The sequence below is a fragment of the Glandiceps talaboti genome, chromosome 10, assembly GCF_964340395.1.
Source record: "Glandiceps talaboti chromosome 10, keGlaTala1.1, whole genome shotgun sequence".
NCBI classification, from domain to species: Eukaryota; Metazoa; Hemichordata; class Enteropneusta; family Spengelidae; genus Glandiceps; species Glandiceps talaboti.
Genome location: NC_135558.1, coordinates 8,544,908 through 8,689,086, shown reverse-complemented (window position 1 = coordinate 8,689,086; position 144,179 = coordinate 8,544,908). Strand labels below are relative to the sequence as shown.

The window sequence follows — 144,179 nt, the reverse complement described above, 5'->3', positions numbered from 1 at the left end:
TTTAGTTATCAATCAGGTACAACCTGCCATCGGATGTCTACAATATAACCTTGACCTTCAAATGCCGATGACAATCATAACACTCAATTCTCTGCATCCTTCATGTTTAAGTGTGAACAATTCGTTTTGAACATTGCGAATGGGTAATACATAATAATCAAGTTGACATATTTAGTTCTGGTAAAATAGGGTTGAGACTGAGCGGTGGCCATATTTGTCATTAAATTAAGCTATTTGTGCAACACAATGCGTAGAGATTTTCTCAGGTGACGGTCTATTCCTATGGTATCAGATAGGGTCTTTCTTCTGGCATTATTAGATTTGATTCTGATTTTGACCTTTGTTGTTCAATGTCAAAACCAATCACATTCAATATGATATTTGAACGTGGGCGATCTCTTGAATGACGTCATCAGAAGGAAATCATCTTGAAGCTCGTGTCACTTCGCCTGAATTACAGACATATTACATATTTGTCCGAAATATATACCTTAATACTGTTTATCATTCCGGATATGTCATCTACGAAAAGTTGACGATTGCAATATTTTTTTACTTCACAATATCTGATAAGACTGTATGTATTATTGTTTTTGTGTCTGTAGGTTCACATAACAGTTTGTATGAAAACAGAAATATTGAATGTCTGTTAAGTCTTACAGTGTTTTGCCATAGTGAATTATCTACGAGCCTCAAGACATGTGTCGAGGTCGGTCGTAAGTATAAGGGTAAGATAAATATTTTATCGAGTTGGATATATCCCGTGACAACAAAAACTTTAAATAGACATGATATAACATGTCTGCAACACCCATAAGTAGTTATAATTATATATTCAGTGGTTACTCATCGAAAGGAAACTGACCAATTATAGAATTGTATTAAATCGACAAAAATAGGAACAATGGGAGTTTGTCAAAGTCTTTCCGAAGAGCAACTAAAGATGGCGCCCTACCTACCACGTTGTGTAAACCACGAAACGTACATTTAAGTTATCATCTGAATGATGTATTGAGCTTCTTGTATTTATCTATACTATGACTGTTGTGTATTATATTTTGTTCATTATATACTACATTTAGTATTTCTTAACTTTTGGCTGTAACATGTATGGGATATTATACCACGAGACGAGATTATGATATAATTGGAGGGCCCAACATTGAGATCATAGTAGTATTGAATTTAAAAAATGAAAACTTATGTTACCAATTTTCTATGAGCAACTTCTGTATTTCGACGCCCTGCCTTCTTATCAAATGCCCCCGAGTCACAGTCACGAAGCCGAGGCGTTTTCATATGAACGTTTCACCGTACTACATTTGAGTGATTCTTGCCACATAGGTGGCCCTACAGGCAGCAACGAAAGCTTGTACTTGTTGCAAATTCCAACTCTGTTGGCGCTATTAACTGATCAAACCCAACGCATTCATCAGTCTAACGGTTCGATATGTCCGATGATGAAAAGCACACAAGCATGGAAAAATAAAATCGTATTAATTGATTCTTTTTCACTTTTATTTACGTCATCATATATTGTTTTAAAATTTAGTTTTTGCTTTTGTCTTTTTTGGTGATCTTGGACTTGGAGTGGTCATCAAGGCGATCATTCCAAGAAAGCCAAAATCAACAACAAATTTAAACGACACTGTAAGGAAATAATGATAAATAGTAAAGGGATCGAGCCGTATTACTACATCAGATTTCAATAAAATTGCACAGTCAGATGAGACGAAAAAAAACAAGCGCTGAAAAGGAATATCAGATGTACCAATTAACTTCTTCTTATCACATCTATGCTTGCATGTTGCAAGGCACTACCAGTGGTGTGTCGGTAACAAATTTGTTAGTACTTGAGCGAAAGATCACGAATACTTTTCAAATTCATGTCTGTTGTACTAACACCGACGTTAAATGTGGAAACGGCAACAGGGTACACTCCGCTGAACATTCCTTTTATCTTTCTTTCTCCAGAACTACTGGTTGTATGAAGAATTGGCGATTGCAACATGTTACCACGTTTTTCCCCTCGACACAATCATTTTCCGTATGTTCAAATGCCAGTTCAAATCCTATGGTACGTGTTTGACGATTACACTGAGAAGTCTATATATACAAAGAAATATATACATTGTATTCGTATTATATTTTCCCCTTGTTATTAGGCTACGGTTCTTAAATTACGATGACAATCATAAAGTAAACACATCATGTCATACTGTTAACCCATCGAAACCTTGAATGAAAAGTCGAAATGTTTAGAGATATTAGTCTTGATGCAAACGTGGTTTCTACCTAAACCCCGTGAGTGGATGTATAAATCGTAACGATACCGTATAGGAACGAGACTAAATGATATGAGCAAATATTAGGGAAAGAGCTAGAACGAGGACATTGTGTTGCTGAGCACATGTCAGTCCTAGCGTTACATGCTTGTCACCTGGTTACTATCAAAGACCTCTATACAAGCTATAGAAAACGGTTTGAGCAGTGTGCATTTGGTGGGTCATGTGATCTGCCGCGAGAGACTATAGTAAAATGGGTCAAGAGCATTAATTGACTATATATTTGTGAATCAGTGATGTCAGTTGATGTTAGCATCAACATGTAATTATGAAGGTGATGGAAGACTGGGACATGCATTCCGTATGTGTTTTTAACAGACTGAAAATAGCCTACTAGTTTCAATTCAATTGTTCGGTAATTTTCTGTCATCACGCATGTAACGTGAGCTAGACGAATAACCTCTGCACCTAGTTTTGTGGGTGCGTATACTGTCCCAGACAGAATTCCATTCAAGTCAAGACACGTGTCTGCTGTAAGCATACCTTTGTATCACAGCGCTAGTGTTACTCTAAAAGACGTTACAAATTTGAAATATCTTGTCCACCAGTCAGCGTTTTTCCACCACTTTGACTTGACCACTATTCTCGGGTATTAATAGTGGTATCATGAATTATCTTAATAATATACGCCAAGTTCCAATAATAATATCATTTTTGTGTGACAATTCGTTTTAATATTGCAATTTTAGTAATCATATCAATTCTGTGAAAAATATATTTTATTCCTAATACATTTTGATGTATTCCTCGTGTATTACAGACATTTTGATGCCCGTATTGCTGGGGGGGGGGGGGTGTAATCCGGGTGTAATCTCCGATTACCGTGCACTGACTGTGTGACCCTTTTGACCTTACCAAACTACTATAAGAACTCGCCACGCCGAGTAGTACACCTCACGGTTGTAAAGTAAGTAAGTAAGGACAGCATATTCCAATGTCAATATTAATTTCCTGTTGATTTTTGTGGATATAGTACATTTAACTACGTACTGTTGATATGGGCTTACATGTACAGTAGGGGACAGTTTCTTGTCATGACATTGCTCTGTAACAGTCACACTGTAAGGACAACACTACACAAGTAACACAACTTGTCACAAGTGTTAACATATGAAATTCCCAAGGTTAGTCACGTACGAGTATTCAACATATGAACTGTACACCCTCATTAGCATAACACTTGTGGCTTCTGATTGGACGACAGCGAATACCGCGCACGATTTGAAATGGAAATAAGCGACGGATGCAGCAGCTTCAAATTATTGGTTGGTACCTTTCTTTTAGCTATTCATTTGCTAGAATTAATTGTATAACTTTTTTTGTGATGAAATGGCAAAATCCAGGACGTCGAGTATGTATGTATGTATGTATGTATGTATGTATGTATGTATGTATGTATGTATGTATGTATGTTTGTATGTATGTATGTATGTATGTATGTATGTATGTATGTATGTATGTATGTATGTATATGTATGTATGTATGTATGTATGTATGTATATATGTGTGTGTGTGTGTGTGTGTGTGTGTGTGTGTGTGTGTGTGTATCCTAAATAGACCACATGTTGACAAGGACGCCACATAGAACAACTCGAAACATTGGCATCTTTGTTCGACGAATCAAATTTATTAGTTGAAAGCACACAAAATATATACAAGGGAACTGACGATAAAATGCAAGGTAGTTTCAAAACAGCAGTAAAGCCTAATAACAAAACTGTGTGGCTTCGGTTACGCTTAATTCTAGAATAGGTGGGGTAGATAAGTTTTTTTATTTTATTATATATTTTTTTCTGTGTGAGTATCTGGTTTAAGTTTTCCAAATTTTTCCAAATGTCCCCTGTGTTGTTTATTTCATCCTATCAGATGTAAACCATTACATATTAGAAGAACAGTTTTAGAGTATCTTTTTAAGTTGATGGTAGTTTCCACATCCACTATTTCTCGTGAGGCTTCACTATTTTTGCGATTTTATTATGTTTAGGGTCGGCAGTGAAAAGCTAGGTGGGGTCGGGTAACCGGAACCAAACAATTATTTTGTTTAGGCATATAAGCACTAATAGCGAATGAATCCTGATAATGACTGATTCAAGCCGTCTCGTGCAAACCTTTCGTGGAATAACATCTCCACAATCCTGAAAAATGTACAAAACTGGCATATACCCCGTCTACCATATACGAAAAAGTATATACATGAATCACGACTGTGTAAACAAATATGTAAGTGTCAGCGCAATTGCTCCTGACGGGATGATTAGCCTTGCGTAACAGGTATCGCAAGTTGTTAGACGATAAATTGGTGTTGGTAACAATTGGATATATATATATATATATATATATATATATATATATATATATATATATATATATATATATATATATATATATATATATATCAATGCATAACCATTGTACATTAAATACAAATTGCATATTGACCAACAAGTTGCGACAGTTCTGTATAACAGTCGGTCCTTACGAAAATCTCGGTCTCGAACTGATGGACCGACGTTAATATCGAATGCTGTTTGTCAATACGAGTCGATAGATCAATTTTTCTGGATGTCACTGAATGAATGACAATATTGGGGAATAATCTAATCATACTTCCTCGAGCTAATTTATGAAAGATCGGGGAAAAAATAATGGCGATTTGGAACGTTTTGACGTATATTTTGAACACCACAGAACCAATGACGTAGACATGGTTTGACATGACGTATAGAATGGTTAGGGTTATATAATCCATATTTTCTATTCAAAAACAATAACTTGGTTTGTATACATACTGTATATATGTCCACTATAATGTATATCATCATATTTACAACTTCATATGTGCTCGATCGGACGAAAGTGTTGTATGCAATTAATCCAAGAACTGCACACATTTAGGTATGAACTAGCTGCAATATTTGTAGCGGCTTGCTGCGGTTTTGAGGGTTTTTTCGTCTGTTTTGGTGACTTTTTAAGTTTTAGTGTTTAACCCGCACCTAGGTACGAACATGTAATTAACAAAATAATAAATATATGAGTTCTTACAGTATTGTGCTATTATCTAATCGCTTTCATTACAAATGTTATTTTGAAAATGCTGGTGATTCACTCATCATGCGTGCATATTTAAAAATCTGGGAAAACATGGAAAAGGAAGACAGGAAACTGAATAACTCACATTTCTATAGGTTCCAATGTCCTGGTGATAATCTCTCCTAAAGCGGCGTTGACCGCTCCGTTTGATGCACACACTTCCTTTACAATGCCGAGCTCTGTTATAATCCGTTCGATTATATACCAGAGTATGTGTCGTAGTCGGGTGAGGGCGTATTTGCTATGACCCACCTCAGGCTGTCAAGTCTCGATCAACCATAGTGAACGCTACCAAAAACACTGGAACAAGAGAGAATGAAACGCATCTGTTCATTTCTAAGCGAAAACAACTGAAAGATTGTGCCCAATTAATTCAATCTTAGAGTAAATCGATTTCTTAAACGTTTATGATATTATCCGAATAAAAGTCTTAGGCTAGGAAAATGTAATTCTCAGTAACATTATGTAAACATGAGCTCATTCCCATAGAATCAGACATTTGTAAGATTTATGAAGAAAAAGCGTGGATATTAATTATTATGTGTGTAATTTTTCTACGAGTACTCTAAATTCGAAGAAAGTTCGCGTTCGATCTGTAAGACCTCATATCATACATGTTGGTACAGAAAGTCTGACAACACATCAATCAATCGATCGATCGATCGATCGATCAATCAATCAATCGTTCGTTCAGAATGTTCAAATTTTTGAGCTACCATTCGTGATCTGTCCCATATTTGGTATATTTCATGCAAATATCTAAAGTTAGAATAATTATTGCAAGCCATATCAACAAGCTTTATATAGAACGTCATTGTGCCTTTTGTTATCATGGACACGGATGTATTTACAAAATTACACAACAATTAAATCGCGCTGTGTAAATAAGAACACTAGTGACATTCAATTTGTCTCTTCAGATCGCCAATAAAGTTCTAGAAGCACGTGTACAGTCAAGATCAGTCAATGTACACGACGAACGGAACTAATTAGAGAGGTACATTTATTTTATTTGACCAAGCTTTTTGTCTTCGCGTTAGTTTATCTTATCTTGTTCAGTCGATTTGGAATTAACTCTGAATTTTCCGTACTTCATAATTACTGTGGTAGACACTCACATGTATTATCTCGTGTACTGCATACGAACTGTGCAAGCAACGTGGTGATCGACCGGTCAACAACATGCTAATGTTGCTCAGCTCGAGACCTATGCTAAGTTGTGACCCCGGGGTTGTGACACAATCTTCCGTTTTCAAATCCCGGTTTCGGATCAAACTTTTACTATGACAACTCATTACGTACAAGTTAGGGATCTTGTAAAATACTCTGATTATAATGACGAAAGTAACATTGGCAGAAAAGATCAAAATGTGGTAAAGTAAAATATTAATTACAAAATTTGTATAAAATTAACATTGTTGAAATTCAGGCTAGGGCATGCAAGAGAGAGACAGACGTCGTAAATATGGCATCATGTCATTGGCAGCAAAACAACTTCAAAAGTGTCATAGAAGCTATAGATATAATAGCCTAACCTAATTTGTTCTTATTCTGACACGACATCTACCAGTGCTGGACGGTGAAGTATTTGCCTAAAGCACTGAACTATTTATGGAATTTGACAAACACATAAATAACGGCTTCCCCTATGGCTGTTAAGCATAGTGTTATTGACATGATGGCAAGCAAGGCAGGGTATGGTCATGACTTTTAACAATAAATCAAATGGTTCATAGTATCCTTACCATGTTAATTGTCATTGAATTTTCTCAGACACCCAGACTGTCAAATGTACGATTATGAATACACTATTTTCGGGTTATGGAAAAACAAAAATATTTTACAGTTTGGCCACTAGGAGTGCCATTCGGATGCAGGGAAGTGAGGGTCAAAATACATATCATAACACTAGGTCCCTATGTACATGATGTAGGTCTCATTGAAAAAATATGATTTGAGATTATCATCCAGTCTGAATAGTTCTGCTTATAAGATGGTGTATTTTTAAGGGACTGTCATAGTTTATTGCAGTATTGCCATTGAATGCTTTTGTATTGCCATGCGCTCATCCCCCTTCCCTGATGTATAATAATAATAACGTTTCAACCCGAATGGACCGTTTGACAGCGCCCTCAGTGGCCAATATACTTCAATGGCGCTGTGAGGTTGGGATACGCTGGTTTGTAAGTACATGTTCAAGGGAATGTGGGTGAATTTTCATTTTTGGGGTGTTTGTGTCAAGTGCAGTACTGTTCGAAAAACTAGACCAAAGTGCAACTCATAGCTAAATTATATGTGATGACAACGGACATTGCACTAGTGTACTGTGCTGTGGCGTTCACGTTCATTGCGTTGAGTACATGTACACAGGGGGTCTCGCTAATGCACTCCAGAATGTCACGTTGAAAATTTCATTTTACGGAACAGCACGCTTGCACTGTCGTGGATGATTACAATTCGACTTTATAAGCGCCAGGTAGACTGGTAGTAAGGTTTGTTCTGAATTCCCACGGTTACTTTTTCATTATGAAAACTTCTTTTAGTTTGTGATCTGGTTCAAATTCAAAATGCTTCGTTCACCTTTGACCTGCCACCACAGGCTAGTAATATTACTGTATGCATGAAGTACATACTACAATTTACAATGACACTATTGCGTAATGTTAGTGTAGTATAAGACATAAAGAAACTGATAAAAGCATTACGTCCATCTACTTACATTTATACAAAGATACTTTTGACAGACTGACATTCATTTACTAACCTTTATTTTTAGCTATGCAAATTAACCTGTATTTGATTAATTAATGTCTGTACGTGTACGTGTACGTGTGTGTGTCTGTACGTGTACGTGTACGTGTGTGTGTGTGTGTGTGTGTGTGTGTGTGTGTGTGTGTGTGATAAAGTCAAAAACCACTGGACCAATTGCCGTGATATTTGGTGGGTATATTTTACCTGGGGTGTCGAGTTGGGAAATTGTTCAAATCAAAATGATCTTACCACCGGTATGTGATTTGGGTCAAAAATGTGATTTTTGGTAAAAAAAACTTAAACTCCAAAACTACTCAGCAGATAGATCTGAAATTTGGTTGGAACGTTCTTACAGGTGTTTAGATTAAGAATTGTTCATGACATGATGATCCCATCAGTGATATGCAAATTAGGTATAAAAATGTGTCTTCTTTTGTCAAAAATATATAGTTGCAAAACTACAGAGCAGATTGGTATGAAATTTAATGGGGATGCATCTGGGAATGTGTATATGAAGCTGTATTCATAATGTGATGATCCTATCAGCAATATGCAAAATAGGTCTAAAAATCTCAATTTTGGTCAAAAACTTATATCTTGAAACTGCATGGTGAATGTGTTGAAACTTGGTGGGGATGTTTCTGGAGGTATTATTCTGCAGTTATTATTGAAAACATATCGACAGAATTGGCCCTAGCAACCATGACCACACCCTTAGCAACTGTGAAATGACGATGCATATTACAAATATAACGACAGGGATTGGTGACTAAAGATTCAAAAAAATATATGCAAATATGCATAGCAACAGGACCACGCCCATAGTAACAACTAAATGGTGGTTTATATTTCGAAAGATGAAAAGTGGGAAGGGTAGGCAAGTTAATAAAGATTCCAAAAATGTTTGAAATATCCCTAGCAACAAGACCATGTCTGTAGCAACAGCCAAATACAATTGTGCTACAATGCCATTGGTGCTATTTTTAATTACCCTATAGATAATTAGAACATGTAGAATTACAGTAGGTGTTTCATTTAATTTTGTCATAATTGTTATTAATAATATATTTTGCTTTTGTTAGTGCTTCAATCTTGAGGAGCTGCATGTACTAGGAGATGGAGTCAAAGCCATTGTTAGGAAGAATAGATGTTGTCTTTATTATCACTTTTTACCTAAGTTTCAACCATGCACTTAGAGACTATTGCACTATGTCACACAAGCTCAATAAACAAATTTTAACTTACTTCAATTAGGAGGGGAGGGTGTCTGGTGTCATTGTACAATGCAAACCAGAAGTGGAGAATATAGCGCCCCCTAGTGTTGAATAATGGAATGGGGGAATAACATACATTATATTATATTATATTATAGCATTACCAATTCCAGTGAATTTTGTGACATCATCGTTGTACATTATTACTGATAATGTACTCCATTATTGGGCATCGCGGCCCCCAGAACGAGCATAACAATACAAGCTCATGTCCGTAAGGCAATAAAGGTGTGGGTATTTAAGAACTGGGAAATTATGGGGTAAACACCATAAGAATTTTTTTAAAAAAAAGATTGAAATTAAAATGAAACAAATTTGTGTTCACAGCAGTTCATTGAAGTGTATATGTGTACGTACGTGTGTCGCTATGATTAGTATTCAGCTTCCGGGCCGAACATGGCAGACGATGTTCAGCGCTGTGTATATTATACGTTGTTTTGCGTTTCTCGGTCTACAAATTCACTGGAATTGGCAAAACTATAAAATAATAACAATAATGTACGCTCTCCCAGTCCATAATGGACTCGAGCAAACTTTGCACTCCATAATGGGCTCGGCGACATTATGTCGTTCAAAGTTTGCTTTCGTCCATTATGGGCTGGGAGGGCGTACATTATTTTTTAAGTATTGTATAGCCCTGGTTTGGGTTATAATATAGAAAAAAAAATTAAATTCCAGCATCCGATTGTATATTTATTTAAGGAGAGATATGGGGGATATGAGTATTTTAGTATTATATATGTCATCAGTTGCTTGATTCTTTGGCAAATAATTATATGTTTGCGATATTAGATTATTAAATGTTTTTTTTTGTGTCCAAATTCATTTTTGTTTTTGTTTGTAACCTATGGACAAGACATTATGACTTAGTTTTTTTTACATGTTTGGCATGATTATTTTCTTTAAAAGGTGTAAAATGAACACGAAAAAAATAAAATTCAAACTTTAAAAATATCTATCTGAAGACCAACTATGTACTTATATATCATGATCGGCATTTTTGAAAATGGAAGTGATTCTAGAATTGATTGCACAATAGACTTTTTGGCGTGATTGAAAGCCAAAAACATCTATCGCACAGACCTGCAGAAATGCCAAATGTAGCTGGTCCAGAAATGACTGCAGGATAGAATTAAATGAAATCATTTCAGATAAATAGTCTTTTAAAATTCATGCTGAAAACATGTCCTGGACAACCTATGTCAGTCCAATAACTTTCTTGTAATGTAAGTCTTTGCAAATGAGAGTAGAAAGCATTTTTCATACTTGTTCCACATGCACCATGTCAAATATTTTTCTGTGCATATGACTTTAATAATAGTGTAAATTATCCCAGTCAGGTTGCAAAAAAATTTGGATAGTTATCCCGAACTAGTTAAATGCATGTCAGCACACAGACACATACATACATATACAGACAGACAGACAGACACGCACGCACATAGACAGACACGCACGCACGCACACACACACACATATACATACATACATACATACATACATACATTCATACATACATACATTCATACATACATATATACATACATACATACATGCACACACACACACACACACACAGACATACATACATACATACATACATACATACATATACACATACATACATATACATACATACATACATACATACATACATACGTACATACATACATACATTCATACATACATACATTCATACATACATACATACATACATACATACATGCACACACACACACACACAGACATACATACATACATACATACATACATACATACATACATACATACATACATACATATACACATACATACATACATACATACATACATACATACATACATATACACATGCATACATACATACATACATACATACATACATACATACATACACACACACATACATACATACATACATACATACATACATACATATACAGACAGACACATGGACACAGACAAATATCAGGATAAATATCCTGGTCAATATTCCTGACAGGGTTGGGTGTGTCGCTGTAGGTGCGAATTTTTTTCAGCGTGTTTTTTTTTCTGTAGCTTGAGACTTTTGATATTACAATTTACAATTTTTCCCACTGATAAGTTGATTAAAATTAATGTTAATGTGGTATAAAATGAAAGGGTTTCCAGTAAACGTATTTTAATGTGTTTAATATGTTTTTTACATTGATTGTAGTGGTGTAAATTGACTGCTACAATTTTCCCCATGTTTTACACCATATAAAATGTGTTGACATCACACTTTGAACATTCATTCAGGGGAGAGGGGGGGGGGGGGGGGGGAGGGAGGGGTTTTTGGCCTAAATGAACAAAGTTCATTTATTGAGCTTGTGTGACATTATGTGATCATCCCTTTACTGAACATACACAATACATGTATAGACGTTAACCTTTATTATTACTTAGCAAGACAAAATGTGTTTACATTCCATATTCATGTACATTTATATGTACTAGACATATATGTATAATATGCATAAAGAATGGTAACATCAGATCAGCGATCTGCATAACAACAAATATACACCTGTACATGTAAATGTAACTACATATAGGATGTAGCAGAATTCATGCTAGCAGTAAACTTTTGGCTTCTGTTATTCTTATGATGTCAAATTGACTGAAACAGATGTTTTCCTAGCAAGATCAACACCCCCTGATTCCTCCTTTATGTGTAACATAACTACAAGTTAATCATAGGACCTTGACAAAACTCGTAAAAAGAATAAAGCCTGTGCTCAGCTTCTATGGCCAGTCTTTGGATGGGATTTACCTTGCAGAATAATTTTTGATTTTGTTGACATGACACGATTTCATATGCTCTACGAAAGTTTTGCAACATTTCGTAGGTTGTTTTATTTAGCTACATCTTCAGTGGCTATACACATTACTAGTAATATACTAGTATTCATACAAATTTGAAACTATCCTGTAAATGAAGTAACACTGGGACTATTAAACGTCCACGAGCTGCAACTGGGATATATTTCATCGAGTAACCAAAGACACTCTCACTAAAATTTGGTCAGATACTTATAAAAAGACATTGTACATGTTAATTAGTGATAAATATAATCATCCATAGGTGGTGTACACAAGCAGACAAGTTTAAATCTTGAGTGAATGTTCAGTTTTGAATCCGTCGCTATGTTAAAACTGTATTACTTTAACTGTAGTATCGTTTCTTGATCAGACAAACATAATTTATTCATGTTATAATATCAATAACTAGACATTGTGCATATTAATTAGTAGTCGATGTTATCTATAATTTAGTATATTAACAGATGGAAATCGTGATTGCCATCAAGTTGAGGGCGCTGATTTTGTGATTCCCAAACTCCAAAAAATTGATGCATGACGATCATGCAGTCTGTCATTGTCTTAAAACTGCACTAGCTGCAACCAGAACATTTTTTATAACTGTTTTCTTAGATACAATGACGTATTCAAAATATTGTACACCATGAACAGGATTGAATCACTTGATGGTAAACATATTTGTGTAGTAGTACATTTACACATTACATGTAGTATGGTGCACTAAATCTGATGAATTTGATTTTTGGGTCCACATCAAAAAATCAGCACCCCGATGCAATCACAATTTAAATGTCTTTTTTGTCAAAAATCTTTAATTCCAAATCTACTCAGCATATTGGACTGAAATTTGATGGGGATGCAACTGGGGGTGTATAGATGAAGAAATATCAAGCATATAATGATCTATTGAGTGATATGCAAATTAGGTGTAAAAATGTAAAGTTTGGTAAATAAAATTTAAGTCTCAGAAAGTACTTGAGATTAAAACTTTGTGAGATGTTAGTAGAAGTGTTATCCTGCAGATATTCTGTTAAACATTTTGCAAAAATGACAACGACCATAGTAACAACCAAAATTTATATATGGCAGTGTATTTTGGTCAAATAACAACATCAGATAGACAAGTGAGTAAACATTCTAAATATGTATGCAAATATACTTAGCAACCATGACCACACCCATAGCAACAGCCAAACGGTGGTGTATTTCACAATGATAACAACAGGGATTTGTATCCAAATATTCAATCAATTATACAGTTGTCCTACAATGCCATTGGTGCTACATTTCATTTAATCTAATAGATCACACTACCATGACTGGTAGCAATTTTCTGTAAACATCCATACCGGGAACTGAGTCATCTCCAATGACTGCTTGTTGTTAAGTAGTATTACTGCAGTTTATATATTTATTAGTTTGTTTTAGCACCAAATACACAAATACTGTGTGCATGCATATAAGACTTAGTATATTATGTACCTGTATATGGATATATGGATATGTATATATCTGCCTTGGAATTTGATTCATGGTAGGAATTCAAAGTTCATGATTTAGGTTTGAATATAAGGGTAGTTTTGATAAATGTACAGAAATTATGCACTCACCGCATGCGCGTTCCAGTCACAAACATGCTACAAATTCAACAGTCAATGTGTGACACATATTTTTTTTACATGGAGTACATCGTGATGGTAGTTTGCATGGTATATATACACCAAGTCATCCACCAGTACCTTCTGCATCTCTCCATATATATCAGTGATAACATGAGTCACCTGTTGCAACTTCCTCCAGAAAAATTTCAGACTCATTGTACCAGCGTGTGGACATTAATCCAAAATGGCGTACTCTGCATGCAAGTCATCATTCATGCGCAGTGCCCCATGACCTGCACTTTAACTGAATTGGGTTCAAATGTCATTTTATGTGTACATGTATTGTTTACAACATACTCTGAACTCAATGCTATTAAATGCACATTTTAGAGACAAATGCGAACAAACAATAATGTACCACAGTCAACAAATCACAAAATAATCAAATACAATGTAATTCAGATTAATAAAGGCAGAAATAGTAATAAGTATGACAAGATATTGCTGCGTTAGGGTCACCATATATATAATGTCATAGCAACTGCAGCTTGTACACGTGACGTGCCATCATCAGTCTGTGCTTGTACACGTGTTATAGTATGGACTGCATACAGTTTCGTGGAATATCCATATGTTCAATATTATAAGTTACGACAATAATACCCTACATGTAGTTGGACTTTAATATTGAGCGTGAACATTTATAGAAGAGTAAACTGATCATGTAAAGATGAGGTAACCATTATTTTGCATCATTGTAATTTTTTAAAGATACTTTCAGTAACAGTAAAAGAGGTAATTAGTAGAGGAGGTAATTCCTTTTTGAAGTAGAGGTAACATTTGTGCAGTTTTTTTTTCTTCAGATTTTAACATTTTTGGGGTTTTTTTTGTGAAGCTTAAACTCAAATTCATTTGTACCTCAAGCCATCATACTCCCTAACAAAACTTTTAATAGGATCTTTTTAATATGTTTTTATCTGTATTGTAAATGTATTTATATTTCTTTTAATTTCTGGATATATTGTTTTAGATTATGTTTTTTTTTTTTTTTTTACATTTTATATGTAAGTATGTGATATTGTACAAAAAAATATTGCTGGCTAATGCCACATCTTTTACACTGTACTAGTTACATTGGCATATGAATCTGAGTGTATGAGAAGTTTTACAAGGTAAATTTATAATTAATTTAAACAGGTATTCAGAATGAATGATTTACAATTACATGTGCTTCAGGTCATAGGGGAATGCCATGCCAGGGAATAAACTAGTTATTTTCATAAAGTCGGGGTTTTGGAGAGTCATTTCATGATGTCACATCACATTTCACCCAATTACCAAGAAATACCAAATTGAAACTATATTTCACTTTCATTATTCTCATAGTGGTCCACTGTTGCCTTGTGGGACATTAATAGCAGATATATACAGTTATAACTATTTCTCTGAAGGTAATAAGCACTTAGAGGTTGTGAATATTCAGTGTACATCTAATACGTATGTATTAAAGTCCCATGAAGAAACATTGGACAACTGTGAGCATGACTTCAATTTGGTGTTTCTTGGTAATCATGCATGTGAAATTTATGTGATGTGAAATCATGAAAATGACTCTCCAGAACTTTATGAAAATACATGCACCTTTATTTCCTGGAGTAGCATTGCCCTTTGGGTACAATGTACAATATGATATGATATGGTATGTGTTTTATTGTCATATATATAATTATAAATACTGGTACATATATAATGAAATGTACATTGATTTTGCGTGTATTAATGACAAATTTACAAAAACAATATTCTGTGACTCCTAATACGAGATTGGTGCACTATCAGAGAACTTAAATTCATTCATTAAGAGTGCGGACTGCAGTTGGGTAAAAGCTAAACAATGTGCGATTAGAACCTGATTTGATCGAATGGTACTGCTCGTCTGAGTGCATAAGTTGGAGTAAATTATGTGCTAGATGGAAATCATCTTTTACAATTGACTGAGCTCTTTCCTTTACTTGAGCGTTGTACAACTCATTAAGAGAAGGAAGTTGGCACCCAATGATACTACTGGCAGTGTTAACGATTCGATTGGGGCGTTTCCGGTCATCGACTGTGGCACTGCCACACCAAACGATGATTGACAGTGTCAGGACATTTTCAATCACCACTTGGAAGAACTTGACCAACAGTCCCTGGCTGACATGGAGTAGCTTCTCAATCATCATGAGAAAAACAATCTTTGCTGTGCTTTCTTCACAGTATAATCAGTATTGATTTCCCATTTCAGATCGGCTGAGATGTAAACACCGAGAAACTTGAAATACTGCACTATTTTAACCTTGTTGATGACTAATGCAAATTAAAATGATGGTGTCTTGTTATTTCTGTTCCCCATCTGATTTTCCAGTTGATTCAATTTATACATGAATCATCATCATATATGATTAATTTGTGATTCAAATGATATTTATATGTTTTAAAAGTATGACGAAGCTTGTACACAATAACATGTACACTCACTTTGAATCACATGATTATATGTACATGTACAACTTTCTTTCTGGTGACAAACAGAAATGCTACAGGCTAATGTGTCACAACATGAATTTTTCTGATGTGTATTAATTATATATGGTGGCTGAAAATTTCCATATACATTAGTAATTTATAGGTATTATCCAAATTTTCCTTTGATTTCAGCAGCATTTGTGTGTATCATATTGGTATCTGATTGCCATCAGAATTACTATGCCAGGCTATCGCAAGGAGCTATTTTTGACAGCCCCAGAGTTCAAGTTCCTGTGTACGTTGTGTCATCTGATCTTAAAAGACCCAGTACAGACATACTGTGGACACAGATATTGTAGATCATGTATTGATGAGATACTAAGGTAAATATATATGACCATGCATCCTATCTAGTCAAACAAAGGTACAATTGTACAGTGTACATAGTCTCCTAATGTCAGATGATACACTCAATCAACTGAAGTCTACAAAACTGTTTTTGGTAAAGTAGGTTACAGCGAACCATATAATATGTATCTTCATGTTTATAGCAGATTCATCATTTGATTCACTTTGGAAGTTAGATGTCTTTTTCCTACACATGCATGTGCTGCACATCATCATATGAATTTATTGTGACCAAACACTACGAACAGTGGAAACTAGTGAACCTGAAATTCAACAGAAATATTTCTAACATTGCTACAATTTATTTATGATTCGTTGGCAGATGTGTTAATATATCATGCAAGTGGAATATCTTACAATAACTGTTGCATGATAGAGGAATGTGATGATTTGTTGTGTGTTTAGTAGTACATGTACATGTAATGTTTTTTTCATGCCATTACAAAAAAAGTAGGAAACATGGTATTGAAAGATGTATGAGGTTTATCAGCTATGTGATTTCATCAGGTAGAGGATGAATATCATTTTCTGTTAGTTTGTTCCTTTTTTAATGTTGTGAGAACTAAATATTTACCAAGATTTTACTACTGATAAATTCATCAATTTACTTTCATCAGATAATGTAGATATTCTTCAATGTCTTGCTGTATTTACATTTCATACAATGAAATGATGTAGAGAAATTTATGTAATTTTATCGTACTTTCATTTGTAACATTTCCAGTTACTTACTATTCTATTTGTAGTTATATATCGGTATCCTGTCTTTAACATTTAAGCAACTACATTTGTGTTTTGGGCTGATGGACCTTGGATGTACAGAATAAAAGAGCATACTAGTATTATACAAAACAAAGTAGCAATGGTTAAGATTTATGTCAGCCTAGGCGATATTCTGTTTCAGATTAACTGATCCCTATGGTAATAGTATTATGTGAAGCATACTCACAGGATTTTATGACTGCTTATACCATGTTCTCTGGAGTCATAGTTTCACAAGAGAGGTTAAATATTATAGTTGAGCACAAAACAACAAAAGCACTAGTGCGAGCTAGTACCCACTCTAGCACTTGGGGGTCATAGGGGTTCTGTAATTATTAGCAATATTTATTCAAAACAGGAAATTTCATTATATATATAACTGCGTTCACATGACTTCATGTAGGTGATGTGCTTACTTGAGGACAGATACAAAAATGATTTTAACCTGTTAGTAGTGTGATGTACTACATGTACTTATAGATAAAATTTACATCTAACATGTAGAATGTCTTATATAAGTTACTGTTATTTTAACAATTTTCAGTGTATATGTTGTAGGTTGTTTGATCAAAAAAATAGTACTCTGGTTACAGCCAGTGCAGGTTAAAGGATTAGTATGACAACTGATTATTAAATGAGAGCATTGGTTCTTTATAGTCTTTCACAGTCGGGATTTCATAAATCTTTAAATTACCATTTTATTTTCCAAAGTTAAAATGTTTGCCACATCATCATGAAACTGAAAAATCTGTATATAGAAATGGAAGTGACTCATCTGAGACTCGGTATTAAAAATTAGAACTAGACTATGGTACAGCGCTGTATGTACATGAAATGTTGACTTTATCAAAAGTTATTTTTCACAAATTTACATTATTTCATCAGCCAACCAGGCCATCATGTATGTGTTGAGTGTGGCGAAGAATATGGAGATGAACCAGAAAGTCTTATTACAACTAGTCAGGTAATTATTATCACAATTTCAATCATGACAATGATAGACAGGAAGGGGATGTGTGTGTGTGTGTGTGTGTGTGTGTGTGTGTGTGTGTGTGTGTGTGTGTGTGTGTGTGTGTGTGTGTGTGTGTGTGTGTGTGTGTGTCTTATTTATACCATAAGAAGGTAGGATATTCAGAGAAATGTATCTTGGGAGGGGTATATATATGTTGGCTTACTTAATGTAATATATTAATGTTAGAGTAAGTTTTAAAATATATGTTTTTATGTAGATATGTCTACAATATTATCATTGCTTTACTTCATTTGTAACGCTTTCAAATTTGAAAGGATTGAACACACCACGGGTTAAATTGTCATGAATATGTATGTCCCCTTGGATTATTAATAAAATCATGTGATTGAAATATCTGTTTAAAACATGGAAGTGGCTCTTCAGAGAGAAGCATCACAATGTCAAGTAGGATATATTATAATGAATCAAACAAATAAGGATTTGTTTTTTTTGCTGAGAAGCAAGCATGTCTGTAGACAAAAGACAAAAGGCAAATGGGAAGGAGCCATAGAGGGCGCTGTATACATTTATTTTCAAGGACTTCACAAATTTAGTAAGCTGTTGGGTACTAACTGTTATAGTCACTGTGTTAAATTGATGTGGTGCATACATTTTTTGACATACTGCATTCAAAAAATGATAAAACTTTAATGCAACATTTAAGATTGTTATGGGATTTTTAAAATTGAATAGTTTTCGGAACAGGTATTCTTTATTCAAAAATGATGTGTCATTATATTTTGGTCACGTCTTTACCTCAGCTTAATTTATGTATACGTAGTTACAAATGGCTATAAATAACTTAAACAAAAGGTTATCACCATCCCTGTATAAAATAATAAATAACATATCATGACTTTTTTATCACCATACTAATTTTTCCTCCACTGCATTTCATACTTGCATAATGTGAACTACCACTCTTTTTAAGTAAATGTAGTTTTTTCTCAAAATTTAATAACTTCACATAGAAGTAATTTATCACATCATTTACCAGACTTTAAAGAATACTGCTAGTACTAACTATCAAATTAGATGAATATAAGCATGACTATATATTTAAACATAAAATTGGTGTCACGATCACTGTAAATTGGTTGTAGGTGACTCATTCACTAACCATGCAGTCAGAGTTTCACTGATTTGTTGTTAATTGAAAGCTTCAAGAGAGCGTTTTTAGGAAGAGAGGCACTACTTATATATACAAATGCATTCATCTGGTGTTTTCCTGCATTCATGCAGAATCAATTGTAAATTCTTTTCAGGAATATGACAGTGTACAGTGTACATAAGGGTGAATCTATTCATTTATATGTTTCTCATTGTAACACCTGAAGTAAAAAATATAATGGGTCAGTCAGTCTATTTTAAAAAAATGAAAAAGGGTGGAAAAAAGTAAAAGAATGTACTTGTTGGTGGTATTTTAAATTCATACTGATATTGAAAGTCCAAGATTTAAGTGAGAAAAGTTTCGTCAAGATTATGCGTGCTTGTGGTATCACCATCTATAGTGTTTGGTTATTTTCCTGATCTGCAGGCCATAAAGGGTGTCAAGTTTGTTATGTTTTTGGACCAAAGAAATGTAGGGTTAGTTGGGTTATGAGAAACATGAGAAATAATCATTTCCACCTTTAATACATGTATCACAAATTGAATCCCTTTTTGCAACTGTTTTGAAGTTTATGTGCTGCACACATGTATACATAACATGTACAGCAGAACTTGATTGTACATAATGTCATGTGTCACCCTAACCGTAAACTATCTAATTTCTCAGTATTTCTTTGTTGCAGTCACTATAAGGCAAAGAAAACGGGCATAATACAGGAGCTCCTAATTTATTCACATACGTTGTGCAATTAGTTGAGTTCTTGAAGCACAATTTAATTCCTGAGCTAACTCAGCATTTTATGCTTGGTAACTTGTGTTCAGTTGATATACTTGTTGCTTCATAAATTCTGATTGAATTCAATCAATAAGAAGTATGCCCTCACCAGTCCAAATTCTCTGCCAACAATTTGACTGCAAATAAGTGATGCAGGTAAACTGATCATTTAACAATGTTACAGGTATTTCCATTATATCAAAATTGTACTTTTTACAAATTCATTATTTATACATGGTTTTCTGCATGCACATTAATGTAGTGTAGCATAGTGTTAAGATAATGATCTTCTAAATACATGACATGAAATCACTGCTCAAACATTTTTTTAAAGTTTTTCCCACACCTTAAATCAAGTTAAAATCTTAGGAAAATATTTCAGATAAACAGAAAATTAAAAAAGGCAAACAAAGTACACTAGTCTGGTAGCTTACAATGTACTTTTATAAACTTCAGATTGTGTGAGTCATAGAAAACTTGGCAGTTAGGAGACTTTTCCCAGATATCAAAAAGATATATTGAAGACGAGATTTTAAATAGGGACAATCACTTGTTGGCATAATCATTACATTATAACTTTAAACGGCGATACTTTAAAAAAAAAAAAAACATGTGAAACAGCATTGACCAAATCTGTGATTGCAACTCAACAAATTACAAAAATCTAAAAAAGTAAAAAAGTTTGTTACTGTATGTACATTAACAAATATTTCATACATTTTTAAAAAAAACATTTTGCAATTTTTTGAGATACAAACAAGGATTTGGTATATATTGTTTCACATTGTTTTCTCTAGTATAAAAACATAATAGTGTTGTGTTAAGAATTAAAAATCCAAAATAAACATCCAGTTGTCATCCATATAGTCACTTTTGAATTAAAACATTTGCGCAATCATTTAAAATATAAGTGTTACAGTAATAAGTAGACATATATGCAAGAATCAACATTAAGCAGATATGCAATGTAAATATGGACATATTTATAGCATAATATGGTAAGAATGAAACTGATATTTCAAAAGGGTATATTGCAGTAATCTGAAAAACACTCAAATAATGTGAAACATTGTAAGCACACTATTTATTGAAGGTAGGGATAGATCCCGATAGTGAAAGTGATATTTGGTAGGATGCTTGTTCCTGGGGTGTGTTTTGAAGTATATATTAACAGTCATAACAGGACCAGGTGCATTAACAAACAAGCATAGAACCATAGCAGTCTTGACTGCAACCATAGCAACACCTTATTCAATTAGTGTGCTTTTTGGACCAAAATATTATGCATAAAATGCAAATTAGTAAATCCCTATAAACCATGATAACTGCAACAGTGCAAGCTGATGTCTCTCACAGTCTCAACATGAACAACTTAACAGTTGTGCTATAGGAAAGAAATGTATTAATCGCCATCTTAGTTTTCGTACGGCGACAATCCCAAGTACCCGGATGCAAGAGGGACTAACCCGGAAGCGAGTCATTGTCAGCCATATGTTACAGTGGTAACACTCGTTCATGTTCTATTACCTTTCACAAAGAAAACACAACAAAATGGTTGAAGTGATCTTTTTTTTATTTCTTTACATCACAACAACAAAATCTGCGGGATCAAAAGTGTTGTAAACTAAACCAGAAAGAATTATCGGACTGGCTAAACTTCCTGCTGAAGTGGAGTAAGGTCCAAGTCCAAGTAAGCCTTGATTGTATGTGAGAAAATCGTCTCAAACTAGTGATATAACTTTCAAAATATAACTTGACATGTCTTTAGTTGTTAGAGTTATACTAATTCAAGACGGGTTTTCACTCGAAAACAACAATTCTATGAATAATGACACTCTGAACGCAACGATTTCTCGGACGATGTTACCACTGTAACATATGGCTGACAATGACTCGCTTCTGGGTTAGTCCCTCTTGCATCCGGGTACTTGGGATTGTCGCCGTACGGAAACTAAGATGGTGATTAATACATTTCTTCCCTATATTAAATGCCATTTGAAAATTTTTAAACATTTAGCTACAGTTTCACTAAATTGTCAAGAGATGCATGAAATGCACATCTCCTAGGTTTGAAGGTTGTTTTTTGTTTGTTGTTGACTAAAGATATTATATAAGGGAGAAAAAGCAGTTGTAGAGAATGGGTAATATGTAATAATACTATGTGTACAAACTTATCCTTATAGGAAAAGTATAGTCCAGTATCTAAACTGAAGTATGCTTATTAGTTAAAGTCAGACAATTGAAAGAAAAATATTCATAATTTTGTAGGGATGGCATGTTATTCTTTTAATTCCTACTTGAGTTCTAAATACTAAAATTAAAAAGTAAAGCTTAAAATAGTGTATTTTCATTATTTTCTTTAGGGTGTTGGTCCTCCTACAAATATCACAGTCATTCCAAAACTTAAAGATTCCCTAACACTGAGATATTTGTTCAAGCCTACATAATTCCATAATTCTACAAAATCTGAGATATATTGTCAGGTTTATTACACTACTGATTATACTGTATATTACACTCTTATAGTCTTGTTTTTCAACAATATGTAGTTAACACATGACACAATTTCTCTTTCAGGTCTTTCCAGATAAAGCTATCCAACGTGAATTAAGATTGATCAAAGTGCGGTGTATTAATGATGGATGTGATTGGGAAGGTGCCTTCAAAGATTATGAGGTAATTGATTTGTCAAAGATATCAGATGTCTGAGTCTTGTTTCAAGTGTTCAATAAACAAAATTAATGTTTTATAGTTAGTTACATGTGTATCTGCTGGTAATAGCCTAGCATTAAATTCTCGGGACCTGAAATAGAACATTACTGCCTAGGCACCTCATATTAAAATAACGAACATTTGATTTCTTGGTCGATACCATAACTTCCGCTCCATGCACTTCACATGTGTTAGTATAGGCACGCGTGAGAGTCAACCTTCTTATTCTATTTTGACCCTCTAGTTTGAGGTAAAATGCTATCTATGGTATCGAGAATTGTTTGAGACATACAATTTGCAGTCAATATCAACAGTACTTTTAATGAATTAAAATTGTATGTTAAGGTGGAAAAAAGTTCACTTTGACAGAAGTAAATTAAACACATACTGAAATAATATTGTTTGTGGGATATTTTGTTGAGAAAGGAAACTAAGAAATATAGAATTGTTAATGTTAACTGATTTAATTGATTGAAGAATTAAAGTGAAAAGAAAATTGTCAGTGTTTTCCCAGGTTTGAACGTACTTCCTGTAATTTGATTGATATCAAATGACAAACTGTCACTTGTACTGTTCCTTGAACAATGATTTACATGTACATGTATGTTGTAATAAAAAACTACACTTTGTGGAAATGTGCTCAAAATATTTTATTGGCTGGCAGAAAAAACCTAGGCTGTTACAATTTGCCATGATTAATACAGAAAAAAATTCCACTCAAAATTATATTAGCTATCAGTGGGAACACATGGTCATTCTATTTCTGTTGTAGCTGGGCATACATTTTGTATATTTGCAGGCATTCTGTCATTGCTATGAGCCAGAAGCGATGATCAGAACACTTGTTTTGTCAGAGTAATGAACAAAGTGTCTCAATTTGTCCATATATATCAAAACGTTTTGCTATGACTGAAGTATAAATTGGCAAATTTGTATAAAATATATATTCAAAGCGAAATGGGATGCTTATGTGGTCAAAATGTCGGCTTTTATGTAATTATCATCTTGCAAACGGTGTTGGTGCTTGCTTGCTATTGTCACTTTTGACAACATGTAGTGCCTTACTGTAAAAGGTTATCATTTATGTCTTAAGCTATATTTTCAAATGAATTGTGTAATATCTTGTTTACCTATTAACTTCAAAAAATATCCAAAATTTGGAGGGGGGTATTTCTTAAAGTTGTCAAAAATTAACTTCTTTGAAAGTTAGGTGAAAAGTTGAACACAATGTCTTCTTCAGATTGATATATATGTATGAAATTTTACATTATTTTAGGCTATATTTGCCATTCATGAAGTCAGAACATTCTACAATATATATCGTGAGGGGTAAACAGACATTTTAAATATGTTCTACGTGTTTTTTCTTTCTTCTCAAACATCAAAGTTAGTTCTTGTTGGCAATTTTCTCCTTCACTGTGATGCATAATATATTTCATGTCCAAAGTGCACAGCTGGAACAGTTTTAGGCATTCAAATAGGCATATCCACAGTAACAAGCCAAAATTAACATCAAAATCACCGATTTCATATGCGTTTAAAGCCTCACAGCCCCAACTGAACACCACATGACCAACGAGATCAATGAATATGCCACCATTAGATGAACATTTGATGAGGAGTGCACTCTAGAAGTTAGTGTATTGAGGAAGTAAAAAATTGATGGTTTATCATTTGATCGTGGTATGTCATTTCTTGAGTTATGTGAGTGCGTTTTTTATCACGAAAAACTCGCACCCATGTGATGTTTTTTATGTGTCTGACAGCAACAATACCTCAGTTATGTGAGTCTGTCTTCAAATTTTTGCAACAAATGATAGGAGATTTGGAAATTAGTAAAATACCACCAACTCTTCTGAGTGCTCGGTTCTGACAGAAATTTGAATTTGCGCGTGCAGTCACCACCCACATTGTGTACGATGAGAACAATAAGATGCACAACCGCTGTATCAGTAACTTCCAACTAATCTCTTTCTCAATAACATTCTTTCACATGCATTGATTTTATTCTACAGTAAAATAAAGTATTTGGAAGAGTTTAAAACCTTTCTACCAGAATAGGCAATTTTAACACAATGTGTCACTATCAAATATGATGATGATTAAGATATAAACTTTTCTATACTAGAAACATATTTTATGTCACAATGTACAAATAATAAAGAGCTAATCAATTGAAAACTCTCAAATGTGTGATAGGAATTAATGATTTAATGCACTGCTCTCCCCTAGGACCATATAATAATTTGTGACTATGAAGTGATAATGTGTATCAAAAGAGGATGTGATCAGAGAATACTGAGAGGAAATCTGGTCAATCATCTTGACACTCAGTGTGTTATGAGAGTTGTACAGTGTGAATATTGTGATGAAGACATCACTTGGAAAGAGTTGAAGGTAAGGAAATATCGTAGTACTAGCTAAGGATTTTGGGTCATTAGTTCTGAGTTCAGAGCACAAACAAAGTTACCTTATGTCAGCTAGATCCCTTAGCCCTTTTCAGTTGTTATTGTATATGGTTCTAAAACCTAAGACTTGTCATACATGTATGACTGCAGGAGGGTGTTGTATACTACTGGTATTTCTACCTCATCATAGTAAATTAGGTATTGGTGTTTGATCTCAATGGCTTCATTCACTCGACATTTGATGAAGTGATCCTCACAACCTTGGCCTTTTTCAGGATTGATAGAGTGTCCAGACTTATTGTACATGTAATGTTCGTAAATTGCTGAAGTTTCTCGGTTCTGATGTTGTTTTACCCTGCTGCCAAGCTGTCTTGCTGTTTCCCCTATGTATTCATGATTGCAGCTTTCACATTTGATATGGTATATGGCCCCATTTACACTTCCTCAGATTTGTTCTTTTTGTCTCTGATGTGGGTTAGTAGTTGCCTTATGGAGTTGAAGGTCAGTGGTACATGTACAAGTGATTCAGCTGAAATATCCTAGGTAAATTATTTACTCTATGACTTAGGAACTATTATCAAATATGGTTCCAGAGAAAAGAAACAACATTTTTGTTTTATCCTTGAAAATATTCATCAGGTCAGTAAAGCATAGTATTGACAAAGCCTGTCGACCAGGTCAGTTGAAATGTTACTTGCAGGTAATGATTAGAATGTTTTGGTCATGCAATAAAAACTGATATAATACAATATTTTTGGTTGTATTAAAAGTAACTAGTTGTCTCAGAATGACACATAAGCTCTGTAAACTATTAAAATTTCTGAGGAAACTAAATGGTATATTTGCTAGATTTTACCCCCCACCACCCCCACTCCCATCCCCAACAAAGGTTGAAAAGTGATTGTGAAACTGCGCACTTTGTCGATTTTTTTTGTGACGTGCTAGATCTTAGACTAGCAATTTGTCAAAAATTGATGAACTTCTAGATTTAGCTATTAATTCTCTGTATTTTGGTGTGCTAGATCTTGCACTTTGCCCCACAAATGTTCATTTTTACCCCCTTACATGTACATATATACATCTTATCAATCATAAGTTATGCTACATTATTATGGTATCGATCGCAATAGTTGGTAATGTAGCATATAGCATGAATCTTATGATATTATACCATATGCTTATATTAATGGTGCAAACCTTGAGATGTAATTTCTTTGCAAATTTCAATGTACTGGTATAATACAATATCTCTTGGGATGGCATACCCCTTGGTTTTGACCAGTTAACTTGACATACATGTAATCATACTCATGTTGTTAACTGGTGTGAAGCTTAAGGTATGCCATACATGTTTTCTTGCTTATAATTAATTTATAATGGATAATAGTGCTATTTCAAAATGTTTTCCCACTAGCGGCACAGTCACTGTAGGTAGATCCCAGCCACTACCGTTTTGTGATTGTAATCGATTGCATTAATTTTGTGATAGCACTTGCAGCGGCATGTGATCTAGCTTCAGCAGACGATAGTTCTTGTCTTAAGAAATATATACCTTGTATTAAATATGTAGAGATATATTAGTTGTATTCAATGTTGCAAAATGAAATATTCTTGAGTAATATTGCAAATACTGTCATATGATCAACTCAGTTTTCTGAAAATACTTTTGCTGGATTGCATACCACAGCACGCACTGTCGTGGATGTGATCAATTCAATTACAATTGTAAAATGGAAGGGACTGCAACCTACCTAGAATGTCAGCTAGCCACCAGTGGCAAAATATTTCAAAATAGCACTATTGGTCATGCAACATACCAGTTTGTTGTAACTCAGAAGCATTATTAAATGTATAGTGTATCATAAAGTCACATTTTGTGGGATTCTAAATTGCGTAATGTAATTGGAGGACATTAAGGAAAAGAGGACAATGCTTTCTGTCATAGAGTTATAAGGATCAAAGCTCAATACACGTGTGCATATATATTATCAAGTGTATTGGTAAGTGTGAAATTCAATATAAAATGTATATATTACAACTTATAAGATGGTTAATATGTGGTTAATATTAGTTTGGTGCTAAGATTGATGCTCATACCAGTAGATCAGCTCAGTCACGAATAAGTGCTGTTTGATCCTACATGTTTCTGTGTATCATTTTTCAATGAATTTGATGAACAGAATTTACAGTGATGTCAGTAATAAATGTGTTTGCTAAAGTAAGTGATCGTTAGCTTTGCATGTAAGTTTTAACATTATTATAGTATATCAAACTATTTAGTTGGTTCTGAGGGGGAGATATATGACAGGTTAGTTGGAAATTATTCTTTATTTCATGTATTAAAGGTGAATTTAAGGAAGTCATACAACTGTGACAAGCCTTACAGGATTACTTTATACCATTTCAAATTTTATTTTCATTATTTACAGTAGAAAATATTAGTGATATGATGTGACTTAATTTAGACTATGAATTGTAGACAGATCTAAACAGGGTATATCTTTTACAGCCATACATGTACATGGTTCTTACTCCAAAAAGAAAAGTTGTTGAATGAGTTTGACTTCAATACATGTAGTTGACATTTTCTGGTGATATACATGTAGGATTGCATGAGACTACTGTTCTAATTTTTGCTTTTTTACAAAATTGAGTTAAGTGCATTATAATCTATGTTCAATTATGTATGAAAGTAAAATAATGCTGCCATATGACATACTTCAAATGCTTACTCACAGTAAAGGACGACCACACAATGTCGCACAAGCTCAGCGAATGAACTATCATTCGTTTAGGTCAAAAACCCCTCCCCTAAACGAATGCTCATAAGTAAAGTGCAACATAAAACATTTACATGTATATATGATGTAAACTATGACACCATGATCGATGTAATGTTAAAACATGATTGTAAACATATTGAAATACTACCATAAATCCAGCACCATATCTCACATTAGAAGTAAATTTTAATCAACTTATCAACATCTCAGTAGTAAATACAAAAGCTGTAATCATTGAAGGAGTGAAAATTTTCCGTCAATATTTTGTTAGAAGTACACTCATTGAGCTTGTGTGACATTGAGCAATTGTCTTTAAGTATTTTTTTTTTTATTCTCAGTCTGTTATTCAGCATCATTATATGTACATTATGCTTCAGATCTGCATACATCAAGATATATATTTCAGAAGCATGGATTTTCTCTCTTAAATAATATAACATTTATTTCCAAATTATTGAGAGGCATTCACATATTGACCATGTAATTTGATTAAAATAATTTGTAGATGGTACCAATTGATGAGGTAAAGATGATTCATAATAATAATCCAACAAAAAATAATTTTCATATTTACTTTTTTTACAGGAACACCATAAGAAATGCCCAAAGTTTTTGATTACTTGTCGCTTTTGTGGAAAAAACAACATCCCGAGATATGAGGTGAGCAATTAGAATATATGATAATTTACTTTTGGGGGAGTGCATGTTTATAGGTGTTCATCACTGGTGTGGACTACCTGACTTTGCCAAAGTTAATAAATAAATAAAAATAAATGAAATGACACAAAGCTGTGGTAGTTGTAATAGTTTACTGTTTGGCCCCCAGCATATGAGATTCGGAAACTTCAAATGATTCAGAATTCTGCAGCTCATTTAGTTATTAGAGAAAAGTGTAATCACCTTACCCCTTTTCTCAAAGTGTTACACTGGCTACCAGTACAACAGCATGCAAAATTTAAAATTCTCTACCTAACATTGAATTACTGTCACATTTATGTAAGTAAACCTTGCATATTTTTTTTTAGGACAAAATCATTGATTAATATATTGATATATACCAGGTCTTAGTAGATGTGTGTGTCGCAATTCATCCATGTCTATGAAGGACACTTACATCACCAGATGACCTTGTACTTTTATACATGTATTAATTGCAGTTTGTGAAATCTCATTGACATGGTGATTCTGGCTGCACACTTAGGGGCTGTGTCATTTTAAAACTGACGCACGACAAATGTAGGGGGAGGGAGTAAGAGTTCATTTCGTTTTGCATGCGTCAAAATCGCAATAAGGATTTTTAATTCTTACTAAATGGAATCAAAAGAGGCAATGCTATTTTTCTTGAAAAAATGACAGTCAGAAACTTTGCCAACATACACGGAGAGAGATACATGTTGTTCTAAAATAACCGTTTCATATGGCCAAGTAACCCACCAAGCCAGGGAGTGATGTACAATAAATGAATCACAAAAACAACATCTTGAATGCTGCGAAAACAGGGTTTTATTATTCACCAACACCTAAACAGAAGTTCCTGAATTCAAATGATGGTACGTGACGAACGCACATGTCATCCAATTTCTTGCGACTAGGATGATAAGCGTACAGCCCAAGCAAGACATTACATTTACTGTTTTTAGACATTACCTCATTTAATACTTGTACCTGCAACTCACGGTTTTTAAAATGTCCGGATCCGACATAGCTTTATGTTTTTAGGATTACCTAATTCCAAATTCTAGACGGGTTACCTGTTTAGACATGAGGAGATTCATCGTACCCACACTGCATGCCACTACATAGGTAACGACATGTGATCTTGTCAACGAAAGTTAATGAAGTGGGTGCATGATCAGAGCCGATCGTTTAATCGTAGTGGCAACTTTTAAAGGACCTTCATGATAATTGATTTGAATAGACTATGTGGAGAGGACATTGCCAAAGGCCATCTATGCGAAGGTTCTAAGTTAGGCCGGGTTGGGGTATAACGTGAAACTACTACGAATGTAAATCTGGGAAATTACCGATGTCATGAGTTGTCACGTGTTTGTCGTGACCTCTAAACTTGGACTAAATTATTATAATGTAGATAGCGTGGCATTGTGAATGTTTATTTAGGCACTAGTAACAGGTTGATCGTTCGACTAATGTTGATTAACGTGAAAATGAAAAGTTCGATCACCTGAAATAATTATTCAGCAATAGTTTAGTAATTCCGAGCAGATTTATAGATGTTTTCACGTGATAGTTGAAACATGCATGTGAAAGCCGCCGCCATGTCAACATGTTCATCAATGGCGTGGTGTGACAGTCAAAATCAACGTGTATAAATTATGGAAACGTGCGAATAAAAATGGCTCAATAGAAACAACTTTAACACTAAAAAGCATGAGAACTGGTATATACAATTTTCAGTTGAAACTATGTTTTGCAGAGACAGCAAAATGTTTTACAATTTGAATTGCAATTAGAGTTTGGTGTGTTTTTTGATGTCATGGTATATGATATAAACAATACATGTTGGACAGGTCGTTCATTTTCCCATTTCGCATTAAGACATTTCATTTTGAGGGGGGAGGGGGGGGGGAAGGGGGTTTAAACTAAAATGAAGAAATTACGTTTCTTGTGCGTCAGTTTTAAAATGGCCCCTTATAGTTTCACTATTTGCTGTTAAAGGAAAAGTCTAGCCAAGCTAATTTTTGCATTTAGTACGCTACGTCATGTATTGATTACTCCAGCTATAACATGATTTTGGGTGATTGAATAGCACTCTGTTAACTTACTGAACTTTGAAATCTGGTAAAAGAAGCTCAGCTGCATTTGAGATGTGTTCAGCTATTTTGGTGATTTCCAGCAAGGGTTTAATGGAAAGCCCCTGGTGCTGACATCACAGTCACCATAATCTCTCTGTCATTGTCTTTACATGTTCTGTAAAATAATAATTTGACTGGACTTTTCCTTCAATGCCCAGGGATAACACCCCACTGTGACATTAGCACATAGTTGTATAACAACTCAGAAATTTTAGATCATTCTTGCATTCAAATACATAATACCCCAGTATTAACCCTTATCCTGTTTCAATCTCTTCAGCACGTCCTCAAAGGCTCATACACACTAACTGTCCAACACCTTTCAACGATCTCCTTGACTATCCAACTTCATCTGCATGTAGTTGTCCATCGTAAACTAGTGCATTAACATTGCTGAAAAACAGATCTCCACAGCAGCCACCACTGGCAGTAAATATTAAATTGATCATAATTATCAAATAGGCGAGGATACAGGCAGTTTGTTGAGGAACTCTTTGATTGTCCACAAAACACATCTAGCTTGCGGATTAATAAGATTTCAACTGTTAGTCAACAAAGTAAGTTTTGAATATACCAGGAATTCTACTTCTATAGTCAACCAACCAACCAACCAAGTAGAATATTCCAAGATTTCAACTGTCAACTGTTATTCAATCAATCAGGTTGCCAATAATCCAGGATTTCAACCCTAGCTAACGAACCAGGTTGCCAACAATTATGATCAACTGCTGGTCAACCAACCAGGATGCCAATATGCCAGGTTGTCAACTGCTGGTCAACCAACTAGACTACCAGCATGCCAAGATTTCAACTGTTACTCAACCACCAAGGCTATCAGTGTGCCAGGATATTTAACTGCTAGCCAATCAACCAGGATAGCTATATTTCAGAATTGCAACAGTCTAATCTGCCAGGATTTCAACTGCTCATCAACCAACCAGGATGCCAATATGCCAGCATTTCAACTGCTAGACTAACAACCATGTTGCCAGTACTTGTACATGTATGCCAAGATTTCAACTGCTGGTTAGCCAGCCAATATGCTAAGATTTCAATTGCTAGTCAACCAACCAGGGCCAGTATGCCAGGATTTTGACTGCTAGTCAAGCAACCAGGACCAATATGCCAGGATTTTAACTGCTAGTCAACCAACCAGGATGCCGGTATACCAGGATTTTAACTGCTAGTCAACCAACCAGTATGCAAGGATTTTGACTGCTAGTCAACCAACCAGGATGAAAGGATTTTGACTGCTAGTCAACCAACCAGGATGCCAGTATGCCAGGATTTTGACTGCTAGTCAAGCAACCAGGGCCAATATGCTAGGATTTTAACTGCTAGTCAACCAACCAGGATGCTGGTATGCCAGGATTTTAACTGCTAGTCAAGCAACCAGTATGCCAGGATTTTGACTGCTAGTCAAGCAACCAGGGCCAATATGCTAGGATTTTAACTGCTAGTCAACCAACCAGGATGCTGGTATGCCAGGATTTTAACTGCTAGTCAACCAACCAGTATGCCGGTATGCCAGGATTTTAACTGCTAGTCAACCAACCAGTATGCAAGGATTTTGACTGCTAATCAACCAACCAGGATGCCAGGATTTTGACTGCTAGTCAACCAACCAGGATGCCAGTATGCCAGGATTTTGACTGCTAGTCAACCAACCAGTATGCAAGGATTTTGACTGCTAGTCAACCAACCAGGATGAAAGGATTTTGACTGCTAGTCAACCAACCAGGATGCCAGTATGCCAGGATTTTGACTGCTAGTCAACCAACCAGTATGCAAGGATTTTGACTGCTAATCAACCAACCAGGATGCTAGGATTTTAACTGCTAGTCAACCAACCAGGATGCCAGTATGCCAGGATTTTAACTGCTAGTCAACCAACCAGTATGCAAGGATTTTGACTGCTAATCAACCAACCAGGATGCTAGGATTTTAACTGCTAGTCAAGCAACCAGTATGCCAGGATTTCGACTGCTAGTCAAGCAACCAGGGTCGGTATGCCAGGATTTTAACTGCTAGTCAAGCAACCAGGATGCTGGTATGCCAGGATTTTAACTGCTAGTCAACCAACCAGGATGCTGGTAAGCCAGGATTTTAACTGCTAGTCAACCAACCAGTATGCCAGGATTTCGACTGCTAGTCAAGCAACCAGGACCAGTATGCCAGGATTTTAACTGCTAGTCAAGCAACCAGGATGCTGGTATGCCAGGATTTTAACTGCTAGTCAACCAACCAGTATGCCAGGATTTCAACTGTTAGTCAACCAACCAGGACCAATATGCCATGATTTCAACTGTTACCCAACTACCAAGGCTATCAGTATGCCAGGATATGTAACTGCTAGCCAATCAACCAGGATGGCAATATTTCAGAATTGCAACAGTCCAATCTGCCAGGATATCAACTGCTTGTCAACCAACCAGGATGCAAATATGGCAGGATTTTAAGTGCTAGACTAAGAACCAAGATGGCAGTACATATACATGTATGCCAAGATTTGAATTGCTGGTCAACCAAGCAGGATGCCAATATGCCAGGATTTTAACTGCTAAACTAGTAACAACCAGGATGCCAGTACATGTACATGTATGCCAAGATTGCAACTGCTTGTCTAACAACCAAGATGCCAATATGGCTGGATTGGTGTAACTTTTGCTGATAAACACACCTTTAGAAAGCACATTACCAGAACATGCAATTCAATCGATTACAATCTTCAGAAAATTGGTCTCATTTGTCACTGTCTGACAGGTGAAGCATGTGAAAACCTAGTCCATGCTCTTGTCTCATGCAAACTGGATTACTGTAATGGACTCTTATATGGTTTAGCATCTAAAGACATTACTCATCTACAACACGCTCAAAACACAGCAACCAGAACATAATTGTTTCACGCCACAAGAAATCAGACCATATCTCTCCAACTGTCAAGGAACTATAGTGACTACCAGTCTATTACAGAATACACTACAAAATACTTTTGATCACCTACAAAGATCTCAACAATGCTGCACCTAGTTACATTATCGGACCTGATCAGTTACAAGCATGCTCCATGTGTACTTCACTCCAACAATAAAGATCTATTACGCATCCCCCACTGCAAACTCAAATCCTATGGTGAATATGCCTTTTCACGTGCTGCCTCGCAATTATGGAACAGTCTTCCGGTTGATCTGTGTCAATCACCAATTCTGGACAAGTTCAGGAAAGACTCATCTTTTTGCAAGAGCATTTTATATGAACTTTTTTCGAGTGCCCTGTTAAGTGCCTTTGAACATTCTGAGTAATGGATTCCGGTGTTATATAAAATTGATTGATTGATTGATTGGTTGATTGATTGATTGATTGATTGATTGAGAGATTTTGACTGCTAGTCAACCAACCAGGATGCCAGTATTTTAACTGCTAGTCTAACAACCAGGATGCCATTGCCAATATGCCAGGATTCAACTGCTAGTCAACCAACCAGGTTGCCAATATGCCAGGATGTCTAGGCTACCAGCATGTCATTTAGATTTCAACTGTTAAGTAATCACCCAGGCTATCAGTATGCCAGGATATTTAACTGCTAGCCAATCAACCAGGATGGCAATATTTCAAAATTGCAACAGTCCAATCTGACAGGATATCAACTGCTTGTCAACCAACCAGGATGCAAATATGGCAGGATTTTAACAACCAGGATGGCAGTACATGTACATGTATGCCAAGATTTTAACTGCTGGTCAACCAAGCAGGATGCCAATATGCCAGGATTTTAACTGCTAGACTAGTAACAACCAGGATGCCAGTACATGTACATGATTTTAACTGTTACAGTATTAAGTGTTAATCAACCAACCAGGATGCAAATATGCCAAAAAGGTACAATACTACACAGCATCAGTAATGGCGCAGCCATGACTGTCACCACAGCCAAAGTTTAAGATTGGCTCATTAAAATAATGTACCAGTACCAGATCTATGTAAATACACCCTTCTATATCATACATGTATGACATATTTTGTCTCAGCACTGGGTGCAGCAAGCATATAATGTATGATTTTTTCTTCTTCTATTATTTGTTTATTTGTGTATTTATTTATTTATTTATTTATTTATTTATTTATTTTGTTTATTTATTTTGTTTATTCTGGCTGACTTCTTACTCTCTATTGACTGAATAAAGATATTTCATATCCTTTCTTCTATCTAAATGACAATATTTCTCACCATATAATTACCAATGTACCAGTTACACTTTTACCTAATCAGCTTATAATTTAATGTTTATTCAGTGTGACAATCTCCCAGAAGGGAGGTAATGTGACAGTAATATTAATAAAAATGTTATTAATAAATCTGGAAATTATAAGGAAACAAATTATTATTGTCTCAGTGTCATATTTAATAATTAATTTGGTAATTATAATAATGTTGGTTTTTAGCACAACTGAACTGATAAGGTTCAGTAGTGCTATAGGCATGGCAAAGTGTCTGTCTGTCTGTCTGTCTGTCTCCGTCTGTGTGTGTGTGTAAACAACTTCAAGTCAAAAACCGCCGGACCGATTGCCATGATATTTGATGGGTGTAATACCTTGGGTGTCTAGTTGGGAAATTGTTCAAATCAAAATGATCTTATCACTGGTGAGTGATTTGGGTAAAAAAAATGTGATATTTGGTCAAAAAACTTAAACTCAAAAACTACTGGGCAGATCAGTCTGAAATTTGGTGGGAACATTCTTTAGGGTGTTTAGATAAAGAATTGTTCACGACATGATGATCTCATCAGTGATATGCAAATTAGGGCTAAAGATGTGTCTTTTGGGTCAAAAATCTCAGTTCCAAAACTGCTAAGCAGATTGGGCTGACATTTAATGAGGATGCATCTAGAGGTGTATAGATGAAGAAATATTAGGCATATTATGATCTCATCAGTGATATGCAAATTAGGTGTAAAAATGTGAATTTTGGTCAAAAACTTGTATCTCAAAAAGTACTTGGTCAATGAGACTGAAACTTGGTGAGATGTTTCTGGAAGTGTTATTCTGCAGATTTTTAACAAAAGATTTTGACACAATTGGCCCTAGCAACCATGACCACACTCATAACAACAACCAAATGGCAGTATATTTTGATTAAATAACATCATCTGATAGGCAAGTGAGTAAACATTCAAAAAATGTATGCAAATATCCCTAGCAACCATGAGTACGTCCACAGCAACAGTCAAACGGTTGTTTATTTCACTAAGATACAATGGGGATTCGTAGACAAGTGAACCAACATTCAAAGTGTATGCAAATATGCCTAGCAACAAGACCACGCCCATAGCAACAGCCAAATGATCACATATATTGCAAAGATAAGAACAGGGATTAATAGACAAATGAACAAACATTCAATAAATATATGCAAATATACCTAGCAACAAGACCACGCCCATAGCAACAGCCAAATGATCACATGTATTGCAAAGATAAGAACAGAGATTAATAGACAAATGAATAAACATTCAAAAAATGTATGCAAATATACCTAGCAACAAGACCATGCCCATAGCAAGTCATATGATCACATATATTGCAAAGATAACATCAGGGATTCATAGACAAGTGAACGAACATTCAAAGAATGTTTGCAAATATGTCTAGCAACATGGCCACGCCCATACCAACTGCCAAATGATTGTGTAAATAGTAAAGATAGCAACAGGGTTGGATAGGCAACTGGATAATCATTCAGCAAATGAACACCTATACCTAGCATGGATCAGCATGTGGGTAAACATTTTTGTAAAAACTGCATGTACAGTCGTGCTACAATGCCATTGGCGGTATTTTTATACAGCGCTTTCCACTCTGTACTCAAAGTGCTTTATTATTACCCCTCGCATAGATCTATGGCAGCACAGCTTTTATACTTCTTCAACTCCCCAGGGATTATACAATCCATTGCAGCCTTTATAAGTGCAACCTCTCTCCCCAATTATACAGCTGGGTTGACTAAGGCACAATCGTGGTTCAAATCTTTCCCAAGGACTTTACTGAGCCATGCAGAACCAAACGGCAGTGATGGAACTCAAACCTGCAAGCTGCATATTTCAAGCTGGCCGACCATCATGACTCCACTTATCCATGAGGTTGCCAATATATTCAAGCTAATGAGATGACACCCTATATAATCACATGGTTAATCATATCTATGAATTTTTTCCAACCAATTATTAATAGATCATCTTGCAGTTTCAATATGTAATAACCCATATCCTGTTTACTCTCTTAGTCAATATCATGGACTCTCATCAAATACACTTGTTTCTTCTTAAATTCCCATCCACCCTTCCCTCATCAAACAGGAAAGCTTACATGTGAGATAAATCATCACCTCATATATCTTCTACATGCATGTACATGCAGTTTGACAATATCACATGCATTGATTGTTCCACCCAGGAATCACACCTTCCATAGCATACCGGGGTAGTATGACCCTTCACAAAGCTGTCTGCATTGCATGGCTGATCCATTGATTTGCTGTTATCACAGTAAAAATGACCTCTCACACTCACAGAAAGATATTGAACAGTATTTTACCAAATAACATGTACATAAGAATATCAATTGGGAAAGCAAATGTATTTTTTCTGTCTATTTCCAGTTTGCTGCCCATATTGATGTTAAGAAAGGAGACTGTAAAAAGAAGGTGGCACCATGTAACTACGAAAAACTTGGCTGTGAAGAAATGGTAAAATTAAAATTATTGTTCTTTGAAATTCGTGTGTGTATAAAATGCACATGTGAAATAAACAGCAAGTCCTTCGTTGTTTGGTAGGTGGTTGTGAACTGGTTTATTTTGATTCAGATTTGTTAATTGTTAATGTGTTTGTCAGTTAGTGTACATATTTACATATTTATGAGCTTTAACATATTTTGATAAGATGAGATGATTCATATTAAAACTATATTAAGGTAGAACACACCTTGGGGACCTGGGTTTCTCTGAAAATGAAAGTTCTTTAATTCTTCGAACTTCGCCATATAAAAGCTTGTTCCTGGTCGGTTTTGAAATAATAATAGAAATTTGAGGGTTAACCATCTTGCTTCATGGAAATCATAATTTTTTTATTTTCTGTTAGTGTTTTAATTACACAGTATTCTATTCGTATTTTAAAAAGACATTTAAGTAATTAATTTTTAGCATTCTTAAATTGTACTGTTTTCCTCACGTTTTTAGGGTTCTGATTTTAGTGATATTTACTGCATGTTTTATGATTGTGTTGTAGAGCACCTTGAGATGTCTTTTTACATGGTTGTCATTTTTTAAAGAAAGGAGTAGTTATTATTATCAATATTCATCAGCCACATTTGATTCTAAAATACCTAAATTTTGATCTCGCCATTTCAAAAATGTGTATGAAGACCCTTGATTTGTTTTCATGATTTCAATTGAGAATAGATTGGAGTTTTCTTGAACAAAGTATCAGAAAAAGTTTAAAAAGAGCATTTCCGAGTAATATTCTGCGTTTTATCTTCAGGTTAACACAAGATTACATGCAAAATGAAATATCAGCATAAAAAGGAGAAATTGATTTATATTTAAGTAATAACACATGCCAGCGAGGGCAATATCACCATTTAGTGCCTGCCCAAGGGTTGACACTCTTTACCAAAATTTTGGTAAAGAGTGTCAGCCCGAGGGCAGGCACTAAATGGTGATATTGCCCGAGCGCATGTGTTATTAATTTTATTACACCGTCCCACCATAGATTGTTGAACTCTGAAATAATGATGCTGAAGCTGATCTTGGTATCTCAATGTTGACGGTTGACGGTTGCTTTGTGGATCGTTTGCCGACACTAACTCATCGACAACAGCCATGTCCTGAGACAGAGATAGTAGTGGTGACTGAAGGGAGTTAGCATTGCTGTGGTTTTCTTTTCCGATGCCCGGCGATCGCTGTTGCAGCTCACCTGTGCTTGTCGACGTATTTACACTACCGGATGGATTGATACAAGTTAGCGTACATGTATTGCTACTCGTAGTAGCTGTTGCCATAGTAGCAGACCCTAACGTTTCAGCCATTTGTTTATTCTGTGCCAAAAACAGAGACGGAATGATTGGTAGCAATTTTTGTGTTCTTACTGTCCAATTCTAATAAAATGTCATCGAGTTCTGTACCGGAAAGGTTTGCGTGTCTTACTGCGGCAGTCGCCATGTCTGAGCGAAAGTAGTGAACGACAATTTGTTATGCGCAGAAGCAGTGCGCAGTGGTTCAAACAACTTCAGCGGGCAATAGTCCCGGGCATTAGTCTCTGCACGAGCGGGCAATATCACCTTGTGGGCAATAGCCCAGTTAAAATCGGTCACGTGATACGAGTCTGACCAATCACAGCCTTCGGAAGAACGCCGAGGTGTAATAATTATAATTAAATATGAGTGAAATACTAGAAATCATTTATCAGTATTCAATAAGATATATCGTATTGTGCATTAAAAGAATTGCAACTCATTTTACTGTACAAGTTCAGTCATAGCTATTTCAATATTAACATACATGTAATACGTACGAAAAGAAATTTTCACTAATCAGTTATATTTTATTTTTTTCAAGGTTGAGGTGGAAAAAATGTCCGTACATTTGCAAGGAGCAGTTGTATACCACATGGATTTGCTTCGTTATGAGATATCAAAAGTATCGGATTCCATGAATGAGCTCTGCAAATTAAATGTGCGTGGAATGTCCGGTGAAGTGGTTGAACAGAGTGCAAGGATAGATGGACTGGAAAAGCTTGTGAAAGAGTTGGAGAACAAAATTGCAAAGGCCATTGCACAGCAGCACAATCCTGAAAGTGGTAAACTTGGACCGAAGGCATTAGACCCTACCATAGAGAAACAAACCAGGAACTTGCAGGAACTGAAAAACAAGATCACTATTGTGGAAACCAAAGTGACAACATATGAAGGTATATATTACCAACCATTTTCTTTGGTTTATAAAGAGTTTCAGAGTTTGAGTAGACAGATGGCCTACAGCGTAATACATTTTAAAAACAATAAAGACCGCAATAAAGGATGAAGTTGTCAGTATCACATTTATAGTAATTGTACAATTTTTGTAATTTTATTTATCTATTAAGGTATCGTGGCAGTTTTAAACAGTCAGATTGAAAGAGATGCTAACGTGGTCCAAATACTAGAAAGACAGAGAAGGCAAGACAGAGAGTTACTGGAATCCTTGGAGAGAAAGATCAAAGCCCAGGATCGCATAATTGCACTCAAGGATGTCGCATTAGCAGAACAAGACCTCCGTATCCAGTCACTGGAAATGGCGTCCTACGACGGTGTCCTGGTTTGGAAGATAAGCAACTTTAATCAGAAGCGACAAGATGCGCTGTCAGGGAGAACAACCTCCATCTACTCTCCCTGCTTCTACACCAGTCGTCATGGTTACAAGATGTGTTCCCGAATCTACATCAATGGTGATGGGATGGGCAAAGGCAACCATGTATCTCTCTTCTTTGTTATCATGAAGGGACCTTTTGATGCTCTACTCAGATGGCCATTCAGACAGAAGGTAAACACTTAATTATAAATTTTCCCTGCTGACTCTTGATTTGCTCCAGGGTCTATGATTTTACATTGTGTTGCTGATATCATAAATACATCAGTCCTACATTCAGCTGCCTACATTAATATAGTGTTAGCAAAGAACTAGCGAATCAAAGCTATGAATAACAGACCAGTGTCTTTGCACATAATTGTTCTTTTCTGGCAATAAAACTATACAACCTGAATTCCTAGTAGTAGTACCTGCAATACCATTTCAGCTTATCCTAGATTGTCAAAATGGAACTGGAAGGTTTAATTCCCATGCCCACCTATAGTATAAAGGCATGTCAACCAAGAAATCAAATACACACTCTTCCTATAGGTGGCAGTATTCTATTGCAGCTACCGAGGATTGTAAAATATATATCATAGAGGGAAAGACTGTCTGATGCAAAATCATTTTTGATTACACATACTTTACATGTGTTTGTACATAATTGCATTTAATTTATAGAATAGATGTATATGGATAGTTGCATGTTCTGTGCTTTTCATAAGGCTTCATCTCTTGTCCAAAACAGCAACTTACAATTCTACCATTGATAGATATTTTCACAATTGCAAGTAATTTTCTATCAAAGTTCATTCCCATGGAGAGCTCTGGTAACCTTTCAATCACAGAACAAACCTTGACACAGAATGGCAATAATTTTGTTTCTATTTATTTCAGGTGACCTTCATGCTGTTGGACCAGAACAACCGAGAACATGTGATTGATGCATTTCGTCCTGATCCGACATCCAGTTCCTTCAAAAGACCAACCAATGATATGAACATCGCCTCTGGATGTCCACTGTTCATGCCAATCAGTCAGCTGGATAGTAGCAGACATGCCTATGTCAAAGATGATGTGATGTTTCTTAAGGTCATTGTTGACACCTCTGATATCTCCTAGCATGGAGGTTGGGTCATTGGTAATGCATGCTTACAGCATCCGTTTTGAAAAGGAGATTAGTTATCTTATAATTCATAAGGAATTCTGTCAGCTAGATTTTTCAGTGTTTTCTGTGAGGAAAATTACTTGCTGCAGCAGCCAAGTTGGCCGAGAAATAAGCTGTGCTAGAGGGCTGATGTTCCAACTTGTTACATATGTGAACATAGTGAATATTTTTTGTCACATATTAAATAAAATTCATAATAGGATATTTCAAGAATTACATAAAACTGATCAGTGGCATAATCTTTGCCCATCAAATGTTCTTATCAGATTGAACAAACACAATATTATAATTAACATGATAAAAGAATCTTTCATTGAACGAAATAATTTTGGACAATTCATGAATATTGTTGAAATTACGTGTGAAACAAATCATTTTTTTGATAGTATACATGTAGACTTTTATAGACAATGGCTAAAATTTGATAAACGGTATAAATACATTTGTTTGAACATAGATTTGCATGCATTTCAGATTGATTTTAAAATTAGATTAATCAAATTTGAAGATAAAAATTATTATGAACATATAATCTTAACTTTATGTGTACACACTACTTCCATAAGCTTCTACCCTGTCTTTTCTCCAACACCAGTAATTGTTCAAAGTTGTAACTGTACAAAATGTACAGTGCGTATCAGGCATACAGTACTTCATTGTAATGGGGACTTCTACATCTATACTCTCATCAGTGCCAATAAGGAAGTGAGAACATGGCCAACATAAAAATTGCTGTGGACACTATGAAATCAAACTTATGTATAATTATATGATATGATATGATGATATGATATATATTTTATTACCCGATCAAAAATAAGTACAATACAAACGTAAACACAGGAAAAGCAAACTAGATCGGATAACAGGAGTCAGAAAATAGCTATGCTAATCGTGTCTGACCCCTGGCCAAAGTAAATAATGGTACAAGTTTAGAGTGCAAATAAATATACAAAAAGTAGCTCTACCCTTAACCCCCTCCCCTCACCATCCCCCCTATATATACGAGTATAATATATGTATATCCAGCAGGTTATATTGCAACACCAATGAATCATGGTATGACAATTTTAGTCCAACTAAATGCAAGTTAACAAAAAAAAAAATTGAAAAAAAAAATAACTTTTTTTTAGTTGTACTCCAGGCACAGAGGGGCATCTGTGCGTGTGTGTGTCTGTGTCTGTGTGTGTGTCTGTGTTTTAGTCACACACTGCTACATCAATTGCTGTGAAACGTTATGGGGATGTCACCTTTTTTGTCTAGCTAGTGGTTTGCTTAAAGGCAAAGTGATCCAGAAATATTATTTCTGGTTGAAAACTTAAAGTTGTAAAATTGTTTAAAATTGCCATTTTTTCAATATTTCAAATACTGTAAAAGATCGTGTAGAACCAACCTTTACCATGTAATCAATTGCCTCGTCCACGGATGCAAGTCAAATTGACCCTTGTAACGATGTACGGCTTCAGAGAATAATTCGATCGGGTTGGAACTACAGATGATGAAACCTGTAGGCCCGTTTGTGTCTTCTTTCGCAGTGACTGAATCTGCGCGATCACAGAAACAAGTGTAATTTTACCCCTTTCATATAGTGTTGGCTAAATACGTCAATATTGACGATATTATCGACATTTTATTGTATTCTGATAGAAACATTCTGAGACATAACTCGGGAAACAAATGCCTGTGCGTAGACCCCTGCATGCTGCACCGTCTGCAAACAGGGCTATCTTGGCAGTAATGTTTGTTCTGATGAGCGTGAATGTCACATTGAGTGATCAGTTTTACCTATCTACATTACCTACTTCACTTCAATGTCGACAGATGATCCCACAAAAATTTACCTCTCAGCAGGTCTGCTCAATGTGCGACTGGCGATGGTATTTATTCAAGGGCATGCAATGAAACACGACGACGTGATACATTTTACAATGTCAACGATAATGCATGGCAGACGCAGACCTCACTGTGCTTCTCGTGACATGCGTTCATTTTGACAATGGTACCGATCATTATCAGGAGAAAGTGGCTCAACTCTAGAAAAATCACTGTATAAACAAGTTTCTTTCGACCATAACATTTGTGTACGTACACAAAAAAAATATTTTTTATATTTTTAAAAAATTACAATTTTACCAGCAATCAATATCAACCAAGTCAATGCAGAATCAATGTAACTTCGTGCATAGAATATACCAATGGCAAAATTTGATTTCAAAATATTGAAAAAATGGCAATTTTAAACAATTTTACAACTTTAAACTCAAAGACAACCGAGCAGTTTGGTTTTAAAATTTCATTGTCAGAAAAGGGTTTCTGGCAATGTCTGTATGTAGATGTCAAATTGTCCAAGACAAAGCACAGGGGCCAGCAAGCATGTAATTGATTGATCATTTCATTGATCGATCGATCAATTTATTGATTGATTTATTATTTGGTTGAATGATTAATCAATCAATTTTTGTGGTGCAATATTTTGTGTGTGATATGATCAATTTATTTATTTTTATTTTTGGTGATATAAAACTTTTTTCTTCTTTCCCAGGCTACATGTGAAGTTTGCTCTCTTTCAGTTGTATATAATTCCCTATGTATTGACTAAATAAAGACATCTTGTCCATTCTTCTCTTATCTAAATTAAAACACTCCTAATCTGATAATTAGCATGGATCAGTTACCACAAAAATTTGCTTTATGTCTAACCTTCCGGGAGATTATCACACCAGACAGTGAATCATGCACACACTGTTAGGAAAAATCTCTTTTATACCAGCTAATGCATAAATGAGTGTGATAATCTTCAAGAAGATAAGAGATAAAGCAAACTGTTAATGTAAGTAATAGCTTGGCAATTATGAGATTAGGGGTGTTTTAATTTAGATAAGAGGAGAAGAATGGACAAGGTGTCTTTATATAGTCAATAAGAGAGGATTACATACAGCTGAAAGAGAAAAGTAGCACGGGGAAAAAATAAAAAAAGTTTTATATCACCACAAAACTCAATGAGTTAATTGATCAATATCACACACTAAATAAGTTATATTGCACCACAAATATTGATCATTCAATCGGTCAATCATTCAACCAAATAATAAATCAATCAATCAATAAATCGATTTATCAATCAATCAATCAATCGATCAATCAATTAATTACATGCTCGCTAATTTCAGAAATATGGAATTCAAAGAAGTTATTGAAATTGCTCAATTAGAAGTAACATTCAACTCTAAGGACATCTATGTGTCAAGTTTAACATGTATCACTTCATAGTTGCATTATATAGGAATTACATGTACTGTGAAGTGTAATGTTTTGAAATGCAACTATGGTAGACCTGTAAATAGTCCAATGTGTTGATAACCCTAGTCTATTCTTGATGATCAGCAAATACAGTGATAACATAATATGGTGCAACATTTGTTTGTTAGTCCCCAACAGCCAAGAGGGACCGCTACAATTGGGTATGTCAGTCTGTCTAAGTGTGTGTGTGTGTGTGTGTGTGTGTGTGTGCATGCATGTGTATCTGTGCATGTGTTTATATCCACCTGTATCTCTGAAATGCCGGTGCTGGTTTAAACAAAACATGGCATAAAATTTCTGATACTATAGTTGGCATATGCACATCACTGATTTTTTGACCTTCATGATAATTGACAAATGGTGGCCATATTTGTAGTAAAAGTTCACATTTTGCCCATTAACTCTGGAAGCCTAAAAAACATTGACCTCGTTTGAGTGTCTACACCATCATGTTATCCATGATGTACTTTCTAATGAGACTGTGTCATTTGACCGTGACCCCTATGTTTAAGGCAAAATAGCCCAAAATTGTGTCGAATGTATATGTACACTGACCCATTTCTGGCAAACCTGACACGAATGTCACATGGTCGTCTGAATATACATGTAACTTAAATTTATTCTTGACCTTCACAATAATGGCCGAAAAGCATCCATATTTTTTAATGTACATTTTTCTTAGTAACTCTGGAAGCATAAGCGATAGCGACCTAATTTGAGTGTTTACGTGCATACCCACATTATCCATAAAGAGCTTTCTTATGAGACTGTTACCTGACTAGACTCTCTCACAGTCCTCGGAACTTCGCTTTACTAAAATCGACGCTAAATGAATTATTTTGTATGTACCGATACCATCTACATAACGTACTCCATCGTACTCGAACAACCTTGTACTGTGCGCCCTCATCGACCACATAGAGATATATGTTCGTTGACGTGTGACTGCGACGCTCCGTGTTATCGCGAAGCCCTCGGGGCTTCGCGATAACACGGAGCGTCGCAGTCACACGTCAACGAATGGTTATCTCTGTCATGGTCGATGAGGGCGCACAGTACAAGGATATTCGAGTACGGTTAATTAGCTGGCATCGGTACATACAAAATAATTCGTTTAGCTTTAATTTTAGTAAAGCGAAGCTCCGAGGGCTGTAAGAGAGTCTATGACCTGACCTATGTGTCCAACATCGTGTATTCCATAAAATCCAAAGTGCATAAATTATGTGCTCCTAACATGCAGGATATGATCTCAACCAAACGGGGCACAAATATCAGATACTATAGTCTCTACATGTGCATGTCACATTGCTTTTCAAATTCTGTGATGATGGCCACATTTACTGTAAAGATTTATGTTTGGCACACTAACTCTGGAATCCTATATAGATACCTCATTTGAGTGTGTACTTCAATGTTATCAAAGATGTGCTTATTAATGAGACCTGAACTTGAACCCTTTGTCCTGAAGTGTTTGGTTTATTTATTTATTTCTTCTAACAAAAGTCAAAGACAGGAACAAGGGATGCTAATTACTCTTGCTCCCCGGAGAAGCACCTTTATCCACTTTTAATTCTTTAAGGAAAGGCAGAGCCTAATATCCTTTAATTTTGCCATCTTTCCTTTATTGTGGAAGTAGTGTGTACATTGTTTTTGTCTATCTAAGTACCTCTTAATAAACCTGCATATTTCATTTGAAATTCTTCAAAAAATCCACTGAGATGTGAAACTAATCTAAGATTCAAGCTGTGTTTGTACTTCAATACTGATGATATAAGGATATAACAAACTTGAATAAGTCTGCATATCATCGTCTCAGTGCAATTAAAGATCATATTTGCTATACAATATAACAGCAGACTCGACCTTACTGAACTGACGAGATGATATATATTGAATGTAACAATTATAAAGTTATACTTGTATCATTGTATGGCGTTTGGTTTTGTTAGTCTTAGACTTTAAGATACAGTGGTTGCTGGCATTTCCTAGCATCCTCATTTTTTAGGCACAAATGTATAATAGGAGAGCAACCACATCCGTAGACACTAGTCTGTCTACTGGTTTGACCTGCATGTGACTCTACTGCTCAATAGAATGTGTAAAATGTTCGTAGGTTACATAGTTCTTGTAGTTCTTGTAATTGAGTGTTATGGCTTATATCTTTATGGTATTTACATGAAAGTGTGTGTTAATCTTATTATATCAATGTAATGCATATTACCTAGTATCATCGAAATAAATAATAATGATCTTTATTTACACTGGACAGTATATATATAAACACTTGTCTCCCAAGAAGTCCAGTGAGGGCCATCCCTTATGGGTTCAGTGTTAATGCAGGAGGAGACCGGAGTACCCGGGGAAACCTGCATTGTTCGGTACAGTCAAATTGAATGACACTCTTCTTACTTACAGCGTGGTAAATTTAATCAAACCCTGAATGGGGTTCAAACCCCAACTGAAATGGTAAGAGACAAGTGGTTTAACCACTCGGCCACTGACAACCCCGACAATTTCTTTATTTTCTGTATTTAAATATATACAAGACAGAGGTCCTAAGGCCAGCATTGTTTGTTTTGGGATATTTAGAAATGCCTTAAATGTAGTGTATGTCAGAACATAATTTATAGTTCATTCTTTTTAAGAGGAGAATGAATTGAATCAGAAGACAATATACCTTGGCTTGTGAGAATCAATTAGTTACGTACATATGACATAGTTTCATGAGTGATTGCATGGTTTCTATCATTGAATTAGCATCATTAGTAAGCTTGCAGTCAAGTAGATTTTTACAATTCAAGTCTTAAGTTTGAAAACTGAGTATTGTGGAAAAAAAGGAAAGTAAAAAAAGTTGAAAAGATAAAACCTGAAAAAAATTTAAAAAATCATAAAAGTATAACTAAAAAAACAGTGGCAGTCAGTATAAAGCTACGGCAGTTACATACAGGATATTTTGAATTTACATGTTTTTATATATATATATATATACATCCAAGGTTTAGCTTAAAAGGGATTATCAGTTGTTTTTCGTTATGCTTAATTTCTACTTATTTAGTGTTTGATGTTGTGGACAGTTTGGGCTTACACAGTTTTCAAAAAATGTGTATTAATGCTGTACATGATTTAGAAGTAGTCTTTGTAGCAGCCATACATTTAATGTCTATTTTCGTTTTCTTTTTAGTTTGGTGTGTGACTGTTATAGATGTGTCAGGATGCCAACAACATATTAACCAGAATATTACATTCTTTACTAGCAATGCAATAGATGTGATCTACACTATATGCTACATACATTGAATCATACAATATTACAGCTAATTATTATACTACAAATATGATAAGTATATTAGTTTTTATTATATAATAATCATAAACAATCATATGGACAGTAAGATTTGCATGATTTGGTTAGGGATCATAGAAAACATTGTGTCCATTTAGTAGTTTTGTTGCTTTGTATTTTTTGGTAGTGGTAAGAATTTTTTTGTCTACATTTTATCTTTGGTATTATAGATTTAAAAATTGAAGTTATTTTCAATTTCATATCTTTGTACATTACAGTATATGTTAAACCTGGTATACAAGTATAAGTGTTTTTGAAGATTTCGTGTTATCCCAGTGATGAACAAGTAAATTGCAAACAAAGGGGCAAAAAGAACAGAGCTAAGATTAAAATCCTTAAAGGAAACACTTAGTCCTCTTTTTGCTCAAATGGTAATTGTTCATACCACCAGCCCCTGGGAGAAAGAGGGTTGATTATAGAAATATTCATGAGGGTAAATTTGGTACATACAAATACATGTATGTTACTAGGATAATATACTACAGTAATGGTATTTTGTAGAGTAATGTCATATTATTGTAATGCATGTTTTAGAGGTGTATTATATGGGAAGTACCATAGATATAAGATTGTGCAATTGTTAGGGATACTTGTCTGCATACATTGTACTGTAATATAACTAAAAGTCAATTATATAACTAAAACAAAATGGACAAGTCTTGCCGTTAATTGCTATGTGATTGTCTTCTCTGCCTATTATCTCAGTGTAACAACACACATTGAATGTTTTTGAATACAAACCAAAACCAAAAAGAATGTTGGTTTGTAGGTAGGAGTTTTTGAACGTTCTTTTGAACATAGAATATTTTAAAGTGGTCATATGGATGAGAATTAGGGTAATTATTTTGGATTTTTAATTTTAAATTTTTTTATCATGGCTTCCTACTTGAAAAAAAAACAAACAATGTGAAACAGCATATGCCAAGTCCTTGTTTGTATCTCAATACATGGCAAAAGATTAATACATGTGTAAGAAGTTTGTTATTGTATGTACAATAACAAACTTTTTGCACACTTTTTAGCTTTTTGCAATGTATTGAGTTAAAAACACAGACTTGGTCAATGTTGTTTCACATTGTTTTTTTTCAAGTAGGAAAACATAGTAGAATAGTTTTATGAATAAAACATCCTTAATAAATACCAATTTGTCATCCATATGGCCACTTTAAAAGTAAAAAAAAAGTGAAAACATAAATGCAAGAAATATATAACATTCTTACACAAAAATATTGCTTTGCCCTTAGCACTGTTGAACAGCAAAGTTACAAAGACGTCTTATGGTGTATGTATGTGTTGTTATGCCGTACATTCATATACATAAACTGGATTTTCTTAGTAAATTATAGCATAGGCAAAATGAGCGATATTTTAAAGTGATAATTACTACCACTAATTTAGATTTCAGCTGAGTCTGTTAAATAGAACAGGGATCAGCACAACTACAGTATGATGCTGGAAAGAACTAGATACTAGGTCTTGAAAGAAGTGGATTGAGTTTGGCAATGATACAACACATCACAAATTGGTCCAAATTGAAAGGCACTCTATTTCGACTATTCACAGATAGTCTTCATCAGGGTTAGGTTGAAACAGATAACGTTAGCCATTCACAATATTGAAAACCTTTTTTTCTTGTAAAGAGCATTTTTATTGGAATAAGTTGTGTTGCCTAGTGTCATTGCTAAACTTAGCTTTAATGCTTAGCCATTCAATATCATCATTTCAACCCATTAAATAATTTGACAGGTACTTGTTTTCGATGTACTGTTCAATAATTTGTATGCGTAAATACATGTTTAAAGTATTCTAGTTCTTTGTAACAGGTTATGTTAATAATCTTTTCATGAATCTGCACCCACAAAACATGTTAGCCGCAGTATGTTGCTAAACAATAAAGCCAGAATTACTTCATTGCTGGATATCAAGACTTAACAAAAGTACATCAGGTCTTTTCCAAAATGCAGACAAGTATGTACACATTTTGCATGATTAATGTATACATGTAGCTCAAAAGATAGGATATTGTAGACATTCGTCTATAGATATGGTGATGATTGTTGGTGTACATACTCTGGAGGTTTGTAGCTTTATATACTTTTGGGACTTCATCACGATAAGTGACATGATTGCATATGTTTTCATTTGATGAACATTGAATATTGTTCTGTTGAAACATACCTCCCCCCTCCATATTATACCTTATAGCAATTCACTATAATCGTGTCTTTCGGAAAAGTATTTACACCATATTCACCTATCCCAAAGTATTTTCTTGTCGACATGCCATTCACATGGGATCCTGTGCATGTGAAAATGAAAGTCAAAAACAAATTTTTGATAAACACTCAACTTCACAATTAGTGTATTTACCAGGTTTAAACAATACAATAGCTATATACGTAATATACGTTTAATAACATTGCAAGAAACAAAGTTGTTACTTATAAGTGACTAGATAAAGTAAACGCTTTGTTTACTGTGGTTTGCTGAAAATGTGTAACTTGGGAAATGTGTCTCGTTTTGAGAAAGAAAGCTTTCTTTTTTGTTTGTTTGTTTGTTTGTTTGAAATAATTTAACTAGCACATTATTACCACTAAATTTTGTTCAGAGTTGTCATACAGTTTGACCACAAAACTAGGCCTGTTCAAAAAAGGAACAAAGGCCCACATGTAAGACAGATTTTCCAATTGTTACAATTTTTCAGCAACCAAAATTTTGTCTGAACTTTATTTCAGCCATTCCTTATAATCAGATAGAAGTTGGGTATTCATATATGCCATTCTATTATCTTTTTTTCCTTATGTTGAAGTACTAACCAAGTTGGGTATTCATATATGCCATTCTATTATCTTAGGTTTTTCCTTATGTTGAAGTGACAGTTCACTTAATTACTAACCAAGAAGTCATACTCATTTAAGTAAGATTAGACAATCAAAAAAGTGTCAATCAAAAATGACATTTCTGCAGGATTTATGAGATGATCTAATCAGTTTACTGATTGAAGTGTGTTAATGTTAATATCTTGTGTTCAGCACAGACTGAATTTTCCAGTTTATTACATACAGGGCAGAAGTACATCAGGCCACAATCCATGTACCAAATGTTGAATGACACTGAATAAACAAAACTTTAAAGGAGTTTGAAGATATTTTTTTTGAAGAATTGATCTTGTTTCAAGCTTTTATGATCTGTAGTGTAGTAATCGTTTATCTGTTATCATAGCTACACACATTTGAATGGTATATCCTAAATATATTGTACATTCATTTTGCTGAACATGTTACTCAGTGTAACCTTATATGTTCATGCATAATGGTCAATATAATTGTATTGTAGATTTATTGTGAGTTACTGAAAATAAAGGTGTTGGTTGAGAAACATAATTTTACTTTAGGACCTATATTTTATGAAGCTGAATTTCTTATGAAATAATGTCATCTCTCATCCTTGGCTCTGTGTCGGTCTGTCTGTACATCTACATCTCTCATCCTCAGCTTCATGTGTCAATCTGTCTGTAGACACATGTATAATGTGTGTGTGTGTGTGTGTGTGTGCTCAGATTCTTATAGTGGTCCGAGGTGTGTGTGTGTGTGTTACTTGGTTACTTGTCACAAAGTTTACGTACACATGCCACTATTTGCCCATGTACTGATACTGCATGGTTGTGAGTCTGCATTGTGTGTGTGTGTGTGTGTGTGTGTGTGTAAAATGGCATACAATCCTAAATCATTTGGCGTACTATTAGACCTATATATATTAACGTTTAGTTTCTGGTTATTTCAATGTGACAAGATCACTGATATGCACATTAGGTTGAAAATGTGATTTTTAAAACAAAACTTCTAGACTGATTAGTTTAACAGTTTATGGGGATTTCCCTAAGTATCTACATGATCTAATTCTTGATGTGGAAATAAGGTACATATCTAAAATATGATTTTTGGTCAATTGAAGTCCTAACCTAGCCAGGTAATCTATTTATCTCAACGCTGGTAACGTAAAATGGAAGATAACTTACTCATATGATTTTGATTGTATACATTTAGCTATCTATATGGCCAAAAACAAACTGAATACATGAATTATATCATAGACCCTACACGACATGATTATATACAGTCAACAATATTGAATATTGAAACTGAAATTAAATCAATTTAAAAAGACATTATAAATATTTATTCTTCCAATCTGTAATGGCTGCACATCTGATGCTGAGAAGAAGCCAATAACACAGAGAACATGTGGAAAACAAAGGAAAACATAACTACCTGAGCTAGACATCATATGAAAAATACATATCTAATATAATAAAATACCTTCCCCACCTATTCAAAAGTTGGGCGTTATCGGAACTACACAATATTTTGGTTTATAGGCCTTACCAACATTTGAAATGGAAAAAAAAAACATTTAAAGATTACGAGGCAAAATATCTTCCAGGGGACTGGTACCAATCTACATTACACAGTATAGACCATTGCTAGATGGCTGACCTTCCGATCACCACGAATTAGGTAATGTCACAACTACAATCAATCTCACAGTCCTAAACATCTAAATATTCTGATCATCATCTAGTGGTCATTTACACATATCACAGTTTGTCCGCCTGACGCTGTCCACTTCCACCCAACGAAAACCATTCATTTTCCCATCCAGTTATTCCCACGGTGTCCATGCCATGGATTTCATAAAGGGGTGCCCACGTCGTTCAATCACAGTGGTTGGTGGTTGAACGGCAGTGGTGATATTATGGTACTGAAGTCTTTCCAATAGTCTATGTACAATGTCCGGTCTAAAGTAGGCGATATCGTTATTTTCCAACGGATCATTGAAAATATTATACAACATAACATGCTTCCCCGTACCTTCTATTCTTGCGTTTCCCAACTCGGGAGGCATAATACACAGAGGATCACCTGAACATCACATAAAATAAACAAAGGATAGTAAAATTACGCATACAATGATGGAATTGTACACAATTCGTTGTTACGTAATTGTGAGGCTGTCCGTGGAGCTTTTTGTCTGTAAACTTGATATAAGACACTATTGACAGGAAACCACAAACTAAAATCGTTGAGAAAAATGTTCCTTTCTGATAGTCTACCGCAGTTGTCTAACTTTCACTTTACCGTATTTTAGACAACTGCTGTAGACTATCATAAAGGAACATTTTTCTCGACGATTTTAGTTTGTGGTTCCCTGTCAATAGTGTATGATATATATATATATATATATATATATATATATATATATATATATATATATATATATATATATATATATATATATATATATATATGCCCAGTTACAAAAATGAAAATATAGTGATCACCTTTTAATCCTGTAAGCAATTTCCAATTACCCATGCGAATTGATGCAGAAAGGCGAATATCAAATGAAGTATATGTCGAAAAGGGGTAGTCAGCTGGTATACGATTCAGATCCTGCAAAGGGTCAATAGAGTGTACTATTTCCTTCCTTGGCGAAGGCTTTCCAGCACTGGAAGAAGATATCATCAAATGTGAGATTCAGTCATCTGTTTTCGTTTTGGATAAGAAAGGATATGCACGTCTATTTCGTCTTTGGTAGGGGTACAGGTGGAGGAGGGCCGGGAGTGTTGGTAGGGTGTGATATTTTATCAATCAGTGGAGATAGACATATTTTAGAAATTGAATTAATGTAGGGTCACATTTTATTTTCACTCTTTGTATTATCTTTGCATTTTTTTGTGATTTTGGTGTCCCGCCACTGCTACCAGTTTCACATATTCTACTGCTGCCAGATCCCACTACTGCCACCACTGTATCAGAACATGTCAGTCAAATCACTGATGACAACCTGCTGTGAATCAGTTTGAAGCTGTGGTGTGACAAGAGGGCAGTAGGTCTCAGTGATATTTATAGTATCATGGCTCTGTGCCAGTTCAATAGGTTTACCAGAACACTGGGAAAAAGTCCCATGTTATCAAGTTAAACTGGTTGTGAGACATAAAGTAATGAAAGGGGTACAGTGTGGTAAAATATTGGGAATCGAGCAGGGACCTAGACTTTGGTCCAGACAATGTAGGTAGTGTGCCCAACTAGTTTTCGGGAGTTCTGGCCTTCAGTTCTGCCAATTATATACAGACACAGAAATTAATTAATTAATGCAGTGTCGTCACATAGATTCAGTGACCTTTAAAATTATTAATGTGGTGGCAGCGGTGGGATTAGGTTCTTATCATTGACTCTAAGACTCGTGGCCCTCTTCACATCTGACTGCATTTTGACACAGTCATGTATTTGAAATATTTGGACTGGGTGGAGGGTCGTGCTTTGGACAAAGGAAATAGACATTCCGAAATATACTTTTTCTCTTATGCCTATGCTCTTTCAAATCTAGAGCTTAACTATGTTACCACGACAACCTTCACAAACGACTTAATTCGCAAAATATCAAAATTTATAATCAAGTTTAACTATACATAATTCTTTCTTTACAGTATTTACTTGAGCAAGCACAATTTTTTATGCATTGTTACCATGAAAATTAGTATGGTGACACCCCCTCCACATTTTCAGCACACTATTACAAAGTATAAATGTTGCAAGAATATTTTTGCAATTTTTTGGTACTACAGACCAACAGACAAACAGACAGACAAACAGACAGACAGACAGACAGACAGACAGACAGACAGACAGACAGACAGACAGACAGACAGACACTAACCTGATTGTTTCCCATTGGTTAAAGGAATCAAGTGGCTTAGTGCCCACCACGGTTCCTCCAGCCAGGTGCACAAACGTTGCAAACCAATCACCAACGTACAGAAGTTCTTTATTCTCAGTACCACGTACATGTGGTTTTAACAAGGGACTATCCACACAACAGACACCTCTCACTCCTCCCTCATAGAGACCGCCTTTTTTCCCTCTTAATGGCCAGTTGCTTGCTCCAAAACTACTAGCGCCACCATTGTCTGGGAAAAGAGGGGAAGTGAGGTGGGTGTAGTGGTGGTGGCAGAGTAGGATTAAAAAAAGAAAATATTCTGTGAAAAATAGCTATCGTAATCATAACATACAACTGTACGTAATCAGCAGTAATCTGTTTGATACCATGCTCTTAGACGCAGCAGAAGGATGCAATAACTCGGGGGACCAGTCATTTTAACTGGTAGCCTGAGTGCTTTAGGTGAACAAAGCCAAAGTGATTCACCTCCCAGTAAAGACCGCATCCAAAGTGACCGCCCACTGCCAAATGCATGTATTTTATGTATTATAGCTGACTGCTGTATATATACAGTATGCATGTTTAATGGTGTGATCGGATTTTCGTTTCTGAATATTTTCAAAGTATTATTTTCAAAAAAAACATAAACGACTTTGTTCACACTTTTCTTTTTCCTGTTGTAATTTAGATTCCTTAATGATATATGTCGTTCCTGAAAGTATGCGGACAACATCGATATCCACAAGGTAATACCAAAGCAAAGTCACTTGTACGCAAAGAGACAATTCGTGTATATCCTGGTACAAAATAATAGCGTCATTAACTATTTTATAAAAGTCTAAGAATCTCCTCCCCTGGATATCGCGAAATTATCTAAGGGGGTAGAGTGGTGGTTGGGGGATTTGTTAATGAATATTCATTTAGATATTAAAGTAGGACTGATTGCTCTATTACTGTATGCTAGGACATCCACAGATTGACAATTAGCTTCCAAATAACTCTATGTTGCAGAATTTACCGAAACATAAATAAAACAGAATAAGCATGAAATAAATAAATAAAATTGCAATTAAAAAGAAGTCCAGTTACAAGTAACATACCTGTTGAGAATACAATGACACTGTTGTCAAGGAGACCTTTCTCTCTTAACGTGTCGGTGACGTTGCCAATAGCGTCATCCATACACGTCGTCATTGCAGCGTAGATTCGTCGATCGTCATCATGAATTTTGTCTCGATATATGTCTTCGTATTCCCTCGGTACCTCTAAAGGAGCATGGACCGCTTGAAAAGATAAGTACAGGAACAAGGGCTACAGGAAGTACAGAAATGGAATACGGTCATTTGTAAAAGAAGGGTTTTGGGATTGTATGCCCGGTACGGGAGGATTATGTTATGGTGATATGTGTGTGTGTGTGTGTGTGTGTGTGTGTGTGTTTGTGTGTGTGTGTGTCTGTCTGTCTGTCTGTCTGTCTGTCTGTATGTATGTATGTATGTATGTATGTATGTATGTATGTATGTATGGATGGATGGATGTATGGATGTATCGATGTATGTCTACCTGTCTGTCTGTCTGTCTGTTATTAATTTGTCTTTAACCGCTAGAATGCATTAACCTGGAATATTATTGAAAGACCTATTAAGATAATCATCATTCATCATTTGGAATTTTATATTTTGTGGCGCATTATTATTCAGTAACAATCTTTTTTGTGGTAATTTAAATCAGTCCTTTACTTTTAAATTTGTAAATTCATTTCCTAGTTTTCAAGTTAGTTTATCTTTAAGCTATTTCCCGTTTCTCCATTTACCAATTGCTAATTTATTTTCTGTCTTTGCCTACTGTGTATATGTTTTCAAAGTGTTCAAGGTGAGTAACGAAAGGGAGATACCTAATGAGACTCATGTGTAAAAAGTTTCGTTTATGCAAATTAGGGTGATTAGTATGGATGGATTGTACTCTCAACAAATATTTAGTTCTACAAATTTCCAGTACAAAATATGAATGCTGAATTCCATCTCATTTTATTACAATAATATGTATACATATTTATTAAAGCCTAGCTAGCTCGATAAATCTGCAACATACTACGCCATAATCTGATTATAGGCGCAAATCTTTAGAATAACTCGTGTTGGTAAGAGACGCACGTACTAAAATTGTGACAGCAACATTTTAAAGCAGTGCTTATGCGCTCACTTTTAAATCGAAATATTGGCATAAATTTTGAGAGAAAACAACTCTACTCTTCCAGTCTCAAACAAAGTTGAAATGTCTCACAAATTACCAACCAGACGTAAATTAAATGCCTTCCGGAAGGATTGTTATTCGTATAACCTTCATCATCATCATCATCATCATCATCATCATCATCATCATCATCATCATCATCATCATCATCATCATCATCATCATCATCTCATATACCAAATTATATGACATTTTGCAGCATGTGTTAAAGAACACACATGTTTTGTCACTGTTAATGTATGCACCATGTCATATGGAATTTGAAGCATGCTTTATGGTATTACCTGAATACTAAAAACCATTAAGTATGCAAATGATCATTACATATGAAAGTCACACCATCAAGCCATATCGGACACATGTGCTTTGCTATCATCGAGCCATGTATCAAATTATATGAAATTAGACGCTCACGTCCTTACGATATTGCCTACTTACCAAAAAAAATATTTTATTATGCAAATAACTTATTGAAATAAAAGGCTACATCAACAGCTATATGACACTTGAATGTTGTCGTCCTCAATGCATGTAGAAGTGCGACATGTCAACAAGGGTGTACGTATAAAAGTAACTTTTAACTCACAGTTTTATTGTCGTGATTTCGTATGATTTCTTGTGCCCTCTTTGCATACATCATTGTGGAGTATTGGCCCTGGTACTGTGGTCCGACCATTTCATCATCATCTCGCAGGTCCCAGCATGGGTTGCTAAAAAGAGATCGTATGTGATCGAAATACGATCCTCCGGCTAGGTAGAAACCTATATTTGTTTAAAGTTAGAATACAATGATTTAATACCTAAGGTGATATCATGTTACAAACAGCTAAATGGTCATATGACAAGCTAGTCACAATGCTCAAATGGCAAAGCTTGCAAACATTAGTAGATATAGCTTATTCACAACTTGCTTACAACTTTGATAGGCTGTCATTCGGAGATTAGTACATGTATTTTAGAAGCGTAGATAGTGTACAGTTGTGAACTATTCCTTAGGCCAAATAAAAAAGTGTGTTTCCGATAACTCTTCCGACCCTTGTTTAAGCCCTTAAGCATGTTTTTGCATGCAAAAAGGTCAAATGGTAACAATTTGCTTCTATTCCATGTACACCTTCATGCCTTTGCCTCATCTGTTGTCACTTTTTTAAAATATTGTATTCCAGAGAGAAACAGGTCTTTTTAGACTATAACAGTACAGTTTGCGTAACGTGTTCGTCTACTTAGCTTATTATCATCTTCATTTACTTCTTTTACACCTCATCAAATTCTCTCATAAGTATTGTGACTGATGAGTATCTTATGTTGGGGTCAAAGCGACTTTTAAAATTTAATGTAAAATAAAATAAAATTCCTCCAAACTACCTACCCTATTTTCTGAAGTCAAGTTATCGGAAACAAACGGTTTTTTTCCTTTATTTTGCCATAGCACATTCCCATTGCGATTAAATGTATATTAGAAAATTGCCCTCGCAAAAACTAACCTCGCAAAAACTAAATAGGCCAGCTAACCTTTAATCGTTGAATATTATGATACATTTCTCCATACATTTGGTGTTGCAGCTGTAAACATCACGAGCCAAATATAACTGGTGATGTTTACAGCTGCCACCCGAAAGAGCGTGGAGGTTTATCCGACAATGCAATGATTACACGTTCGAGTTCATATATTAACTAATGGCAGGGTTACTACGCATGCTCATAAAATACATGTACATTCTAAACTGTAGTTCAACCGTCTCAGTGGCTAGTTATACTGAACTGCTAAATTTCCGAATTTAGTTTTCAGTTTGGTACACATTGTGGTCTTTTACGACAGCTCCCGAACACGCTTTTGATGTCGGGCAATTTATTTTGGCAATGCCTCAATATGCCAGGCTTGCAACAAGTGGACGTTCAAGCCACAGAAGCTGCCAACGTGAATGACTTTAGACAGGCCACACTCAAGCAGCCTGACACATGTTAGCTATTGATATGCCTGAAAATATGTGTGTTGTGATGATGAATATAATAACTGACGACGATCTTATTCTAAGATCAGGGTAGCATGTGTTGATATTAGTATTAGGCACAGCTGTTTTACCTTTATGTTAGGCCTCCACGCACAGAGTGTACATGTACAGGATTGTCTGTTTCCTAAAGTTGATTTACCGTCTTTCAAATTGTGTAATGTTGGCGGAATCTGTGTATTTATGTCACAAGTACTAGTGTTAGAAACTTACCAAAGAATGTATCAAATCCTCGATGGTTTGGTGTACATTCCCATTTATAAAAACCAAGATGCCATTTCCCAACCATATGGGTGGCATAACCACTTTCTTTCATCTTCTGAGGAAGAAGTACTTCGTCCAATGGAAGACATCTACGTTCCCTAGCTGTCAGTACTTTATGCTGCATTCCCGTACTAATCTATGAAAAAAAGATGATTTAGTCAGAACCATTATATATATATACTAAATGGAAAGGAAATCTTTTGAATTGATTTATGATTAGAATGATACATCCCCAGCGTTCCAGTTATTTGTTGAAACGTTCAGTGCCATGTAGACAACTCTGCGAAATGAATGAAATTTGAGTTGCACCCCCCCCCCCCCCACTTGCCCTATCCATGAAAAGTATTATTATAATAATGTGTTAACTAACTAACTAACTAACTAACTATGAAATGTATTAACTAACTAACTAACTAACTAACTAACTAACTAACTAATTAACTATGATATGTATTTATTCACTAACTAACTAACTAACTAACTAACTAACTAACTAACTAACTATGATATGTATTCACTAACACACTAACTATGAAATGTATAAGTATAAACACTATTTGGACAGCATTCCCAAATACTACTTTGTTCAGTCAAGGACATTACATTCGATATTTGAGTAGCAAACCCTTTAGGTAACGAGTATTTTTCGACTGAGTGACAAAATATAGTGAGGAATAATATACAATATATGAAATGTCTTCAAAATGATATTGGTGACGTATTTGTAGTCAGTGGAATCATACGAAGAGCATTATGACATAACACTGACATTGATATCATGGGATTATATATTTACCATCTAATTTAAGATGAATTTATCTATTTTGATAAATTTGAATCAGGATTTACAAGTATTATAACGCTTCTCATATATTCTCCATTGCGTATCAAGCATCCGACGACGTACACAAATTATGTAATCACGTGACTTTCATTTTGATCTGGCGAGGTTAAGTTTACGATTGGCAGGTTATGTTGTACTCTGGTTTCTGAGCCTATCGGATGAAACCTTGCAATATATTTCAATTTAGACTGAAAATATTAGTAAAATTTGTTTCAATGGGACGACCTGAGTCTGCCTTTAGTCCTCATTTATATTCGTCACATTCTGGGATTTGGGGCGTTTGGAACTCTTACATCCCCTACCGCCGTGGCTGAGAGCGTTACACACACAAATTGTCATCTATCATCGACATTTTGACGGTATGATTAAATTTAAAATATGTTACTTCTCCATATGAAACTCAAACCACCCAAGGATGTATGTACATGTAAAATAATGTGTGCATTTATCAGTTTTGAAAGTACATAGTTATTACGAATAATGTCATCGTAGTAGAATGACATTATTCATTCTGAATATTTGAGAGGAAAAAAGTTCGGTAGGGATCAAGCATGACTCGACTGCGTTGATTCATATTTTTTATCTGTCCGATCCTGACGTCAGACTTTATGTGGTACTGCATGAAAAAGTATTTTATTGATTCCAAGACCGTCTACATTTCCGCAACAAACATAAGAAATGATTTTGATGAATAGATAAAAAAATATATATATTTTATGTAAACCTGGTTCATAATTGTGAAATTTTTCAGAATATTTTAGTCTCATTATTTTTCATACTGCAAAGAAAAAATGTAACCTTTGTTTTATAGTTTCATGATGGTTGATTTCATTTTTTTTAAATCTCATTTATCGTAAAATGTTTGTTACAGTAAAGCCCACTCCCGATCCTTCAGATCCACTGTTGCAAATACTTCATCAGTCTAATGTCTTCTGCATTCTCCCGCTCCTCTTGTTGTTCAATATTGTTGCATAATTTTTGCATCTGTCACGTATATTTGTATTTTAAATCTGTATGTGTTACATTTCAATTGCACGAAACTCTTATAATGGGCGAACTGCCGTTTATAAATAAATAAATAAATATATATATAAACAGTATTAGCGGAAGATTATTTCAACAGTACACATAGAACAATGTAATGTTATTTTAATCCAGTAATGTTCGCATGTAAAGTCTGTAATTTCAATACATATCATGCTCTCGGGGGCTTTTCGTGTATCAGGTTGTCAACGAATTATCTCAGCGATAGGATAAATTGACCAGTTTCATATTAACAGTTTCCCAAGGCGTGTGGAAATCAATAAAGTCAATATTTGTTCTAGGTTTTGCAAGGTTTAAATTTTATTTGTTGCCATTGAGGAGCAATTAAACCCTACCATTCGATATAGACGTGTTTCGGTACATTTTCTTTTATGTGAAGTTGAACTCATTGGAGGCACATACTTCCTGTAAGTTGTTCTAATTTCTATATTAAATAAATAAATAAATAAATAAGTAAGTAAATAAATAAATAAATAAATAAATAAATAAATCAGAACTTGGAGATTGAGATGGATCCCCTCCACACACACACACACACACACACACACACACACACACACACACACACACACACACACAATTTCAACACACACGTAAATATTACCTGGTTCCGTCCAGTCATCAATACCGCTCTCGTTGGCGTACACAGTGGTGTCACATAGTAGTTTTCGAGTTTGACTCCTTTGGCTGCAAGTCTGTCAATATTCGGTGTTTGTATGATGGAATCGTGGTATCCGACATCGTGCCAGCCAAGATCATCGGCAAGAATGAAAATAATATGGGGTTTTGTCTGTCCGAAACTCAAAGTAATTGAGCACAGAAAGAAAACCGCACTAAACACTAGGTGTAAAAAACTTGATGCTTGCGGTTGCATTTTGCATGCAGGCCAACAACTATGCACTCTTCCTAATGATTGATGACGTAAACCACAGTGTGTTCTGGGTAGCAGAAAGGCAAGCTGACTCCGGGAATATAAAAAAGGCGACTTTTTTGGTATGCTGTTATAAACACCATAAGCTTAGTGCCATAGTCATACCTTATAACCGTCATAATCGTGCTATAGCAGCTTGCCTGACTGCGGCGAGGATAATTGCCATAATACATCGTCTTCATATAGCCTTCGGTGATAGGCTTAGAGCGTATCACGTGGTATGGACTATTGACCCATAGCGATAAATTTGCATATAGGGGTTCTAGTCGCGTTCTTTTTTCCCTAGGAAAATAATCATGTAGCATGGAAGCCTTATCGGGGATTTACTTTGACTATGAAAAGAATACAATGTACCTGAGCATATGATGTGTTATAAACACTTATTGCTTGGCCTTATTCTTGCACTAGTAGATGATACATCATATTACAGACAGTTGTCAATACCTGTACTAAAATATGTGGAACTGAATGTAAAAGCATGAAATCATTATATGGAAAACGAGCACTTGTTAAAGCCACAAAAATTACCAATGACCCTTCCCATGCCTTAGTTCAGTATTTTGAGATGCTTCCCTCGGGTCGCAGGTATCGAATTTTATCCTTGAGAACACGTCGTGCTCGGCTCAGTTACGTACCTTCTGCCATCAGAATACTTAACCAGAGAATGTAAGAAGTAAAGGAATGTGAATGTTTTTATGTAGTCTTTTACACAGTTTTTATTGTCTTCGTACTTTTGTTGTTCTTAGTACTACTTTAATGTGCAAGATTATATGTATGCTTTTCTGTGTTGTTGCAAGACAAATTTCCCCGTGAGGGATAATAAAGTAATAATAATAATAATAATAATAATTACCCCCTGTGCTGTTATGTAGCAATTATTTCCAGAGGCTAAAAGATGAGGGGAATAGTAGCTACATCCTCGTTGTAATATACTTTCAGTGCCCTCACTGTATTCGCATGGATGGACGTAATGCGTAAGTCACAGGAGTATAATCGCCCAGATAACCTTTAACTGCGAGAACTGATCATGCGCAACTACCCACGTTGCCGTTGACAACCGACCATAGTCTGTATTCAGACGCGGCTTATATTCTGTCATATTCCTAAAAAAAATCTCAAATATATATTTATTTATTACTAATTCTGTACACATATATAACCTATAACATGCGATATAATAATCAGCATGTACGCTGTACATTCTCTGTCCAATACACATGATACAGAACGCACACTACTCACTGAGGATTCGAACACATGAAGTAGAACAGTCGTCTGGACTTTATCGAACGTCCAATGTTTTAATTCTATTAATTTCACCAGCAAAAATACTATTAAAGATAAATTACAAAAAAGTCAAGATGACTGTTGACAATCTAAGCCGGCCACCGTGACCGGATTGAAAATGCGAAAATAAGATACGAGGATACAGCTGAATAATGGACACTCGCAACAGTCCTACAACCCGTGAAAAAACACCAGTGCGTTTGCTTGCCTGTGGTAAGCACGGAATGAGCCAAGGTTCATACAATGTCATTAGTGTATAGTAACTTATCAAAGTATAAACACTTCATGAACTTGGATCCCATGACTAGTTTAACTGATAGAGCACCGTGACACGTTATTGTGTACGACTGTTACTGTTACAGTATAACTTCCACAGATATAAACACACTGATAATAGCAATTCGTGAACCTATATTGAGGCACCCGATACAACAAATAAAAAAGGCGTGAATACCTTAAACTGGACTGCGTATTTTCAACACAAAGTCACAACCATCGCATCTTGCCGCTACTCTCACACTTCTAAAAGTTCACAATACACACAGGATCACACATAATATATGCACAAAAGTTAAATTAAAACTTTCTCAACCTTTTATTGCTTCGAATTAAATTGAATAGGACACTATATTGTTATGATTGTACTCGGACTATATATGTAACAAATAAAGTATACAGTATATCCTCAGTTGTCTTAAATATGAAATCTTTGATTAATGCATTCTGAATTCATGTTAATACTAATATGGAGTTCGTATATATGTAAATAAATAGAACATTAAAATAAGTAAAATTTGCATAATACTATGCTGGAGTGTATAGTGCTAAATTCATTATAGATTGGTACAAGTAACACAACACTTCTAGTACTAAAGCTATACAGATATACTCCTCTGAGTACTGTTATATACATACTTATAATATATATATATATATATATATATATATATATATATATATATATATATATATATATATATATATATATAATGTCTGTCAGTATTTGTTTATGTGTGTATGTGTGTATTAGTACTATAATCTGTAACGAGTGTTCTTTACATTCTGCAATGTATTTATCATTTTCCTCAAAATAGTACATACACTTCTTCTGTGTACAAGTACGACGATGAACTATTTCAACCCATACAAATCATTTTCTTAATGCGGATTAATTTTTTCCAGGCTATATCCCCAAAAGTTGATCACTTGTCATCATGTGTATGTAGAATGTTTATCACGAAATGGAAGTAATTACGCATAAATTATCCAGCGCTGACTAGTTTATTAAAATCAGAAATAATTACAGTGTAAAACTGTAGGATTGGTCACTCTGATTAGATATTAATTATAAACAGAGGATAAATTGTTGTTCGATACCTTTGACAACTTTGGTGAATATTTATGTAAAGTATATTGCTTGCAATTGTACAAGAAACTTGTTGCGTAGGCACTTTGTTTTACAAAGAGGTCGACATTTTTGGACAAAATTAATGAAAAGATACTAATTTTTAAAACCAACACTGAAGCATCCATGCACGGAATGGTTAATTAACAACGTTAAGTTTAGAAACATCACCGACTTCACCACACATGCAAAAGTCCGTGTTGTTGTTCTCCCATGATACATTTTACAATGAGTCTTATTTTTTTTTTCATTTCCTGATGAAGACAAATCAATGGTACACATAGACCGCTGGATTTCTGGAAAAAAATGTAAAATTTGTATTAACTTAAACAATATTCATATATTGATAACTTACGCCATAGAGGTTGGAGAAAGACCAACGTCTAAACTTACACTGATTGTTTTATATATATTTTTCAAAACAAGAAATAACCCAATGAAAAATGTTGACCAAAACCTACAGTCATGAGTGAGGTGTCAATTGAACAATTTTGCCGCACTGTTTCCTTAGTTAATTACCACAATCCCGGACGAAAAGATTCAACATAACTTGACTTTAAAAAATTTGAATTTTCTAGAAGGATTTATATTCAACTAATGTCGTGACTAACCTTTTCCGTGCTGGTAGAGCTAAGTATATCATACCACTGATGACTGCGATACCAAGTGTCACGCAAACAGCGATTACTACTATCAACCAAGGTTCGGGTGAGAATTTATTCTTATCGCCAGTTTTCGTTTCTTTTTGTGTTTCATTTCGGGCTTGGATCACAGATGAGATCAAGTAGCCGATGGCCTATAAATCCATAAAAATATTACATATTATCATAATTGTACGGATGGTCATGTTGATCAACTATACAACACAGCATTTACATAAATTGAGAACAACGTTATCCAGTTTCTCCTCCCTTCAATCGTTCCTTGTGTCTAAATCTGTCTCTATCCCTCTCTAACTCACTCTCATTCTGTTTTAGCCCCCGTCAATATTGTCAAATGTCCGTCTGCGCACGTGTGTCTGTCGATGTCCCCCTGTCTCTGTGTCTCTTTTCTCTCTGCCTGCCTGCCTGCATGCCTGCATGCCTGTCTGCCTGGCTGTCAGTCTGTACGTCTGTCTGCATGTATGTATGCATGTATGTATGTATGTATGTATGTATGTATGTATGTATGTATGTATGTATGTATGTACGTACGTCTGTCTGTCTGTCTGTCTGTCTGTCTGTATGTCTGTCTGTGTCCCTCCCTCCCTGCCCCCATCCGAGTCTGTCTGTCTGTCTGTCTGTCTGTCTGTCTGTCTCTCTCTCTCTCTCTCTCTCTCTCTCTCTCTCTCTCTCTCTCTCTCTCTCTCTCTCTCTCTCTCTCTCTCTCTCTCTCTCTCTCTCTCTCTCTCTCTTCTAACACAAAAGCCTATGAAATCAAATGTGATTATATGGCTAACCTGTTCTATTTCGTCTTCTTGATCATTTACAGCGTCGTTTAGTACATCAACAGATAAATAAATTGTTACACCTGTGTCTCTTTTCACCAGATTTAAGAACAACTCGTAGATGGATCGCCGCCTACGTGATTCAGTCCCCGATGAGCAAAGTGGATTATCGGCATTCAGTGTCAGGGCCGACACCACCCTGTAAAAAATGGATCAAGTCATGAAAGATTTAAATTAAAATTAATGTAAAAAGTTTCAACAATAGAGCATTCTCTATAATACCAAACTGCATAGCTAGTCGGTATTTTTCGAAGTGTCGTTTTGAATTACAGCGATGTCCAATTTTCAACGTTAGTGGTATATACTACACTGCACGGTTCACAAATATATTGTGTTTAACACTGATTTTCACTTTAATGTTCGTGTTTATTTGTCTAAACATCACTGATTTGTATGATAACTTATATTTCGTCAAACCTGAGATTATTTTCAACTTGTTCCGGTGACTCAGTTAGTGTCACATCCTTCGGTGTAGATATATCAGCATCAACAGTCCTTTGAAGAAATGAGATTAACCATATCAAAGTTACATGTATAGTGTAATTATTACAGCTCTTTTTGCTACAACTGTTCAAAATTCCAAGTGCAACCGACGTAAACAAAACTTGTCTTAAAAATCAATTTGTTGCGTTGGTCGTAATTAGTACACCCTCTATATCTTCACCACTAAAGAACCCAAGCTGTAAATAACACAGACAGACAGACAGACAGACAGACAGACAGACAGACAGACAGACAGGCGCGCGCGAACACACACATACATACATACATACATACATACATACATACATACATACATACACACACACACACACACACACACACATACATACATACATACATACATACATACATACATACATCGCTTGATTACTTACTTTGAGCCTTTGCCAGGACAGCATTCCTCAAAGTTGTTATTACAATACACATTGACGGCATCAGACACTGCTTTACGATATATCGCCGTCTTTTCAGGCCACTTTAATATAAAAGGTACGATTGCTTGATCATAAATTCATATATTGATTTAGCTAATTAGTAAATCCATCAAATTGTACAGTGGGTAAGTAGGTGGATGATATAGTTGATGGGCGAGTTATTGCAGTTACTGATACTATTTATTTACAAACTAGTAGTTTAGTAGTCAATAATTTTAGTAAATAAATTGGTGAAATAATCGATAGATTGTCGGGACAGATTGGTGAATGGATGAATGGATGGATGGATGGACGGTAGGGTGGGTGGATGGGTGGATGGATGGATGGATGGATGGATGGATAGATAGATAGATGGATAGATAGATAGATAGATAGATAGATAGACAGACAGACAGACAGACAGACAGACAGACAGACAGACAGACAGACAGACAGACAGACAGACAGACAGACAGACAGACAGACAGACAGACAGACAGACAGACAGACAGATAGATAGATAGATAGATAGATAGATAGATAGATAGATAGATAGATAGATAGATAGATGCTTTCTCGATTTCAGTCAATTAAAACTGCACTAGCTGTAACTTCACTGGCTGTTGAAACTCTTTTGTTAGATATCGTACATCATACAAAACATATTTGTGTAGCTGTACACATGATATGGTAAAATAAATCAAGTCAAATCGATTTTTGGGTCCGCCCAAAAAAATCCGCGACCCAAAAATGCAATCATGATTTCAACCTATTGCTTAGTACGTCTGGTCCGGTATACCTGCCTACTAGTATTTTAGCAATTTTCAATTAGTATATTGTTAGTTGTGTGAGATCAAAATAACAATACCCCAGTTAAAGCTAACTTGCAGTTTTACATTTTTCGTCTTGCGACGGTAATGATTCGAAGGTCAAGCTTGTAACCGTAACGGTAACGTTCCGAGCTCTTAATGAGAAACAGCGAAAATATTTTTCTTAAAAAAAAAAATAATCAAAATGAATTTCTATAACTTACCCTGTTGATTAGGAAATTGCGGAACGTTACAACCACTGATGCAGACATTTTTCCATCATTAGCTTAACACATAAAAATTAAATAAATAAAAAGGTTTAATAAAATCAAAATTGACATCACATATGTCGAAAGTATAACACATGCTTTCATAAAAAGAGAGAGCCTTTGGAAGTTATATATATATATATTTTCAGGGAATATTAAAAATTATTTTAGGATTTCATTGAAAAAAGTAGACCCTGAAACTAATTTATTTTCTTTACAAAGATGTTGAATAAAATTTAATATAAAAATATTTTTATTTGTAACACAAAACTTTTAATTTTCAACACAAAAACTCAAAAGAAATTACATTGAATCAAAACTTTAATTTCGACAATTTATGATATTAAAATAAAAAATGTATATAAATGGTTTCTTTAATTTTATAATTTTCAACATACCTTCTGTACACACCTTTTTGCCAGCCAAACCGTCATTTCGAGGCCCAAACAGTATACATTTATCATTATTAGTCTCGACTATGTCTTTGTAAGGCACACTGTCTGGTTTGGTGACTTGTGCACATAAGTAATTTACGGTGAAGCAAGTATCACCTGAAATCGTCACCGACCCTGTGACGTCATCAAAATTGAGATTTGCTCCAGCATTGATGCCTTGATTCATGTTCAGGGCCTGGAAGATATATATGTGAGCGTCATTACAGTATTGTCGTAAAAGCTACAGTCCTCTTTTATGGCAAAGCTACTTCGTATATTCCTTGACATCACAACTGCGTCCCCGATGAGGGTAGTTTGGGCTCTGAATTTATTTAAACGTTTGCTATCGTTCTAATATCACAGACGTTCAGGTACCCAGAGAATGTTTTTGCATTCTATCATTACATAATTGTAGTTTTGTTTGAAAATTGAATTAGTACTTTGCTTTCCATTCTCTTATTGTTCAAGTCACGTGTACTGCATATGTATGGGATAATAATGGTTGTTAGTACATAGAATTACCAAAATGTGTTCTTGCAGCTTGCAGTGTGATCTTGCAATTGTATTCCATCAAAATGAACTTCGTATATTATGGCAAACACTGTTAGAATCGAGCAATATTGTACAAGGTTTTTCTTACCTCTGTATTCAATGTCTGTTGCAAGCCATCATTGGTTGAGCTTTCCAATTGGAGATTGTCTGTTACGAATAAGGTCAATGCAAAGTTGTCATGGTTACCAAATATAGGAAGGTCATCCGTACCACTATTCTGTAGTTGAATATTTGCTATTAACTCCTGTGATTGGTCGGCATTATAAACAACTGCTGTCGTTCCACCAATAGTGAAACTGGATACTCCAATATCTAAAAAATCACAAGGTTAGTATTTCTAGCTGTCATTATTGTAACCCTTTTCGTGCACTTCTACTATGTCACTACTCTTTTGACAGTACCATTCGTGGGGGTATTTCATTAATCTCGCGGATATTTACAGCCGAGCGGTGTCAAAAGGGTTAATAGTTTGTAAGATGAGCCAACTCCAATCTCTTTATGACTGAATGGCAAAAAAGGCCGTCTATATGGGTCTCAAATGGGTATTTAATTTATAAAACAACTGAACTATGTTTTCCTCCCTGAAAAAAAAGTGAAACGACATATACCAAGTCCTTGTTTGTAACTCAATAAATTAATAGATGAAATTATTGTACGTACAAACTTTTAGATATTTTCAAGCTTTTTGCAATATATTGAGTTACAAACATGGCCTTGGTATATGTTGTTTTACATTCTTTCTTTTTTAGGTTTTGTGAATTAAAAATCCAAAAATAAGCACCCATTTGTCAGTCACGTGACCACTTTAAAAAGAATGTTCATGGCATAGGTAGAAGTGATTTTTTTTTCAAAGAATGAATCATGTCAGATAAATCAGAGAACGATATCGTATTATGCGATAAGTACTGGAATGATGAAGAGTGACAGTTCTGTCGTTGTTTTTGTGTTTCTATACCCTGGGTACGAATAGCGCCACCAAGTGGTAGCACTGTTGTTTTTCATTTTATCACCTTATTACTCTACTATACCATCATCACTTGCTAACAAATTGGTATCCTAAAGTGTGCCGTTTATTTCTTTATATGACTTTGTTTCTAGTCCCATGTATAAACACCCTCGAACGACACTTTTCAATGTTTGTGTGTCATTTCTACTTATTTTTGACTTTGAAAGATTTGGGGAAAGTTGAAATAATAAAAAGACAAAAAGAAGTTATTTTATCACATTGTCATATTTTATGAACATGTATTAAAAGTATGTGCATGGGAATACGACTCGAGTAAACGAAAAGCGCGTGTCACCAGACATGTACAATTTTATATGTACAAGATTGGGAAACTTCAACATGTGGAACTTAAAGATAATCACAAAAATGATCAAGTTTAATTTTAAATACAGTATTTCAAAATACATTAATAAAACTTAATTTCGAAAACAGAAATATCAAAAGTGATAAATATATGTACTCACACTTTACCTACGTAATACACGTCAATCTATAATTCTTAATTTTGATTGTGACTCACCCACATTGCATGGAATTTTTCCGATTTTGTTGTCGTCTGCTGGTCCAAACTCTTTACAAATATAGTTATTGCCTTGGTTAGGATCAACATAAAGGCCATCAGCACTGCTATCCAAGGTGACCTCAACACAAAGATGTGTAATGGATTCGCATTGGTCCATAGGAATCGTCACATCAACATCAGTTTCACTGAAAGATACTGTGTTGCCACTGAGTATGCCCTGCTTGAGTTCTGCATCGTCCAAGTTATTCTCTGTTATCTCAATTTTGAACGTATCTGTGTTCAAAACATCACTGTTTGTGAGATATTTTTTGACAACGAAATTATTGTCGTCTGATGCTATTGGCAAGTCGCCTTGGCCGCTATTAGTCACGCTTGTAGTTACACTTACTGCTACAACCTCGTCCAAGGGGAAGAAATCTTCGTTTGTCGTCACCTCTACACTAGTAAGGTCAAGATCTGGAGACGATAATAAAAGATAATTTTGCTGAATTACGTGTACAAGCAATAAAAGATCATGGGGAAAATAGATAAACTTGACAACAAGTAATCATTACGTCAGATCACCTCCTGTCTGGTCATACATCTGTCACTTCCCCACATATCGACATATCACAATGGATACAGTTTACTTACTACTAGTAGTTGTTACCGGACCAACGGCAGTTGGACGAAAGTGTTGATGTCATGCTTGTTTGTCGTACGCCCGCCCCCCCCCCCCCGTCCATCCATCCATTCGTTTGTTTGTTTGTTTGTTTGTTTGTTTGTTTGTTTGTTTGCTTTTTGTTAGCAATATACCTTTAAAGAAATCATTGATGAGTTTAGATGACACTTTGGGAAACCCATGTGACAAGGACCGGTTGATTAGATTTTGCCGGCGATCCAATTTCTCAGGCTCAGTTTTAGTGAAGCCGTGTGGCAAATGAAAAGTCATATTGATGCATTTAAACACCCAACATTACAGTGGTCTGTAGTTTTTTTAATTATACCGATGATTGTTAATTCAGGATCTAGGAGAACATATGTGGATGCGATACCAGAAGTCTAATGAAATTGCAATTTTGATTAAATCGACACTTTTTAATTTATATAAGACAAATGGTCTAACGTCTAGTAGTGAAATTACATGTAAATACGTTGTAAAATTTAAACCGCACCCTTTAATTAATTAGAACAAATTGAGGACTGAACATCATCCAGTAAATTGCATTTAATTTTAATTAAATTGGCACTTTTAATTCAGGAGATATTTTGATGGAGCGTACATTAACTTAATTAATAATTACATTAATAAAGACGCCAGCTTTTTAATTAAATAGAATGGAATGTGAGTGACTGCACATATTGCATGTATTATTCAAAACTAATATTAATAACCAGGCTATATCGCTTGGCATTACAGCATCACCAATTGAGCGCGCTTATGTAGGAGGTCACAAGTTTTTATACTAATATAACAACAGCTGAGAGTTGGCAGAGGTATTATCTGCTCTACTGAGAACCCTTTAGTTTGCTTTTCTTGCCATCATGGCTACTTCATATTAGTGTGCGTTCAAAGAATGAAAACAGTTCTTACCTATTTCAATTCGATTACAGCTTTTCTGACCGACTTGTCCCGGCTCGGTGCCGAAATCTTTGCACAACTCGTTGTTGTTATCAATCCTTTCATAGAATTCTGCATCTCTTCCTCTCGAGACCTCGATACAGAACTTAGTAAAAGTCTCACATGTAGCATTTGGTGGAACAATAAGAATGGTAGTAACAACCCCTGTGAAAATCGCAGTGCCATTTTCTACAATCCCTGAACCAATGTTATCAACGCCATCAGTGTTTGTAGGGAATTTCATCTCACCAGTCCTTTGTCCAAAATCATCCCCAACAATTACATAAACATTGAATAGATAATTATCGATGTCAGTTGCGTCATCAATTGCGTCACTTCCGTCATTTCTAAGGGTTATATCTATAGAAATGGATCGACCCAACCCCATCCAGTATATGAGAGTATCCGAATTGTCAACGGAGAAGTCTTCAACCTGTAGATCTGATGCAAAATATGGAGAGAACTTGTTAGATTTCCGTGGTATTCTGCGTCCAACTCTAATTATAATAAAATTAAATTAAAGTTGCAATGAAGTTATCAAATATAATGACGAGGATAGTCGCTTACGTACACAGGTCCCATGTGTTTTAGTTTTAGGTGTTTTTTTCTGTGTGTTTTTGTTTTATGAGCATTTTTGTGTGTTGTTCTGTTGTTCAGTTGCAGAAATTTTGACTGACTGACTGACTGACTGGCTGACTGACTGACTGACTGACTGACTGACTGACTGACTGACTGACTGACTGATTGACTGACTGACTGACTCACTGACTGACTGACTGACTGACTGACTGACTGACTGACTGACTGACTGACTGACTGACTGACTGACTGACTGACTGACTGACTCACTCACTCACTCACTCACTCACTCACATTTTACATGTAATATCACGTTCGTGGCATATATTTTACAGAACAGTTCTTAAACTTACCTATATCTTGACAATACTTATCCACAATATCGTCCACGCCATATGGTATGCACATATCGTTGTTATCTGTTTCGGTCTCCTCAAATGTGGCCCCTGACCCCGTTGTGACCCTCACACACAAATGTGTCTGTTCCTCACACTCTGTTTGTGTACCAGGTAAGGTAAGAGTTAAAACAATGTTTGCGATAACTAAAGTTGCATTATTTCCAGGTAACGGGTCGCTCAATTTGGTAGCTTGGTCCAAGTTCACGGTCCCCTGTACATCCGAACCAACTGTACGACTCTCAAAATCCGATTGACTCTTAATCGAAATGGCTTGAAAATCAAAATTGTCACTTGAGCCTGTGATATCGTTCTCCCCTTCGTTCGTTATAGTGATTTCCATGGTTACTGTTGTAGGTACACCAGCGATAAATACAACTTCTTCTGTCGTTGAAGTGATGGTAGCGTTTGAGATGCTGATATCTGTAAGGTCTAAGAGTGGCAAGAGAGGTGACAGTTTTAGATAATGATTTCTCAAAGACAAAGGAAATGTCAAGTATGATGTGGTGTAGATTGAATAACTAATAACAAAGTACGCACCGTTGCAATTCTCTGTAGAAGGGGAATTGTTACGACTAATAACTCTAACAGACAGAGAGACAGAGAGACAGAGAGACCGACAGACATACAGACAGACAGACAGACAGACAGACAGACAGACAGACAGACAGACAGACAGACAGACAGACAGACAGACAGACAGACAGACAGACAGACAGACAGACAGACAGAGACGGACGGACGGACGGGTGGGCCGGCAGGCAGGCAGACCTACCTACCTACCTACCTACCTACCTACCTACCTACCTACATACCTACATACATACATACATACATACATACATACATACATACATACATACATACATACATACATACATACAAGCAGGCATATAAAACACACTAGTTGACGACAAACTGTCGGAAATTGGTATATTTTTTGTAAATGTACATAATTATATGACCTTTGAACGATGAGGCGCATGTAACTAGACATGATGCATGCGGAAACAAATTAAGTATATATATATACTTTAAATTTCTACTCAAAGATCAAAAAAGCAAAGTGTCAGACATAGGTTGTACTGGCGTTTGAAGAGTATTTTATCTCAAATAATGTATCCATAATTTATCCCTAGAGGGATAAATTAGGATAAACGTGTACCCCAATCGGGGAATACTCCTAACTGTGAATGGGTGCACAAGCGGAGAGACAGACTGGTTTATATATGGTATATGTAGGATGACGCATGACTTGTTGATGCAACGTTAACGGTCCTAACATTGTAGTATGGAAAATAGAATAATACTTACTGCCCACTGCCAATATTTCATCAATCACTACGGCAAAGAACAAACAAGATATGACTAACGTCATCTTCATGGAATCCGAAAGTCTTGAATTCTTTGAATAATACGTACTCTTCTTTTTACGACTGAAAATAAATGAATAAAATGTGTATATTTTATATATTCATATATGACTTACCTCTTACACTGAATTAGTATATATATATATATATATATATATATATATATATATATATATATATATATATATATATATATGTATATATATATATATATATATATATATATATATATATATATATATATATATATATATATATATATATATATATATATATATATATATATGAAATTATATGAAATATTGCATGTGCAATTACGTTATAAAATTCGATCTTTCAAATTAATATTTCACTTATAGTTTTATCTACACTGTGTTTTTTGCTTCTGATATGTTGGTACATTTCAATGTAAAAGTGTAATAAAACTATAGAAACCTTACATTATATGCCTTTTTCATTGAAACACGGGCATTGTGTGTATAAGCTAATAATATACGTTGTTGTGTTTGCATCATATTGTTGCATGTACACAACACTGGCTACCTGTTCTATTTTGATACCATGCGATGTGTTGTTAAAAATATAAACCACGATCTCGTCAATCATGGTGTATTCAGTGCATTCAGTGCATTCAGTGCATTGTCAGTCTGGCTGTCGTTAAATCGCTGTATGTATGTATGTATGTATGTATGTATGTATGTATGTATGTATGTATGTATGTATGTATATATGTATGTATGTATGTATGTATGTATGTATGTATGTATGTGTGTGTATATGTATGTATGTATGTATGTATGTATGTATGTATGTATGTATGTATGTATGTATATATGTATGTATGTGTGTGTATGTGTGTATGTATGTATGTATGTATGTATGTATGTATGTATGTATGTATGTATGTGTGTGTATGTGTGTATGTATGTATGTATGTATGTATGTATGTATGTATGTATGTATGTATGTATGTATGTATGTATGTATGTATGTATGTATGTATGTATGTATGTGTGTGTGTGTGTGTGTGTGTGTGTCTGTGTGTGTGTGTCTGTGCGTGCGTGCGAGTGTGTGTGTGTGTATCAACAATACCAGTACAAGCTGTAGAGATGACCCCATTCTGATCGATGCAATCTCAGACCACTACTCGTTAGTGGTCTGAGATGCAATATGATATGATGTGTGTACCTGTACAAATATCACACTGACAACAGTGTAAGGCCGAATATAACATTTTAAAGTGACGTCACAGTAAATGAAGCTTGTTGTTTCAGTAATACACCAAATTGTATTCACTGGCTGTTTTTATAGAGTTTGAGGTGTTACCAACTTTTAAATCGCTAGTTGTAAAGCAAGAGCAAATATATATACGTTGGGGTCTCTCTCCCTCGTCTGCAGCACAACAAAGCTGTAAACTACTATGATTTGATTTAATCATACACGGTTATTAATGAAATAACGATAACAAGAAGAAACCATAATGTGTATATAGAAATGGTTCACAGGGTTTATATGTCTGTGTGTCCTTGGTGTATCAATGTATACCATAATAAAAACACCTACTCGCAGTAACCTTGTCCCAAAGGGTGATTCCACTACATTGGTGACGTTTATATGAATGTACTTACCGACCTACATACGTGATAACAAACGATATCACCAATATAGAGAGGCTTGTTGCCTGCTTCTGTATTATCCACGGAGACACCTGTTGTTAATTTCGGGATATAGTTCTTTGGTCATATGCTGTCGGTGGAGGAAGCGAAAATCCCGAGGCGTAAGCTGGGTGTGGAACACGGTAGTATGACGCGTGTGCCTATCAATGCAGTAACTCTCTCTTTATGATTGTCGAGACCGTATAACCTTCACACAAAGGCAACCATCGACCTATTTGTTCACTTGTATTTTCAGGTGATGTGTACACAAACACGCTATTAAAAACACGGTTCTGCATGCGTCAGTAGACTTATTTGTCGCCAGAGGCGCTGTACTTGTACGATGTAGACGTTACAAATGTCACATGTTGAAAAACAAAAGAGTTGAAAAACAAAAGAAGACAAAAGAAAAAAAAAGAAAATAGAATAAAGTAAAATAAAATAAAACAAAACGAACAAACAAAATATGTAGAGAAAACTTTATTCAATGTAAACTTTCATCGAGACCTTTACATTGACAGAAACTACAACGGTCGGCGGTGTGTGTGTGTGTGTGTGTGTGTGTGTGTGTGTGTGTGTGTGTGTGTGTGTGTGTGTGTGCATTGTAATGTAAGAGTGGGGTGAGGTAGGGGTTAGGTACAGTTGTATGGTTAATATACTTCATATATAAAAACAAAGTTGCACATAGCTTCAAATCGCATATATTGTTAGCAATGCCAGAGGCTCCACATACCACACTAAATATCATATATCTCTCCTTGTCCTTTCTTCATTGAACACCCCTAACCTTGAACTCTAAAGAGACATTGACATCCTAAAAACTCAAGGTATTTAGCATATTGGATAGTTGAAAACATTGCAAAGGTCATTCAGGTGTGAACGGAATGTGGAGCCCTATTGGACATAGTGGTGTACCCTATAGTGGTATTTCAAACTCAAAACATAAATGTCTGAATAGAAATGCATACAATATAACGATCAGTCAACGTCACCTTGCAAAATGAGTATTATAAATTTTTGACAACAAATTGCAATATTATACACATAAGAATGGAAATGAAGGATGGAAATTTTTTACCGTCAGAAATTTCATTTCGCAAGATGAAAAGCGACCATTAGTATATGTTAAAGTTATAAAATATTTAAAATAAAATAATAGTTTTCTAATGACTTATGATCATATACTTTGAAAAAACAAACCTTTATGGACTGCTTAATATGGAAACTTACCTTATGGGTAATTAGTAAAAGTGTCTTTCAAAGAGAGGGGGTACACTGTCGTACTTTGCAATCATTGCAAACAACTTTATTGTTTTTTAACTGTAAAACGTTGAAATGCAAAAACCGCAATATGGTAGAGTGGTTTCTTATGACCAGACCAACCCTATATTTCTTCACTACTGGCGAAACCATTTTTTAATCGATACCCTCTACGGCAGGATTTGGGAAAATCACAACGTCATCATTGATTGTATTAAAGAACGGTGGCTTTTCGCAACTCCATATCTGAAAGAAAATGATAGTACTAGTACTGCGGAAAACTTTATAAAACTAATCGTCCAAAGGTTCCTTCGGACTTTGTAATTTTTAAGTCATTCAGAATTTTAAAATATGATTATGGTTTGAAATATGGGGAATAAATAAAACTCAGTGACGAGTGCATTAGTATCGGGTAATAAATGGTATTATGATTATAAGTAATATTATATGGCACGTTCATCTCACAGGTTCAGACCACGGGCTGAAATTGTTTACCGTTGAAAAATATAGTAGCGTTCTTTCCTGTTTCGCTCTAGTACAATTGGCAGGAAAAGGATCCTAACTAAGTCGATCAATTATATGTCTTCGATACTATAATTAGCAAAAATTAAAATGTTGTACTACTGGATACCCATGGGACTACGCCCCTTTACGACTAAACGTGTGTGTGCTGCCCTCCATCTCATTAGTCTGGTCCCCTGCCTCCTTTCTGCCGCTGCTGGCGCTGAGTGTAGCGCCGAGTGTAGCAGCGGCAGTGGGCAGAGAGGAAACAAGTAACAGACTATCATCATGTGACCAGTCTCTACTCAGTCACTCTCACTCAGTTGAACCGGACCGTGTGACGCATGAGAACGTCTCTTGATCCTGCAGTTGCAGTTTGGACAGAATTTATATGCTCTCACTGATGAACACGAGTTAAAATTTAATCTTGTCATCTTGGTAAGTTACATGTTTCTATATTGCGCAGGACAAATCGTATGCAGCTGGCGAATACAACACTACAACAGGAAAGTTGAGATACACTCAACATAGCTGCAATAATTGTAGCGTCTTGTTGCGGTTTTGTGGGTTTTTTCGTCTGTTTTGGTGACTTTTTAAGTTTTAGTGTTTAACCCGCACCTAACGGGTTAAACACTAAAACTTAAAAAGTCACCAAAACAGACGAAAAAACCCACAAAAACGCTACAATTATTGCAGCTACACTCAACACTGCACCGGCGGCGTAATGACGTAATGTCACATCGAGAATGTCTCACTGTGTCTGACTCTAAGACGATCGGAAACATGTACATCGAGATACTCACGCTATGTGAATTGTTATATCATAGACAGTGGAGAGTCTATGCTGCAAGTAAGACTAGGTAAATACTACACACATGAGATGATGACGGCGCCATTTTGTTTGCACATGGTACCAAAACAAACTATTATGTTTGGCTCCTGCGCATGTCAGGTGATCATTTGACTGCCCAACTCTCATCATAGACCCTGCCTATGAGATTGCGATTCACATCGTCACTACTAGCTTCGATTTCATATATGCACAGGTAAATTATATTGTAAAGAGTTGGGGTGAGTTGAAAATGGGGCGAGTTGGAATTGGGACGAGTTGATCCGTCACCGACCCAGCCATGCCCAAATCACATGCATGAGCCAAGCAGACGTTCGTATGTACGATGTTGACCCAAAGGTCAATCAATCAGTTAAATTTCTATAGTGCCGATTTCCATCTACCACTGTACATGATAAGTAGCTATTCATGATAGGGTTGATCGTTGAACGGCTAAAGCACACTATAGGTTTTGGTGAACAAATACATTGTGAGTATTCAGTTGTGTTTTGAAACAATCAAAACAATCAATCAGGCTGGAGGGGTAGGACCAACTCGGCCCGCGTGATTGCCAACTCGGCCCATTTACATGCCAACTCGGCCCATTTACATGCCAACTTAGCCCACTCGTGTCATGACAAAAATGTTTGTGTCATTTAAAGCCAAGGTCTTGAGTCGATGACGTGATAATATCAAATACTAGTAATATTCATATAATCAGAGAAAAAATCCTTTGCTCCACGCACCGACATCGGTATACTACTACTACTTGTAAAGACACTATAGATTGACATACTAGTACATATACAATGTAGATCGCATGAATTTACTGAAGGACTAAATATCTATAGTCAAGTTGGCAGAGAGTGGGCTGAGTTGGCAGACGGTGGGCCGAGTTGGAAATGGGCCGAGTTGGACGTGCACGTGACGAATGTATTAGTGGCTAATAGCCATGGGGGGGGGGGGGGGGGGGTACGACATGTGAGAATGAACATGGATGTATCTCACTAATACATCCATGGAATGAACGACCTCCATAGGCCTATGGCTTGTCTGTAATTGTTGCAAGCAGATTCTTGGTTGTAAAACGTGAGTGTGACTTCGACACTCAGTGTGTATGCCTGGAGAATATCACAAATGTACTCTTGAGTCAAGCCATGGAGAGCTTTATATGCTAAGGGTGTCATCATTTAAATTTTGTAATCAATCCTGAAATCAAATGAACTTGTAACCAATGCAGGCTGGTGAGAACTGGAGAAATGTGTTCAAACCAGTCACTTGTGAGCTACTGTAGTATTCTATTCCAGGATGGTAATATTTTAGTCTAGGATGATCATAATGAAACGCAGGGATAAATGATAGACACACGTCCACAGATGTTTATATAAGTACCAACGCCGTTGAGACTATTTGTACAGTGGAATGTTATACACACAAAGGAAGTCCAAAGGCACTCACAAAAAGAGGTGACCTAAGAAACCTCAATGACCTCAAAGACACCAAAAGACCTGCATATATAAACAAAGTGAAATACAATGAGGTGTTAATTGAAACTTATCAGTACGTTGCTATGGTCTGGTTTGTTGTCAATTAAACTCAAAGCAAACACAATGATTATAAATGATCTCTCACTCTACAGACGTACACTGGGTGTGTCATGATATCAACAGTGTTAAACGAAGAGTTTAGCAGCTGTTCTCTCATCTTGAACTGTCACAGTAACATAATCCAGGATGAGATACGCAACTTTAAAGTGGTCAATTGAACAGTATCGACACTAGTTTTCTTCTATTCTAGTCTACTTAATAAGTATATAGTTATTCATAATAAAACAGTCAAAGTTATGGAAATGAAATATTACAAAAGACTTAATTGACTTAACAAAGATTACAAGTTGTACAATAGTGTATCAACATACCCTTGGCTGAGGTATATATCTACTTTCACCCGAGATCAGTGTCATCCTTCACTACATACACTCTTGGCTGGCAAACAGTATTAGGTATCACCTGCTGGGTGGAATTGACATTATATGAGTAATAGAATCTCTGGTATGGCTATTAGCAGTCAACGGAAGTTGGAAACTTTGTTGGAAAACTACTCATCTCTGCCATTACCAATAGTGTCGGACTCGGCAATTGAAACATAATTATAAACTCATAAAATGGAAGAAAGTATTTACAATACAATTACACAAACTATAGTGAACTACATCAAAGATGACAAAGATAAGATGCAAACTTGTAACAAACACAATTGTCATTAATAGAAAAGTAAAGAAATTGGTTTACATTGAATTGAATCAAATAAAAGTATCATCAAGTTAGACAATTTTCTCTATAACAATAATTATAAAAGTATAATTATTGAATTTGATGAGTACACTAACCTGCTAGATTTCAAGGATGAAAACTAGACACGTCTTGAACGTTGTTCACTGCCTCTTGTCTTGAGAAGTGTCTGACAAAGTTCTTAGTGCGCATGTCAAGGGAATGCCAGGATGCATCCTACAATGTATAACATCATCATGGCCAAACAAGGTCAAGACATTGAACTTTTACCATCTATGTGGTAAACACATAGATAAGATTTAGGTACTGTTTTACCCAGTTACAATAATACAAAATAATATCATAACTAGGCAAAGCCCATAAGCTCGTGCAGGATAGATTCATTTGTGACTGGCTGCCTGGGCCAGGGTTCGAACGTACACTTGATTTGGGTCATTTTCCAGGGGTGTTGACCATCAAAAATTTATTTTATTGAATGGCACCTAATTCTCTGACATGGACGAGAAGTAAAGAAAGTCAACACTCTATGCAGTTGTTGGTTTCAAAAACCAACATAGCCATTAGTTTAATATTGTTCATTTTCAATCAGCCAACTTATCATAGACCCTCCACCAACGTTGGTCTTTGGACATATGTTTTGTTGACATGTTGCCGAACATCGCGATTTCTGAATTCAACTCGATGATTTAGGAATGTTACTGTACCAACAAGCATAGGAAAGTAGTTATTCTTTTTAGAAAATGTAAAAAAAAATTCCATTATCGACAATATACATGTAAATGTCAAAATCGCACTTCCACAACCCGGAAATTCATCTGCACTATATCATCAGTGGTCCGTATCACGTACCGTGCGTCAAACTTCCAAATAGTGTAACAATTTCTTCTAGGGGTACAGTGATGCCTCGATACTCATTACAATGTTATGATAATCGTGCCAACAGGCCTACTGTTACGATATTGCAATGCATTGCAATGTGGTACTATATAGTATATGACAATATGGTAGCGCATGGAGAATGCACGTAGTATATGGAAGGTGCATGCATAGTCAGTGTCAGCCGCAATGCATCCCTGGGAGAACCACCAATTTTTTTCGCATAGTATATACACAGTGCATGCATACAAGTCATCTGAGGCAATACGTCCACATTTATGATTTTAAGCGACCTGCCATGATACATGTATGTGCAATGAAACTCCAAACTTATGAATTCCCGCTACAAATATAACAAATGTAATTAATGGAACAACTGTCAATTTCAGATGAGGTTCACATCGACTTACATTTTAAAACTAAATTTGATATTCAATGTACATCGGAAGGTTACATGACAGTACAAACGATAACTTTGGTTGAGAAACCACATCACTATCTGACTTGTACAAAAATGTAAGATTGACCTCACGACAGGTCACATGATCACATACTGTGTAATTTACATAGTCATTTTTTGACACGTGAGGAAGTACATAGTGTGATTAAATGATGCAATATTTGTAAAATTCAATTAAAATTGTAGTAAAAATGTATGAATGGTCCTAATTATGTGATAAATAAATAAACCCATGGAATCAATGTTAGTTTAACGGTGTAATACTCCTCGTATGATTCCAAGGACTACAAATTGTCACCTCCGGTTAGAATTTGTATTAGTCCACAGAATCATACTCAGAGCATTATGACGTAAAACCAATATTGATTTCATGGGATTATATATAAATACATTTTTGTTAGTGATTTCATAGCCTTACATGTACATGTTTTTAGTCCCCGCCGGACGAAGTCCGGGACGGGGACTTATGGATTGGGTTCCGTCTGTCCGTGTGTCCGTCCGTCCATCCGTCCGTCCGTCTGCAGCTGTTTCTTGGAGATGCCTGGACCGATTATTTTCAAACTTGGTACAGGGACAACATACAATGGCATACATATGCACATCAATTTGTTTCATGATACGATCCAATATGGCCGCCTAGCAGCCATTTTGTTTGTGAATTTTCCATGTCCAAAGCCATAACTCGGACATGCTTGAACAGATCTCATTCAAAGTTGGTATTAGGACAGTGTTCTATGACATACATGTGCATATCCATTTTCATCGTGATACGATCCAATATGGCCACCTGTCAGCCATTTTGTTTGCGATTTTTCTATGTCCAAAGCCATAACTCAGACATGCTTGAACAGATCTCATTCAAAGTTGGTATTAAGACAGTGTTCTATGACATACATGTGCATACCCATTTGTTGTCATGATACGAGCCAATATGGCCGCCTATCAGCCATTTTGTTTGTGAATTTTCCATGTCCAAAGCCATAACTCGGACATACTTGAACAGATCTCATTCAAAGTTGGCATTAGGACAGTGTTTTATGGCATATATGTGCATATTCATTGTTGTCATGATACGATCCAATATGGCCACCTAGCAGCCATTTTGTTTGTGAATTTTCATGTCCAAAGCCATAACTCAGACATGCTTGAACAGATCTCATCAAAGTTGGTATTAGGACAGTGTTCTATGACATACATGTGCATATTCATTTTCATTGTGATACGATCCAATATGGCTGCCTGGCAGCCATTTTGTTTGCGAATTTTCCATGTCCAAAGCCATAACTCAGACATGCTTGAACAGATCTATTCAAAGTTGGTATTAGGACAGTGTTCTATGACATACATGTGCATATTCATTGTTGTTGTGATACAATCCAATATGGCCGCCTGGCAGCCATTTTGTTTGTGATTTTTCTATGTCCAAAGCCATAACTCAGACATGCTTGAACAGATCACATTCAAAGTTGGTATTAGGACAGTGTTCTATGACATAATGTGCATATCCATTTTCATCGTGATATGATCCCCCATACCCGACCAATCCTTTATTGTTGTAGGCATGTTCCATGTCCAACAAGCAGACACAACATATCTAAGTTTGTTTGATTTAGGTTCACAAGTGTTGTTGTGTGATCAGAGTAGTGATAATTCCTTAAAACCCAATCATAGCGGGGACTATGTCATTCTCAATGACTTGTTTTTTATGAAAGACTCAAAGTGTTCAATGATGAAGCTGACATACGCATTGTCATTTTATTTTTACGCATAATTTAGTCCTGCTTGCAGATGGAGTAAGTCAGGACTCAATTCTGGCAATATCCCTTTCTTTCTCTGGACAATGTCAGAACTGAATCTTCACTTACTGCATCTGCAAACAGAACTACATGTACATTGTAAATGATGGTTTAGAAGTTACATTGTATGTACGTCATGTACTAAACCTTGATGAGCCACAATGTAATTGTTCATACACCATGAGTAATTTTATCATTCTTGGTCTTATGTTTCTAGGTTTAGATAGTACACAATGCCAGGCTATTCCAAAGACATATTTCTGTCGGCCCCAGTGGTCAAGTTCCTGTGTACATCATGTCATCTGATCTTAAAAGACCCAGTGCAGACAAACTGTGGACACAGATATTGTAGATCATGTATTGATGGGATACTAAGGTAAATTGTAAATGCTGTATATGTATCCAGCATTTATTTTTTTTGTTTCTGGTTTTTATAACATTGTCATATTCAACCCATTCAAAGGTAAATATATATTATGACTGTTAATATTATTATGCATGTAATATGTATGCTAATGTGAAATGTTAGTGTTATACATACCAGCCATACATGGTATTTTATCACATGTACACTCTCATTGTGTGTTATGAACACTTCTTATGGTTTGTCAGTATATTTTTATTCTATGTTCACATTTTAGAGAAATGTAATATCCCATAGGCAGTGCCTGGGTGTGACTTTTTAATATTTCTAGTAACTGTAGTTGCATGTTGCCAAAGTTCATGGAATTAGAATGGTCATTCTATAATTTTAATATTAATGAAAAAGTATACATCCAGTTGTATTTAGAAGCAGAATGAAATTCATTCGTTCATTCACTCATTCACTCACTCACTCATTCATTCATTCATTCATTCATTCATTCATTCATTCATTCATTCTTGTATTTAGAAGGTTTTTAGTTTTACAATAAGCTGCAACTGGGTAATTTTTTCATCAAGTAACCAAAGATGTATTCACAAAAAAATTTGTCAGTTACATATGAAAAGACATTGTATCTGTTAAAATTATAGTGGCCAATATTATCTGTAGGTACTTGTAGTCTCATGACAGGTTAAAATCTTGAGCTAAAGCTTGATTTTGAATTTTGGCCATGTTAAAATTACACTACTACATGTAGATATAACTGGAGTACCATTTTTCACTCAGACAACCGCAATATATTCACTTAAAATGATCAAAATACCAATAATTAGACATTTTACATGTTAATAAATAAGTGGTCATCTCATCCATATAAGTAGTACAGTAAGAGATCAAAATTGTTATCCTAGCTGAGGGCACAGATTTTAGGGTCTGTACCCAATACTCCATGTTTTGATTTATTGTATAATACATTATACATCTACAGAAAACACATTAATTTTTTGTAACTATAAAAATATTTGTAAAAACCTAATCCAGTTGCTGCTCGTGCAATGTTAAGTAAAAATAGTGACACATAATTTATTTTTACTTAAAATATCTTTTGAGTTTCCATAGCATGATTAGATGATGTTCACATTAAGATATGTAATAATCACTAGTTTTAAAAATATCTTTTCACAGTCAACCAGGGCGTCATGTATGCTTTGGGTGTAAAGAAGAGTGTGGAGATATACCAGAAAGTCTGATGACAGCTAGTGAGGTGAGTCAGTCCTTGCAAAGGTTCAAAACAAGAGTATCCCCTGCCATCAACCCATACTAAATAGAATACCTACATGTATGTATGTACATTTGTGTATACATTTGTATTAGAGTCTGAGTGTGATGATGTGTGCATTATTAGTACTCAATTGATAATATTTTTCATTCAGTACCAGAATTACAAGATTCCTTGTCACTGGGAATTGAAGACATGTAGTGACAAACAGATATCATATGTCGACGACTCAAGTATAGTTGTATTTTATGGCATAATGTGTAGCACTACTGAACTGCGATTGAGTAGTGCTAGTAGACATGCCGAAGTGTGTGTCTGTCTCTGTGTGTGTTTGAAAATGACTTAAAAGTCAAAACCACCAGACCAATTGCCTCGGTAATTGGTGTAGACATGAACACCAAAATCAATCTTGCTAGGTGGACCTGAGATGACAATCTTGCAAAATTATTACAAAAACTCTATTATAGGTTTTCATAGCAACAAGACCATCCCATAGCAACAACCAAATGATGATGTATATGATAAAGATAACAGGGGTAGTTGGGCAAGTAGATAAAAATACTTTTTAGAAATTACATAATAGTCACTCAGAAACTATTAAGAAAGTGCATATTGTGACACTACATGTACATGTTATAATTTACAATGCCATCATTGTGGCAAAATTTCCAAGTTTGTATTCCAAATTATTTGTTTCATACAATCTAAAAGTAAAATGTACATGTATGGTATATCTATAGTGCTTTCCAGACAAGGCCATCCAGCGTGAGTTGAGATCTGTTACAGTGAAGTGTATTAATGATGGATGTGATTGGAGAGGAAAATTTAAAGATTATGAGGTAAATCGAAATCTAATGACTTTCCTACACTGTAAACATTACAAAGTATACATGTATGATGTAAACTTGTTTACATGTTATTTGAATTTGTCGGTTATAATAGCAAGTCCACTCTTATCAATAATAGGAAGTATGAATGTGATAATATGAAATAGTAACAGATTTTGACCAAAGTACAGGTACATGTAGTAATCTTGCATGTATTTGTATTAAGCTTACATCTATATGCATGTATGATGCAGTGTTAACATGATAATCTGCACAATACTTCCCTACTCATCACCAAAAACTTTCAATTGTTTTATATTGACAGCAGACTTCAGGTACAGACTGTGCTGCTTAAAATTGATGTACATGATTGCATGTTCTGTACTGCTCACCTAGACTAAGTTTCACAGCTTGTATAAGCATATTTTACACACATTTGTTAATATGGCAAATTTCTCTTCTGGCTTTCACAATATTATTTGTTTTTCTTTTGCTGTTTCTAGTTTAATCGCTTTTAAAGTACGCAAGCAGCCTATCTGAGTAAGTGAAATATGTGTGCGGTGTTGGTGTTTACTGATTGGACTGTATTTATGTACATATATTCTGTATTTTGATGATGTGAAGTTTTAGTGTCCCTGAATTAGTTCTTACCCATTTCATTTGCACATACTTTCTTGTATTTTTACATGCACTGTTTTGCTGACTGGCCATTTTCACAAATCGTTTCCACTTTGCTCATTTGATATAAAATGAGAAAAACACAGTAACCATTCACAAGAGTACATGTACATATATTAAGGCCTTAATTGATTTCACTAATTACATGTAAACGTGCTTATCAGATATGATTATCTATCATATTATCTCTTTTTCATCAGTGTTAAGTTTTGATAAACTATTTTTATATAAGCTTTTACATATTCAGAACTAATAATGTTTTGTATAATTTGTAAATGTTATGTTCACTAATGTATTTAAAAATTCTTGAAAATACTCAACCCCAAGCACACTTTATGTTGTAATTAGTACATTTAGTACTATATCTATGACTAAGCAGTCTGTGATACTGAGATAGTTAAGAATAAAATCCCTTCTGAATCAACCAATATTGATGAAAGTAAATAGTAATAGTGAAATGAATACTGTATATTTTTACGTATTTAGGTAAACATTTATATACTAACATGTAAAACCTTTGTTGAAGATCAGCATGTAAATGGCACAGAAAAAATGTACTAAAAATGTGTCTGAGAATACAGGTAGTCTACTCTATACATGTCTCAATATCCTCCTTAGAATAAGAAATGAAAAAAAAATTATGGTATCAGTCAAATGTAAGAGAGTTTAAAAATTCAATAGATTGCAAGTCAAGAAAAAAGTGGACTTATCCATTTTAGTCAATTCTTCTATAATTTGACATAACATATCCATATAAACTGTCCTAGGACCATGTACAAGTGTGTAACTATGAAGTGATAGCGTGTATCAAAAGAGGATGTGATCAGAGAATACTGAGAAGAAATCTTGCCAACCATTTTGACACTCAGTGTGCTATGAAAGTTGTACAGTGTGAATATTGTGCTGAAGATGTCATTTGGAAAGAATTGAGGGTAAGGAAATATTTTATGTGTAGAAAGTCCCTGTAGCATGTGTACTGTTCCAAGTCGTTGAACTAATAAGTCTTTAAATATGTTATAGGTATTTACATTTCATATACATACACATGTATTTTCATGTGATTTTTAAATTAAAGATGACCGGGCCCATGTGACTAAAAACCATGGGATGCCCCTGATACATCAGTATTTGTCTTTGTGTCCACTAGTTATGTGTTTTCAGACACTCTTGTACATTAATTTTATATGTGTATCTTGTATGCATATGATAACAGGGGAAAATTCAGCAAAATCTGTTTAGATTTCATGCTTTGTACCAAAACTGTAGTTGTGAATATAGCTCAAATAGCATGGGCATTTGTGTATATTTAATTAAACACTGTAGCATACATAATTGATTGAAGATGTACTACTGTAACACTAACTAGACTTGATGTTCAGTGCTTCAAGTGTTTTAGTAACTATTATCAAAGTCAGCTGTTTTGTACATGTAATCATGCCATTTTCTCATTGAAATGAATTGATATTAAATTTTGTAGGCCCATCATGATAAATGTCCTAAATTTCTAATAACTTGTCCTTTCTGTGGAAAGAAGAACATCCCGAGAGAAGAGGTAGGTGCAGCAGTATCTGTAATATGCTACGTTAATAAATTCATGTGTATACTATATATTTATGTTTGTGGCACTGTCTTTTTATCAAAAATTAATGAAAATTTCAGTTTTATTTAGTCACATCACTCCCTTTTAAAAGTAATACGTGCAAATATTAGTAAATGGTGACAATTACAACCAAGCTACAGATGCATAGCTAGTTTTCGTGTATGTATGTGTATGTGTGTGTGTGTGTGTATGTATGTATGTCTGTCTGTCTGTCTGTCTGTCTGTCTTGTCTGTCTGTCTGTCTGTCTGTTTCCATCTCTGTGTCTGTCTCTGTCTTACAAACACACATACACACTATTGCACTTTATGTAGTTATTGATATACATATGGTATGACTTTTTTTTTGACTGTCATATGCTTTCAAATAACATTTTACATTAGCTTTGGCCTTACACAATTTTGGACATTTTTGAGATGTTCTTGGTTTATGCATGAGTTCAGCTGATGCCAAAACCACACATTTAGTATTAAAACTGATGTATTTCATGAACTTTGACGTTATCATTTAGCTTGCAAGATTTGAAATCCACAGTGTTCGTCAATTTCAGCTGCTATACCAATAATGAAATCATTAAATTTGAATGGATATAAGTTTTTATAGCCTGGTTTGATATGATTGTGTATAATTCCACTCGCATGTACATGTGTTTGTGAATGTAGTTTAATATCACATGCATTTATGATGGTACTTTAATATTAATTTTCCAAGTCTGGTAATATTACAGGTGTATAATGCTTGTTTCTTTGTCTTCAGTATGGTGATCATATTGATGCTGTTAGGGGGGACTGTAAGAAGAAAGTTGAGAGTGTTGGTTGTGACGAAATGGTAAGAAAATATTATATGCAATAACATATATTAATCAGTGAAGATAAAAAATTTATTCCTGAACTTTTTTAAGGGGGAGATGCACAAAAGTAAGCATTGAAGGGTGACATATTTTCAAGTTATTGTTTCCCAACAATGAATAAAATTTACACCATCAACCCATGCATTTTCTGAAAGGTTTTTCTGTCTTCTGTATTGTGTTTTCTATTGTTGGTGACTGGGAAGTTCCCATTATAATGTGTCAACTTTTGCAGCATGTTGTAAAAGAACAACAAATGACAGAAAAAAGCTGGACACTTCCCTGTGTGAAGTGAACATTCTAAAACACTAAAGAAATGGAAAATCAGGTGACACGCAATCTCTTCCGAACTGACGCCTTGGAATGATCAAAACAGTTGCTGTTGTTACGTGTACTGTTTGTTCTTTTGTGAGCGCTTGTTACATACACAATACCATAGGTTTTCCTGAGCCCAATCTTCTGTACTCGTGCTCTTTTTGAACAGAGCACTCGAAGTACTGTACCTGTATGTTTCAACATATTACGCATTTTCATTGGTTGAGGGAATTCACTCCGCACTCTTGTGTGGCTTTGGAAAATCTATGGTATTGTGTCAGATGTATGTAATGAGCGCTTACAAAAGAACAAAAGCCAATAAACGTAATAGACAAAAAAAGGCAAAATCGCGAGGTGTACACTTCATGGAGTTTTAATCAGATTGGTGCTCATATAATTCTTAACTGAATGGTAGCGATATTTATAGTGAACAGTCATGATTTACTGCAGAAACTTTTATAAATGGAAATTCCATTCAAGTGTCTATCCCTATATTATTAGGTGTAAACTTCATTAATTATATTATTTTCATTAACCTTGTCAGGTAAGGCAAAAACAATGCAACCAGGAACATATTGACTTGCTACAAAGACGTATTAGAGATCTTCAGAATGGGATTCAGAAATCTGTTGCTACACACAACTCTGCAGGCAGGGTGAAGGAAGAAAAAGGATCAATCAATCAGTCTGTGAAACTGGAGCCACGCTCAAAGGAATTGAAAAATAGGATTAGCACACTTGAAACCAAAGTGACAACATATGAAGGTATACATATTACCAATTTTAAGTTTTATAACTATTCAGTGGTGTTAAATGAACAGTAACTACTAGTATTATTTATATGTACTAGTTCTGATTACAATTTATGTATGTTTTCATTTAAATTTACATGTGAAGTCATCCCAGCTGTACTGAATGCCTAATACTATTACTACTAGTATTATGATATATGAATTATCAATAACACATTCAAACTCTACAATTGTTTTTGTATGGTTTTATTTATCAAAGGTATTGTTGCAGTGCTAAATAGTCAAACTGAAAGAGGTGCACAAGAGGTACAGATCCTGGAAAGACAGAGAAGGCAAGACAGAGAGTTGCTGGAATCACTGGAGAGAAAGATCAAAGCCCAGGATCGCATAATTGCACTTAAGGATGTCACCTTGGCAGAACAAGACCTGCGTATCCAGTCTTTGGAAATGGCATCCTATGATGGGGTGCTGGTTTGGAAGATAAGCAACTTTAATAAGAAGCGACAAGACGCTCTGTCTGGAAGAATCACATCAATCTACTCACCATGTTTCTACACCAGTCGTTATGGTTACAAGATGTGTGCCCGGATCTATCTAAATGGCGATGGAATGGGTAAAGACAACCATGTATCTCTCTTCTTTGTCATCATGAAGGGACCCTCTGATGCTCTCCTTAGATGGCCATTCAGACAGAAGGTAAGAATTGTCGTACATCTTAGTACACATAATGATTAACTCTCTATTGATAACAACCAAAATGTATCTTTCTCTATTCTTAGCAAGAAGGCGCAATATATTTTACAATGAAAAGCAAGTACAAAACCAGAATTAGATGAAACTCAACATGTCAGGAATCACTGAAAATGTTTACCAACATAATGATGAGCCTTTACATGTGACGTCAATCATAAAATTAGCACTTACTATTTATTATCGTGTTAACTTTTCAGGTGACTTTCATGTTATTGGACCAGAACAACCGAGAACATGTGATTGATGCATTTCGTCCTGATCCGACATCCAGTTCCTTCAAGAGACCAACCAATGATATGAACATCACCTCTGGATGTCCACTGTTCATGTCAATCAGTCAGCTGGATAGTAGCAGACATGCTTATGTCAAAGATGATGTGATGTTTCTTAAGGTCATTGTTGACACCTCTGACCTTGGATAGAGGGGTTTGTGTTTGAAGATCATCATTGAGGTCCCTACTGAGAGGATTTTATGGTGAAAGGTCAGGGCTTTGTATCCATACATGTCAGAGTGCTATTGTAAGCTCATTTTAATGGTGCTGGCATATATATTACATGTAATACATTCTAATATCACCATAATGGTGCTGTCCTACAATCAAGTTCAGTAATAATATCCAGAGTTTAAATTGTACAAATGTAGGTAGTGATAAACACTTTATGAAAAGTACAGAGAAAATGCAGTTAAATCCTGAGAAAAACTAGTGTGTGTAATCCATTTCAAACGATTTCAAAGAAATATAGATTGCCAGGAATATTTTAAAGAGAAGTAAGTTGTAAGTTTTAAAAAAGATTTTATAAAGACCATTTTTATTTTTTTAAGAGTTTATTTCACTGCCCAAGGTTTTAGATTTTTAAAAGATCTCTGAAAAAAAAGTAAAAGACGAAATATGCCAATGCTTGACTATCAGTGTAAAAATGGGATAATGCAACTGAACTTGAGGTAACACCATGGAAGCAGCACCACCCATAAATGTGATCATCAAATGATCACATTTGCCATTCTGGTAAACAGGTAGTCTTGGTTACCCAGACTCTCTGTTTGCCCTGCAAAGAACCGTGGGCATTACTCTAAAAAAGACGATTTTCAAAAAGTTTATATTGTGATTTCTGATATGCAGAGTTAATGAAAATCAACTAATTTTTGTCCAAATCAGTGACTATTACAGATCTCAACAGAGGCCATGTTGCTCCTTACAATAGATGGCAATGTAATGCCCCAGACACTTGCTAGATGTGTTTAGCCCCCAATCACAAGAGTCTGAGTAACTGAGACTAGTATACAAGGTCTTCCTTCAAGGGATGATACATTTACATGTAAACTTTCCAAATCATAGAAAATTACACTTATTTTATATCTATGCACACAAACATGTATTTCCAACACTTGAACATTCCACAACTTTGAGGTGTTTTGTTAGAGCGAATCATTCCAGATTTATGCATACCTGAAATATAATGGAAATGTATGCTAACCATAAATGGTTGTCACTTACATAACATTCTGATTAAAGTGTCCCATGGTAGCCAACTCGTTGTGATTTTCTGGCAGTGACAGATTTCTAAGGTTTATCTTATGGCAGTAATAAATTAGTGTCCATCACATACTAGTATGCAAATTTCTCCAAGATGGAATAAATCCAAATTAATCTATGTTATGCTGATATAACATCTATAGCCTCTGCTTATGTTCATGAACATTTAGCGAACAATTCTCAATTGCATACCTGTATGCAGTAATGTTCTCTCAGTGTTGCAGTGAAAATACCACTAGTACATGCACAAACGAATTCAAGTATTCACTAGCACACATGTAACGATGTATATTTTGCCAGCAAGATTGTGAGTGATGCTTGTTTATAAAAAGATAATGGAATTGCATGGCACTCCTTCATGTAATGGTAAAGCCCAAACAGTTCATGATATGATGGTCTTCAGATAGTGTACCTGTACTTGTTTAATATGAAGCTGTAATTTACTCAGTCTTTTAAGTTATAATTACATGTATATATGTAAACATTTACAAAGTGCTAATTGCTGAGATGTTATTTTCTGCAGTAACAGGGTGGCCCTTTTGACCATAGGCTAACCAATATCAATGTGTTGATAAAACATGTGTAAAAATGCTCTGTTTGGTATATGATGGTCATGTAATTAACAAACAGCAACATCAGTTGAATTTGGGGCTAGTGATAAATGACAGGTTGTCATTTAGGGACCAGCGCAAGACAGACAACTTGGGGTTTAATTTCATTACAGAAAAATTGGAGTACATGGGAGGTCATTGTACCTCACATTTCAGATCAGTGAGAAAACTATTTTTCATGCCCAAATTTTACTCCTACTTTATCATAAAACGAATATGGAGGAACTCTGCGGGCATTATTGATATTTTGATCAAGCATTCCACGCCTTGATCAGGCAACATATCAGGATATTGTCCCCCTAGCATGTGATGTGTAGCAATTATATGGCCATCATATACATATAACATATGCATGTTCTTGACCAGGCTGAAATTTTAGAGTAAACCTAGTTTGTACAAATTGTATTTCAGTATGAACCTGTTGTCAGGGATGTAGCTTAGGGCTAGTAGCCTGCCAAACCAACAATCTAATCTAAAATGTTTTGCAGAGGACTTTCAAACATTATATTTCCATCATTGGGCAGATTTATGAGTCCCGTTCTAGATATTACAGCCTACTTTTCATATTTTACAGGCGGGCTACTTATAAAATAAACTACATCCCTGCTGCTATAGCTTCTCATGAAGACTAACCTGTAATCCGTCCCACTATCAATCACCCTCCATTCTTAAGTCTATGCAATAATCCCTCACTCCAAACCCAGTGTTTTTTGCAATTCTATCTCCAAAGGAGGGCAGGAACATTCAACCATCTATAGCAATATTGATGCCCTGAACAGAATGAATAATCAAATTGTTTTCCATCCTGAGAAGCTAGCTATTACAGTGTTCTACAAGCAACTCAGTTGCAGTATTTCTTCCTTGAATCAATGTCTAATTTGTTACAGTACTGGTTTACTCATTGCTTTTGTCTTCTTTGGACATTAAATAATTGTAGGCTGAGATATACATGTAATTATTTTGAAAGATTGATATATTGTGTAAAGCAATGCCAATGCAAACATGGTTTTGAAATTTTACTTTAGTTTTGTAGTTTTGATATTTATTTCTTCGTCTTTTTGTAACTTATTTCAGCAGTTTTCCAAACACACAAAGAAAACTATTATCTGAAACTTTTGACTGAGCACTTCATCCTTTGTCAACAGATAGATTCACAATAATAAACGATGGAGAGACTCAAACATGCCTAGAAGTTTGTATCGATTGTATTTCAGGTACTAATTTTCTTTGTATGCGTTTAGAATGAACATTTACTTCTTCTGTACACAGTTTGACAATGACCTGTGAACTTTCATTTGACATAATCTTCTAATCTATATGTGATGGAGATGGCATTACCTGAACTGAAATCTAGGGAATAACAAGCAGCATTTTTCATACCACCAACCTTTCAGCTGTTTTTTTAAGATCTTCCATACATCTATATGATATTTATGATGGTTGCCATTTTCCGGAGATGATAGATTAGAAATTTCCACTTTAACGTTTACAGCTTCATCTTAATCAAGTACAGGGAAAACTCCAAAATATTTTGAACTTTATGTTCTGTTTAATGTAAGTTCTAAGTTTTCAACTAGTATTAGATGTGTGTATGTTCATAGCTATATTTAATGGAATATACAAAGTTGACTTTATATAATGTGATTCACATGATGCTAAGCTGTGATAATAAAGTATATATTCTGAATGTATGGTGAGGGTATAAATTAAGTTCTTTCAAAGATCAATATATCACTGTGGGTCTTCCATATACTAAATCCTCCAGCTGAACTATTTGCACATAATGCAACAAACTCAGTACTTGTGGAATGCACAAAAACTTACTTTAATCATAAAGCCATTGTTTTTATTGTGTATCACTTACTGTTTTTCTCACATTGTCTATATTTGATTTGTGTAACAAAACATCTGGCCGGGGAATATATTTAGATATATTTTGATATTATGAAAGAGAGAGAGTGTGTGTGTGTGTGTGTGAAGAGATGATCTGATGGAGATAAAGTAAATGCTTGAAATTTGTTATAGTGAAATCTTATTGAATCTATATGCATATTTGTCATGTTATATTTCGTGATGGTTCTGGACAAATTATAGGAAAACGAGAGAAGTTTTAGAATCATGTAATGAAAGGAAGAACACCACTCAGTGCAGTACTAAACATTTGAATATGGGATATAAGGCAGCTATTTAAAGTGAGACCAATATCACAGTGCTTTTGACAGCATGCAGCAGTGATACAAATGTTATGTAAAAGTCATGTGCAATCATGTTTGCCATCTACTTGCGGAATAATGCTTACAACATTATTGGAACGTTGTACTGTACAGTGTAGCCTTGTGTTCATTAGAGGTTAAATCAGTGCATGTACATAGATTGTGGACAACTGATATATTTAATATATATATATATATATATGATTTATAGGATTTGTCTCGTACAAGGCTACTATGTATATTACAATTAGTTCAATTACAGAAATCATTTACAAACAAAAAAGCTGGTATTATGACCTAACATATTTGTTTTCTAAGAAATTTTACATTGAAGGGAAAAAGTGTGCTAATTTCTCCAGTACCAATCATTTCCTCTTTAATGAAATAAAAATCCTGTAGTTCTGAAAGGATGAAATTCTTGTAATTTAACATTTAAAAAAATTACGTGAATCTTTTCATATGTAAGAACATAGTTGGAAAGGAAATATTGTTTGGTACTGAAGAGGTTGACATCACAACAAGAAAAAGAAAGTACAGATGAACTTAACAATGAAAATGTAAAACTTATGTTAAGATTCTGCTTGAAAAATTTATTTTATTTGAGATTTTGTGAGTACTAAAACGACAATTGCCTTTGTTGTACTGAAAAGTATAGCACCAGGGAGATATAGAAATATGTCAGCTGCCATAAATATTCCATCAGTACACATGCAAATTTCCCATCAATGTAACACCAGAAGATGGGTGATGTTATACCGAAGTTACAACCCCCTTCTTTCCTTCGGTTGTATGACAGCATACCTACTTATTGGTACTCTCTACTATGTACCAGTAAGTGTAGAGAAGTTACAGAAGTGTAAATCAGTCTCCTCACACTGTGTACCTTCGTGCTGGTGGTACTCTTGTCAGTATATGCTAGGTGAACATCAGACAAAATTTGTGTGTGTACAGTTGGAGCAGCCATCAATATGTAATTTGGCAGGTCATACATTTCATTGGTCATTTACGATTGTTGGAAATGTGATGTTTATGAGAGGTACGTATGGAAGATTATGTGATATCATTGAAATAAACTGGTGAAAATTTTCAATATTAATATTAAAGTCTGTGGGTATTTATTGTAGACAGGCCTTTATGTAGGGTGGTCAGGTTTCGACCTCGAAATACTTATAGTGGAAGCTGGGTGTGGACATGGCTACTTATCAAAACAAGGGGACTGGCCTAGGGCCAGGGATAAAAGTAAGCTGTCCCGCCTACTCATAATGCCATTTCAATTTCTTTTTCCTCTTTATTTGTGATTATTTGGAACCATATTAAACTTCAAGAAAAGTCATTTACCAAATGCACATCTGCAAAATATCTTGCAGCTTTGCCACAACAAAATACATTTCATAGGCAGATAATATGTACTGCATAGTAAAATTGTTTCAATTCTGGTATTTTAATACCATATTCATGTATTGTGTGATTTTAAATCGTGTATATGGTTTGATATTGTATACCTCTAAATGTCTTCCTAAGTGGTCTTATTTTCAGAAATTTGGCAATAATAAATGAATGGTGGCCGTATTATCATTAAAGTTGAATGCCCTTTGATACGGAGTATGTTGAATGCCCTTTGATACGCAGTTAGTCGAATGTGCTTTTTGATACGCAGCAAAATTGTTCCTCCCCACCTACGAAAAAAAATATACGCTCGGCTTATGCTCCTTGTGGGATACTAAAACAATGATAAGTAGATAGGTTCCTTTCCTTTGACATGCTTTGAAGAGTCGATTGGCAAGTTAGCAATGCATTGTTAACTCTCACAAAGCATGCGTTTGGAGTACTGACCCCGAATGACCCTATAATCTATTTGCATAAACCATCTGTCAGTGGTGTAGATTTCTATGCAATCAACAGGCTTTCTGTCACCCAAAGGTCTAGGTATATGTAAAGTACATAGCTCTACAGGTCCATATTGCTGCTGACTCTTACATTGACTAGACACTCCCAATCAACCGATTTTCCCAAAGTTATTCCAATATCTATCTTAATCACATTAACCATGGCAACGCGACCAAGTGGATTTGGCTTGACAGCTGAACTCGACGCAAAGGTAAGCCCGGTGTTATAATATTCAATAAGCTAAACATGGTTTTATATTTAGTTTAAATAATCTGGTATCGTTGGAAACATCATACTGGCTATCTTTCCCTGGCTATACCCTCTATTCAAAGCACAGAGGATCTAGGATTATGTTTATGATGTTGAATAAAGTCCCACAATAACGACATTCATGCCAATTCTCACAAACATTACATGCATCAATACAATCTAGTAACACAGCTCCAGTGATTATAGTGATATTAGTACACTTTCCCTTAATACCCTTTTACGATATTGGAAAAATATAATTTCATTTCTAATGTCAATATTCAACGAAAATTAATTTCGCAAACTAATAGTGTGGGTGACTGTCCGGCGTTAATATATTGGAAATATCTGATATATTTATCGCAGTGTTGATTGGTGGAATTAACTTTTGTTGAGAAGTCTACATGTAGTGATTGAAATCGTTCAAAATATATACTACTAGTTAATATGATTAGGTTTCCCTATCATCCGTTCATACATCAGAGAATATTGAATACCAGTAGGCAAAGCATCGTCTATGGACAACGTTATGACTTAAAGCTTAAACGTTTCAATTGTGCTCCTTGGAATGGAATACTATCTCTCAGATAATTTCAGGTAATTATCATGTATGACAAAATTAACTCAGTTTGTTAGTAATCATTTAGTTGTGTTTTATTCTTAAATCTCTAATGTTAATTCATTTGTGAGGTTTATTTCACAAAATATTTTTTTATTTGGGGAAGGCCATTTTAAATCGAAGACAATGATGTGCAATATATATCTACCATGGTGACGTTTATAATCTGATGTGTGAGAAATTATTGACTTGTGCTTGATTCTGGGAATAGTATATAGGTTTATCGTTCGGCCGTTTTGTAAAATATCTATACAAATTTCACAAACAGAAAAAAATAATAATGTAATACAGGGACACGCCCTGTAATTTAACAGATGTATTTAAAGTAAACAGCAATAGGGTGATAACCAGACACAATGCCATATACACTATACCAGCAGAAATGAATATATTAATAGAGGGTTTTGTACTAAGGCTGCGACGAGGACAAAGCAGACGTCGCAGGGCTTTGACACCTGCAATGGTGGCGTGCTAGCTACGTCTGTCCTCCTTTGCCCTCAGACGATTTAGGGCAGTTCAACTTGACATCGACATGATACGTATTAGCAACATGTATTCAATTATATGACAGTCTGAGTATTTTTTTCAATGCAAACTAAACTGTTACATTACATGTTGTCCTTTGCGTGATTGAAGTAATCGAACAAAGTATATAATAACACAGAATAAGTAAAGAGATATAACCAAAGGATTAAATCAAATGTGTCGACAATGCAGTTAAATAAGGTCACTGGGGTTATTTAGGTGTGGCAGTCGACGCAATGACGTCGCAGTGCCGGAGAATGTATGTGTTTTATACAGTATATAGTTGCATTGCATTGAAAGAGGCGATGTAGAAGCTCTCTCTCTCTCTCTCTCTCTCTCTCTCTCTCTCTCTCTCTCTCTCTCTCTCTCTCTCTCTCTCTCTCTCTCTCTCTCTCTCTCTCTCTCTCTCTCTCTCTCTCTCTCTCTCTCTCTCTCTCTCTCTCTCTCTCTCTCTCTCTCTCTCTCTCTCTCTCAAACTCCCCCCCCCATCTAACGATAGAAAAGAAGAGTTCCATTGACAACCACGAGTGGGTGAGAGTTCAAATGGCCGTCTATTGATTAAAGTGACATCATTACACCATGGTAAATGATCCTTATGTGCCAATCACACTAAATTGACTAAGAAAGTAGATGGACAAATACAAAGAAGTACTCAAGCTGACAACCCTGGATTATTAATTTTTTTAATTTTAGAAACGAGATAGGTATGATATTGAGACAGAAAAGGATATTCGAAAGTGGATAGAGAGATGTACAGGACGTCCTCTATCCGTACAAGACATTGGAGAAGAGAACTTTCACGAGGCCATAAAAGACGGTGTTGAACTTTGTCAGTAAGTATATGGAAGTAATACAACTCAGTTTTATTCTGTATAAGATGCATTTAAAAAACAAGTTTGTAAAAATGCAAATGTATAAGTCTATCGTTGTAAGGTAACTGAACTCTAAAATTTTATATTTATATGTTACTCGTTATCTACAACAGCCCTAGGCCTTCTTTCTTTGATTTGAATTAAGACTCATATCCTAAATAGTATACATACAGACTGAAGCTGAAGTTCAAATTGTTCGATGAATTATCTTGCACTTGCTGTTTCAATATTGATAACAAGGAGAAGTAGCGTGCAATTGTATAATCAACTACTGTACATACCTTCATTTATAGCTTGGCAAACACTATACAGCCAGGATCAGTTAAGAAGATTAATTCAAGCAAAATGGCCTTTAAACAGGTAAAGTGATGTTGTGTGAAGATATATGTACATACAAACAGGTTTAAGTTCAGTTTCGTGCCAAGATCGGTTCAACTCTTTAATAACACACAATCACTGCTAAATGTATTTATTTCAATCAATCAATCAGTTTATTTCATAACAATAAGGCCACAGGCCCAAAGAGCAAACAGTAATACAAGCGTTTCAGTTCATAGAGGGAGATTCCTCTCTATTTTTCATTGCAAAATAAATAAATGAAGCTAAATTATTTAGATAAGTTATATTATCTGAATTCAAAAGTGAAATGAACTTATCATAGGAAGGGTTTAAACAAAACCACCTTGGTAACATTTCTTTACGAAGGTCCTCGTAAAGCGGACAAATTGCTAAGAAATGGTACTCGTCCTCAATACAGTACAAATTATGTGTATTTATTTATTTGTATGTATTGTAATATCTACTTTACACGGATTTATTATTTGTGTAAATGGAATCTATGTAATATGTAGTTCCTGTCAAATTCAAAAGAAACTGCATGTTTCTCATGATGAATTAAGTAATTGTTATTATTACTATAATTATAATATTTCGTTCGATGTTTGACGTTGGACCAGGTCCCTAACTTCAATCTTGGCCTTGGTATATGTAATTGTCCGCTGGTGAGAAAAGATCAATTATTCGTAGTGTCTAGCGTATAATCCACTGCACGATTTATTAGATTCAAATAAAAATCTATAATAAACTCATCTTGAAGAAGCGTGGAACTCTCCCCTTATAAATATTAGTATACCAACAAATTGATGTAATTATCAAAGTATCAACAATGGACAGAAGTAATTTTGAAGAATAAGTATTGATTTGTTCCTATAACGTCAAGCTTGGTAAATACCATGTTTTACTTTCTAGTATATGTTTAATTAAGTAGCGTCCGTTTATTCTTTTACAGATGGAAAATATCGGATATTTTCTGGAAATGGTTGCCGCGTACGGGGTACCATCAATGTTCACATTCCAAACGGTCGATCTATTCGAACAACAAAATATGCCCCAGGTAAGTAAGTACAGCCGAATTTTATTCTTCATATCAAAGGATCACAGGTTAACCTTATGGAACTAATATGAACTAAACTTGACCAATCATTAGAGTACTGATTGGCTTCACACTAGGACACCTAAATACAATAACTTTACTATTTATTTATTTATTTACTATTTTTATTTATTTATTTATTCATTGATTTATTAATTTATTAATTAATTAATTAATTAATTTATTTATTTATTTATTTATCTATTTATTTATGTACCGTGCGGTATGAAATTTGAATTAAATGAATGACATTTTTTTAATGAAATTCATTTCACCAGATAACAAAAATAAGCCACACTTTCAAAGAAACATATGATACAAATAAACAAAATTAATACAAAAGAAATAGACAATCTGATATGGGCCATGGAAATAGTTCAGCGGAACTAGTACTTTTTGCGTTCAGTAAAAGCTAAGGATTTTCTTCACGGTCAAAGTCGTAAAGACTACTGTTGATAATGACAATTTAAATATAGTATCTTTGTCTTCCATTTTCCGATATTGTGATTTGCATATTTGCAAGCTTATTTGCATAATTATTTATGTTTGCCAATGGCACTCTTCTTACAGTACATATAATAACGACTTCTGAAATCCCTCTTCTTCTCTCTCCTATTGCAAACAGGTATTGGATTGTCTGAGAGCATTGCGTACTGAGGTAAGATCTAGAGTTTTTTGTTTCATTTGAAAATAACTTGGACTATCATGATAAAACAACATCATCAAAGTCTGTTCTCATTACTGGGTCATTTGTACAACGTCAGTGTAGATATTCGACTTCAAAATGTTTAACAATTTACGCTATATCACGATGTATATATGAGTACATTGCATGGTTGTCATTTAAATGGGAACCAGAAAAGTACGGAAGAAAGAGGTTAATATCCGAATTTATAAAAAAAAAAAAACAACAACAAAAAAACACGTTTTAACTTAGCTAAATTTCGAATACTGTGTCTATTAACAAACTTCATTATTGAAAAAGTTTGTGAAGTGTATGTGGAATCGAACGTGTCGACACTGCAGCATAACATTCCATGATATATAAAAAAATACTCTTTTCCTCCCATGTTTTCAAAATAAGTCATCTAGTTAGTAGTTGATTGATTCACAAAACAATGAAATCAAATACCAATATATACTTTTTCAGACACTAGCTAGTATTTCCAAAATTGTACCAGAAATCTACTCTGTCATCTAGTTAGTAGTTGGTTGATTCACAAATCAGTGAAATTAAATACCAATATACTTTTTTTAGATACTAGGCAAACTAAAGTATTTTCAAAATTGTACCCGAAATTAACTCTGAAATTATTCTATTTAACCGTCGTATAACCACAGGCCTCTTTACACATCTAAGACACACCGTCAGCAGTAACATATGATCTGACCGGCCATTTGGTATAACTGGTACATTGATAAGATTTTGTTTTGATCATAAATTTTCTTCTTTTTTTTGCAAATTTAGGCTGAAAAGAAAGGATTCAAACCCAAATAACCATCCTTCATGGTTGATCCAGAATGTGATAAAGACATTGGTGAGAATTGCCGAATAATTAGTATAGTCAGCAAACAATTTCCTGTTTTGCCACATAACTAGAAAATGTCATAAACTTTGTCGCATACTTTATCAGAACTGCTGCATCAACACAAGTACATGTACCTATCTTTCTTTTTTTAAACATGAAAACCGAAAACTGGTCGAGAGACCAAAAGCATAGCTTATAATCTCTTTCGTATTTTTAACTTAATTTATATTCTACAAACTTTGTGTATTTTGTATTCTTTTTGTCTATTAAAATGCACTTTAAAAAATCCAGGTTTGTGCAATGGTTCACATGTTGTATGTGTTTGTATACGGACTTGATCATTCATAAAGTTTTCTCCAACACAACAGAAATATATAGGAACATTGAACAAGCAAACCGAGGCCCATTGGGTTACATTTTCAGAACAAAACCCTCACAGGCATGTGCTATTAAAGTGGCCATGTGGATGAGGATTGGGTATTTACTTTTGATTTTTTATTTCATAAAATAATTTTATCATGGTTTCCTACTTGCAAAATCAATATGAATCAACATATGGCAAGTACTTGTTTGTAACTCAATAAATGGCAAAAGACTTGTTATTGTACGTACAATAACAAACTCTTTACACATTTTGTAGATCTTTGCAATTTATTGAGTTACAAACACAGACTTCGTCTAGCACATTGATTTTTCAAGTAGGAAGCCATGACAAAATTGTTTGATAAATAAAAAAAAATCCAAAATAAATACCCAATCCTCATCCATATGGCCACTTTAAGAACATCCAAAATATTAATCAGATATTGTTTTCGTGTGATATCGCTTGCTATTTAAATCTACTGCTAAAAAAAGAAACTGAAAAATGCTTGATTGATTTCAGTATTATTTATTTATTATTCAAAGTCATAGAAAAATGCAGTATTTACAAAGGTTCATTACACACTACTGTTACTGTACATGTCCAAGATCACACATATTCTATGCATCAAATAACAAAACGACAGGAACAGTTGTAATCACCATAAGATACTGCCCTGCTGGCATATTGGTATAGGATATTGCTAAGAACGCACCCCCCCCCAGAAATGTTATGAATGATCTCACTACTTGCAGGAGTATCTATGTATGTTAACACAACATGAATAACTAGCATAACTATCTATTATCAAATGCAATGTACAACTGTACAAATGAAAATTCACCTGTATTGGTAAACCATAATATGGAATTGAACTTGAAAATTGTACATGACATTTTCGACTGTACACGTCAGTCTTTGTCAACAGATCCAAACACTGAAGTGTGCAGTCGAAAATTTAACATATGATTTTCTGGTTTGTGTTTGAGTTTGGGATAAAAAAAAAGTAGAATTCAAACTGTACAATTTTTAAAAATCACTTAAACTACTTTCCGAAACACTATAAAATAAACCAACTTCTCTGCCACTTACTATTAGAACATGTCAAATTTGTGTTCATGATCACTCAGAATATCATGTCTCATATAAGAATGCCTGTGTGATACCAATTTTATTACATAATGGTGCAAAAGATTCTGTAGATGTGCATTGTCATTGGCAACATATTAGAATTCACTGCAATCTAATCAGGGAGAAGACCCAATATTTACATACACTACTTGTGCTCTATGATCATACATTGGGCACTTACCTTCCTCCTTGCCACCAAATGAATAAACAATGGAAAACATAAAGAAGGGCAGCATTTGTGGAATACTGTTAATACTGTAAAACATATGGAGCCTTCTCCTTGATTTGATTTTACTCACTGTAAGGCGTTTGTCGCTGCATTACTTTATTTATAGTGTGTGTTTTCCTAATGCTACAGTAATCCGTGTAATAATTCTCTCTCTCTCTTCATTAAATCATCATGACCATTATACACTACTCTCCACAGTGTGTATACAAATCTTGAAATGATACCAGATACATGTTCCTGGGTTATTTAGAACGCTGAAATCATCTGTCTAGTATGTACTGATTTCACCGATTCTGACCAACATAAGCAATAGCTACAAAATATAAAACCTTTCAATATTTCAGAGTATTCGAAAATTGCGTTCTTGACGTACTAAAATTTTAACCAACACACATAACATAATTTTGTAAGCTGAGAGCTTTTGACTGCAAACTGTCAGTCTTGGTCATGCTATGTTAGATGGCACTGTTTGTTAAGTTGTCACAAAGTGACATGCTCAAGGAGAATCCATCCACATTTTCCTATAGAGAAAGTACCATCCTTCATGTTATTCTAAGTGTTTCCAATTGAAATACGAACGGTGAAGTATTACAACATGTTGACACATTACTGAACTTGTCCTGAAATAAGTTTGCTAGTGGTTTGGTGTTGATTAATTTTCATAAAATGTTTAATACAAATACTGATTCCACCAATTCTGACTCATGTATGCAATTCCTACAATAAATATTGCAAAAATAAAACCTTTCGTCAAGAATTTCGAGTATTTGAAAATCGGATTCTTGAAGATTGCTGGTGGTTTATATTGTGGTTTGGTACTTTTCCAAACTGTTAACATATCACTCCTAGCACCATCCCATGCTGCTGGACCCTGTAAGCGATAGCATGACGCAATTACACGTCCAAAGAAGAAAATGTATGCCAACTTTGGATCAGTGAAGAGTAGTTTCCAAACATTTGGTAATGCACCAATATCTTGTGCTAATTCGTCTTGGTAAACAGTACAACCGGGAGTCTGCAGGGATAAAAGTTGCCAGTCATTAATATATATCATGTTGTCATGTAATGTTACTATTTTTTTACATTTCACATGTAACTTACATTTTAGTGATCTGATGTAATGTGATGTGGTGTGATGTGATGTGATGTGATGTGATGCAATGTGATGTGATGTGATTTTATATTGTCTGATGTTATATATGTTATATATCACATCACATCACATCACATCACATCATGTCTCATATCATATCATTTATCATATATCATATCACACGATAACATCATATCATATACATTCTCATATCATATACCATATCGCATCATATATTACATGTATATCAAATCAAATCATATCACACCATATATCATGCCATGTATTATGTTATCATATGAGAGACAATATGATATATTATATGTGAAGTATGATATATGTGATTTGATATGATATGATATATTATATGATATGATGATATATGATATGATATGATAGACATGACGTGATATGATATGATATGATATGATATGATATGATATGATATATGATATGATATGATATGATATGATATGATATGATATGATATGATATGATAGCATGGTTCTTAGTGGACTCATAAAAAGGTCGCTACACTAAGGTTAATTCATGTTGACCTTCATGATATCAGGCCAAGTATGTAGGTGTGTACAATACATACATGTGTACGTATGTGTATATGATTTGTATGTAAGCATGCTTGCATGCATAGGTAAGTACACGGTTCATAATTTTTTGTTTTTATGTGAAAGAAACTTACCTTCTTTGGAAATCTACTGTAGCGCTGTCTGTTTACTATATTTTTCCACATGATAGCTTTCTCAGGAACTGATACACGTCCACTGAAAAGACAGGCACTCCATCTTGCTTGTAATTCAAAAGTATCCCAGGTAGTTGGTAGAAATGCTTGCATCACCCCAACCAATGTCAATGTATGATGCTCCAAGTCTACTGGTAATATATACTTGTATAACTTTAATTGGTCAGTGTCATCTATGCCAGGGAAAAAAACATTTGCTTGGCATTACAAGATTGCATGACCAAGTCCGAGCAAGTATGAGCTTATACTGAAAGTGTAGAGTTTTTGAGAATTTGTCATTGTATATCTCCACAAGTGAATGTTTATGAACAATTAGCTGTTTTAAATATAAGTTTCAAAACAACATTACAAACCACAAGTTTAGGACAAACATAACTAAATAATGTAACACTGTTACAGTAGCACATACTGTAGCTGAGGATGAAATCTAGTAAAAGTCTTAAAGGTTTACATATCTTGTACAAAAATTTTGGTGGAAAACCTGATAAAATGTTCAGGAATTAAAGATATTTTACCTACTGTGTCTGTCATTAACACTGAACCTCAAACTAGAGACTTAATATGGTCTTTTCAAAACCCTCTTCTGATAAAAGTTTGAAACAACATCGAAGCATTCATTCACCAATCCATTCATTCATTCATTCATTCATTCATCCTTTCATTCATTCACCCTTTCATTCATTAATCCTTTCATTCATTCATTCATTCACTCATTCATTCATTCATTCACTCATTCATTCATTCACCCATTCATTCATTCACCCACCCATTCATTCATTAATCCTTTCATTCATTCATTCATTCATTCATTCATTCATTCACCCTTTCATTCATTCATTCATTCATTCATTCATTCATTCATTCACCCTTTCATTCATTCACTTACCCTTTCATTCATTCATTCATTCATTCATTCATTCACCCTTTCATTCATTCATTCACTCATTCATTCATTCACTCATTCATTCACCCACCCATTCATTCATTAATCCTTTCATTAATCCTTTCATTCATTCACCCTTTCATTCATTTATTCATTCATTCATTCACTCATTCATTCACCAACCCATTCATTCATTAATCCTTTCATCCATCCATTCATTCACTCATTCATCCTTTCCTTCATTCACCCTTTCATTCATTTACCCTTTCATTCATTCATTCATTTATTCACCCTTTCATTCATTCATCCTTCCATTCATTCATTCATTCATTCATTCATTCACCCTTTCATTCATTTATTTATTTTTTCATTCATTCATTCATTCATTCATTCATTCATTCATTCATTCATTCATTCATTCATTCGTTCATTCATTCATTCATTCACCAACCCATTCATTCATTCATTCATTAATCCTTTCATCCATTCATTCATTCATTCATTCATCCTTTCATTCATTCATTCATTCATTCATTCATTCATTCATTCATTCACCCTTTCATTCATTCATCCACCCTTTCATTCATTCATTCATTCACCCTTTCATGCATTCATTCATTTTTTCATTCATTCATTCATTCATCCTTTCATTCATTCATTCATTCACCCTTTCATTCATTCATTCATTCATTCATTCATTCACCCTTTCATTCATTCATCCTTCCATTCATTCATTCATTCACCCTTTCATTCATTCATTCATTCATTCATTCATTCACCCTTCCATTCATCCTTTCATTCACCCATTCACTCACTCAAACGTCTTTGATTAACAGAAATAAATCAATAACTTACCAAAGACTATAGAATCCTCAAGAGTAGGATAGTCTATCAAATATCCAGTACCAAAGATAACAGCATCAATACCATCAATCTCATATCCACCTGCTAACACAACACCTGTTTTGGTAAATTTCTTGATTTCTGGGATAACTGTCACCTGACCAGAAGCAATCCTATCAGCGATGTCGTCATTCACCATTCCACCCATAGATTTCCCGGAATATCCTACCTGAAAGGAATGAATAAAATTATTGTATTAATATTTGAAATAAGTTGCAGATTGTCAAAAATTTAATTCCCATATAGGTCTAATATGGTAAGGTTATGTTTCCTGCAAAGTGTAATATTTTCACGCTGTTTGAATACAGGACACAATTCTATAATATGCATGGAATGTGACAAAAATTGATGTTCACTTTTGACCTCAAAGGTCATTGAAATATTTATTTACAGGGAATCTGCCTTCAACGAGAATGGAATGGACATTTGTTCCATAAGCACTGTCACAATTATACCACTTTGTTTACTGTGTGATTATCTTTATGGTAATAGCACTTAATAATTTCTCAACTTTTTATATCACAGACTTTTGCAAAACAATAACTTTTTGTGTCATGCATGATATTGTCAAAGATAAACTGGAGTGTTAAATCACAGACAAGTACTTGCCTGTGGTTAAATCATACAGCCTACATGTGTAGGGTCTATGGTTAAATCAAAGATGAAACAGTCTGATGTCAAGTTCCTTATGTCACATCCTTAAATGACTGGTACTGTGAATTTCTCAAAACTACCTTCTGCATTTCTAAATTACACTCACTGCATTTCCAAATTTATTAGGATCTGGTATAATGATATCACTTGCAGATGTGCTTGCCAAAGAAGGAAATGTTATAGTAGCTCTGCTGGAAGAGGCCACATTACATCTTCTGAAAGCCTTGACACCACGGCGTATACTCATGTATACCTGGAATGGATGTGAAAGTAAAATGTTAATTAATTATGCTGTGTGACTGTGTCTAGTACAATTTCATGATTTCAAGACCAAAAACAATTTTACTGCCCCAAATGTATCTTCATGTATGTGTTCCTAAGCATGCATGATTAATTGAATTAAAGTTAATTCTTGTGTTAACATAAAATGCAATGGCACGTATATTGTGATATCTTCAAATGAAAATTCATTTGTATTGGTAAACCAATTTATCAAATTAAACATTTGCTCCAAACATAAATTTGAATATTGTTTCAACCGCACACTTCAGTCTATCAACCCCATGAACCCATATCAGACCCACTTGTCCCTAGGTCATATGTTCTTAATAGTGGGTCAATCTGTTGACAAAGACTGAAGTATGCAGTCAAAACTTTCAGGTAAAAGTTTCAAAACTGTGTTTGGAACAAAATTTCAATTTAATAGTATTTTGTATATTGTCCTATAAAACTTGATTCAAGAAACACACCTTCTTACAGTAGTTTGTATGTCCAAGCTCTGCTGCAAGTTCACCTGCTGTACTGGATGCACCTTAAAGACAAGAATATGTAGTATATTGCCCTTCATTAATATTACAGAATTACGAGTTAAAGTACATCAACATTGTATGCATTCTTTTCACTGAGAGCCTTGTTTTCTGTGCAAAGTTATCTCACTTTCACATTTGTGAAAGAGTCTCACCTTGAAACCTTTAAACTGACAAAGTATGAAATTATTAATGTTTTAGATAAAATATCAAAATACTACAAAAAGTGCACTTTAATGTCATGCTATTTTTAAACTAAATAATATGTATGGGGAGCAATTTGACATCAATACATTAACTACAATTATATACTTCCCAATCATTTTCTGCACTCAGCAAAGAAAACATTCATGACCTAAGGGGCCTTGTCACTACGAGTCAAAAGACAAGTAATGACAAACCACTTAGGTTAGAAGTAATTCCAGCTGAACGAAGAAAAATGTTGGAGAATAATATAATCATAACTCCTCAAGCATAATTTATAAAAAATCTGGAAAAATAAGGACAATTTGAAATATTTTGACTAATATATTGAGGACCACAGAACCATGACATAGATGTGTGTTGTTGTGATGTAGAATGACCAGGATGAAAAATCAATATTTTTGTTCAAATGCATTCAACCTGGCTTGCGTGATATTACAGAAATGTATAATGAACTAGTCAGAGCTGTCTGAAATTGAGCTACAGGTCTCTCACTTGACAGAGGATATAATAAACAGCTTGATGATGGTGTGTAGGGGTAGCAAATGTTGGATTTCACTCACCAACTACAATAATAGTCTTCCCTCTATATGGGTCTGGCTCCCTGTATACATTGGAATGTTGTTTGGTTCCTTCAAACTCATCATATCCTGGAATTTCAGGAGTATATGTCTTGGAAAATCCTCCCGAACACATCATGACACCATCAAATGTCTCTGCCTTCACATCGTCACTTCCATCAGTATACTTAATATCCCATCTACCAGAGATAGAATAGTCTGCTGACTGCTGTACCTTAGTTACATTTCGGTTATACTGTATGTACTTTTCAAGGTCAAATTCAGTGACATAATCTTTGATATATTGAAACACCCTGTCATGAGTTACATATGGTGGTATGTCATATGGGAAAGGGAAGTCAGACAGCTGGAGTATTTCTTTCTCGTTATTTGAGATGACAGATCGATAGAGCCCAAGAACCTGATTTGGTCTCAATTCTTCAGTGTAATACCACATACCACCTGCAATAGATAACAACACAAAGAATGGATAAGGGTTTTTGTATATAATCATTATTTCTGGCAATTTGATGAAATCGGGAAATTTGTGGAAATTACTCTGACAAGCTCACTTTTTACATACAAAGACATCAACATGTAATAAAGTATCCCCCTCCCTCTAGAAAATTTTGACAAATTACAGCTGTTCCAGATCTAGGAGTCAGTTCACAGTATCAAAATGACACTTGTTGTTTTCCAAAATGAACCCCCCCCCCCCTTCCCCAGTTAAAAATACCCAGCCCTAAGTGAACCAAACAGGCAGTTAATACCTAAACAAGTCGGGTGGTTTTACATGATACACTGTCTGTCACACGTCTGGGACACTAGTCCTGCTTGCAGACGGTGCACGCGTTTTGCTCAACAAAAAGAAGAAAAGAGAAGGAAGGGACGACTTTACTGAATGCAAGCAGGATTACTGGGGGCGCACGCGCGCGCGCACACACACACACACAGAGTTTCACCATGCCTATATAGTACTGAACTTCAGTCCAGTTGTGCTAAAAATCTAGTAACTGCACTGTGTACGTGTTTTACTACTCGACACTGAGTTGTAGAACTCTTTGTTTACAGCTAGAGCAGGTTCGCTTCAGGTCAGCTGTCAAAGTAGTTTCATAAAATGTAAATTTAAAAGGTTTATGATTACGTCCTTGTCTGTGTTACTATCGACCCATGGCCATGGCCATATGCACTATCCACTTCAAATTGTATTAAAGAGATCATACTTCTTGCATGTATTTTGGCTTACTACGGTGTTACTTCACGATTTCTGCTATCCCATAGACTCTTGTATAAGGGGAGGCTCGGCATTATTTAACTGATATTTGGATTATGATACATTTCCGTTAAGATAGTGGAAACAGAGCAGCAGCGTTAGGCTAGTTCACAGCCAATTGTTTCCAGAGATATGTATCAAAGTGTTTCTATCAGAATACAATACCAGATTTAAACTGAATGCCTTCCGTAAAGAATTTCACGATTTATGCAAGAGATTTAGCTCTATATCTGTGATTCGTCAAGTCCCAATGAAAGTTAGTTGACTGTCAAAAATGTTGTTGAAATGCCCGCCACGCCTCCTATTCTCAGCACAGGAAAGCTTGCCATCTTCGACTTCACTCGGCTTTCGTGATCCCCTACATACCCGGGATATGGCATGTGCGTGTTGAACTTCCTTCTGTCCCACCACGGGCCGAAAAATTGTCAAGATTTTGTTGAGTGGCGCGGCGCGGCGCACCCTCACTGTACACTAATTATTGATACATTGTCGCGAAATTTTCTTCCTAGGCGCCTAGGCCGCGCCTAGGCTAGGCGAGGCTAGGTCTATTTTCAATCTGATTAAAATCTGATGTTAGATAGGCTGTTTTTCCTGTATTTACCTTTATTCCATCGTTATTGCGTCTTTTACGTTAGTTTTTTTTTCCTGGGCGAACGCCTTTCGCCCAGGAAAAAAAAACTAACGTAAAAGACGCAATAACGATGGAATAAAGGTAAATACAGGAAAAACAGCCTATCTAACATCAGATTTTAATCAGATTGGGTCTATTTTCCATATTTTGACCACACACAATTACACTTGTTTCCGTGATCGCGCAAGTCCTTCACCGCGAAATAATTCAGAGTACCCCTTTCGCATACAGTTGGCTAAATACGACAATGTTATCGACATTTTATTGTATTCTGATAGAAATAGTCTGATACGTACCTAGGGGAAACAAGTGCCTGTGGGCTAGCTGCAATAACTGTAGCGTTTGCTGTGATTTTGATGGTTTTTCGTCTTTTTGTGCCATTTTTAGTTCCGATGTTCAACCCGAAACATCGGAACGCAAAAAGGCACAAAAACATACGAAGAAGCCCTCAAAATCACAGCAAACGCTACAATTATTGCAGCTACCTGTGGACTAGTTACAGTTATATTTCACATCATTCGCAGTAATCACGTGAACAATCAATAAAAGTTATTCATAATCATATTCCGGGGCCACTAAGAAAACCAAAACACCTTAATTTTTATATTTTTTTCCAGTTTGCTTTCAATATACTGGGATAACATATTAGCGATAAACCACCCTCTGGCTATACAGACAGTGTAGTTCTACTTACCGAGGCCATCATGTCTTTCAAAACACACGGGTTCAAGACCCTCTTCAACGCAGCTTTTAATTGCAGTCAAACCACATATACCAGCTCCGATGACAGCAATTCGATTTCTCCTACATTCCATGTTGGTGTGCGTTATTTGCGAACTGCTAACATTTTACTTCATTCTGGTATGGCTGCAGCTAAAATACGGATGTATAGTTTCATGGCTGCCAGTCCTATCGAGGTTTCCATTGCATTTTGTGTAAACGTGAACAAATGGTGTGTGTAGATGTCAAATGTCAGAAGTCTTTGTAAATGTCATCGGGTCACTCAGTATGCTTCCTGTGTGATTGGACTGTCATAAAATCGCGGGCCTCGTCCCAAATGGCGTTCAATGTTTAAGGCCATACTTTTAGTATAAAATGCTCTATTTCGGCAAGTATTTTTGATATAATTTCGATTTATCACCACGATTACCACTGACACTGATATTCAACGTAGACCTATTAAATCATGTAGTGCTCCCCGTTGAATATCTTTTTTTTTTTCTATTAAACTTGAATGCAACTAGCGGTGTCAGAAAGATCAACCTCGCCGTAAATGACCTTGGAATTGAATGTATCGATACCTCTACAAGTTTCCAGAATTTTATTGGTAAATATTATCCATTGTACACATTTCTTCCAAGTTCCTGCCACTAGAAGACTTGACCCTTATTGACCTGTGGCATTTATATGTCTACGCATGTGCAACAGTTTGCCTTGCGACAGACCTTGCGACGCGCCAAGCAACTACATGTAGTTGCTTCATGTACTTGCAGGTGCTAGCCTTGTCGCATGCGAATAATTGCTTCATGCGTCGCGCCGTGTAACTGGACCTTTAGGAATAACTTGATATTTCAACTGCAATTAGCAAGTTGGAAATATCTCTTGAATCGTGTCCAAGCACCTCTCTCGCTTTATATATTTGGACAGATTTAAAAAAATTATCATTGTATTTAAATTTGAACAGTGAATTCGTTGTTGTTGTTGTTGATGTTGATGTTGTTGTTGTTGTTGTTGTTGTTGTTGTTGTTGCGGTTGTCTATTTTACTATGCTTTCTTCTGAAGATACATTTATGTAATACAATTTCACAGCTAATTAAAGTTCTATGAAAATTAATTCAAACCGTCGTGAAAAAGCCAACAAAACCTTCATACCTAAAGAGCAAAGTTTCCGTCCTCTGGGTTGGTCACGTTTTTAAATTGTGTGTCGTTATTGTTGTTTTGCTGATGTTTTGTGTTGTACAAAATATAGTACATGCATTAATTAAAACAATAATAATTTGATTATTACAGACTGAGATGGTCAGTATGTAAAATTTGAGCACCCAAATTATTTTATTCTCCCCTTAAAAAGAGAGAGAGAGAGAGAGAGAGAGAGAGAGAGAGAGAGAGAGAGAGAGAGAGAGAGAGAGAGAGAGATATTACGCTTTAAAGTGGCCATGTGGATGAGGATTGGGTATTTATTTTGGATTTTTAATTCATAAAACGATTTTTAATGAATTAAATGAATAAAAAATAAATCAAATAGAGACTAGACAACTGTTGCAACTTATGAAGGTCGTCAAACCGCACTGTACCCGATATTTACAATTAATTTTGTAAAACTAGTTGCTTTCGACCTACCCCCATCCCCTCTCCGATGAGAGTAGAAAATATACTGTATCTCGGAACTTGACATCTGATTATTAGTGTAGTATATACCTCTCTACTTGTAAAAGTCCTGGTGAACAAGTCGCATTCATGATTCATTGGATAATGTTGGGGGCGCAATTATTGGCTGTGATGGAACAGAAATCTTTATGTAGTACATTATTTTCTTTTGAAATCGCTCTGTATATTTTGTGGCACAGGTTATATTAACATGACTCTCATTAACATTTTTTTGTATAATACAATGTAATTGCAAAGCAGAACCCTGACTTTAGACACTGAAGCTTTTAATATGGAACTACCTCGTTGCAAAATGGTATCGCCTGCCATCTCAGACCACCGTTTCAGAGGTTCATCGACCCCCATATGTTTTCTGTATTTTTCTGAACTATACTAAGACTTACTATTTTTAAATTTGGGGGACAGACGGAGACAGACGAGAGAGGGACAAAGATAGCCAGAAGAGCAGCATGTCCATCAGTCCGAAAAACAAACAAGCAAAGGCAAAATAACTAAATGATTTTATGGAAAAGAATGGAACACCACAGCAAAAATATGAACATATATATACAGGCGCTTACACTGCGGTAGAGTTTTCTTCCGAAGGATTTGATTATTTCTGACTTTTGAAGACATTCATAAGGACTGAAACAAGACGAAAGAGGATAAAGACGAAATTTAAATTACAAACTTCGATTCACTGGATCAGTTTATCATTTAACTCACCTCAACTAGTACTATCAACTAGTACTATTGATATACACAGTTTCTGGCGGGTATGCATAATGCGGTGACTGTATACATAGAGACGCTAGACGGCAGCGATCAGAAATCGAACAGGGAAAAAAATTATGATAGTTAAAAGTGCAAATTTAAATTACAAAAAAAGGTCCATTCGACACTAACCTTCATATGGAATTTGTGATATCTTTTTCTGATCATTGATAATAATATATATGTATTAATGTATGCATGTATTAAGGATATCATTGTATTTATCGTATGTATGATATGGAATTTCATACTGCATAAACATTAAATTCAAGATCTAACGGATTCCTTTGATTGCATTCTAAGCTTCCTTAGCTGGGGAGACCACTCGACATTTACTTTCTGTTTACACAGTTATTGATAACGTTATCGAATATTCTCTTATTTCTCCTTCCTAGCCTCACGTTTAAACTTCATGACAGCAGCATTATCATCTGGTTACTTGTCAGGGAACTGACTGACGCCTGATTGATATGCAGATGTAAGATGTGACAAATGATATCATTGTTACAGTTGACGACAGACAATCGAAACAACGTTGAACAAATTACTGACAATGATACTTCTGAACTGTTTCTTGTTCACATCTAACTTAGGATTTAAAAGGAACCAAGCAATGTATTCAAAACACGTGTTTGACTTCACTGGCAGCCAATACGCAGAATGACCTTTCAATGCCTAGATAGTTATAAATGGGTTGGCATAGATCGACAAGCAATTCCATTATGATGGTATAATTTGGCGATTCTAAAAAAATACAAACATCAAACACATTACCTCTATGATAAATGGGTGTCAAAAAGTAAATGCACTGTCATACATTGTACTCAGTACATTTACTTTTTGAACGAGGACAACCACAGGGGCACGTGTTATTGCTTAGATTGTTGTTTCTTAAGGAAAATATCATACGAATCTGCTACAAATGTATCAATCTCTATACTAGTAGAAATAACACACCTCCTCCCAGGTAGCTAATTGTAGTCAGAACGTATATTTAGCCCTATAGGCAAGGAAAACAACAATCTAAAAACGCTACACGCCAATGTGGGTTCAGCATAATGTATATCAACATATTAAGCCTAATACGTCACCGTTTAAGAAAAATATCGACAGATTCAAGGAATGTAACAAGATTCGTGATTAGTCCTTAAATTATGCCACGTTAATCGACATCAAGTTATGAACTTGGTGAGTATCATTATCTTGGACTATTACTACATGTACTACTACTGCGAAATTCTGAACATAAGGCGTAATCTTGCCTTTAAAGGGACCGGGCAGTTTTTCCAGCCTGTGTAATACTGTGTGTGTAGGGGGGGGGGGGGGGGTCGGTGGATTGTTCCATCGGGCCGACAAAAAGTCACTGACCCCCTCCCCAGTATATTATATTCACATAACAGGTATTTTTTGATCGTGACTCAGTGTGGACTGCTCGACTGTCTGGCATCTACTTTATAAGATCCCAGGTTAGCACTATCATATTTATAATTATTGACTACACAGTGTAAATATATTCCAAAAAGAGTTTAATTGCATCTTGACATTGAAAGGTATGGGGAAAGCTTGAGAAGGGAATATGTACACCTATCATGGGGTCCGAGGGGGCTCCCCCTAGAAGCCATGGAAGTTTTTTACTCTGAAAAGTCAATTTTGAGACTATTCAGACACTTTCAGACAATAATTTCCAAGCTTTACAAGACAGCACCAACATGTAAAAAGCAACTACATAGGGTTGAAATATAGCATCTAGTAAGAGGTAGGGGAAAGAGCTTGAGACTGGGATGTGTCCACCTTATGTAGGGGTTCTAGGGGGTCTCCCCCTAGAATCCCTGGAAGTTTCTTTTACTCTTAAAGCCAATTTTAGGCTATTCAGACGCTTTCAAGCAATAACCTCCAAGCTTTACAACACGGTATCAGAAACTATTCTCTATGACTTACATAGGGTTGAAATATGTTCTTAAAAAGTTAAATAGCATCATTATAATAGCACATCTAATGGTAGTATCATTGGTAGGGGAGATTTGGAGTTTTAAGGCAATCTTAGACTATCTTGGCAAACATTGCACATGTTTTAAAAGATAATATCATCTCATTAGCATAGGATGAAAATATTTAAGAAAAGTTTAATACCATTATAACAGTAAAAAGGTTGGTGCATCTGATTGTTGATTGGATGCACGAGTGACCTCTGGGGTGAGGGAGTCCTTAAGTTGGGTTTTCCCCTAGATCAGGAGTTGTTTGTTTCTATTTAGGCAATTTGAGGTTATTCAGAGCCTTTGAGGTAATATTTCCAAGCTTTAAAAAGCTAACGTAAATGTAAGTTTTAAATGAGTTTCCCATGTCAGGTATTGTCATAGTTGTATGGGCATAGACTCAGATTTCCGTTTCATTTTGATTTTAATAGTTGTGTTTTACAAATCATATAAACTTTTAAATTCTATTATTATTAAAAGTTACAGAGGTTCCCTTAAATCCAATACAAAATGGGCACCATTGTATAAAAGTACATGAATACGAGTATGTCACTATGAAATTCACTTTTATGTAAATAAAACAAATATATATATATATTCTAACTGAAAGAGTTGAAACTTTTACAATTTTAAACACGTACTCTTTGTAGTGACACGTCTACCGTTCGTATTTCATCAGCCATTTTGTTTCATCTCTCATGTATATGTTATAATGTTTATAGTCTATACCATTCGACAACAGGGTGGTGTATGAACAGGGCACTTTACCTGGTACCTCCGGTACAATCTGTATAAATCACGTACGCAATGTTGTGTTGACAAATTGTTTCGCTGAGAGCTGTAATTTTATTTTTACAAATGACATCGAATATAGAATAAACATGCATGTACATTTGAATGGTTATTTGCACATTTGAATGATATATGACTGATGGGATTTACAAGTTATGATCACATTCAAGTTATGTCGGTCGTACAAGAGAGGGAGAGGGGGAGAGAGAGAGAGGGGGGAGGGGGGAGAGGGAGGGAGGGTAACAGACAGACAGACAGAGGCAGACAGGCAGACAGAGACAGACAGTGACAGATAGACAAACAAACAGACAGACAGACAGACTTACATATGTAGACAGTGACAGATAGACAAACAAACGGACAGAGACAGACAGACAGACAGAGAATTAGACAGAGACAGAGACAAACAGACAGGGGAGGGACGTGTTTGTGTGTGTGTCTGTGTGTAAAATCCAACTGCGTTAGTGAATATACTGAAGCAGATAAGTACCGTTTCAGCAATCATGACTGCCTTTCGTGAGAGTACAAAGCAAGCCTTTAGATAGTTATTCTTACACGTATTACCAGAATACAAAATTCTGAGCTATCACCATACATGGATTATCCGGTGTATATTGTTAATTATGCAAACGATGTCTTGAAATCTAAACTACGCAACTGACTGGGCACTTCTGAGTATTATATTTAAAAGTGATATGTGGACTCAGTCTTGCTTCTTCAAAATTTCATCTTCAAAATACCATACCAGTATCAAGCAAGCCAGGGTACGTGGTACACATTTATGTATCCCTAGCCAAGAGCCAGTGAAAGAATGATAAGAATATAATATCACTCTGTTGAAAGTGTCATACCTGAATCTGTAATCTAAGATTCCTTAAGATAAGTAGAATAAAAGCGAGGTTGCTTTTGTCCTAACTGTTTTAGTTGATGTCCATTAAGTCACGAACAGTCAAGATGACTACCTCTTCATCGCGTGATGTTTCTGAATATAAGAGAAATAATATTATTCAAATTAGCCATGAATTTCTGTACACTGGAGTAGGGAGTTCTTGGTAAGCAAACAATCGATCGAGGTGCCCAATTACCTATGTTGATGTCATCCATGCATTTACTTATCAGCATTTGACGTGTAAGCTACCAAAATAGATACAAGCCTTAATGTTTGTTATTTTGGCAGCCACCCATCAAGGCTACCACCCATCAATTTGTAATTGTCTTATAATGTGGGGTTGTAAATGATGTCAACATGATATACACTACGGGAGGAGACCCAGGGGGAAGCGGTTCTAACTTTAATTTGACACCGCCTTAGGATTGAGGTCATGACCGTTTTTGTAGGTCATTGCCTCATTCCCAGATGAAGATGGCTGTTGTTGGTCGAAATATTGGAACACTCTGATATTTTGTTGCACTGTTAATTGATGAAAATAAGTGTTGTTGATGTATGTATACTATATTGCTTTGGGGGTGATGATTAATGAATGACTTGTATACATCGAGTACAAAGGATATAAACTTGCGACACACAAATAATTATCTTTAAAGGTAGTCCAAAATACAACATTATGAAGCGATTTGTGAGCGTTTCAATATTTGTTTAGTTAATCAACAAGATAACTTGTGGGTATAAAGAGTACGGGGGTTGCGCAATAGTGCGCTGCTCGACAATAACAACGACGCACTGGAGAAACCCATGAAACTCGAATGCATAGTATAACTACTTAATATTATCCGCGAAAAATATACCAGTGCGTTGCAACTTGAACTCATCTGTGGTTACTGATATAAAGTTAGAATAAGACCAGTTTCATGCAAAGACACACAATGTAATTAGAGTCGATAACTTACCAAACATGAACACAAATAAAAGGAGCCAAAGTCCCATAACTTTGTTTATTCAGATATATTAGAATGATACCTCGCAACATTTTTTTTTACTTGTGTCTGTTGGAACAATTTTTTTATCTCAAGCCATTACGGGATCAATTTTTTTCTCCTTCATCTGCCGACAATTTTTCCACCAAAGTCCTCCACCCCCTAATATGTCTTCTGGCCCCGATTTAACAACAGATTTGTTATCACCATAAGTTATTATGTCATCGTTAAAATAACAGACGTTTGCTCCACAGTGTCCTGTTAAATCCATTACGTGGAAAGCCATTTTATTTTTGGCAGGGCGGGGGGGGGGGGGTCCGAAAACAAAATGTTTTTTTTTTGGCCCGAAGAGAGAAAGTTGCATTGCCTCTGAACTTATGACAGAGAGAGTGAAACTGTTTGTATCGATGAAACAAGTAAAAAAAGTTCCTGCTGAAACTACGTTGACAAGGCAGACTTTGCCGACAGTTTACACTCTAAACCCCCCCCCCATATCACATAGTTCATCCCTAACCGACATGAAGTTGTCCTATAACTATAAATAATTATTCAGTATTGGTTAGGTAAATATATATAACTAGCTTTATTTTTTGTTTTTGGACTTTTTGTTTGTCTTTCTTTTAATTTAATTTGAGTGAGCCAATTCTTTGGTGTACTTTTTTGCTCAAATGAGCAACCTTGTAACTGGAGATAGACCCACATCCTCTGTTTCTATTAAAATGTTGTTATATTTTTGTCTATGCCCTTCTCTTCAAGTGTGATTAATGAGCTTGTATTCTAATGCAGTTTGGCGCAATCCTAATCAACAGTGGTTAAAGGTAGGTAACTATAAAATTTCTTTGTCTTAATGATCCTGTTGAATAGAATTAAAAACATAACAGGTTAGAATGACAATGGAGATCTTTTGATTCAATTTCTGGTATAACAGCAAACCTCCAATTTGACTTTCACTCAGAAGAAAACTGGATGAAGTTGAATTTTCTTTATTTCTTGCTATCTTCTTATACGCCATTCTTCAGCGATTCTTGATATTTGTGGGCTGCTCCTTTTCCTCCAAAACTTGTTCTAGTTGCGATTTCCGAGGACAATTCTCTAGAGATTAGAAAAAACACATATTGCAAATATAAACAGTTCAATTGTTTCATTTCTGAATTATCAATTACTAAGCAAGCAATACTTACTGTCATCATGGCTCAGAAATCCAGTATCTAGACTTTTCATGGAGTTGGTCGTTCGTTTCCATATAAGGCCCTACACGGGTCAAAGGTTTCCACTGGTTTGCTAACAGTCGAGTGTATATCGAAGCCCGCCACCTTGAGGTTGGCAGATACATGAAGAATATTGTTTTATGTTTTGTTCCTTTTGATCGGTGGGATATTTGAAGAAGGTTGCTCCCAAAATTGTGAAGCCGGGAATGTGCCACGCAATCAAACGTCCATATCATTTGCTAGGGGTGTTTTTTTTTTCGGAGAAAGAGTGCGTTCCGTGATTAAGGCCGTAAACATAAACATTGGACACATGTGGTGGGTGAGCCATTACTCGGGAAGACGCCTCCCCACCGTTAGGGGTAGACCATTCGATATCCTGGGGAGGGCTTGGAAGATTGGTGGAGAGTCATTATTTTTTTTCCCACCTGCTTGCCTGAGAATTATTTTTTTTCTCCTTCGCCTATGCTGGCAACTTTTTTTTTCTTTGTTTCTTTGAGATATCCGGATTTTTTTTACATCAATGTTGAACACCTACTTTTGTTGCCACAATTTTCTGTTTGGTTTTCGCACATGGTAATACAGAGAGTAAAAAAGTGCTGTTCTATCACACAGAGATTATATTTAGAAAACTACATATTTCATACATGTTTGATTTTCAATTAAATAAACATCGTTGACAGTTTTTATGCCATGGTATGGTGACACACTGAAAATACAAATCGGAAACTTGATATGAACTGCCGAATAACGCTACGAATAAGTGTATTCCCCAGACACTATGCATACAAGCAATATGGAGCATTCACATTTGAACGCTATATTCTATGTATCCACCCATACACAAGAATACATGTCCTGTTTTCATTGGAGGCCCTACTATGGCCCCCACCCTCCGTTGTAGTAACAAGTATTATGCATGTGATGATTAACAGGTCATTTATATCTATCACATTTAAAAATGCTATTGGTTAATTGTTGTTATGGGCGCGGCAAAGAAATCTCAAGAGAGCGTCCATAACAACACGCGAACTTTCAGCATATACAACATGAATACGGATACAAATCAGAGGAGAGTGTTACTTCTAATATCTAGTGGTATGTATATATTTTAATATTGTTTTAAATCAAGTTTATCATGATATCTTTCAATATCTAATGTTTTGGTAGTCCTGCTTACATGACGGTGCACGAGTCTGTATTAGACTATTACTGACTTGTCAGAATCGAGTCCCGGATTACTCAGGCTCCGCATGCAAGCAGGACTAATGTTTTGGCAGCGAAAAATTAACAAATTCAGAGAGTGATATTGAATATGTGGAAATTAATAAGTTATCGTCGTACAAACTGACTCGAAGTAATTCTACTGGACCGACAATGAACGAATATACATGTAATACACTGCTCTGTTCATATCTGTAACACCATGGAGGTGCAAGGAGAGATCCCTTATATACCGCCATTGTAGCCTTCACGGTAACTAAAAATAATATACTCCAGTGTCAATGTGATCTTGATATGTAGTATTTGAATTTCTGGATCAAAGCGGTGTTCTACAGTGTTTTGTTTGGTATTGATACAGCTTTATGTCAATAGTACAGTACCAGTAGTACTGTAGGTCTGGGGTCAAGACTTCATGAATGGAATCATGTTGGCATGGTGTTTTGTTTATTTGTGTAACTACTCGAGGTCATGACCCTGCAACATGGTCGTTCTTTTACGGTAGAAGGCGCTGTTGGTATTAATCCTCCCCAGTGACAAGGCTCAGTACTAGCGGTGTTTCAATCATACGACTACATGTAGTAGTAGTAGTAGTAGTAGTAGTAGTAGTAGTAGTAGTAGTAGTAGTACCCCGGGAGAGTACCGATTATAAGATCTGTTGCAGTGTTGCCGTTGTCGTCTTGAGGGATCAGAGCATTCATAATTACAAGGGGATGGCCAGGGAAGCCCGGACTATTGCGTAAAATTCGTCCCTCCCTCAATTTATGTGACCTCCCAGTCGAAATATTAAAAACAAATATGGCTACAGTGCTGTCACTGAAATGAAAAAAATAGTCAAGAATCGATGGTAAGGAATCCATCTCACCGCTGCCAATGCATTGATAATTAGGGAGCATTCGTTTTTTACGGGGAGGGGGGGGGTGGAATTTGAGGTATGAATTAAATGTAAAAAGCACCCCCCCCTAAAAATTACTTTTCTAAAATTTGACCCCCCCCCCCCTAAATCCATCAATTGTAAAATGTGACCCCCCCCCCCTATAAAAAATTTTCACTTGATTTATAATAGATTTATGAAACACTTGACTTATATGAGCACTCATTCAAATTAATTTTTGACCACTTAGCCACTGATAGCAAAGAAACAATTGACCTGAGTGAACTTGACAGTCAAAGTGACACGGAACAAAGTGGATCTGTAGATACAGTTGACTACAGTGAACTGAAGAGTCAAAGTGAGTCGTCAGACTAACTTAGTAACTATCTCTTTTGTGTTCTTATCTATGTTTGTTAGTCCCCGCCGGCCGGGGCCACGTGGCGGCCATTTTACGATTTTTATGGTGGAATTCACTCAGGTCAATTGTTTCTTTGATATGTTTGGTAAGTGGTCAAAAATTAATTTGAATGAGTTCTGTTGTTTTTAAAGAGTTTTTAAAGAGTTTTAAAAGTGAGGTATGTCATTATATTGCCACAGCCTGAAAGTTTTATTTTTGTGATTCTGTGTTTTCTTTCTTTTACTTGTTATCACCTGATCAGACAGAATAAAGACATGTTTGTATTCTGTTTTGTACATTTTTTGTCAATTCTGTTGTTTTTTGCTATGATTCCATACAAATCTGTTGTAAAAATTGACCCCCCCCCAAACCATTGGATATAAAATTTGACCCCCCCTAAAAACTGCTTTGTAAAAGTCAACCCCCCCCCCCGAATTCCACCGACCCCCCCCCCCCCCCTCCCCGTAAAAAACGAATGCTCCCTATCAAACCGAAAGGTTTTGGTTGTTTTCTTCTTCTTCTTCTTCTTCTTCGTCGTCGTCGTCGTCGTCTTCTTCTTCTTCTTCTTCTTCTTCTTCTTCTTCTTCTTCTTCTTCTTCTTCTTCTTCTTCTTCTTCTTCTTCTTCTTCTTCTTCTTCTTCTTCTTCTTCTTCTTCTTCTTCTTCTTCTTCTTCTTCTTCTTCCTCCTCCTCCTCCTCCTCCTCCTCCTCCACCACTACCACTACCACCACCACTACCACAGTGAAAAGTGCGACGGCATTAATTAATCCACATGTTTGGATGTTTAAATGGCAGAACTGAATGCTAGAATTAGATGGACGCATTGCACACCGGTCATATACCTGGGCTGACGTCAATATCCCACTAATTCCATGTAACACATCATCCCTAATATCTCACCACACTGTCTCTTTCTCTTGTGGCACAGTACTCTCCTGGTTTAGGTCATACCTCCAGCATCGAACACAACATGTAACAGTAAACAATGCAAAGTCTGCCTGTCACAGCCTAAACTTTGGAGTCCCACAGGGATCAGTTCTAGGTCCCATACTCTTTACCATGTATGTCGCACCCTTAGAGGATCTGATTTCACAACATAATCTAAACAGTATGATGTATGCTGATGACTCTCAACTTTACCAGATGATGAAACGATCACAACACATGAACACAGTCTCGCGTATTGAAGCATGCATTGCTGATACACGAACTTGGTATGCATCGAATAAATTAAAGCTTAATGACAGTAAAACAGAGATAATTCACTTCTCATCTCGATTCAGTAAAACCAATCCTGTACTATGTATCACAATTGGGGACAGCACTGTCAACACATCATCCACAACACGTGACCTTGGGGTTATACTTGACTCGGAACTTAGAATGACTTGTCATGTAAATAACATCTGCAGAGCAGCATCCCTAGCCATTCGAAAGATCGGCCAAATTAGAAAGTACCTCGACAATACCAGTACCGAAAGACTAATCCATGCATTTGTTACCTCTAGGCTGGATTATTGCAATTCCATCCCCTATGGATTACCAGACAAAGAGATCAACAACTTCAACGTGTGCAGAACACAGCTGCTAGACTTGTTGCCAAACTACGCAAATATGATCATGTCTCACCAGTATTACATAATCTTCATTGGTTACCTGTACGTCAACGTATTGCATACAAAATCTTGCTCGTCACCTACAAGGCTGTCAACAAACTGTCACCATCCTACATCATTGAACTAATACCCATACACAAGCCAACGCGTGCCCTAAGTTCTAGTACTCATCTTACACTTGCCATTCCACGTGTTGCAACTACCACGTACGGAGATCCGCGCCTTCTCTGTTGCCGGTCCTAAGTTATGGAACTCTCTCCCAATTCACATTAGGAGAGCGGTATCGATCAAAACATTCAAGTCCCAACTAAAGACATACTTGCTTACAAACTTTTAGAACATACTATACTTTTATAAGCAGTAATCAATAAGTTTTGATTTTTAGTGAATTTCAAGTAGTCGTTTTTTGCAAATTAAGTTTGTGCCATACTCTTGTCTACAAACGTCCAGGACATATTGTACTTTTAATAGTAATCAATAGTGAACGTCAAGTTTTTGGTTTTGATTTCTATGCAAATCAAGTTTGTGCTTTTTTGTTTCTTGCTTTTTTTTTCTCAGTTTTGTAAAGCGCATTGAGGCTGTTGCGTAATGCGCTGATAAGAATTTATTATTATTATTATTATTATTATATCTAGTGGTCGGGTGTTGCAGCAGTGGGATTCATGTGACAGTGTTGGGAACCCCCCCCCCCCCCCCATCACAAAATAATTCTCGGGTACATTACGGTCTGTGATTGTGTATAAAAACAATAATATGGTTAAAAGGTAAGATAGCATCTCCTAAACACTATGAAATTAACACCAGTCTTCACCACATAATATTCTTTTGAATGCTAGTGAAAAGTTTTTCTGTATGCAAAATTTGGTGATGACGTCATCATTTAAGTATCAAAACTTGCACGTTTTGGAACTATCAAAACCGGGAGGACAAAGACTCCAGAAATCGCCGAATTGAGACATTATACATTATTTTCGATTGTTATGTTACAATATCTAGGTAGAAAGAAATTTCTAAATTAATCATTTTTTAGTAAATTTGATGTTGAAGTTACCATTGTTATGCAAATATAGGTAAACAATAAAGATAATTAGTCATACAACGAAAATGATTAATTTAGAAATTTCTTTCTACCTAGATATTGTAGCATAACAATCGAAAATAATGTATAATGTCTCAATTCGGCGATTTCTGGAGTCTTTGTCCTCCCGGTTTTGATAGTTCCAAAACGTGCAATTTTTGATACTTAAATGATGACGTCATCACCACATTTGCATACAGAAAACAATTTCACTAGCATTCAAAAGAATATTATGTAGTGAAGGACTGGTGTTAATTTCATAGCGTTTGGGAGATGCTATCTTACCTTTTAACCATATCGTTGTTTTTATACACAATCACAGACGCACAGTTAGACAGTACAAAGCCAAAATAAAATATGATCCTCCCTGATTCCATTTTCCAAAAATATGACCCTCCCCAATAACCGATCGCGATTTGTAACCCCCCCCCCTTTCCCCTGCACGTCCTTCCCCTTGTAATTAATTCCTGAAGGCTCACTAGTGTATGTCTCATCAAAAAATTAAAACATTTATTTGATTAATCATTCCACTTTGAGGAAAACGTTCTTCAGAAGTCGTTTAACTTTTAACTAGGAAGAACATTTTCTTCCTTGTCTGTGACTTGTCTCGTGACTTCCTAGCTATCAAACGATCAACAATATGACCATAAACAAAGAATCTGACCATACAATCTTAGGCCCCATAATTATCCACAGGCGCTCGTGAAGTTGCTAGATCAGAGAACCCCGGCCCGACAACGTAGAACTACGACAGTGAGGCAGTGTGAGGCCGAATAGCGAGCAACGTAAAGTATTCGATCGTGATCGGCCTGAGAACTCCGTTGCTGTAGTTCTCTGTGATCTAGCAACTTCACGAGCGCCTGTGAAATTATCGGTTATTTAAAAAAAATATATATAAAAAAATATACTTCATACTGTGTTGTGTCATCGTCTGCTCAAGGAACAAAGGGAATTCTTCACGTCATTCGTGAGAGTCGACGTCAATGCACGGTGTCCTCGTACAAAATAATTAGCTATTTTAGAATATTTATATTTATGAATTTCGTCCCCTCCCAATCTTGGCATCCATAAAATGACTCTAACCATATACAAGTGAGTATGGTTGGGGTGAACATTTCACAGCCATATCAACAATAGCTTGGCCTTCATTTTCCGAAATACACACTTCGTTAATAACAACATGTGTTTATCTCAACTCTCAGACCACAAAATAAGTCAGTTTCCATTATGTTTTCTATTTATTTCACCAGAAATTGTACAAAGGGGTACATAACAGAAAAAAAATGGGAAGAAGGAAAAGCAAATAAGTCAAGCTACAATTTCTGACAAAATAACTTCCAAATAATAATTACAATAATACTAAAAGAAGAAAACAAAATAAAGAAGTGCAAAACAATCCTGGTGAGGACCATATGGATATAGTCCGCTAAGGACTAATCTAGTCCATAATCCTAACGTGATAAAAAATACAAATATATATATACATATATACAGTTACAGCTTACACTTATCAAATGAAATGAAGTATAAACAATACACTATGCACTGAAAATGAAAGAAACAGCAATTATAAAAGTGGTGATACCCCATTGAAAAACAGGATTTCGCATAATTCAGAATTATATAACAAAACACAAATGTTGCATGACAGGGTGTCATGAGGAAGAGGGTATGACATCTCCAGAAACTTCTGTAATTCTATATTTAGTTGATTGTCGTCATGCAACGGTATACGGTAGAGCAAAGGGAAACCCCGACCCTTTCTGTGTACAAAGCATTGTGGGAAATGGGGTCATTCACCTGCAGCTGTGATTACCCATTGTCCGTCCATAAAGGTTGTTTCCGTCATAGTGCCTCTCGAACTTTGATCATTTACACAAACATTCCCCTCTGTTTTAGCGCCCCCCCCCCCGAGAAAAAACAGAAAAAAAGAAAAAAAAGAATTGCTTATGGTCCCTGTGTTCAAACCTTGTACACGATATAGTGTATGTATACTAAATAACTGAAAGTTTAAGAAACCACTATATTATGCCATCAATTAATGGTGACAACAAAACAAGAAGACAATTTATGATGCCACCAAAGAGATGTGTCACAGAAGATAAGTTTTTATGTCATCCGAGTACAATATATTTTAGACGAGTGAAACGTTTGTTAAAAGACGGTTGTGTCACTTTTAATTAGAAAATCTTTTAAGTTAACAATCAGCATATATATATATATCTATGGGGCAGAAGATAAATTCGGGTTATTAGTTTATGTTCCCAATTACTGGTACAGATCCTGACATGGTTAAGGTGAACACCTAACCCTCAACCTACGAAGTTGCTATTTATAATTACATGTACTCAAAGACAGCTCACCGTGAGTAAGTTCTCCCGAATTATTGACTCATGCATCACACAATGGTTTACGTAAATCTCAAATCACGAAGCGCCAACCGGGGATCGCGGAAATAGTGACGCTGTAACGGAAGCGATCATTTTTTTTTCTTGAATGGAGTACAGGGTGGGATGGGGATCACGATCACGATCACCACATGCATTACTTTACTAGCCATGTCAACACCTTGTGATATACTCGTATTCTTGAAATGGAAAATTATGTAATGAAAAAAGTCACGAGTCTGTATTAAAAACTTGTTTAAAAAAAAAGAAGCAGATAAAGCATGAGACGTGGTCAGACGAGCCAGGCAAAGTATTTTATCCCGAGTCGACGGAATTTATTAGCCATGATCATGATAGACTAAAATCAGGTAACGTTATCAAATATTTAAAATTTCTTTTGACCATGCAGTGACCAGAGACAGAAATGGTTATATTTTGGCTAATCAGACAGCTGGCATAGATCTATCACCATTTATAAATACATCGACAGCTGGTCATAAGCATCGAATTCACAATTTTTACATCCAAAATCTGTTAAATGACAAAATTTATATACGACAAAATTTACACATTATACATACATACATACATACATACATACATACATACATACATACATACACACGCACGCACGCACGCACGCACGCACGCACGCACGCACGCACACACACACACACACACACACACATATATATATATATACGTTACATTCTTGCTGGATATTGAAAGAAAAGTTTTTTGTTGAATTCAGTTTCCTGGTAATTGCTGCAGCTCCTATTTACAATGACAAACCAGGAAACAAAGTCAAACTCGATGTCAGCGCCACGGTAACTATACCCTATTCCACACATCTCAGTATGTAAAGGTACTAGTGTCATGACACCAGGTTATTTAGCTTCACATTAGAGGTGTCTATACGTAAGACTGACTGCAAGTCTAGTGATTACCCTATTATAATACATTACGTGTGCACGGGCCCTATAAAAGGTTTCGAGCTCAACAGCCGATACAGCTTCCCCACCGAGGATGTGCACTCCACTTTAAGCAGGTATCATCATAGTAGTAGTCCTGCTTGCATACGGAGTAATCCGGGACTCGATTCTGACAATTGTCCCTCCATTCTCCTTAGGGTTGTGTCAGTAATATAGACCTGTGCATCGTCTGCAAGCAGAACTATCATGATAGTAGCCTATAGTAGACCACTTGAAGATCCCTAATCAATACACTAAAATACATTTATAGTTCCAGTATACCAATCTGAATGATAACAGGCTTCACAACTAAACCCCACCGGTAACCGGATTCATAGTCTATCTGCTAGACCTCGGATGTTCTTCCGATACAATTTACGACACATGACCGAACATCGCTATCGAGGATGGAACATTTCAACTTGACGAAAACTATACTTTGGGATACCGAGATACCTGTACTGACAACAGGATACCTTTGTTTCTAGGAGTGAATATTTAACTTCAGGTGGACGTAATGCATATGACTCAGAACAGATCACTGTCGTGATCTGAGCCCGAGGTAATGTCGATAATAATAAACAGTGTCACGGGGAAATAAAAGCGCGTGATGTGTCACAAACAACTTCGCACTTGTGACGTTGACATCATGCAGTCCAGATAGTGGAGGAACTTGTTGTGGTCGCCATGTTTAGTCTCGCTCGAGGTTGCCCTCGATAATAAGAAGAACGGAGATGGCATATCATAAAACACATTTTCAATTTATCCATATATGTTAATATTAGCGAGATCTTCGATGGTAGATTGAACTTGAAACCGTTTCAAACATAACAACGTCGATTTACAGAAATGAATGATTCGCGAACATATAGTAAGCCAACCATTCTTCAACACAAAATGATTAGGCCTACTCTTATGATCGAATGGATTTTTCACCTTAGCTTTTATGTTTAGTTGTTTTCCCAGGGCAGCGTTCAAGTTTGGGGTTTGGGTTTAAAATTCTTGTGTTATTTTCTTTAAACTATAGAATTGTCATATAGGCTTGTTTTTTAAAAGTTTCAAAGTCTGAGGCTGTCTATCGTCAATATTGGTCTTAGGTTTATGCAGTTTATGGAGAACAGACAATGAAGTTACATTTCGCTGGGTGACATTTAAACAATGACATCGCACTAATTTAAATACAATAGTGCACTGATCCCCGGAGTTGAAAGGTTTGCTCGAACCATAGACCCTGCATACACGATCTTGTATGAAATCCACTTTAGCATTACTTCGCTGTGAAAGTCTGGGTTCATTCGATGGAAATCGTTACTTTTGATGCGAAAATAGTTATGACCACAAGTAAAGGTTGGTAGCAACATGTGTTGTCACACTTTCGACATTGGCTACAGCGCTATGTTCTTAGATCATATATAGTGCATGCTTAGTGTCATCGCCAGGGCTACTGACTACATGCTGTGGAAGTTAGCTAGTGCGAAGGCATATGATTAATGTGTGTGATTGCAAAATTGTACGCAATGGCAATAATTTATTGATTTTTAATACTAATAACGGTTTCATTCCAAACGTTGACCTAATGGTCAAATTATGATTGTTACATTACTTTAGTTTAAAAATATATAAAGGATAAAGACACTGCTGGTAACTAAAAAGTGTCACGAGTAACATTAATTCAATTGAAAAAATTACAATGACACACTAGAGACAATGACTGTTTTGCAACCAATTGACACAGTAGACAACTGCCATGGACTGAATTCTTTCCGTTTAGTTCTTACTTTAAAGTTCCTAACGTTACCATTTTTTGTTGGGTACCTGTGATTTATAAGTACTAGTGTTGGAACATGGTGATTGCATTTATGGTCTTGTTTTAACACTTGGGAAGCAAACTTGCGACTGATATTCTGACGTCGATTCTCTAAGTTCAGCCGTAATTGTGATACCTTATAGGTCCAAAAATGACAAATGATTCTGAAAGCTCACCATTAAATGCATTCTATCAGAGATCTTCCATTTAAGCTTCCGTGCCAAACGATACATGCATATTCTAACGTTGAACGAACTAAGGACACATATGCATGAATACGTTTCATCTCGTCTGCAGTGGCGCTAAAATCTACGCCAATCTATTTGTGCTACAAGCTGTACGATGCTAATTTTGTTCACTTGTATTCCATGTCCCTATAAATCCAGGGCTGCATGTCATGATCAGCTAGATTGGTAGACTAGGAAGTTTTCTTTTATAATTAACATTGCGCATATTCTTTTCTTTCGCATTTGCACCGATCATTCTCAGACCAATTTTCTATAATGGTTTGGCATCTAGGCTAAAATGTCAAGTAATGTTAAGACAAACAGGCTCAGTTGACGACATGTTGTTTGTGTAAAAAAAATGCCACGTACACTCGAGTTACGTGGAATCGCGTGATGTTTTCCTACATCGCAGTCATCATCAGGTGGTCATTCGTCCTTTCTATAAACGAATTTCAATGAGCGTAGGTCATCTATTTGCATACAATACGCGGCTGCATGTACTGTTGGAGACATTAGAGGTAATTTCAACTTATACCCTTTAGCTTTCAAAATGATGATTCGGTGTTTGACATGTACAAGGTTAGCAGGGTTACAGGGTTAAATGTCAGTTATATCATTGCTTACATAAACCATAGACCCTACACCAAGGGTGTACGGTCTATGCATAAACAGATTATGTATATGCCAACACGATCATACATCCCTTGTATCAATATTGGTTACAACCCACTTCCTACACGCTGAGCTTTTAACATTACTTATCCTGTGAAATAAAGTATTTTGATTTTAGCCATACAACTGGAGTGACGCCTCTCTCTCTCTCTCTCTCTCTCTCTCTCTCTCTCTCTCTCTCTCTCTCTCTCTCTCTCTCTCTCTCTCTCTCTCTCTCTCTCTCTCTCTCTCTCTCTCTCTCTCTCTCTCTCTCTCTCTCTCTCTCTCTCTCTCTCTCTCTCTCTCTCTCTCTCTCTCTCTCTCTCTCACCTTAGAACATTATAACATGTCCTTCTAATGTACCTAGGCACATGTACCGTAATATCAACAATAAGGCCACTATGTTTTGAAAAATTCTCAACCTAGACCGTTCACCCTAAGTAATATTCCTGCGCAACTTTATTACAATCTGATGTAGCGAATACTGCTCGATTTCTTTATTTACCTGCATGATCCTTTACTTAGTGTCGTTTGCTTTCCATTTCGTGTCTGAGAGTGAGCGTCTTCTTCCTATGAAGGAGGCGTTCATCACTCTCCGAGCAACAAAATCGAAAACAGATCACGACAATAAAAGGTTATCGAGGTATTAAAAGAAAGAAATCGAGTATTCACTACCCCAGATTTTAAACAGATCGTTCCTTACCAAATTCTAGACCTGTCCAATTTGCGTGTACTGCAACAAGTATCTTACCTATAAAAGAAAAGCGATTTTATTGATAACTATCTGTGATCTGTCTGTTTATATTACGTGTGCGCATCTGATGAAATTTCTTTTCTTTCTGTGTATGATTTATGCAGATACATTAGCATTTCCTTCGTTAATATAATTTGTTATATACAAAGTTATTCTTTTTAATACTAGTACCATACGTTTTTATGTACGTCTTTTGACCTATAATCCACCCATAACAATTTAATTTGCAAATTGAAGATGGATCATCTTGACGCGAACAAATCATTGCCTAGACACCCCTCGAATCATCATCACAAACTTCTAAATTCCTTAGTTTTGTGAGTTTAAGCCAAATCAACGATGACGTCATCCCGTCTTGATCAAATCTTCAACCCAGAACCATTCACAATCGCGCCATCATTTACTAATCTGGAAAATAAGAGTTTGATCTACCATAAAGTTGTTTTATCGTCACGGTGATGTTTTCCACCGTTCTTTTATTTTCGGTTTCCAGATGTGTTTTGAAGCCTCTGTTCTGCTTTCGAACTTCTTGGGTAAAACTGAAAATTCAAGTTGTGAGTTTTCTAGATTTTTCATGTGAAAGTTTACATTTGAAGTGATGTTGACTTGGACGATGTAAATGGTACTGGTGACCTGACACTTTCCATCACATCGTTAAATCTAGTAGTGTCAACATTCAAGAAAAACACAAACATGTATTTCAGTATGCGACGATGTTGAAAATTAGTATTTGCATGTGCCATGCAAACTACATTCTCGCAAACCAGAGCTGTTATTTCTTACGCGACACCTCCTGGCGGAGTGTCTTGCTGGCATGGACGGTGTTGTAAAAGATTAATTGTTGTTTACGACTATGCCCAAACTAGTTTGCAAACCCTTTGACGGAGTAGTACACTTACCTTTGAACCAGTGACTAACCGACGGTCTGGAGTTGAATGCCATGACGTGTTTTGTACGACAGTCATTCTTTGATAACAACCCACCACTGATCAGTACATAGTCATATTCGATTGCCTATCCTGTTCCTCTCCTGAAGTAATTTCTTCAATGTTTGATGGATGTACGGTTTGGTCTTTCTATATCAAAAATATAGAGGTTTGAGGATGAATACAGTGACCACGTCATTTCCGTCCATATACGGTATACGTTCAGGAGCAGCTCCAAAGGTGATCTTTTTATACAGATCAAGAAGAGATTACAAAGTGCAACGAATCATAGACAAGGACAATACAGTCGTCATACGTGTACTATGAAACACTTCTAGCTGTATTAAGGATGCTCGGATGGCAATCTTTGACGGCTGATGTTGATGTTAAAGACCACTGTCAAGAACTGACTGTACAATGATGGGCGATCGTTGGACGTCGAGTGTGGACTTTACCACTCGTCCATTCTACCTGGTTGCAGATTATATCTATAACATATATGTACACTTTAAAATGAAGGTAACTAATGTAACAGTATTTCTTTTCCATGCACACACTTGTTTTCAGCCGCCATTAAAATGGGAATTATTGGATGAATGTAATATGGTTGTAATAACTGTGTTCGGACAAGATAATATGTGGTCCTGTCGCAAAATAAAATACAAACAATCTTTTAAACGCGGCGACCTGTACGTCTGTCTCCATGGCGACCACGCCACTAGCCACTGCACCGCGAGTGCCTATTTTGCAAGAGCGTGACCTGCCATTTGCATCATATAATCATGATCTTTTTTAAATCTTCGTGCATTGAGTAGCTAATCAGGGAATTAGACGATCGAACACTCCCGGAACAACAAAATCGAACATAAAGAAATCGAGCTGTATTCACCACATCAGTTAATCAGCTTTGTTGTCTGATCAAAACAATAATACCCCAGTGACGTACAGCTAGTGTTGGTTAAATAAGTGATAAATGACATGTCACATTTTTGGCCTGAATATAAATGAAAGATAGTTTAGGCCCAATACATTTGAGTTTACTACATAAAATGTAGTAAAATAGATTATAACATTTGTGTGCACATAGAATGCATGCAAGCTTAGGGTGTGCTTGTTTCATTTAACATTGGAGTAAAGATATTAGCTTATACACAAGTTGAACCTCGAGGAAATTATCCCAGGAATTGTATTTGCAGTTGATAACAACGGTGTTCAGTTGATCGATTACGGCAGGCATATTAGTATGACCAACTTGCCAAAGTTAAACCACATATTCTCCACCCTGGGTGAAGGGGGGGTCTATGTTAGAACTACATGTTCCAATAAACAATGTCAATACTAGTACATGTACTATTATTGAATAAGAAGGGAAGCAATGTAGATACCAGCCACTCTACTTAGTGCATTTATATTTAGATAATATACCATGGTTTGTTTCCTCGTGTCGGGGTCATTGCCTTGTTGACAATGACAATATGTGGTTGGTCGAACATGTACTATTGATTTACTTGTTCATTTCAGCACAATACAAATCTCCCACGTATTGCAACGCGAAAAGAATTCGGAATGAAATACTTTATCGTTAAGCATCTTTATTTACATATCTTGCGTTCACAGTGATTTACCGAAGTAAATTTTGAAAAAAACAAACAACCAAAGAATGATCCCTCCATGACTCCCCCCCCCCCCCCTTGAAATGTCACGTGTTCGGTCCACGTAGAAGGAAGTTTACCAATGCTTCCTTATTTTACCATTTTACAACATGACCAACCATGTGTATACGCTGAATGGAAGGTAATCAATTAATTATTTCTCAAAATCAATTTCTTTATATCTGAAACATATCAAGTTGGCATATTATTGTAGTTTGGTGCCATTGTGTATATGTGATCAGCCCCCACACATTTAGATCGGTGGGGCGCCATCAACGACTGAAATTGACTTTTTAGGAATATGTACATGAATAGTAACAATTTTGTCATAATGGGAACCAAGTTTATGAATGTAAATGCCTTGATCGGCTGCTTTGTATGTGAAAATGGGAGCGGGGACGAATTTAATCGGATACCCTTTCCATATAACATACCGCGGGCATCCAACTAACATTTAATTATCTAACACTTCCTTGTTTTGGAATATAATGCATGTAAATTATCGATACCAATGTTATTTTCCCTCATATATGATTAAACTTAGCATTATGATGACACAATATATAATGAATAATGCCACCCAACTGTGATCGAGATTCAGCCTCGAAATGTACACGTGGATGTGTCCCACTGGTAGAGATGACCTGGACTACATGTACAATATGGAAGTTATATATCTATAAGTGTTTTGTAACTATGTGTTACTATTTAAACCCCGGAATCAATATGATATTTTAAAGGTGTAATATATAAGCACGTCAAGAAGAAAACATGCTTTAAAAGGTTTTCCTCGTGAAGTTTAATGGTTAAAAATTTAATTGACCATGACGCATGGATTTCAACCAAATGGATACAAAGATCACGAAGTCTTGTGTGGGTTGTGGGACAAAAGTATGGAGAGAAAAACCTGAAATTGGTAAGGGTAACAAAACAGTAGACTTACACAACACAAAAACTATTGTTGATATCCGCATAGCTATGAATATCCGTAAACTAGTTTAGTTCCTGGTTACGCGTAGGTATATACGTGCACTGTCAAGGATGTCCTCAAGACTCGACGACGCCATTCTGTTTTGTTACATGCCCAAAACTTCTTGGTATAGAATAGCGATATGTTTTTATATAATTCGTTATTTGTATACTTGAAAACGTAGGCACGGGTCATTTCAATGGTTACCTGTTTCGTATAAGGACAATCCCTATTTTAAATGTTCAGAAAACATGAAGAGCATTTTCTCCTCAGTATGAAAGATTCGTCAGAGTTCAATTGGTACAATGAGTGAATGCAGGATTATGCACAACGACGAATCTCTCCCAATCTACTTTCAATTCCTTGACATTATAGAATCCTCATGCTCAAGTCATTATAGTCTACGGTGGCTTGTTAGTGCCATTGGGTGATTTTGGAGTCATGATGGGTGAATGGTTAGCGTGACCGGCTTGGAATCTACAGGTTGCAGGTTCGAGCCCCGTCGCTGCCTGCTGTTTGTTTCTGAGTGGCTAAAGTCCTTGGGCAAGATTTGAACCATGACTGTGCCTCAGTCAACCCAGCTGTATAACTGGGGACCTGGTAGGATGTAGGTTGCAATGTGAAGGCTTTAATCCTATGCGCTTAAATGGCTGCAATGGATTGTATGCTCCCCGGGGAGTTGAGGAAGGCTAAAGGGCCGTTGTGCTGTTCTGATCCGAGCCAGGGGTAATAATTGTAAAGCGCTTTGAGCACGGAGTGGGAAAGCGCTATATAAGAAACCAACATTATTATTATTATTAACATTATTATTATTTTGAATTTCCGACGTTTTCACCTGTGAAACTGAATTTTTCAGTTAATTGTCAAAGTCCAAAACTGAAAATGTTGGAAAATACAAAATCCTAAGGACACACATTGAAAATGTCAGCAATCAAAATCAACATGAAAACAGTTTCACCGCGGTGGAAATGTTTTCGACTAAACACTCCAGATTCAACGGTGGTCAAATCCAATTGTAACATGCGCCCTCATCAGACTAAGTTTCCAATAAATGGTCGTTGTAGAAAAGATTAACAACAACAACAACAACAACAACAACAACAACAACAACAACAACAACAACTGTATAAACACATTCAGCTAAGATGATGGTCATCATGGGCGGCCTCAGAACTTAGTATATTTATGGACGATAGTATACAAGTTTATAGAAGTGGTTGTTGATGTCATGCTTATTAACTATTACAGTTAAAATCATCCTTTTCTCGATGATCCATTTTGAGAAATGTTTGTATTTAGAGGTATAAAACAGAATACAATAAAAGTAAAAAAGAATGTTTTGAATGGGACCAAAAAATGGGTCAACCCCCATCCAAAACCTAAAAGAATTTTTAAAAAAAATCCTACACCAAACTTTTCATCTAGCCTCTTATTCTAATATGGTAAGATGTTATGTTCAAAATACACGCACCATCACACTGACTGGTGCAAACATCAGGAACGTTCACTTAACTTGAACGGGTTTAATATCGTCAGGTTGTTAAGTTGATTTTGGGTCGAGTAAAGTCAGAGTTTAATGGAGATTTCAATTCGACCGTACAGAATTGTTTATGGCTTTCACGTGTCTATGCGTGGTATATAAAGTATTGGGTTTCTGACAACGGACTACATGCTACTTTAGTTGTCACAGCTCGAGATTGAGGGGGGGGGGGGTTGTCTGTTATATGTTTTGATACATTGGAGTCAGAGTATGTCAGTCAGGATATTTCGTCTACATTGCGACATATAAATTACTTGCAAGTGCGACCTTCAAAATTGCCGGTAAATGTGAAATTTCATCGTTTATTTACCAGTAAATTTAGCATATCGCCTGCTGAATACCGATATTTAGGAATTCACCGGCATTGGCACATTTTTCACCGGCACTTTTGGTGTCAAAATGTGCAGGGTCAAAAGTTATCATATATTAGGAGAGAACCATTTGATTTCGGGGGGGGGGATTTGTCGGTAGGTGAAGGAGAAATAAATTGATCCCGTAATGGCTTGAGAAAATTTTAAAACAAATTGTTCCAACAGACAGAAGTAAAAAAAAGAAGAAAAGAAAACACCTCGTGGTGAGTGAACTTGCGCGATCACAGAAGCAACTTTAATTTTACCCCTTTCATATATAGTTGATTTGGCTAAACACGTCTATATTATCGATATCATCGGCATTTTTTTAATTGTATTCTGATATAACTTATATTCTGCCAGGAGACATAAGCTTATCTCGGGAAACAAATGCCTGTGGGCACAACCCTGTTTACCTTCCATGTTTGAAACAGGTTCCGTTCGTCCACGGTCAGATGTCGGCAGTTGTAACACTGAACCCATGAGGGATAACCCTAACTGGACTTCTTGGAATATAAACACTTGTCTTCCAAGAAGTCCACACAACAACGTTTCAATATGCAATTTCAACGCTTCAGAACGTATACGCATGCGTATTACGTGGTAAGAGTGCAGTAAGAGTGCTGTGGTGACGGATCAACTCGTCCCAATTCCAACTCGTCCCATTTCAAATTGTTCAATTTTCATCTCGTCCCATTTTCAACTCGCCCCAACTCTTTACAATATAATTTACCTGTGCATATATGAAATCGAACCTAGTAGTACTCAGTTTGGAGGGTCTGTGGTATCTCGTGTTCCACTAATGAAGTAACACTTGCGCTGTAAACACATACTGCAATACTTTAGGGAGAGGAGACACGTCTCCAAAACAGGTACGCGCGGAAGTCGTTTCGTGTCAGTCACTAATATTCTCCCTGGTTATATTATCATTATTATATCTTATTTGGGTCCTAATGTGAAAAGTGATATTCCATGACTTAGGAAAGTTGTTGTGCTAGTATAAGTTCTAGATCTAGCAAACACTTAGCCGAAACCCACACCACTTTCTGCTACGAAATGTTACATTTGCTACGCTTCAACTGCAGCCACGTAGGTAAAATCATGTGAATTTTTCGGTCCCCGTACTTCGAGTCCATGTATCGTTTAGATTTATAAACGTTTACTAGTGTTGTTGGGGCGAGTTGAAAATGGGACGAGTTAAAAATGGGACGAGTTGAAATGGGGCGAGTTGAAAATGGGGCCAGTTGAAATTGGGGCGAGTTGAAATGGGACGAAGTGAATCGCAATCGAGTGCTGTGACCGAGACGATAATCCACGAGGTGTAGTGTGAGCCTTGGTAATATCTCAATTGGAAGGTAAAAGTTTGATCATTTCGCATCCCATGGATTCTGGAATGTTTTATTACAGTTACTATACTTTTACATAGAAAGTGTAGTTATAGGAGTTTAGCGAAAATCCCGAACTAAAGTGTTGCTTTGTTGGCGTTGTAAATGTAAGCGACCACTTTGAAATCATAGTATCAGATAGATTAGCAGTGACGAATGTTGATCAGGTCTTATGATTAGGTCGGATGATTGAAAACGAAGAAATATGGACACCTTTTCACCTGTACTACTGTAGGTACTCGTTGAGATAGAGAGAGCAATGTACATATTATATTGCTATGACCGGCTGCGGCCATTTTGGATCTACACCGCAGTCACTTGTGACAGTGCACGTGTGGGTTATACATCCATGGACAGTGGAAGTTGTGAGCCGATGACCAGTTTTGAATCATTAACCGAATTTTTTATTTATTTATTTATTTATTTTTTATCACAAAAGGCTTTTATATCCTTCTCTTGTCTGAATACAACTGAAATTGTGTGAGATACATCACTAATACATCCATGGTACTGCTAGTATACCTACACTACAGTATGGATTGTTACATTACGTCAATAGATGTACCCATATACATGCACATCCATGATGTACCATGCAAGCTAAAACCATGGATGTATTAGTGAGATACATCCATGCTAAAACATAGTCTGCTTACTTGCATCATTCAGGAGTAAATCGGTACTTGATTATGACAATTAATGTCCCTTTCCTTCTCCGTCCTGCGAACAGCTAGGCATGAAACCTGGCCTTGCCAGAATCGAGTCTTGTCTCTGTTACACAGATACAGACTCTGTCCCTTCTTTACAGTCCTGCTTGCATACAGAGTAAGTCTTCCCTTCCTTCTCCGTCCTGCGAAGAGCCAGCCGTGAAACCCCGGGCTTACCAGAAATGCTTGTAACTAAAGAATTAACGCATCCTGTGATTAAATATTAGCAATAAATGAACTATTCATAATTTAGTAATTTTACCTCGCCATGGCTACAAAAGTCCCATTTCCGAGGACCAAAAATCCCGAAATCACATATTCAACTGTAATTTCAGGGTTCCGTCTTACATATGATGATCTAGTGGATATCCCGATCAAATATGGTGGCGTTTGTAAGGTTGACATTTGAAATTACAGCCGGAACTGGAAAAGTTTCGATTTCAACACTTTTTTGGCTCTTACCAGCAAGTGTTATCGTAAAAGAGATGTAAAACGATTATATATTCGATTGCTAAAATTTGATCGATGGTGCATTTTTGCACCCACACTTGAGATAGGATTAGTACATTGCTCTTCGCAGGACTGTATTGAGGGTCATGTCAGTAATTTAGACCCATGCACCGTCTGCAAGTAGGACTATTCCTAGGTGGGTACGTGTAGCCCCCCAACGGTCTTAGTAACCAAGACTATCAGAAAGCAGGGTGTATACCTCAATCTCAGATCTAGAAGACCTACTCTAGTCCTGGGAGTCTGGGACTTGATTCTAACAATGTCCCTAAACACAAATGGGTATCGTCAGAATTGAGTTCCGACAGACTACTCCATGTGCAAGCAGGATCTAGCTCTATACTTGTATGACTCATGACTGTAGTGTGTGAGACTCTATATTGATTGGAATGTCACCATAGTTTCATGTGGACTAATATTCTATTCAAGGATTGTCATATAATTGAATATAACGACATTATGTATTTACAAATGTTCAAAAATTAGTGTCACTGATGTTTGCATGTACAAATTAACACAAGTGATGCTAATTTTTGAATATTTGTCAGGTCATTAACAGCATAACTAATACAACTGACAGTATATCTGTGTCACTACGGTAACACTGAAAATAATGAGATAAAATGTAGTACACTGTAATGGAATCAAAGGTTTTACCATTAGACTAGTCTGAAAGATAATACATAACAGTTAACCTGCCATCCCAACAGCTACCACTTGACTAGGGCTGAATGACATGCTGTATCTTAATGTCTATTAGTAGAAAGCCAGGGTAATCATTACATCTGTGAGCAGAAATAGGCAAACATGAGAACTATGATTTTGTATTTCACCTTTTCCCTAACATCTGGGATGAGCTGTTGCATGTGTACATTCAAGAGTACTAGTGCCACCCATGGCAATATAACGTATCAGACGAAAGAGGGCAGTATATAACGCTAGAAGAGTATCTCTGCGATACATGTTTGTCTTATCATGTATATAGCAAACAAATGCTATGTCTGAACTTGTTTATTAAGGGTTTTATCACAACATTTATGGGATGTGTGATTTACAACTAAGACATCAAGGGATCTCTGAACTACTGTGCATATCATACACATTTTATGTTCCCCAAGAACAATTTAGTTAGAAAAGAAACAGGCTTCCCACAGACCACTCATTACAAATGTAAACAACACCACACTTCTGCCAACAAGCAGGCACTGTATGTGCACACACATATCACTTGTAACTTTGAATCAATACGCTTGTTTATGTCAAAATCTGAGCCTGCAATATGATGACTTTCAATAGCTTGTTTGTTCCGAGGACGATGTGTGTATGTCTTTGCATCAGTAGGGGTCGGATGATGTTGTTTATATTTGTATTGAGTGGTCTGTGGGAAGCCTGTTTCATATCTATCTAAATTGTTCTTAGGGAACATAAAATGTGTAAGATATACACAGTCGTTCGCGCGATCCCTCAATGTTTTAGTTGTATGTCATTAGATAGCAAAGATAAAGGTAATACAAATCAAACAGTATACAACAATCTCTGAGGAGAACAGCATGTTGGGAGTTATCGGATAGAAAGTACTGAAGAGAAAACAGTCACAGTCTGAGGAAGTGCACTGTAGTGGTGTTCGACATGTGTAGAGGGATTGATTGACATTGTCTATTGAGTACCAGTGGCTGACACTTCTGAGATATGGTTACTGATATTAAGTGCCTCCAAACAACGACATGTATGATGAGATGTGATTGACATTCATTGTTGAAATATCAGAAACAAAATGGGATATGGAGTGGACATTTATTGAAATGGAAGGACAGATTAATTCAAAGAAGTGCAATGGAAATATAGCTAAGGAAGTAGTACGCTAGCCAACCAAGAAGATAAAGGGACTGTCATGAAATTGTCTGAATACGGAGAAGAACTAGCTATGGAGAGAAAGATGGAGAGATGAAATTACATCGTGTCAGTCTACAGTAACATAAACATGAATGGCTAAAGAATGAAAAAGAGAGCAACTACATATATGTACATGAGGAAGACTACATCCAACATGATTTG

General features: G+C 35.7%; 7 protein-coding genes across 14 annotated transcripts in view; 4 read left to right on the top strand and 3 right to left on the bottom strand.

Annotated features, from left to right (window-relative positions):
• LOC144440810 (TNF receptor-associated factor 2-like) overlaps positions 1-41,740 on the top strand; it is a 62,630-nt gene extending 20,890 nt beyond the window's left edge. For 3 of the 8 annotated variants that reach the window (XM_078130205.1, XM_078130206.1, XM_078130204.1), the window contains 11 exons: positions 606-716; positions 1,975-2,077; positions 16,607-16,794; positions 18,467-18,545; positions 23,056-23,154; positions 25,423-25,587; positions 28,967-29,041; positions 37,850-37,936; positions 39,803-40,154; positions 40,329-40,765; positions 41,471-41,740. In XM_078130205.1, coding sequence (XP_077986331.1) covers positions 700-716; positions 1,975-2,077; positions 16,607-16,794; positions 18,467-18,545; positions 23,056-23,154; positions 25,423-25,587; positions 28,967-29,041; positions 37,850-37,936; positions 39,803-40,154; positions 40,329-40,765; positions 41,471-41,695 — 1,827 coding nt within the window. In that variant the 5' untranslated portion in view covers positions 606-699 and the 3' untranslated portion in view covers positions 41,696-41,740. Of the gene's footprint in view, positions 1-605; positions 729-1,974; positions 2,078-16,603; positions 16,795-18,466; positions 18,546-23,055; positions 23,155-25,422; positions 25,588-28,966; positions 29,042-37,849; positions 37,937-39,802; positions 40,155-40,328; positions 40,766-41,470 lie in introns of all 8 variants that reach the window. The other 5 variants (XM_078130209.1, XM_078130210.1, XM_078130208.1 and 2 more) reach the window with 3 other exon arrangements.
• Positions 41,741-52,619: 10,879 nt separating this feature from the next.
• On the bottom strand, positions 52,620-62,562 carry LOC144441360 (arylsulfatase B-like). The gene is made up of 8 exons (XM_078130915.1): positions 62,549-62,562; positions 62,117-62,312; positions 59,574-59,760; positions 57,941-58,116; positions 56,205-56,415; positions 55,105-55,354; positions 53,726-53,892; positions 52,620-53,306 (listed from the first exon to the last, which is right to left on the bottom strand). Exons 1-8 carry the CDS (start codon positions 62,560-62,562, stop codon positions 53,047-53,049), a joined length of 1,461 nt encoding a protein of 486 aa, XP_077987041.1. The 3' UTR covers positions 52,620-53,046.
• Positions 62,563-64,728: 2,166 nt separating this feature from the next.
• LOC144441111 (uncharacterized) lies at positions 64,729-76,843 on the bottom strand. The gene is made up of 13 exons (XM_078130641.1): positions 76,707-76,843; positions 75,020-75,141; positions 73,664-74,137; positions 72,705-73,172; positions 71,129-71,587; positions 69,691-69,914; positions 69,015-69,246; positions 68,572-68,633; positions 67,500-67,600; positions 67,039-67,116; positions 66,574-66,760; positions 65,747-65,931; positions 64,729-65,431 (listed from the first exon to the last, which is right to left on the bottom strand). Exons 2-13 carry the CDS (start codon positions 75,087-75,089, stop codon positions 65,404-65,406), a joined length of 2,568 nt encoding a protein of 855 aa, XP_077986767.1. The 5' UTR covers positions 75,090-75,141; positions 76,707-76,843; the 3' UTR covers positions 64,729-65,403.
• A 1,963-nt stretch (positions 76,844-78,806) lies between these two features.
• LOC144440912 (TNF receptor-associated factor 2-like) lies at positions 78,807-97,591 on the top strand. Its single transcript, XM_078130367.1, has 10 exons — positions 78,807-78,932; positions 84,964-85,122; positions 86,296-86,374; positions 87,130-87,228; positions 88,662-88,826; positions 89,372-89,446; positions 90,249-90,320; positions 91,199-91,418; positions 91,665-92,101; positions 92,356-97,591. Exons 2-10 carry the CDS (start codon positions 84,980-84,982, stop codon positions 92,578-92,580), a joined length of 1,515 nt encoding a protein of 504 aa, XP_077986493.1. The 5' UTR covers positions 78,807-78,932; positions 84,964-84,979; the 3' UTR covers positions 92,581-97,591.
• A 903-nt stretch (positions 97,592-98,494) lies between these two features.
• On the top strand, positions 98,495-103,834 carry LOC144441493 (calponin-3-like). Its single transcript, XM_078131076.1, has 6 exons — positions 98,495-98,615; positions 100,491-100,630; positions 100,963-101,029; positions 101,958-102,062; positions 102,727-102,759; positions 103,570-103,834. The coding sequence occupies exons 1-6, from the start codon at positions 98,565-98,567 to the stop codon at positions 103,597-103,599; spliced, it is 426 nt and encodes a 141-aa protein (XP_077987202.1). The 5' UTR covers positions 98,495-98,564; the 3' UTR covers positions 103,600-103,834.
• A 1,345-nt stretch (positions 103,835-105,179) lies between these two features.
• On the bottom strand, positions 105,180-113,933 carry LOC144441395 (flavin-containing monooxygenase 5-like). The gene is made up of 7 exons (XM_078130961.1): positions 113,813-113,933; positions 111,218-111,676; positions 110,394-110,455; positions 109,751-109,897; positions 108,943-109,159; positions 107,145-107,377; positions 105,180-106,366 (listed from the first exon to the last, which is right to left on the bottom strand). The coding sequence occupies exons 1-7, from the start codon at positions 113,931-113,933 to the stop codon at positions 106,022-106,024; spliced, it is 1,584 nt and encodes a 527-aa protein (XP_077987087.1). The 3' UTR covers positions 105,180-106,021.
• A 26,891-nt stretch (positions 113,934-140,824) lies between these two features.
• Positions 140,825-144,179, top strand: part of LOC144440871 (TNF receptor-associated factor 2-like) — a 14,582-nt gene continuing 11,227 nt past the window's right edge. The window contains exon 1 of the mRNA XM_078130306.1: positions 140,825-140,880. The gene's annotated coding sequence lies outside the window, so the exon portion shown is untranslated. The remainder of the gene's footprint in view (positions 140,881-144,179) is intronic.

Bases quoted from the DNA above. Each gene is read 5' to 3' on its own strand.
- LOC144441360 (XM_078130915.1), bottom strand. The intron at 59,761-62,116 runs GTAATATTTACG...TTTTTTTCATAG, and splicing joins TGATGACTGGACGGAACCAG to ATTAGTACGGGAATGCAGCA. The intron at 53,893-55,104 runs GTTAGTGTCTGT...ATCTTCTTCCAG, and splicing joins AACCAATGGGAAACAATCAG to TGCTGGAAAGCCTTCGCCAA.
- LOC144441111 (XM_078130641.1), bottom strand. From the start codon at position 75,089: ATGAAGATGACGTTAGTCATATCTTGTTTGTTCTTTGCCGTAGTGATT. The intron at 74,138-75,019 runs GTAAGTATTATT...TGCCACTCTTAG, and splicing joins TGAAATATTGGCAGTGGGCA to ACCTTACAGATATCAGCATC. The intron at 68,634-69,014 runs GTATGTTGAAAA...TTATGTGTTAAG, and splicing joins CAAAAAGGTGTGTACAGAAG to CTAATGATGGAAAAATGTCT.
- LOC144440912 (XM_078130367.1), top strand. From the start codon at position 84,980: ATGCCAGGCTATTCCAAAGACATATTTCTGTCGGCCCCAGTGGTCAAG. The intron at 88,827-89,371 runs GTAAGGAAATAT...TAAATTTTGTAG, and splicing joins TCATTTGGAAAGAATTGAGG to GCCCATCATGATAAATGTCC. The intron at 92,102-92,355 runs GTAAGAATTGTC...TTAACTTTTCAG, and splicing joins GATGGCCATTCAGACAGAAG to GTGACTTTCATGTTATTGGA.
- LOC144441493 (XM_078131076.1), top strand. From the start codon at position 98,565: ATGGCAACGCGACCAAGTGGATTTGGCTTGACAGCTGAACTCGACGCA. The intron at 100,631-100,962 runs GTAAGTATATGG...CTTCATTTATAG, and splicing joins GACGGTGTTGAACTTTGTCA to CTTGGCAAACACTATACAGC. The intron at 102,063-102,726 runs GTAAGTAAGTAC...TATTGCAAACAG, and splicing joins AACAACAAAATATGCCCCAG to GTATTGGATTGTCTGAGAGC.
- LOC144441395 (XM_078130961.1), bottom strand. From the start codon at position 113,933: ATGGAATGTAGGAGAAATCGAATTGCTGTCATCGGAGCTGGTATATGT. The intron at 111,677-113,812 runs GTAAGTAGAACT...TATCTATTGCAG, and splicing joins TGAAAGACATGATGGCCTCG to GTGGTATGTGGTATTACACT. The intron at 110,456-111,217 runs GTGAGTGAAATC...CTTGTCTTTAAG, and splicing joins GAAGACTATTATTGTAGTTG to GTGCATCCAGTACAGCAGGT.